At 43.4% G+C, this 144,179-nt stretch overlaps 1 protein-coding gene across 1 annotated transcript; it reads left to right on the top strand.

The window, feature by feature from the left end:
- The first annotated feature begins 9,110 nt into the window (after positions 1 to 9,110).
- Positions 9,111 to 70,133, top strand: LOC147457379 (ERAD-associated E3 ubiquitin-protein ligase HRD1B-like). Its single transcript, XM_086512269.1, has 7 exons — positions 9,111 to 9,784; positions 67,774 to 67,950; positions 68,048 to 68,197; positions 68,274 to 68,515; positions 68,650 to 68,830; positions 68,910 to 69,243; positions 69,346 to 70,133. Exons 1-7 carry the CDS (start codon positions 9,252 to 9,254, stop codon positions 69,475 to 69,477), a joined length of 1,749 nt encoding a protein of 582 aa, XP_086368395.1. The 5' UTR covers positions 9,111 to 9,251; the 3' UTR covers positions 69,478 to 70,133.
- Positions 70,134 to 144,179: the final 74,046 nt, after the last annotated feature.

Here is a 144,179-nt window from a genome sequence, read left to right on the forward strand (position 1 = left end):
TATCCTTTTGAAAATGCAAGGTGGATGCAAGACATCTAGCTAAAGGATATTGTAAGCCTTGTAAACACTTAAAATGACTCTTATCAAAGGTAAGAACCAAGTATGAACAAGTATGTTTTATAAATAATTTTGTCTTCTTCATAAGTTTTGTGTATGCATACCATAAATCATGCTTGCGACAACTTAGTCTCTCAAGCACCTAGTAGACCTTGCCAATCTACTATGAAAGATGATTGGTGCTAAGTAAAAACATATTTGCAATAGCTAAGCCTTCCAAGCACCAAGTGGAGTTCGTCACCACTGTGGAAGAATGTCAACGGGGAAAAATGGATGCTCTGCACAAAGCAACAAGACTAGCTATTACTTTATTTTCCCTACTTTATACTCGAGGACGACTATGATTTCAAGGGAAAGGTGATATAATGAAAATTAAATTTTAACCTTCTGAAAGTACTTTCCATCTTAAATTGGCCATTTAAAATTGCAAGTACTTTCCCACACTTAAATTGGCCATTTAAGTCTGGGAAAAATAAAAGAAAACAAGTGAAGTTGATTTAAGTGCTTATGGACTAGCACGGTTAAAAGCTTGGGACCAAAAGAGTAAGGGTGATTGCTATTTAGTTATCTCAGTCATAGGTACATGGCAAGGAAGGATGAATACATCCTAAGAAGCCTTGATCAAAGGTACAAGACAAAGGAGATGACCTAGATAGGAGTCTAAAAATAGAAAGTAGATGTGCTTAGTTCCAGTCATTAAAATATTTTCTTAGACTTGAAGTTTGGGAAGCCTTAGGATAAACTTCAAACTTGTCACAAATAGCCTAAATTCAGCACGTATAGGGAGTAGCTTGGTGGCACCTCCAAAGCACTGTGCTAAGGTTTCTCACAGGAGGTGAAGTTTTAAAGCCCAAGGGTGAGTTTTATTTTTATCCGAGTCTATCCTAATTTAGCAAATTGTAACCCAAGCCAACTTCATAAAGCCTCCAAGGTTTGTGCAATGTCTTGTACCCGAGCTATTTAAATTAAAGGATAAGTTTATGGTTTTTAATAAGTGAAATAGAAAAGCTAAAGACTAAGGTTATACTAGCCCTTCTTCATTCATAAAGTTGAGTCTATCCTTCTTTTCCAAATATGGCTAGACCACTTGTCTAAAGTAGCATGCATATTCTTAAAAAGAAAGTGTACGAGTGTGTTGGCAAATCAAAGGCAAATCCAAAAAGGGGGGGGGGGGGGGGGGGGGAGGCGAGTTCTCTCATTATAGCAAGGAAGAGTGAGGACATGAGCATCAACTTGCACTTTAGTATATCACTTCTTATTGGCCCACATAGTGAGCATTGTATTTGAATTTTGGACAAGTTTGGAAAGAGATTTTAGCAAGGGGGCTCATGGAATTATTTGCACTCTCTTTCTCTCATTTTTGCAAGTCTTAAGTGTGGCAAAGAAAAGAAAAGCAAGTGCTCTCTCTCTCTCTGTCTCTCTCTCTCTCTCTCTCTCTCTCTCTCCATGGGAGCTTGGGAGGTGGTCATCATGCTCAAGCACTTGGTTTTGGATGCAAATCCAAGAAAATGAAAGCTTCATCTCCTTCTTCTTCATCAACTTCTACTACTCTATTATGTTAAACTATACTAAGAGCTTGCCCCTGGAGTAAGCATATACAAAATAAAAATTCTCTTGCTTGAAAAATACTTCTTTCAGCCTAATCTACCTCTTACCCCGCATTTCTTTCTCTCCGCTTGGGTGTTTAGGGCTTGGGAAAGAGAATTACACCATGGAACCTTGAAGAACACCATATTTTGGTTTGAGGAAATCTTTGCAAGAGCACAACTTGTGTTGTAATCAAGGCTCTCTCTGAGAGAGAATAATAATACAAAGACCTTTTGGAGGGGGGACTGGCTGCAAGCAAATCCAGTCCTCATCACGTTGTCAATCTTAATTATGGTATTCTCTTTGAACTACGTGCATGGTTTTTTATGTTCTAATGTGTGAACGTGCAATGAAATTAGCCTGACACAACTTCTAGTCTCCTTCAAAGAATTCTCTTAAAGGAAACTCTTTCCTTTCATAAGTTAAAATTCCGTCGAATTTAAATTTAGTATTAGATTCTCTGACACATCTTATATACTACGACAAGTGCATTATATTCTTGAGATTACATAGAGCTTGATCTCAGTGAGTGCTTGAGAGACAGTGGTTGTCATGTATTGCATTGAGAGAAGTCTTTCCAAATGTAGTTGGGTCGCCTATTCATTGCGCGAGAAGCTACGTCCTATATCATCTATCTACTATAGCTTTCTCAGGTGTGAGATGGCATAGTCTCAGTGACGACATTGATGTATGAGGAGCAAGAGACGAGACGTGTCTCATTCTCAGGTGAGCTCTAATATGCTATTCAGATAGAGCATGTAGATGTGCATGACATGTCAATGGACTTTGTAAAGGCAGAGGTGGAACGAAATTGCTCTAGTGAGACACAATATGTGTTGTCAAAGTTTGTGCAGACATAGATAGAGCAGGTCTGTTCCCTAGAGACACACATACAGATGACATACATGGAGCTCTTTGATATGCTCATACTAGAGGCTGATGAGGTGATGTAGGGACTGTAGCGGGAATAATGAATGCTCCTTAGTGCAATGTGCATGAAATCTCACTCCAATAGAATGAAACCATTGTAGACAATGAACAATATAACAATAAGAGACTCAACAATAGAACCTAAACAGCATGTGACTTGGCTAGCTCAGATGAACCAGTACAAAGTCTGGCATGGCAACACATTCTGCTCCAAGCCCCGAACTCACGGGTACAATGGGGGTGTCGAGGCTCAAGATGTGCAGGGATCGAGTAGTGTGTGATTTAGATTCGACTCAATGCTAGACTCAAAACTCATAAACCATCTATAACAATCTATCTCGACTCAAGAAAATGTGAGCACATATACAACCCCAAAAGGGCAACCAACAAATAACATCAAATATCTCTCACTGTCCAGCTGCACCTATCCCCAAACTGTGGTGGAGAAGAACCGGTCACGGTGTCCTCTAAACCACCACTCCTACCACGTGTCAAGTCCACCAAGTGCCACGACCAAATGTAATTGTCTTGCCTTTTCATGTAGAGTGACAATGTAGCCCATCTACAACTACAACTTGCCCACCACAAGACCATTCACCATCCCAAAGAGTGGTGGACTGAAAGATCTGCAAAAAGCTCTACTACTATGTACAGGAGCTGCTAGCTACTTGTGGTTGGATGATGGAGGTGGAGGTGGGTAGAAAGGTGGGTAAGGAGATGGAGGCCATGTGTATAGCGGAGGGTAGTGGCCATGTATGAGGAGGGTACACTGGATAGGGAGCACCCACCCCATGAGTAGCAGACTGGGTAGGGTGAGAAGGTGGAGTATCTGGTGGAAAGCCAAGAAAGTCGTTGTAAAAGGGAGAAGGATGGGACGAGGGGGGCTGGGAGAGTGAGGCCACGGGTCCTTGAAACTGGAAGGAGCCGACCCTGGGTGCCTAAAATCCATAGTAGGTGGTGGTTGTTCAACTCCCTGGGAATCCCTTGAATGAGCTTTCGAAGTGTCCGCCTATAATGCCATAGTAAGAACATGAGTAGAACTTGGAGCTATAGTTGTCATGAATGTAGCTCTTTGTGAAACGGCTATAGACCAATGTTGGACACAGGAGGGACACATTGAACTGACCATAGGGAAAAGTTCCTAAACTGCGGCCATATCATTTGATTCTTTTAGCTGCATTTGTAAAATGCGGACTGTGTGTTTGAGATCTTGTACCTGTCAAGTGAGAATTCTAATGCGATCTTGAGCCTAATAAATTAACACATCCCTATCCATTGATCTTTGAAGGTGGCTGTGCACTTCCCTCTGCATACTGTCATATACGGTGCGATGCAACCCGTTAGTACCCTGTAAAGAGATGGCTGCATCTAAAATAGCTTGAATTGCTTTTCTGTCCACATCTAGAAGTCTGTCGGCTTGGGGCAAAAACTCAGGGGGTGCACCTTTAAGAAACTATTCATATAAAGTGCGTTCAAAGGGTATTAACAAAACCCCTTTACTTACATGTTTAAGGTAATAAAATGATCCCTTTTTCTTCTAAAACTTACGGATTTCTCTCTAAAAGCAATTAAAACCCCCTTCTATCAATATATTCCTATTAAATAATTAAAATTTTGATAATAAAACAAACCCATTCATTTGAACTCACGTGGTAACTTACATGTCTAAGAGGTGAACCCCCCTAGGGCGAAAAGTTGACAAATGGGTCACCTTGCCCACAGCTAGGTGCCCCTGCAATAGGAGTAAGAGTTGGTGGTACTGCCAACACAATTGGGGCGTGTGTTTGGGCACCTGCAACACTAACAATAGGTGGAGTAAAGGTAGAGGTGACCACAAAAGTGACCCCGATCACGAGTTGCAGTCTTGACATTAGAGACTTTGACCTAGGACTCTGAGAAAGGTGATGTTGCCAACTCTTTGATTGAGTCTTTATGTACCATAGCCCTATTGCGTAGAGTGCCTTTCCCTTTGGGTGCTCTAGATGGACCTGACTGCTCTTTGGCATCATCTTGAGGATCAGAGACAGTAGTGGCATGTGCTATCTGCTGCATAGTTTGCACCTACCTAATACATAATGGGGGCTGCATAGCAATTAAACCTCTTAGCCTTCCCATTTCTTTGTGTCCAAAATTGTTTTTCCCTGTCCTACAGTGCCTTAAAGAGTAGATGGTGAAAAGGATAGGGCAGACACTGGCAGAGACAAAAAAAAAAAGCATCACACACAACTGGAGAGGAAGGAACCACTACCTTGTCTGGTACGCGTAGTAAAAAGTAATACTATAAAATAGAGCACAACTGTTGATTCCTGGTATATTCTGTATGTGAGTGTATCAACAGCTCCTGGCACACATTAGTAGTGTCTTTGGGGAGAGATTGGATAAGGTTTTAGTGGTGGACAAAGGTACGTGCACATTTTGTATCCCCATCGCACACCCAACATCCTCCACTGATTTTTAAAAGAGTGAGCAAAAGAGCACTCAATTTAACATTGGAAATGGTGCAAGATAGATATACCTGAGCCAGATTGTGGAGACCAAGGTGTAGTAATTGTTGCTAAGAAGAAACATCCTTGAGTACTGGGTTGGGGGCTTGTAATAAGTGATATATCATAAGTAGGGGTACCTTGGAGATGGCACCAGAAGGGCGGGGCACCTAAAGAGTGGTCACCTTGCCTGGAGTAACTGAATGGGGCGAATCTCATATGAGGATTCCTCGGACAGTTGCACTGAACTCGGGGCATAATTTGACTTGCTTTCACTGCTATCCCCAGAGGAGGCTGAGAACTCCTGCTCAGATTAAAGGCATCGTTCGCGATTTTTACTGTGAACCATTATCGAGATCCTGAATGATAATTTACCAGAGAACTGAGAAACTATAGTCTGCAATCGACGAGATTTTTCAAAAGCATGCCCTGCACTAATCCACACCCATATACATATAAAATTGTATTATGCCACAATTGAGTAGAGTTGTCAAATCATGCGCTCTAAACCACACCTGGATACATTAAGATACATGGAATGCAGAACTAGAGTAGCATACAATGAACATGCAATCGCACAAAAAGATTTAACTATATCTGCTGCCATAGCCAGTTCTAGATTGTGAGCAATGTGCCACTAGTCTGTAGAGTGGCAAGGGAAACAAACGAGGGTCAGTAAGGAGGAAGGAGCGGTTGCAATGGAAGTTGTGAAACCAAATATGGAGTAGGATTGGGCGTAAGTTGTAGGCCATCACTGAAAAACGATGTGCAGGGAAATTGCGAAGTGTGCATGTAATTTTGATACTCTGCCAGATGGTATTGGTTTTGTTCAAAATTTAAAGCCAGATCAGTTTTGTTAATAAACTTACGTGGCCTACAAAGGGAGAATGCCGAAAGGCGATTAAAATTGGATGAGGGCGAGCATAGGACAAAGGGCGAATGGAAAGCAGGCTGGGTGAAGGCAAGACCTGGACGAGGCCGAGGGCGAGGGTGAGGCCAGGCAGGGGCGAGGCAAGGGCGAGGACTACTGGCGAGGGCGAGGTCGAGGGCCAAGTGAAGACGAGGAGGGCGAGCAGCTATTGAGGTGAATAGCGAGTGACTAGCTGAGGCGAATGGCAAGTGACAACCAGCAAGGCGAGACTAATGAGTGCAGGGACCAACAACAAAAATCCAGAAGTGCAACATAAACAATTGACGATAAGTGCTCATATAGGTAAGGTGAATTACTGAATGCATGTTGCGGTTGAATTGTTGAGGAACATTTTGAAGAGCACCCCCACACCCACTCAGTGAGAGCAAGAAGAGACATAATAGACACATTAAAGACACATTAGGTAACGAGGAGTTAGTGCAAATAAGTAGCTGTAGAGAAGAGAGTGATATGATGAGTGACCTAGAACTAAGATTAGGTGAGGAAGATAAAGAGTACACAAGGATAGAAAAGCAATGATTAGAATTAATAATAGCATACAATGGTGCTTTGCACGAACTACACTAGGAACAACCATAACCTAAACCCATCAACACAAAGTAGACCTACTCAGATAGAAGAGGTGATGAAAGTAGCTAACGAATAACGAGACTTGGCTCCAGACCATCAGAGGGGAAGCCAATAGAGATTTTTAAAGGGCGGAATGGTAGCACTTAAATCTGAGAACCATTGATTAGGGGGCGAGGGTGGCCTTCTAAGGTGGATAATTGAACAGCTCCTTGGGGTAGAATCTCCTGCACTTTGTAAGGGCCTTGCCAAGCAGGGATGAGCCTTTTGGATTTCTATTGGTAGCGAGCCTGATAGAGTAGCACTAATGATCCGAGCTTGAATTTTGGCTGGCGAAGATAACGATCATGCCACGCCTTACGACGGAGCTGTTCTACTTGGAATGAATTGGAAGCTAACAAGCGACTCTCTTTCAGTTGGGAGAGACGAGAGATGTAGGCAGAGCCCATACCCTCATCAGCATGAAGACTGCCTACTGGAGGGGAGCCTGAGTTGAATTCGAAAGGAGTTATGGATTCCAAACTGAAGGGTATGTGGAAAGGGTGTGAGTGGTTATCGCTTTGAAGGAAGTGCGGTATGCCTAGAGGGTGCAGTGGATAGCTTGAGCCCATGAATCTGGATGGAGATGGCATGCTTTCCATAGGAGGGCGATCAAAACCTTGTTTGTGCTCTCGGCCCTGCGCATTGGCTCTAGGGTAATAGGCACAAGATTTGTGATGAAAAATCTTGTAATTGGCCAACAAAGTTGAAATCATCTCATTGACAAAATGAATGCCCCGATCATTGGTTATCTCTAGGGGACATCCAAACCTGCTCAATATATTTTTGTACAAAAACTTTGCCACAGTATTGCCAATGCAATCAGTTGTTGCCAAGACCTCTGCCACTTGGTAGCGTAATCTGTAGCCACAAGCAGATACTTCCTGGTTGAGCCGGGGAGAAATTGGACCCACAAAGTCTAACCCCCATCTCTCGAATTGTAACCCAGTGTCCTCTAAACCACCACTCCTTCCACGTGTCAACTCCACCAAAAACTACACCTCATGTAGAAAATGCCCAAATTGAGTAGAAGTTGAAGGGAAATTGTTCGTGCTATGTAGCGTAAACCATAATAAACTGCCAAAGACCTGTTATACATAAATCTACAATCAAAGAAATTTTGACAAAAGGACGAAATTGCCTGCGTAGTACTTGCACTAGTGGAAACGGAGGTCGGAATGAGCCCAAATCAAAATTTTGAGTACGCTCGACTCTACGACCTTCCCAAAATATTTATCGACTTGCTATCGGTAACCAAAGCTTACCCAATTTGAAGAAAGTGAGCAAGGGGGTGTTAGCGATGCTGTCGACTATGCCTAGGGGGACATAACGAGCTTTGATACCAATTGTTGGAGTTAAGGTTGTAGGAATTTTCCACACAAAGCTTGAAGATGGAGAAAAAGCTCAAGGCACACAATTGAGAATGTATTACTAAGTGTACGAGTCCAAAATAAAATAGCCCTAAAGTGATGAGTGTATATACAAAGCATTTGGGGGGGGGGGGGGGGGGGGGGAAACCCTCTTAGTGAAGAAAAAAAAGTGCTGCAATAGTCCTAAGTGTGTTCACACACATAGGTGATGTGTTCACACACATCACTACCATATACATAGCAATGGAAAGCACATGTATATAATGTAAATGTTAACACTACATCCCATGTCCGAGTTTACAAAATGTATATGGGCATCTTCGTAATTCTTTTTGGAATTAATATATAACACTCACAATTTGTGAGTTCTGCAAAAAAAGGGGAAATTACCAAAATACCCCTCTAATTTGAGGAAATTCCCAAAATACCCCTCAAATTTCAAAAATTCCCAAAATGCCCCCGATATTTTGTCATAAATTCCCAAAATGCCCTTCAAATTTTCCAAAATTCCCAAAATACCCCTGGTTGTGAGACTAAATTTCTCGAAAAATAAATTTTTGGGAAAATTACCAAAATACCCCTCTAATTTGAGGAAATTCCCAAAATACCCCTCAAATTTCAAAAATTCCCAAAATACCCTTGTATCTATTTTGGTTGGAATGTTCAAGATTTTCTAATCTTCATTCGTTTTTGACAATTGAGATCCGTTTTTGAGTGCTCAGCATGTAATTTGTCACCAATTACCATCGCAAAAAAGGCAATTATGTCTAAAAATAATGAAGCAATTCATCTCCAAAGCCTACGTAACCAACTCAAATTGTAGTTTTAGCATCTTGTACGATAGACAATCACTCTTCTTGTGAAGACCTACATAAAAATTTATTTTTCGAGAAATTTAATCTCACAACCAGGGGTATTTTGGAAATTTTGGAAAATTTGAAGGGCATTTTGGGAATTTATGACAAAATAACGGGGGCATTTTGGGAATTTTTGAAATTTGAGGGGTATTTTGGTAATTTCCCCCCCAAAAAAAAAAGGATTATCAACCACCCGTGAGTCCGTCCGCCGGTGGGTTTCAGTATCAGGTGGACACCGCCCAAGGCAGGCTCCAGGTCGGGAGAGGAGGTATTCGGAAGAACCAATGAGTGAGTGCCGGGTCAGAACGCCAACGCATTTCAGAATGCTTCATTTTTCTCGCGTAAGAGGAGCAGCAGGAAGAAGAAGGAATCAATTCCATCTCCGCTACGTTACCCCTTCGCGTTCTCGTCCTCAGACAGCTGCAGAGCGATGGTAAAGCTTGGTACGTATGCGGCGGCCAGTGCTGCAGGCACTGCCGCCGTCGTCTTCCATGCTTTCCACAGTCGTGGCCAATTCTACCCCGCCATGCTCTACCTCGCTACCTCCAAGATCAGCCTCGTTCTCCTCTCCAACATGGCCCTCGTCCTCATGTGTGCTGTTTGGCAGACTTTGAAGCTCCTCTTTCTTGGTCGCCTCCGGGAAGCTGAAGTTGAGCGGCTCAATGAACAGTCCTGGCGTGAGCTTATGGAGATCCTCTTTGCCATGACCATCTTTAGAGAAGAATTTAATGTGCCCTTTGTGGCAATGGTGACTGTTTTACTCTTCATCAAGGCATTTCATTGGCTTGCTCAGAAGCGTGTGGAGTTTATTGAGACAACTCCTGCGACCTCACGCCTTTCCCACATTCGGATGGTCTCCTTTCTTATGCTCCTCCTCCTCTTGGATTGCGCCTTCCTATACAGATCTGTTGCCTCTCTCCTTCGAACAAAGCAACCATCAGTTGCCCTCCTTTTTGCTTTTGAGTAAGTTCACATATTCAATTAATGTAGATCTGCTATGCAAGTGTTGTGTGCTAAATACAACACTTCACTTTTAGTTCATTGGCATTGGTATTTTTGGCAATATAATATTGGGAATGAGGTAAGTATATCCATAGGACTTTAGAATCTCCTTTGGTTACATGAAACTATTATCGATCAAATCGATGCAAGCATTGTATCAGAATAACGTAGTAGAAAAGAAATTCTGATATGATAATGGAATGCTTAGCCACAAGATGCACACATCTCATCGTTTATGTATATTTCAAAAATATAGTGCACATTACTGCACCGGGGCACAAAGAGATAGATATAACACTAAGTAGAGATGAGGACTGGTGCTCATGGTGCAATTTAAGCAAAGAGACGAACATTGTACTGGAATTGGAGTGGCTTTCCGGCCTTGAAGTTTATGATTGCAAGGTATGCCACATCGCAATTGAGATCTGCCACAAGTTCCTATGCTTGAATGATGGAAACATGAGAATGCCAGGGAGGTGCATGGATGGATGAGATTGTAAGATACCGGTCTCGGATTTTGTTGCATGCATCAAGCATGTTGTGGATCATAGGTGATGCTTTTTGTCTTGCACACGATGTGTGGCTGATGCAGGTTCACATTTTTGTGAAGCTAGATCCTCTTACTTGTTCCTAAGCAACTGCTAAACGAGAAGAACTAGATTACTTTCACTTTAGGTGCTGGCTGATTTCTAAGATGGCAATTTCTTTATCTAGAGTGAATTGGTTAATTTATTGATTTATCTAACTTATGGTGGGTTGGCTTGGAGAGCTTTCAAATTCTAAAACTTTTCTCTAGTTGAAGGTTGGAATGAGTTTTTTGGTAGTTGCAAGAGTTTTCCTAGCTCAAAGGGCAGCAAAGGATAGCAAACTATGAGCATAAACAAGAGAGCGAGAAATTGGTGTTTTTGGTCCCATGTTAGAATTTTTGATATTACTCGCTTCAGGGGTAGCTCCTCTCTCCATGCTCTTCTAGAGTTACGGGCACAGCTTAGGGTGTCTGGTAGGTTGGAGCAAATGGCATTATCTTTGGCAGTCCTTTAAAGTTTATAGTGTTCGGTGTAGCTCCAAACATCTTTTCCATTTAGAAAGGTGGTTCTATGAGAGAGAGAGAGAGAGAGAGAGAGAGAGAGAGAGAGAGAGAGAGAGAGAGAGAGAGAGAGAGAGAGAGAGAGAGAGAGAGAGAGATGATGAAATGAAATGTTGTATTAACGTCTTCAAAAGGCCAAAATGACCTATGAGACCAATCTGTTACAAAATAGTGAATCTGATATCATGTCTGGGTACAAAAGAAATAGAACAAAAATACTACTTCTACTAGAATCCATCCTCATCTGCACTCTGGATGTCGAGAGAGTATGGCTCGAATCCTCTGTTGTAGTCTCCGTCGATGCTGTGTAGCCCCTCTCCTCAATCGTGGCCGTTTGGATCTCTGTAGCTCCAGTGCTTGGTCGATGAGAGAGAGAGAGAGAGAGAGAGAGAGAGAGAGAGAGAGAGAGAGAGAGCTCTGGTGAAACGGGCCTGTTTAATCGAAAAAGGGCGGTAGACCTTAGACTTAAACCTTATTTGCTTTCACCCATTTAATTTGTCGCCCACTTTACCTGTACTTTCAAGACACAACAAAGGGGAAAGGGATACAGGCTGCTAGACTGCACATGTATGAGAAGACCGACACTTGACTGGCCCCTAAATTAGGGGTCCCTTTCAGTATTTCTTTATTCTTTGACAGAGGGAATAAAAGCTGTGGTTCCCTACAAGCTGCCCCACAGGATCTTGGCTGAATTTCAATAGTTCTGGCCTGATTTCGGCAGCATAACTGTACTAGAACCCTTCACAGTCAGTATTCCCACGCATTGGATGACTTTCCCGACGCATACGGACACTTTGCAAAACCTGGCGAGAATCTGCAGCACGCTGAATTCTCTGTTTTCTGCCCCGAAAATGCGCAAGATCACTTGTACAGCGGTCCCCTTGCGTCCCCGAACCTCCTGGGGGTATTAGGGTCCGTTTAGGGCCGAAACCCTAAACCTGCAAAAATACACAGCAGGCTGTAATTCACTGTTTCGGGCTCCGTTTTGCGTGCCGGTTGCATCCGTAGCAAGCCCTCGAGCTCCCGCACCTATAGGGCTACTTGCCCTTTGAACCGAACGAGATTTCGCACGTGAAACCTCTCCGAATCACTTGTACCTGCGGGGGATTAGCCGCTAGCTAATCCAGTACCTGTGTAAGAGGCTCTTGCCTCGGCAATCGCGCATGAACCCACACAACTGTACATTGGTCAATTGAAAAGCCCACTAGAGGGGCATAACATACTGCCATAGGGGAGAGAGGGCAGTGCGTAGCGTGCAAGGCATCACTCCTGGCACCGCACTGTACATAAGAGGTAAGTAAGCATTCCATTGAAGCTCTCAACCTGAGACAGGCTGAAAATGAGCCCTCTCCTCTCTAAAATCAGCGCTCCCCTCTTCATGCATGAGGAAAGTGCACAGAAATGTGCCACTTGGCACATTTACAGGCCATTTCCCGTTTCGGGGTTGCCGCCTAAAAATCTCCCGACCGGTTGTCCAGTTGACTCCACGGCAGAGTAATAAAATGTTCCCCTTGTCATTCCGGAGGTAATGACGCGAACACATTTTCAGGTCCAAAATAGCAGTTCCCTAAATTTTAGGAGATGCTTCCATTGTATCTTTCTAGGTCATCTGACCCTCTTTGTACACTGCAGCCACACCAAGAACTGAAATGTAGCCTCTGTAGCAAAGGATTCCACTTTGGCTAGTCAATGACCCCACTTTGGCTAACCATAGTCCTAGTCCAACCTTAGTGCTCTCTTGCCCTCGGGCTTGGACTCCCTCTGAACAGTTCCACTCTAGCTATGCAATGCAGGGCAGTTGGATTTCCCGAGGGGTGTTTCCAAAAAGTGAAAGTAAATAAATAATAATAAAGAAATCAACAAAAAGGATAGATAGTAGTCACACGCTGGTGACAGTTGGGATCCAGGAGAGTGGCATTGGCCCTCGTTAAGCGATGACGACGCTCCTCTTATCACGCTAGTTAGAGGTGTGGCGGTATTAGAGGTGTGGTGGTAGGCTTTCGAGCGAAAGTTTTGGTCCTGCCTCCGAATCAGCCGTAGGATATGTTTTTTTCATGTGGATGATAGCACATGCTGGATTGCATGTAGGCACTTGGTTTGCAATCATTGGTCGTGATCCGGCTTGTCATACTTCGGAGCCTGAGTCTTTGAGGCACTGTTTGTAGGTTTGTCTATATGCGCAACTAGTGTGGATGGCAGTTTGTTGTTTGTTGATTAGAGTGGGCATCCACAATGGGTTTGTGATGTGGGGGGCAGTTGCATGGCTTTTGCAATTTCCGGGGTCACACACCTTTTTTTAGGGCTTGCCGACAGATCCAATCTTTCTGCCTACTCCCTTAGGATATAGACTAGGCACTCTACAGATGACACCAGATGCAGGTCATGCATTGGATTTCTCTCATCGAGACAATTTTCACCACGATATGCAGCATCACGTGTTGGATCATGTGGAAGGCTCGTTGTGCCCATATTTTGGGATCTTAATCCTCCCCTACGTCCACCGCAGGTCATGCATTGAATTTCTGTCATCGAGACACAATTTTCACCAAGATATGCAGCATCATGTTTTGGACCATGTGGAAGGCTCGTTGTGCACAAATGTTGGGCTCTTAATCCTCCCCTACGTCCATCGTCTTGACAACTATTTGGACAGAGCTTCTGCATACTCTTCGCAGTTAGTGGGATTCTTCAGCCTGCTTGTGCAGGGCAACTGTAACAAACTGTTGACGTGTCAAAGCGTAAAGAATGGAGTCAACGTACAAATGTGGTCGAGGGGCCTAAACCCTAATGTCTGCCAGAAACCCTAACTGTTGAAACCCTAATGCTGGAAACCCTAACCCCAAAACTTGCAAACCCTAATTTTAAAAACCCTAACCCTAAAACTTGCAAACCCTAATTTTTGCCAGAAACCCTAACCCTAAGGCAGTAGACAAATTCCGAAAATTGCGCTGACATGATGACGTGGCAGGCTATACGGATTTTCGCGTTTTGTGTTGGTTGATGACGTGGCAGGCTATACGGATTTTCGTAAATTGCGCTGGCAGCTTTTTGGCTTTGCTTTTGAACTAGAAGCTTTTGAGTTTTAAAGGCTTTTTACTATAATTGCTTTTCAGACCAAGGGTCTTTAAATATGAGGCTAGGGCTCATTCTCTGGCATGTTTCCTAGAGAAGGTGCAGAGTCTGGAGTACCGGCTTGTACTTTGATGATGCAATATAAAGAAATACCGAAAGGGGCGCCAAGGTTTGAGGCCAATACTCTCTGGGGTGGAATTCCGCCACTCCGTGTCGCGTGTCGTCTCTCTCTCCATTTCAATTCAGTTGTTATTTGAAGTGCTTAAAGTTGTTCATTCTGTTCTTTTCTATTGGCACGTGGTGCCTGCCTTGTGACAATGGTATCAGAGCATCAGGCGTGTGCTTTTCTAAAAGCATACCGGTCCTACAAAAGAGCAGACAGAGCTATTGGAATTTGATTCGAGGTATCTTCGCCCTCCAACCCTGACTTATTAGCCACTCCCACCCTTACTTCATCGTGCATCGGGTGCGCTCCCGTCTTCACCGCAGTGTCTTACAGGGCATAAGCCAATTAAGATCACTTGCAAGAGAAGGATCCAGATTTGTTTAAAGTCACTGTTTTTCTCAGAAGCAGTGCTATGCAGATGTTGATGTCTATAGCTACCAAGCAGCATACTCCAAGTACTTGAGTGGGGTATCTTGAAATGCTTGCCATGGAAACCCTAACAGATTATGACTTGAAGTTTCTCGACATCTCCCAGTAGATGTCTCTTCACGAGCAAATGAACTTGGAGACCGAGTGCGATTGCTATCTTGGGACTACCATCACCGCCAAAGAAACACTGTTTGTCCAAGAGCTGATGGACCATGCTGTGCTCGGCTACGACCTTATGAAAGAAACCTAACCCTAATTTTTGGTGCAGGTTTCAGGATGGAAAGTCAATCGACTTTTCGAGCTCGACTGATGTCGAGATTGTTTTTTAAGTTTGAGTTCTGTTTGATCTTGTTTGGTGATTTTGTTTGAAATGGATGGTATCTGTTTTGAACCTGTTTTGGTGCCGATTTGAATTGTTTGACTCTGGTTTGATACTGCTTTCAATGATTGGTGATTTTACTCCCGGGTGGAGAAGTGAGAAATGATGTTTGAGAATGCTTGTTTATACTCATGGCCCGGACCCTTGTGGTTATTTACGGGGGGAGTATTGTTGTTGTTACTCATGGCCGGACTTGGATGGTTATGCGGGAGGAGTATTAAGAAGTCTGAGTAGTGGTTACTCTCAGCACCTCCAAACGACGCAGGCTGCGGTCTGGGGGGCGTTTGGTTGTAAAAGGCCTCTATATCTCATGGCCCGGACCTTTTTAGGTTATACGGGAGGAGTGATGAGGGAGTCGTTGAATATCTCCCGGCCCAGACCTTGTTAGGTTATGCAGGAGGAGTGTTCATCGGCGGCTTTATGTTTCTATGTCTTGTAACATGCATATGTGAGCATTTGTGTTGCATTGTGATGTGCCAACCACTGAATATTAGTAATTACTAATTGGATGAGATTGCCTGGGTATGTAATTTTAGTGCATCAAGACATCCGAGGAAGATCAGTACGGTCTGGGTGTGATGGCTAATTTTACTACGCCGGAATATCAAGAGTTCCGATCTGGACGAAAGGAGAAGCTAACTCCTTGATCAAAACAACCGATAGGAGCAGCTAACTCCTTGATCAAAAGAGCAGAAAGGAGAAGCTAACTCCTTAATAAAAAGAGCAAACTGATTGTCCCTCGGAATGACCCTCGGAAATTTTTGAGCTAACTTGAGTTGTTTTGCAGGTATGCTGCAATCGCGGACGATTACTCTCTTTCAAGAAGGTGAGATGTAACAAACTGCTGACGTGTCAAAGCATAAAGAATGGAGTCAACGTACAGATGTGGCCAAGGGGCCTAAACCCTAATGTCTGCCAGAAACCCTAATTGTTGAAACCCTAATGCTGGAAACCCTAACCCTAAAACCTGCAAAGCCTAATTTTGAAAACCCTAACCCTAAAACCTGCAAACCCTAATTTCTGCCAGAAACCCTAACCCTAACCCTAACCCTAAGGCAGCAGACAAATTTCGAAAATTGCGCTGACATGATGATGTGGCAGGTTGTACGGATTTCCGCGTTTTGTGCTGGCTGATGATGTGGCAAGCTGTACGGATTTCCGTAAATTGCGCTGGCAGCTTTTTGGCTTTGCTTTTGAACCAGAACCTTTTGAGTTTTAAAGGCTTTTTACTATAACTGCTTTTCAAGCCAAGGGCTTTTAAATATGAGGCTAGGGCTCATTCTCTGGCATGCTTCCTGGAGAAGGTGCAGAGTCTGGAGTACCGGCTTGTACTTTGATGATGCAATATAAAGAAATACCGAAAGGGGCGCCAAGGTTTGAGGCCAATACTCTCTGGGGTGGAATTCTGCCACTCCGTGTCGCGTGTCGTCTCTCTCTCCATTTCGGTTCAGTTGTTATTTGAAGTGCTTAAAGTTGTTCATTCTGATCTTTTCTATTGGCACGTGGTGCCCGCCTTGTGACAGCAGCGGAGCAGCGTCGATGCTTCTTTCTTCACAGATGCGCGAGATTGTCAGTTCTTTTCAGCGGAGATCATGGCCACATCACATGGCATTATGCACCTCCATAGTGATTCCTTTTACATTCATCATACAAGCCACCTTGATGTATATATAGCTCACATCTTGTTAGCCCACCTTTGTACTTCCTCTAGGTGATAGGCCATTGTGCATCTCCAGAGGTCTCTTATGTACACAGAATCAACCCCTTCTCTTGCCAATGGAGAGAGAGAGAGAGAGAGAGAGAGAGAGAGAGAGAGAGAGAGAGAGAGAGAGAGAGAGAGAGAGAGAGAGAGAGAGAGAGAGAGAGAGAGAGAGAGAGTTCAGACAACCTACAACGCAGAACACTGAAGCGTTTTTAGGGTTTCCTGTGCAGATGCGAAGGTAGGATTTAATTTGCAGACTTTGCGATCTTTAGAAGTAGTTCAACTCGAACTCACTTGTAGACCTTGTGCACTGCTCAACCAGACCTTGCCTGGCGAAGAGTCGCAACCGTAGAGCGAAGGGGTGTGACCAGTTGTCGAAGGAGTGTGGCTTTTGGCGAAGAGACACGTCTTTTGGGCAAGGGGTGTGACCATCCAAGCGTAGGGGTCCTCCTTGGCATGGCACTTCGCGTATCTGCAACTAGGAGTAGATGTACTATTGCAACATAGTCACAATCGTGACATTCCCTCCCATTTAAAATGAGAGCCCGTGTCAAAGAAATGACTTCTGATGTTGATAGAATTTTGGAAAAGCATTGAATCTTCAAAAATCTTCAGTCTTTGAGTTATCTGAAATCTTTGTCTTGAACTTTTGCTTCTTGCGAAACCTTTTTGCTTTGACTTCTAAATCCTATTCATTGCATTGTTCAAATACTTTTGAGAAGAATCTGATTTAATTAGGTTGACTGCAACAAGAGATTGATCTTTGAAATTCTTCATGCGATGTAAGATTTCTGGTTCAAAATCTTCCAGTAACTGCGAAATATTTGGGAAAGAGGAAATCTTCTCAAGGTACTCTTCGGATGGGGTAACTTTAACTTTATGAATCACTGGAGAGGATTTTGGCTCGAGACTGTAATCATCTTCCAATAATGAATCCCAAAATTCTTCAGAATCATCTTCAGAAACTGTGACTTCATGACTTGCAATTGGCATATCATCATTCAACAAAGAATAAAAGGAAGCATAGTCGTCTTTAGACTTAGAATCCGCAACTATGTCCTTTTTTTTGTCTGATAACGAAGTATCACTTGCAAAAACTTCTTCATCAATAATAATTTCTGCATCTGTATCGGAAATCATATTCGTTTCATAATCCACTATATCATGCTGTTTGACTTGTACATGTGAGGCTTGAATCACTCGTTTCGCATGATAAAGCCCATGTAAAATCAGTTCACGTCCATCTTTGAACAAAATTCAAATTGATAGTATGTCCTCAAAAGCTAATTGTGGGATCATACTGGAATAACCAATGCTGTCCAAGAATCATGTCGTAATAAGATAAAGGCATGATTTCAAAATCCAGTTGATCTGCATAATTTTGAATATCGAATTGCAACTGTCGAACTGTCTGATCACAAGTCAAAATTGATCCATCTGCTAATTCCACATCATATAAGTAAGATGTCTTGAGTTGGTAAGCCAAGTTGTTGCACTATCTGAGTGCTAACGAAATTATTGAGCATTCGCTGTCCATCAAAATGTTGATGGAGCGACCATTGATAGTTCTAAGAAGGCTCAAAAGTTGCTTTGAGAGAGGCTCTAAAACTGAAGAATTGCACTGAGCATGCTTCATAAGAATAGTCGTATCCTCTGAGACACGAATTGTATTGACCACATATTTTCCTTTATCCCTAGTAGAACCTGGTTGTTCAGAATTCGATGATGTTTCCGTGTTGGAATTTCTTTTAAATTAGACGGATTTGGTTTCTTTGGACATTGATACCATGTATGGTCACCACCGCAAATTGTACATAAACCATTCTTCTTTGAAGTCGAAGATGCATTTGACGAAGAGCCTTGCTGAGTATTGGAATGCTGATCTTGAGAAAAATCACGTCCTTCAGCATGATCAAGTGGAGGAACATTTGAGGAAGATCTGCTTTGAGACTGTCGATCTTCAGAGTAGAACCTTGGAGTTGAATAAGGTGCTGTGGCTTGTTGTCTGAACTGAGACTGATGTTGCTGACTTTGGCTATAGCTGTCTCTGCGATCGTGCTGTGAAAAGCGAGTGCTATTTGAAGCTCTGTCATCAGGAAGAAAATTCCGTGTAGGGCGCCGATTATCGTCAAGACGCTCCACATAGGCAATTGTAGCATCTAAGGTGGTAGGGTTGTATTTGTGCACATCGTCCTTTAGGTTGGGTTCGAGTCCGTCGATAAAGCTGTGAAGTTTACCAGAGGGACTAAGGGTCTCCATCTCCAGAGTTAGCCTTTGGAGCTCTGTGATGTACGCGGCCAAGGCGCAGATGGCGAAGAGAGGACCGGGCATGAAAATCCGCATTGGCAGGTTTGAACGCCTTGCGAATAGCACGCCGGAATTTATCCCAAGAAGGTGTGTGTTTCCCACCAGCAACTCGTCGTTGCCACCAAAGAAATGCTGTGTCTTTGAGCAGAGAACTAGCAAGTGCAACTTTTTTACTCTCGACCAAGTCCGTGTTGGACAAGTAGACCTTCATTTTGAATAGCCATTGGTCAAGCACGTGCTTGTCGCGGCGACCATTGTACGGTTCTGACAGTTTAACATCAAGCTTCTTTTTCCGTGCAGCATTAAAATTTTTATAAAGTAATTGAAGTTCGCGTTTGTCTACCTTCTCAGTTGGATCTGGTTCATTTGGTTCATCCACTGAAGCTTCGGAAGAAGGTGTGGAAGAATCAGCATTAGTTGTTAGAGAAGCCGTAGGACGACTCCGAGAAGTATTTTGTGTCTGCATCTCATCCAAGTGAGTGTGTAGTGATGCGAGACTTGTGGAAAGTGTGACCATTTGCTCTTTGATGAGAGCGAGGGCTTCTTCCGACTGTTCGATGCTGTCTTGTGATGTCGGCATGGTGGTTCCTCAAAAGAAACTCTTGAACAGATGCAGGTTCTGGTTCGCGAAGAGGTTCTGGGACGGGTTCTCTGAACGAAAACTCTGTTCGAAACGGGTTTCGGCTCTGGTGTCAGGTAATAATCTCGAATGAACTACCACTTCAGGTGCAAAGTGTTTTTAAAAAAAACAAGAGAACAATGTTTGGAATTCGTCGCCGGCTATGATGGCAAAAAGACTCGCGCGTGCAAAGTGCACACAAGGCCAGCGCGAGAGAGTGGAAGAGAGGGCGACGCGGCTGTAAACGAATGCTGGAGTTCATTTTGATCGGGTGGTTTTTTTTTATAAAGTTAGTTTATTTGGGGATTTATATGATCAAGCGAGTGAGTTCACATGGGTTTAAAAAATTTGGGTTCTCTGGTCGGTCATCCGAGTTTGGGGCGGGCTTGTCACGTATAATAAACTTATAAGGCTTATAAAGGTTAGCCAGCATAAAAAAAAAACATCAGCGTAAGAATTCTGCCAGCGTAAAAACTCAGCCAAGAGATAGCGCAAGGCATGAAGAGGCACTACGATGTTGAAAGAGCACGAAGGTATGGCTGATAGGATGTGACTGCTCGCCGCGTGCTAAGAGTCATGGTGAAGGGTGTAAGCGAAGAGGCAAGTCACCCACGATTTTGTTTGCTTGCTCTGTGGGTGCTGGCTGAGATACATCTATGCCAAGGCTAATATTATGAAGAGGTACCTCAAAGGGCCAAAGAAGATGGGATTTCCAGATCAGGAGTGTATTCACAACAATTCTTGCAAAGGGGTACACCCGTTCACTCTGAAGCCTTCATACACGGGGAGAGACTCCAATACAGATTTACACACCTAATTGGTGCTTATGTAGTTACTATTAGGATAACAAATACCATGTTACCTCATACCATCGCGGAAGAGATTGACTTCCATCTTTCTTTTGCTTCCATACAACTCCGGGAAGGGGATAGAGGGTAGCGGCGAGGGTGAGGCTCACAACCTTCGGGTCCCGAGAAAAAAATTTGCTATGATACCACTGTAAGGATTCTAGGTACTAATCCTTAATTAAGTACTTAAACTCATGATTAAGACTTAAGAAACTTGAACTGTACTCAGAAACAAGACTTAGAAGACTCTGTGTTGATTGATTGAATGTGTGATACAAGGGCTCATGTCACGTGACACATCCAACCCTATGTGTTCGTGGACAAGGGGTTCAATTCAGTCAAGCCAGTCTAGAATAGGAAGTGATCCGGTACCTTTGTGAGTCTGTTCGCAGACCGTGCATGTCCAGATACTTAGATTAGATGCATATCCTCTAGTTGCACACATCATGACCATCAGATTCCAGTCAAAACCCATCAGTAGCATTTTTACAATGCATAGACCTATTTTTCCTATTTTTGACATTTTTCACTTATTATTTTTAAGTGACTTTTGTTGGGAAACTGAGTAGTGCAAAATGACTAAGTTAATATTCAAGGAAACCCTAGCACTAGCATTTTTGGAGAAGAGGTAGCAGGAGCGCTTGCTCACATGCAACTTCTCAGCAGAACCCTAAGATTCTCTAGCGTTTTTGCATCACAGCAGATGAGCTAGCGTTTTTTGACAAGAATCCAGATCAGCGAGCGTTTTTGCATGTGCATCAGCCTGGCGACAACAAATTACAGATCAGCACTAGCGTTAGTGGTTTGCACCGGTAGATCTACAGCGTGTTTGCAGCAGGACCCATTTTTAGCCCTAGCGTTTTTGGTTTGCAGATCAACCTCAACGTTTTTGCAGATCGTCGCGACAGAATCAGCCCTAGACTCAGTGTTTTCAGTTTTCAGCTGTCAATTTCCGCAATAGAACCCCCAAACCTCGCATATCTCACCTTCCCGCAGCAGATCCTCTCGCCGCACGGTCAGATCCCGCGAAGTTTGCAGTTTAGGCCTGGAAAACGTAGATTTCAGCATCTGTGTTTTCAACGCATCGTCGGCGTACCATCGTCATCGACACAGAGTCAAAATTCAGCAGATAAAGATTTGCCCTTAGCATTCTTAGATTTCAGCCCATCTCGTCGTCGTCGACATCGTCGGCAAATCCAAGCATTGTAGAGATTTTGGAGGAAGAGGAGAAGAAGAAGAAGATGCTGCTCTGAAGGCAACATCTTGGAGCTCATCATGCTCGTTGTAGTAGCATCTTTCAGGTGCAACTTTCAGACGACCGCTGTGCCGAGTCTCTCTACAATCGCTCTCCTATTCTTGTAGGGACCCGAATGTTGGTTGGTTTTAGAGCATTGGACACCATATCTCGATGTTGAGGAGTTCGTTCGCCAGCAAAGGATCCCTTGTTTGAGTCACTCTCTCCTTTTCATCGCTTCTAATCTCTCTTAGGTTGTGTTAATGGTGTAGCTACTAGGTGGTGCCTGGTTATACCAGGTTCACTGGCTATAAAGATAGGCGCATCACGGATACAAGTCTACGCACCTGGGGACACCCATTTCCCGGATACAGTACAACTTTGCGATTCCACCATAGACCAGGTTCGTCTACAGAGGTTGGTGGTTACTGGTTGCACGGATTAGTGTCTTAGATGCCATCAGTTTGGGCACATGGTGAGAGACTGTCACAAACCGATGATGGGACATGTCCATAGGTGTACCCAACTTAGAGGGCACTTGTCGACAGAGCCCTAGGGACACTAGGAATAATAAAATGACTAGCAGATTGTTGTTGTACGGAAATTTTCGCAAATTATGCCGAGCATGTTGACATGGCTGTCCATACGGAAATCTCCGCAGAACGCGCTGTTGGGTGTTGGGTTAAAGGCCCAAATGGCCCCCTTTAATGTACATTTTAAAGGTTACTAACCTTTGGCCAAGTTCACATTGAACTTGGCCACTAACTTATTAAATTGGTACTTATACAAATAATAAAGGGATAGTGAGTTTTTTACAACTCACTCACTTATCCCCTTGCAACATAGCGTGCCCTCTCTCTCTCTCCCTATCGTTTTGCTAGGGCTTCCTCTCCTGCTGGCTTTCGCCACTTCTCTCTTCACACACTTTGCACTTCTTTGCGTCCTCTTTCACTTGCACACACCGCCGTGCGCTCATCAACGGGTATCAGAGCCCCATTAGGGTTTGCCTCCAAACCTGCAAACGCTGAATTTCAGCCAAGAAGGTCAACTTTCACACGAGATTTTGCAATTTCGTCGCCAAAGGACTCGTCCCCGAACACTAGAGAGCTCCTGGCAACCCAAATTGACCCAAAACAGGTTGAAATTAGGTCAAAAACAGCAAATTACAGGTTTTGCAAATGATGTATTAAGGTGTGGGAATACTTTTGCTAAGTCCCCGCTACCCGAAAACATTGAAATTGCCGAAAAACAAGCCTTGAAACAGGTGTTTTAAGAAAATTTCAGATTTACGCAGGTTTTTGCAAGTGTTTTTATGGTGCGATTACATTGGGGAAAATGCAAATTGATGCAATCTACGCACGTTTGACAAATTTTGGCTATGTATGACCATTTGTGGCTCAATTTCATGCAATTTTGATGCTACAAATTGGGGCTTTTGCGCTTACATGCTTCTAAAGGCTGTGTATTAGCCTTATGTATGTCCTATGAGGCTAAAAACAACTAAATTTGTTGTTTTCGAGCACAAATTCACTCGCTGAAATTTCCTACGCATAAATTTCAGAAATTGAATTTTGCACCAAAATCGACCTATTTTGCCCCAAATTGCTCCTGTGACCATTTGGAGTTGTAGTGCACATCTCTGTGAGGCTATACTCCGATTTTTGCGCATTTTGCCCAAAAATTCAGCGTATTATCCCTCTTATTTCGTGCAACTATGGCCTCATCCTCTTCGGATGTGAAGAATCTCTTCGAGATTAGGAGGTTCGATGGAACAGGTTTTGATCTTTGGAAAGACAGGATTCAGGGAATCCTATTTCTTAAGGATTGCGAAGGGGCACTTAAACAGGTAAAGCCACAGAATATGACGGATGAAGCATGGGTTAGCATGAACAGGAAGGCCGTTACATACATTAAAATGGCCATGACCGATGAAACCGTCATTGATGTGAAAGGTCTCACGACTGCTTTTGATGTGTGGGAGAAGTTGAAGGGAATATATGAAAATACAACGCCTGTCAACCAGGTGCACTTGATGCGAAAACTTGTTGGCATGCAACTAGATGAATCCAAGAGCGTGACAGAGCACTCGTCGTTGTTCGCAGGTACTTTCGCAGTTACAGGATTCTGGCTTGCTCCCTTTTGATGATAAGCTGAAAGCTATCTTCTTGCTTATGACCTTACCTGAGTCATAGGAAACTTTGGTGGTTTCGTTGTCCAATAACCCCAATTTAACCTTTGATGGTGTTAGGGGTTCTATCTTGAATGAAGAAATTAGGAGGAAAGCAAGTGGAGAGGAAGGTAGCTCTGCCAACATGGTTAGAGGCAGGACAGAAAAGAAGAATGCTTATGCACAAAGGAGTAGGAGTAAGAGTAAAGAAAGGGGAAATGCCAACAAAGGCAAGGGTGATGTGACTTGCTATCAATGTGGCAGGAATGGTCACAAGAAACCCGATTGCAGGTACTATAAAGCTTAGTTAGAAAGGAAAAAGAATGGGGGAGACAAAAAGAAAGAGAAGAAGGAAGTCAAGGCAGATGCACAAAATAACTCAAAAGGACAAAGAGAAGGCCAATGTGGCTTCTAGTGTCGTGATTGAGGAGCTGTCAGATGTAGAGGACATCTTGTGTGTCACTTTGTGAGATGATGATGCTTATGACTTTGATGCCTCTCTAAATGTTCATTCACAGGACATGCAGATCACCAAGAGTGATCTTATTGATGCTTTGTTGACTGTCAATGATGCATTGTCCCAGACTTGGATTGTTGATTCCGGTGCTTCATTTCATGTGACTCCTATCAAGGAGTGTTTCTCTACTTTTGATGTAGGCAAGCGTGGCCATGTATACCTTGGAAACAATCATGCATGTTCCATTGAGGGTATTGGCACTGTGCATCTCTCTATAGATGGCACAAATGAGCTTGTCTTGTATGCTGTTAGATATGTGCCGGGAATCAAGAAGAGTCTGCTTTCTGTTGGTCAGATGGATATGCATGGTTACAACATCTTCTTTGAGAGAGGATCATGGAAAATGACCAAAGGCTCAAGGCTGATTGTAAAGGGCACAAAGAAAGGGACACTTTACTGCATGCATGGAAAGGCCGTGTTGGGCAAGTTTATTGCATTGGCTGAAATTAACTCTCACATGGAGTTGTGGCACAAGAGGCTTGGCCATATGAGCCAAAAGGGCCTTTCTAAGCTTTGTACTTTGAACAAGCTTGATGCTAAAGGCACAAAGCTTGACTTTTGTAATGAATGTCAAGCAAGTAAAGCGTTCTTATTACTCTGGTGTCTCTCGTAAATCTTGTGTGCTTGATCTTGTACATTCTGATGTATGTAGCATGCCTACTAAGTCTATGGGTGGTGCATGTTATTTTGTCTCCTTTCTTGATGATCATTCTAGGAAAATTTGGGTTTATTTGCTCAAGTCTAAGGATGAAGCCTTTGCTGCGTTTAAGAGATTTCATGCATTTGTGACCACCCAAACAGGTAGAAAGCTAAAATGCTTGCGTACAGACAATGGGGGGGAGTACACAAGTGCTGAATTTAACAAGTTTTGTGAAAATTTGGGCATTAAGAGGGAGCTTACTGTGCCATACAGCCCCTCTTCTAATGGTGTGGTTGAAAGATTCAATAGGACACTTTGTGAGAGGGTGAGATGCATGCTGTCCACAGCTAATCTCTCTCATGGATTTTAGGGAGAAGCTTTGAAAACTGCAGTGCATATATGCAATCGATCCCCTCACATGTCTTTGAAAGGTGACATCCCTGAAGAGGTTTGGTCTGGCAAGCCTGCTTCATATGATCACTTACGTATTTTTGGTTGCGAAGCTTTTCTGCATGTTAGACCTGAGTTGAGAAGTAAACTAGATGCGAAGTCCATTAAAGGCCTCTTCATGGGATATGGTGAAGAAGGCGAAATGGGTTACAGGATTTGGTTACCTCAGCTCAAAAGGGTTGTACGCAGCCGGGATCTCGTTTTTAATGAGGCAAGGCTGCTTCAAAACAATTGTGCCTCAAAGCATGACCATAAAAGGGTGAAATTTCAGCATGACCGGCCACCTGTTAGGCCTATTTTTGACCCTCAAGATGCACCACAAATGGCTGAAAATGTAGATGATCCAGTGGTGTTTGAGCCAGATGATGTTGGGCAGCAAATTGAGGCTTCTGAAGGGCATTTGCAGCCAAGAAACAATGCTGAAAATGGTGCTGAAAATGATGTACAGCAGCCCATTGTTGATGATTTTGTCGTGCCACCTGATGTAAACTCATTGCCGGATAATGTGGATCATTGGGTGAGGCGGTCTACTCGTCAAAGACGGCCTGTGAGTCGATATGACCCCTCTTTGCATTACATTATGTTGACAGATGAGGGAGAGCCTCTTACGTATAAAGAGGCAAAGACATGTGAGCACAGCGACAAGTGGAAGCTTGCTATGCAGGAAGAGATTAAAGCGTTGCATGCTAATCATACTTGGGATTTGGTTGAATTGCCCAAAGGAAGGAAGGCTATTCCTAACAAATGGGTGTATAAAATCAAGACTGTTGATGCAAAACCCAAGTATAAGGCAAGGCTTCTTGCAAAGGGATATGTTCAAACCAAGGGCATAGACTTTCAGGAAGTGTTCTCTCCTGTTGTGAAGATGACCACTTTGCGTGTATTGTTTGCCATTGTGGCTGCTCTTGATTTGGAAATGGATCAAATGGATGTACATACCGCCTTCTTGCATGGTGATGTGGAAGAAGAGCTTTACATGAAGCAACCCGAGGGTTTTGTTATCCTTGGCAAGGAACATTTGGTATGTATGCTCAATAGAAGCTTGTATGGGCTGAAACAATCATGTAGACAGTGGTACAAGAAGTTTGATCGCTTCATGCTTAAACATGGTTACAAAAGAAGCCATGCAGACCATTGTTTGTATATCAAACGTGATGAGGATGGCAACCCTATCACTCTTGTGCTCTATGTAGACGAAATGTTGATAGCTGCAAAGAAAAGAAGCATTGTTGATGCTCTTAAAGGGCAGTTGAAATCTGCGTTTTCAATGAAAGATCTTGGGGCAGTTGAACATATACTTTGAGTGCGTGTTACACAGCAAAGAGACCAGCGCCTATTGTATTTGTCGCAAGAAAAGTACGTTGAAAAGGTGTTGGACAGATTTAACATGGCTGAAGCAAAGCCTCTTGGTGTGCCATTACAGCCATATGTCAAAATCTCCAAGGATGATTGTCCCAAGTCAAAGGAAGAAGCCAATGACATGCAAAGTGTGCCTTATGCTTCAGCTTGTGGTTCACTTATGTATGCTATGGTTGCTACTAAGCCTGACATAGCTCATGCAGTGGGAATTGTGAGCCGATTTATGGCTAATCGAGGCAGGTTGCATTGGGATGCAGTAAAGTCCATTATGAGGTACTTGAAAGGGACTAAAAACAAATGCCTGTGCTATGGTAAAGGACCAATGGAGTCGAAGGGATTTTGTGACTCTGACATGGCTGGTGATGTGGATACAGGGAAATCCACAAGTGGCTATGTATTTACTCTTGCGGGAGGTGCTGTTTCATGGTGTTCTAGATTGCAAAAGATTGTTGCATTGTCTACGACAGAGGCTGAATATATATTTCAGTCATTGAGGCTTCCAAAGAAGCTATTTGGTTAGCACGACTATGCAGTGAGTTTGGTTTGCCTTCCAAGGCACCTATGCTTGGTTGTGATAGCCAGAGTGCCATATGTCTTGCAAAGAACGCCATGTTTCATGCACTCACAAAGCATATTGATGTGCGGTATCACTTCATACGTGAAGTGCTTGAGGATGGCCTTATTACATTGGTTAAGGTCTATACATCACAAAATCCAGCCGATGCTCTCACTAAGTGCTTACCCAAAGCACAACATCATATATGCATAGAGATGGTGGGAGTCACGTAGCTTAAAGGCGCCATTTATGCCTTTAAGTGGGAGGTTGTTGGGGTTAAAGGCCCAAATGGCCCCCTTTAATGTACATTTTAAAGGTTACTAACCTTTGTGAACTTGGCCACTAACTTATTAAATTGGTCCTTATACAAATAATAAAGGGATAGTGAGTTTTTTACAACTCACTCACTCATCGTTCTGCTAGCGCTTTCTCTCCTGCTGGCTTTCGCCACTTCTCTCTGCACACACTCTGTACTTCTTCGCGTCCTCTTTCACTTGCACACACCGCCGCGCGCTCATCATTGGGGTGACGTGGCAGACTATACGGATTTCCGCTTTGAGTGCTGGTTGCTTTTGGAGAGCCTAGTACTTTTGAGTTGCAAGCTTTTCATGTACTGCTTTTCACCTAGGCCAAGGGCCTGTAAATAAGCCCCTTGGGCTCTCTTTGGCTCACTTCGTACTGACGAGCCGGTGAGCAGAGGCGACCCAAGGGCAATTGTACTTTGCTCAATTATTAATACGAAAAGAAATACCAAAAAGGGCACCAGTCTTTGGGGCCAATCTCTCTGCCATGGAACTACACCGGGCCGTGTTAACTCAAATTGAACTGTGATTTCAATTGTGAAGTGTTTAAGTGATTCTCTCTCGCGTCGCGACAGATTCGAGACTTGGGGTGTCCAAGTTTGTTACAATGGTATTAGAGCTCAGTCGATTTCTCTGCTACCGGGAAATCCTATCCCTTTCTCCTGACACAGAGGGATTAGGCAAGAATCAGACAACGACTCTTGCCACCTCGGGAATGGGAGGCAGTACGGGGAATTCGAGTAGATTAGCAGATCACAAGTACGGGCCACCTCGGCCTATGCAGTATCATCTTATGGAGATGCAACGTTAACAGCAGGTTGAGAGCGCAAAGCAGATGCTGCAGTTTGCAAAGGATCCACGAAGTACATACTCATTGGCGAAAGCCATCAAGAAACCTCCTACCCCAAGGATGTTTACTGAAGAAGAACTTGACGATGTCGTCGAAAGACGAGTCAACCAACTTTTGGGAGAGAAGAAGCAATCGAAGAAACAATCAAAGAAGCGCAACAAGGGGACTGACTATCCTAGTTATTTGGGCCGTCAATCTTCTTTTGCAAGTACACAAAAAGAGAAGAAGCGCGTACGCTTGGAAGGACTACCTAGTTCTTCCTCTTTTGATAGTTCAGATAGCTCTTCCCTTTTAGATTCAAGCGAAGAGGACAGAAAGGGAAAGAAGCGAAGTAAGAATCAAAGTTTTGGAAAGAACAAGAAGAAGGCAAAGAAGAGCAGATCTTGACTTGTTTCTGGCAGTTCTACTGAGGATTCATCTTCCTCTGACAGTTCGGACCCCGATGATCACATGTTCTACGCAAAGAAGAAACACTTTTATAGAGCCAATCAATATGATTTTCTCGAGTACAAGGGCAAAAAGAGTAAGGAATTTAAGGAAGGTGGATAGTCAATAAAGGTTGAATCCTTTTCAGGATTTTGAGATGCTCCCAAGGTTTAGCCTTTATTCAATAGTTTGATATAGCATCCTGAGGAAGGTGCTACTCAGAGCACTCCAAGATTAGGAGGGCAGCATCATTTTTGAAAGGAAATGCACGAACGTGGTGGTCCACTCTTCTTTTACGGAAAGAAGCCCCTACGAAGTGGTTAAAGTTCGAACGACTCTTTATTTCTTCTTGGCTGACGCAAGAGTACGAACGAGATGTGATGACCACTTGGAACCATCTCCGGATGACCAAGGCTGACACTTTGGATGCTTATTGTGAGAGGTTTTGGGATGCTTTTCTACCGGTCTCTTCTTTCAAGAAGGTCACTTTTAAGCAGCAAATCAAGCGGTCGTGCTGTGGACTTCCCAAAGAGATCCGAGATTACTTCCTTGAGCAGAAGTCCGAGTCCATACAACAGTTGATGGGACATGCTAAGCGGGGATTTGCTATGCATTCGAGTAACTTGACTTACCCTACTGATTTAGTTTCGACATCAAGGACCGGACATAACTCAACAAATGACAGTAGAAGAAAGAGGAAGTTCTAGAAAAAGAAGGATGCATGACCCTGATTGATCGAGAAACACAAAACAGATTATCTCAAAGAGAGGAAGTGTTTTGACTGCGGAGCACAAGGACACATCTCTGCAAGTGTTGCTAATTGGACTATTTTCTTATTTTTAATGATTAAATCTCTTTTTTAGGATATTTTATGTGCACTAAGAACTGTTAAAAAGATTGTAGCTACAGGAACTGCCATCAGGAACGGACAACTCTGATGTGTCATTTGATGGGTGACGGTAAACATCGCAAAGGAGTTTCCGTAAGTTGGGTGGAAAGGGCCAGATTACGAGTGCCTCTGATGTGTCACATGATGGGTGACGGGTGCATCAGTAAGGAGACATCCCGTAGGCTAAGGAGGAAATCCGAACTGAGTAAGAAAATACGCGTAAGAACGCAAGCACAAGAATAAAGATGGGTTCAATGAAGCTTTTTACGAAAAGCAGGAACAGTCGCGGGAGGACAGATGTTTTCCCGCGAGGAGTCTGTGTCTGCATTGTATCTGTGTCGTGTCCTGCACCCGGGGACACCTGGAATGTGTCCGTGTAGCATTGTTTTCATTGACTAAGTGAGTTTTTAAAGTTTGAACAGGTTCACACTTTATTTTATTAAAGTGGCCGGTCACTTTTAAGTGACCGGGCCTTTATTAATAAAATAAAGCAAGTACTTCAAAAAACGGCAGCGCTAGAAAAGCTACGCATTGGGGGGGGGGACTGAGTTTGCGATCTTTCTCTCTCCTCTGTCTAGGAGCGCTAGCTCTGCTTTTTGGGCCGCTATTCCTGCCAGGTGCCAGAGCCTATAAAAGGGCAGCAAGCGTTCCAGTTTTCATACGCCGGAAGCAGCAGAAAAACACCAGCTCTAGGATTCTGGAGCAGAGTCTGGTGACGGAATCTGCGAGTGTTCGCGTGACGACTGAGTACGGAGGTCGATTCTCTGAGCAAGAAGCGACAGGTATAAGGTGTTGATACGCATTGAGAATTGTTGCTCTGTGTGGTTTGTTTTGCAGGAATCTTCCGTCTCACGGGAAGGCCCTTCACGGGAAGTACGGCTTCACGCTTAAGTCCCTTACGGGAAAGTACGGCTTCGTGCCTAAGTCCCTCACGGGAAGGAACGGCCTTGTGCCCAAGCCCTTTATGGGAAAGCACGACCTTCGGGTCTAAGATTACAGAACGGAGGGGTTTCCTCGGGTTCTCGTGCTTGTATAAGAATTCTCCCTAAATAAAAGAATACTCTTAACGGGGGGGGGGACCAACCCATCTTCTGGTTCCCAATACTGTGTCGATCTTCTCCCTTCTCTCATGTTTTCAAAGAATTATAATTTTCAGATTTTCTAAGTGCTAGTGTACGCTCCTGTTTTGTGACAGCAAGGTGCCCTAAAAAGGCATAGCGAGGACAATCGGAAGATAGGCGAGAGAGTACCAGAGCGGCTGAAGAACGTGGCAGAAAAGGAAAGATAAAAGTAGGCATGGTACCAGATTGTATGGGGACCGACCTGAATCAGGATGAACGAAAGCACAGAACTTTGCTCAGCGTGGGGCAAACTTTGCTCAGCGTGGGGCAAAGTAAGAGATCAGGAAGCCCTCATCTTCTTTGATGGCGGAGCCAAGGCCAACTTCATTTCACCTGAATTGGCGGCTCGACTTGGAATCACGCCTGATAGGATGGGGCCACAGGCGGAGGTAGTTCTAGCGGCACCCGAGAGGGATGTTGCCATTACACCCGTCATTGGTGAACTCTGCTTGCATTGTCAGGGTATTTAGGGCACGAGGACTTTTACATCATGCCTTTGGAAAGGTGTGACGTTCTCCTAGGAATCTTAAACCGGCCCATGGGGCGGTAGGCTTTGGCTTTCACCCGAAATTCTTTACTTTAGACACACACACAGAGCACTTTGCAAGAGTAACCTGCGACGGGAATTAACACTTATGCACACACACGGCTTGGAAGCTAGAATGCTTTGAGCAGACGTCGACAACCTGTAGGCCCCAAAATTGGCGCCCCTTTCGGTATTTCTTTATACTTTAACAGAGGGAATAAAACCTGTGACTTCCTACGAGCTGTCCCGCATAATCCAGGCTGAAATCCACCCGTTCTGGCTCGAGTTTGGCAGCATAACTGTACTAGGACGTTTCACAGACATTATCCCCATGCAATAGACCAAGGTGGTAAGGTACATAAGGTACGGTACGTATTCGGTACGTCTTGTACGTAGTACCCGAATGGATAGAGTTGTTAGGTACGTAAAATTCGTATGTTTTTTTTCTTCTAAAAGCAAAAACCTACAATATGGTCCATACTTGATAAAAATTTCACAAGTATCACTTCAAGCATGTTAGTTCACTATTCTACAAACCAAGGGAAAGGTTTCATACAAATACCATAAGCAAGTCGCGACTCCTTGCTCGACATTCAATGAATCAACATTGAAGTGACAAGAACAGATACAACTCAAATATACACAACCTAAAATTTGCAGTTTCACAACAAACTAGTTACTGTAGAGAACTTGTAAGTTCACATTGATCATGATTTGCCAATTTGCACACAAAAAATTGATGGGCGAACTCAATTTTGCAGACCTGCTGTGGTTTTTTCCCTAACAAAAAAATGATTGTACATTACGGATCCGTACGGTACGGTACCGTACAGTACGGACGTACTGAACCGTACGGTAAGGTACGTACGTACGGATCCTACCTTGCAATAGACGACTTTCTCGACGCATACAGACACTTTGCAAAACCTGGCGAGAATCTGCAACACTCTGAATTCTCTATTTTCTGCCCCGAAAATGCGCCAAATCACCTCTACGGCGGTCCCCTCGCATCCCCGGACCGCTTGGGGGTATTCGGGACCGTTTAGGGCCGAAACCCTAAACCTGAAAAAATACACAGCAGGCTTTAATTCCCTGTTTTGGGCTCCGTTTCACGAACCGGTCGCATCCGTAGCAAGTCCTCGAGCTCCCGCACCTGTAGGGCTACTTGCCCTTTGAATCGGACGAGATTTCTCATGCGAAACCTTTCCGAATTCACTTGTACCTGCGGGCGATAAGCCAACTAGCTAATCCAGTACCTGTGCAAGAGGCTCTTGCCTTGGCAATCGCGCATGAACCCACACAACTGTACATCAGTCAGAGAGCAGTGTGTAGTGTGCAGGGCATCACTCCTAGCACCACACCGTACATAGAGTGGAAAGAAAGCACTCCATAGCTCTTAACCTATTACAGTATGAAAAATGAGGCCTCCCAGCTTAATATTCAGCGCTACCTCTTCATTGCATAAGGAAAGTACAGTAAAGAGCGCCACTTGGCACAATTACACACATTTTTCCGTTTCGGGGTTGCCGCCTAGAAATCTCCCAATTGGTTACCCAGTTGACTTCACGGCAGAGTTCTAAAATGTTCCCCTTGTCATTCCGAAGGTAATGATGCGAACACATTTCATGGCCCAAAATAGCAGTTCCCTAACTTTTAGGAGATGCTTCCGTTGGGCTCCCACTAGTCTTCTGACCATCTATCCTCATTGGGACTGCATCCAAAAGTGCAATGTGGCCCAACTGTCGGATACTTTCTGTTGGTGATCCTACCTTGACTTTATGCCTTTATTGAGTTCACTACCTAGTATCCACAAACTTGCTAAGTGCGACGGGGGACCTACATGACCTTGGATTGAGCCTAGACATCCTCTTACTATACGAATTCCAGTGCCGACCAACTTCCCGTCTGCGGGTGAAACTACCGTTCACATTGGCCATACAATGTCCGACCATTTGCAACTTCAAAAAGAGGGTCTCAAAAATAAAACAAAAATCATTGGAAAGAAACCAACAACTAAGGTTAGCAGTTGCCACGTCCTCGTGACATACCCCCCTCTTGAAATCGCAAACGTCCTCGATTGCATACCATAAATACACGCCACTGACGATCTTGTGTTGTTAGCACTCTTTTATCATCGCATGTATCCGCAAGAAAGGTCATAACACATAGATACAAATGACTTAGTGAGACCTTCATACTTTTGTCATTTCCATCTATTACATTGAATTCATATGTACATTTGATGAACTAGCTCTATCATTACCCCTCCTTTGCACACGTTGGGTTGGGGCATAAGTAGGTTGTAATCCAAAGGCTTCAAGGTAAAGCTGCAATACATTTGGTGACTCTGACAGTTCACGCTCTTCCATCCACTTGCATCCATAGGTGGATAGTTCTTGAACTTCACCAAATAGCATCTTGCAACCTGCCCTTTACCTTTTCTGTCCTTATGTGCCAAAACTTGCTCAGGTACCAGGATCTCATCAAGTTCCTCAACTTCTGGCTGATCCTCATTTGGCATATCTTCTGGCACATCTCCCACGAAGGGTCTTAGAAGACTCACATGCAACACATTATGAATCTTCCACGCATTAGGCAATTTCAGCCTGTAAGCCACATGGCTGATCTTGTCAAGCACTTGAAAAGGCCCATAGTAACGCATGCTGAGCTTAGGAAATAGCCGTTCCTTGCCCTTCATCTTCTTTAACCTTGCCTTTTCGAACCTTAACAGAACCCAATCACCAGATGATAACAACAATTCACGACGGTGACGATCAATAGCCTTTTTCTGCTTTGCCTGAGTCTTTTCCAAGGCAACTTTAATTTTCTTACACATTTCATCCATGTTCTCAACATATCGATCTGCCTCAAAGATCTTGTCCTTTGTATGCAAAATGGGAGGAACTTTTTTGCCACCTTCAACAATCTCAAAAGGTGCTTTGTCAGTCGACGAATGCATCGTATTATTGTACGCATACTCAAGCATAGGCAAATATTGTTCCCACTTGCCTTTATTATCCGACACATAACATTTCAGCAGATCTAAGACAGTCGAATTAACCTCTTTTGATTGTCCATCGGTTTGTGGAGGAAACGAAGACGAGAACTCGAGCGTAGTCCCCATGTTCTCAAACAATCCTTTCCAGAACAAACTGGTCATGCAAGGATCACAATTATTGATAATCGATTGTGGCATACCATGGTACTTAAACACATTGTACATAAACAAGCGTGCCATCTGATCAGATTTTATCTTCTTTCTAACAGGGATAAAATGGGCCTGTTTGCTGAACCTGCAAATAATGGTCCATATACCATCAGTCCCTGTTGGCGTTCTTGGAAGATCAAAGATAAAGTCCATGCCAATGCTTTCCGATGGCTTATTCGGAATCGGCAGTGGTTGTAACAGCCCTGGTGCCTTTTGCCTGTCAAATCGTGTTCTGATCCTTCATAGCTTTTGTGCCTCTAGCTTGGCATTTTTCTAGAGCCGAGTACAACGTTGACAACACTGATGCTTTATTGGTTTCGGCTGTACATTTTACGACGTGCACAGAAGGCACACTCTCTTCTAGGTAATGGGTAGAGCCCCATGCTCTTCTTCTCCCTATGTCAAGTGCAGAGGAAGTGTTTAAGGATTTAGCTCGGATCTAGTACTCCGCACAAACACAAGGTTACTTAACTCCACTCGAAAGGAGAAACTGAACTTATAACAACAAAGACGAGAGACATAAAGAGAGAAAAGAGAGACGACACCGCATGTCGAGTCCCAACCACCCTCAAGAGCCCCCTTGCCATAGTAACAGGGGACGGAGCCTAGAGATGGGGGACGCCCGGATCCATGATGGAGACGGCAGGGGACGGGTGGGGACAAATGGCAAATTGCCTACCAGATGGGAACACAGCTAGAACGTCCCGGGGACGGCAGACAAACATTCAATATTTTTTAAAATTTGGAAAAGTGACCGTTTCTAACGGCCAATTCTTCTCCAACAACCATATTTTTTAACTTTGACGCTCACCCCAATGGCTATAAAAGCCACATTTCTCAAGCTCTCCACCTCAACTCTCAAGCCATTTGCTCTACGCTGCTACAATCTAGCCTCTCCTCTCTACCTTTATCTCTACGGTCTACCCTCTGCGTCTATATAAGTCAATATGACTCATGTTCTTTGGTCTATTTAGTGTGAATTTGTGATCAAAGTGATGCTCTCTGTGTGTAGGTCCAAAAATGCCATAAAACTCTTTTCTTTTTTGCTGTTCCGACCCCCGTCCTCATTCCCTGACTTTTGCCGTCCCGTCCTCGTCCCCGTCCCCGTCCCCAACCCGCTGTTCCATGTTACTATGCCCCTTGCTTTGTTGCCAGAGCAAGTACTTGCTTCATTTCTTGCACAAAAATGCTGATACAATGATGCTAAATGATGAGATGCTAACGTGGTATGCTATTGATGCTTGGTATTGCTGAGATACTGAAGGGTACTACGGTAGATGCTGAGGGGATACTTGGTACTTGAGAGGCTAAGTGCCGGGTCTTGCAGGTACTTGGCACTTGGTAGTGCAGGGTACTTTGGTATTGCTGGTGCTTGGTACTGCAAGTACTTTGGGTACTGAAGGTACTTGGTTGCTAAGGACATGGAGGTCCTGATGTAAGGTGCAACGAAAGTGAATGTTGAACTTTGCTCAAGATGAGTGCTCCAAACTGTGCTCAAGGTTCCTTTTACTTACGGAAGGGAAAGCCTTCCGTTCCTTTAATGAGAGAGTGCAATGGACACAAACAAAGTGGATGAACACTGTGAATGAAGGTGCATGAGACTGAGAGACAGAGAGAGAAGAATACGACACCAGAATGTTGTCAAACCCTCCTCCGAAGGCCCCACTCTCTATGGCGAGAGCGGTCTACTATTGATCGCACAAATCTCTACAATGCTTTGGACTTGCCGACGATGTCGACGACGATGAGGACGACGACGACGAGAGGGGCTGAAATCTGAAAATGCTAAGGGCTGAAATCTGCAAATCTTTATCTGCTGAATTTTGACTTTATGTCGGTGACGACGGCGATGACGATGATGCAACGACGACGCGCTGAAAACGCAGATGCTGAAATCTGCGTTTTCCAGCTGAATCTGCAAACTACGTTGGATCTGACCATGCAGCCAGGATTTGCTGCGGGAAGGTGAGATCTGCGAGGTTCGGGACTTGTGCTACGATGTCTGACTGCTGAAAACTGAAAACGCTAGTGCTTACTGAGGTTCCTTCGCGATGAATCTGCAAAACGCCGAGGCTGATCTGCAAACCAAAAACGCTAGGGCTGGTTCTGTCTTGTTGGAGAAATCTGCTAACGCTAGGGCTGATCTGCTGTGGCTGTGGAATCTGCTAACGCTAGGGCTGATATGTTGTTGCCAGGTGGAATCTGCTTTCCTGCTGCAGGGCTGATCTGCAATGCAAACGCCAGGGCTGATCTTCAATGCAAAAACGCTAGCTCGCTGCTGATGCAGAAACGTTAGGTCTGTTGATGGGAGGGGGTCCTGCTGAACTGAAGTTTCTGCTGTCTCTTCTGCCAGAAAGTGCTAGCACTAGGTTTCTTTATATACTTGCTTGGCTAATTTGCCCTACCCAGTTCCCAACAAGTCACTTAAAAATAATAAGTGAAAATTGGCTAAAATAGGGAAAATAGGTCTATGCACTGTAAAAATGCTCCTGATGGGTTCTGATTGAATTCTGACGATCATGCTGTGTGCAGCCAGAGGATATGTGCTTGGACATGCACGGTTAGCGAACAGACTCACAAAAGTGCCAGAACACTTCCTAATCTAACTGAACTGAATCCATGTTAGAAGTAGCTTGTCCACGTACACATAGGGTTAGATGTGCACGTGACATCCCCTCCTTTTCAAAGTGAGGTACTGGTACTGAACTGTATGGCATCGAGGGAGATCGCCAACAGCGTTTGGAATCCTGGAAAGGACTCTTCGCCGGCTCACTCTGATGTGTGGGTCATGCGATACTTGAACTTCATAAAGGTCTGCAACGCTTGCTTCTTTGGGCCCCGCCGAAAGTGACACAAAGTCATTTGTGGCTCCTTCAATGCTTCAACTTCGTCTATAGTCATGCGTCTACCTTCTTCAAGAATCTCGGAGGCTGAAAATTCCTGAAACCACTTTCAACACAAAAACATGAACATTTTCATTCCATGTAAAGTGACTGGAAAAATTCTATTCTTTCGAAAAAACTGTGCATGCAATGCAGACGAACAAAGTGACGGAGTGCCAAACCGTTCATCAAACTCACGCAAACAATGGGGTCGAATCTTGATTTTCTGATCTAAATCTATTAACTGTGGCAAATCACAATGGAAATGCCCATGCTTGATGTTCAATTCTTATTGTGCTTTTTCGGCAACTGTGTCATGCCAAGGAAGAGACATGGAATGTGAATTCCTTGGGTGCAAACATTTCATCTTTTCATGAATCATCCGCAGACATTCATGCTCATTCATGAATGAATCGTGTTCAACGTGCAATATGTCATGCCTGTGAAAAGGGATCACATAAGAACGGTGACTAAAATATAGGAAAGCATCACGAATGGAACACTCGAACAATGCGTGTTGACTAATCACTCGAACACATAATACTTCCTGTGGGGGTTCTTTGGACCTTGACTCGAGAGCCAAGATCGGTTCTTCGTGATTGATCGAATCTGCAATTAGCGTCACTCGAAAAAGTATCAACTAAACCATCATCCTTGTGAACAATCACATCATCTTCCTGCAAATCATCATGCTTGTGAGAAATCACATCTTGATCATGCTTATCACTATCATGCAATTTATCATGCTTATCATCATCCAAATCATTATGCAAATCATGGGTGTCATGCTTTGGAGAAGAAAAAAATGAAAGAGTCTCCTTCTCCTGTTCCTTTTCAATCTGCGCCTGCACATTAGAAAAAAGTCACAACAACTCTTTCATGTGTTGGTCGCTCATCTCTTTTCTGGCTTTGTTCTCGCGATCAAGTTCTGCTTGTCTTTCTTTGTTCTCGCTATGAAATCCTGCTTGTCTTTCTTTGGCTTCCAAGCGTGCTTGCTTGTGCTCACGCGCTATGGCTGCCATTCTTTCTTCGCGTTCACGTGCTATGGCTTCCATTCTTTCTTGGTACTTACGTTGTATGGCTGCTATTCTTTCTTCGCTTCTAACTTCTTGTCCATCATCATCTTGTCGAAAGCCTCCATACGAGTTAGTGCAATCCTTGGCGTAGATGGGGAAGGGGGAGGGTCAGAAAAATCTCCTGGTGGGGAAAACTCTTCTTCGCCACTCCTAGGCTCACCACCTCCATGCGAAGTATCCATTCCGCTTCGGGTGATGACCATGAAGTCTTGGGTTCTTAAGTTCACGAGGAACTTGGGTTCTTGGGTTCTTGGGGGTCTTGAGGTTCGGGAGTCTTGAGGTTCGTGAGGTTCTTCTTTAGCTTGCAATTTGTGTTAGAGAAGGATCTTCTCTTTACCCGAGCTCTTCTCTTTCCTGCGGGCGCACCGGTTGGCGGCCTTGCGCTCACACCAAGGTTGCTTTTTCCCACCTCACGTCAATTGGCCAGCCGCTAAGTGCACGGTCCGCTCTCAATGAGTGAAAAGAGAATCAAGGGGAGGCTGGACAAGCCCTTCTTTCTTGGGTTTCTTGTCACTCTTAAAAAACACGATTAGGAATGGACACGCCCAAGTGGGCGTGGGTTACGTGCGACCGCAACTAGCAAAAAAAATTCTTGTGGTTCTTTCCTTGAGTGATACAGAACACTGCCAAAGCTCGGGTACCAATGTAAGGTGCAACAGAAGTCAATGTTGAACTTTGCTCAAGATGAGTGCTCCGAACTGTGCTCAAGGTTCCTTTTACTTACGGAAGGGAGAGCCTTCCGTTCCTTTAGTGAGAGAGTGCAATGGACACAAACAAAGTGGATGAACACTGTGAATGAAGGTGTTGAGATTGAGAGATAGAGAGAGAAGAGAATACGACACTAGAATGTTGTTAAACCCTCCTCCGAAGGCCCCACTCTCTATGGCAAGAGCGGTCTACTATTGATTGCACAAATCTCTACAATGCTTTGGACTTGCCGACGATGTCGACGACGAGACGGGCTGAAATCTGAAAATGCTAAGGGCTGAAATCTGCAAATCTTTATCTGCTGAATTTTGACTCTATGTCGGTGACGACGGCGATGATGATGATGCAACGACGACGCGCTGAAAATGCAGATGCTGAAATCTGCGTTTTCCGGCCGAATCTGCAAACTACGCTGGATCTGACTGTGCGGCGAGGATCTGCTGTGGGAAGGTAGGCCCCAAAGAGTGGCGCCTCTTTTGGTATTTCTTTATTCTTATAAAACTTGGGAGAAAACCTGCGAGTTCCTACGAGCGTGTTGCAGATTCTCGCCAGGTTTGGGAAAGTGCCCGTATGCGCCAAGAAAGTCATCTTTTTTACATGGGGATTTTGTCTATGAAGCCTCCTACTATAGTTATGTTGCAAAATCGGGGTAGAGTAGGCCATTTTTAGCCCAGTAAAAGCGGGACAGTTGGCCCGAAAATGCACCTGATCACCTGTACAGTGATCCAACGCTTCCCCGAAGGTCCTGGGGGTATTAGGGATCAATTAGGGTAAAAGCCCTAAACCTGCAAAAATATACAGCAGGCTGTAATTCACTGTTTCGGGATCCGTTTCGCGTTTTGGTCGCATTCGTAGCAAGCCCTCGTACTCCCACAGTTGTAGGGCTACTTGCCCTCGGAATTTGACGAGATTTCTCGCGTGAAATCTCTCCGAATTCACATGTACATGCGGGGGATTAGCAATTAGCTAATCCAATACCTGAACAAGAGGCTCTTGCCTCGGCATACGCGCATGAACCCACACAATTGTACATACAGATGGAAAGCCCTCGAGTGGGGCATTACGATTGTGTATTCAAAGGGGGAGAGAGGTGCGCTAAAGCGGAATCATCGCACTACATAAGATAAGGGAGAAGTCAAGCTTTCCATTAAAGCTGTGATCACGTGCACCCACTACTCACACACATTGTGGATCAATTATTGAAGAAAAGACAGCCTCCTCTCTCATTTTTGGGCACCCCCCGCTGAGGTGTACTTGTAAATTAACCAGGAGCCACCAAGTGTCCACTTTGCTTCTTGAGTTAAATTCCTAGTACCCATCGACTTATAAAGTGTAGATTGAGCCTAAACACCCTTTAACTGCTCGGATTCTAGTGCCGATTGGCCCGACCATCTCGTGGCGACCTGCCCTTCCCGACTGCGGGTGAAACTCTCGTCGCTTCATACTGGCCACACAATGTCCGGCCATTTGTGACTTTAAAAAGAGGGTCCCAAAAATTAAATAAAAATCAAGGGAAAGAAACCGACAACTAAGGTTAGTGGTTGCCACAGCCTTGTGACATACCCCCCTGTTGAAATTGCAAACGTCCTCGATTGCATGCCAAATATACATGCCATAGATGATTTAGTGTGATTATATCATCACAGGTATCTGCAGGAAAGGTCATGAAACATAGATACAAATGACTTAATGAGATTTCATGCTTTTGTCATTTCATCTACGATAGAAGTGAGCATAATACCTTTAGCATTTGTAGAGCAGTGTCCACTTCTCCGCAAGAGCCTATAGGAGTACAATCGAAGGTTTTGTAAAGCGTTGCTCTCAATAACCTCCTACAGGTTTGTGCCATTGACAGAGCAGATTGAGAAGTATTGTTGTGGGCTGCCTAAAGGGCTTCAAGATTATTGTACAAAGAACAGTGTTGCTAAATGGCTTTATTTGACAAAAAGCTAATCCTAACTGAGTTATTGAATTTAAAAGTGAGAGGGTTTTCTCGCTTGGAACTGCAATAAAAAAATAATTGTAAATGAATTGGTGGAATTTTAAGTGAGAGGGTTTTTCTCACTAGAGACATCCGAGTACAGAGTATTCCTAGTGCATCATTCAAAGTAATGACGGGAGCACTTTGAAAGGGGAAATATCTATAAGGCCACCAGGAACGGGTACTTCTGATGCATCACATCGGATGGGTGACAGGGAGCATGGGGAAGAAGTATTTGACCATGCGAGAACGGACATCTCTGATGCGTCATAGGATGGGTGACCTGGAGCATCATGAAGGAGATTGTACCGTAAGTTCGGTAGGAAGGAACTAGGTGATGGGTATTCCTGATGCGTCACAAGGTGGGTGATGGGTGCATCGGAAAGGGAATATCCATAGTCAGGAGGAAATTCTGAACTGTGTTAGAATTGTGCACAAGGAAAAGCAAGCACTTGAATGAAGACGGGTTCAGAGGAAACTTTGAGGAAAAATGGATGCTTTTCAGGAAAGCATGTGCTTTCCCGCGAGGAAGTCTGTCTGCATTGCAACTGTGAGGAAGTCTTCCCGCGAGGAAGTCTGTCTGCATTGCAATTGTGAGGAAGTCTTCCCGCGAGGAAGTTTGTCTGCATTGCAACTGTGTCCAGGGATGCCTGGGAAGTGTTGTGAAAGTTTTGTTTTTAACTTATAAGGTTTTATTGAGTTTTTGGATAGATTCAAACCATTTTTAAAGGTGACCGGCCGCTCACTTAATAAGTGGGCAGCCTATGATTAAATAAAGCAGTAAAAACCAACCATCGATTTTTCTCTCTTTCTCTGGTAGAAGAGCAAAAAAAAAAAAAAAAAAACGACCGCAATATCTACGCAAGCAGCCAATGCTATGCTGTCTTTGTTGTGGCCAGGGAGCTATAAAAGCATCACACGCCCTCTCCCAAAGGGAAGACCAGTTTTTGCAAGGAGAAGATGTTGTTGCAAATTTCAGCTGCAAAGAAGACGTTGCCGGTGATGCCCATGGCTGCCCCAAGTGTACCAAATGTCGCCAAGACCCAGTGCGCGAGTTCCCTCACGAAGAAGTGCCTACGGAGCGTGTTTCGGGAATTGCTTTTTGAGAACCAAGTTGCGTTTCTAGCGTCGAGACTTTGAAGGTAACGATTTTCATGTTATGATCTCTAAGTATTTGTTTTTAGGTGTACTCCCTCTTAGTGAGGGAGTAGGAGCAAAGAAAGGCATGTGCCTCTGTAGGATAAAGCGCTCTGAGGAACTAGAGCCAGATCTGCCCAAGGGTTTCGTACCCGAGTTTGGGAAGTAGATCCATGGATCCGAGAGTGGTAGACTCTCGAGATGTGATCCGGAAGTTGAAATTCCCAAGGGAAGGACTTCGTATCCAGGAAAGCAGAGCTATTCTGCAGGAATAGGTCTCTAGAAAACAGTCGGAAAAGAGTTGCACGGATGCCAAGCCCTGAGTCTGGAAGGTGAGATCCAGAGGCAAGAACCTTGATTCTCGAGGATTTGGAATAAGGAACGAAAGCTCCTTGGAATAGGGTTTTGCCCTAGGAATAGGAAGCCTAGGCTTCCAGGAACCATCAAGTTTTATTCTAGAACAAACGTGGTAATACGTTCAATTCAAGTGCTTGTATAGACTTCTCCTCAGTAATAAAGATACTATTACGGGGGGGGGGGGGACCAGCCCATTTTCTGGTCCGAGTACTGTGTCGATCTTCTCACTCTCTATTTGTCTCTCTCTTTATTTCTCTCTATATCCTGTGGCTTCAGTATTAAGTAATAAATTCTATTTATCCGAGCGAGTATATTCTATATTGCTATGCGCTCCCGTTTGTGACAAACAGAGTGGCTACCCTCACTTAGCTTATGGAAGTTGCTAACACTGGTCTTGCCTTGTTGAAGAGAGAGGACCGTGTGTTTCTGGGCAATGTGAAAGGGGTCAGCAAAAGAAAAATTCAGCAAAGAAGCCTATTTGTGAAAGTGACTCTTGAAGCGTCCCAGGGGTCAAAAAAGGCAAGGAATCCGTCGAGATAGCTAAAGGACAAGCCAAGAGAAAGAAAAGGAAGCCTTTTGTGCGCTAGTCGTTTGAGGAAAAGAAGGCTTTAATGGTTGAGAACAAATGCTTTATATGCGAGCGGCATGGCCATTTTGCTGCAGATTGTCCCAGAGGAGGAGGCCAAGCTCCACCTGACACAGAGGACAAAGAGGACAGGAAAGGCAAGAAGCCTAAACCTACGATGGGTCTAATGTGTTGCTAAATTGGCTTTATCTGATAGGAAAATAATTCTAAATGAATTATTGGATTTGTAAGAGTGAGGGTTTTTTCGCTTGGAACACCAAGAAAAATAATTCTAAATGTATTATTGGAATTTTAAATGAGAGGGTTTTTCTCCATGGAGACATCCGAGTACAGAGTATTCCTAGTGCGTCGTTCAAAGCAATGACGGGAGCACTGAAAATGGGAATATCTGTAAGGCCACCACGAACGGGTACTTCCGATGTGTCACATCAGATGGGTGACAGGGAGCATCAGGAAGAAGTATCCGACCGTCCGGGAACAGACATCTCTGATGCATCATAGGATGGGTGACATAGTGCATCGTGAAGGAGATTGTACCGTAAGTTCGGTAGGAAAGGACTAGGTGATGGGTATTCTTGATGCGTCACAAGGTGGGTGACGTGGAAGGTGCAGCGGAATGAATGTTGTATTTTCTCAAGATTAGTGATCTTTATTGCTCAAGGTTCCTTTTAGTTCTTAGGGAAGGAGAGAGCCTTCCGTCTTATGGAGAGTGCTATGATCACGAACAAAGTGAGTGGATATTGTGCGTGCAAGTGAATGAGACTGAGAGAAGGAGAGAGAAGAGATACGACACCCGAGAGGTTGTAAAACCCTCCTCCGAAGGCCCCACTCTCATCGGCGAGAGTGGTCTAACTTTGATTGCACAAAGGTGTACAATGATGATGCATGGACTGATGCAAATGGGGGCTATGTCGATGACGACGACGATGACTTTAGGGCTGTTTTGGTTCTTATTCTATCTGCTGTCCAAAAAGGGGAAACTGCTGAGGTTTTGAGTGGTCTTAGGGGTGCTTCACATGGCTGAAAATCCCTGGTTTGGCGAGGGATTTAGGGCTGAATAAAAACGCTGAAAAACCAGGGTCAAGGCTGCGTTTTAGGTGGCTGTTGCAGGCTGAAAACGCTGAAGCTCTGCAGGGTCTTAGGGCTGCAAATTAGCGCTGTTATACCTGCTACAAACACGCTATGGTGCTGCGTTTTTCAAGGCTGAAATCTGAAGGACAAAACGCTGGTGTTGCTGCGTTGCTAGCGACCAAAAACGCTGATGGCTTGGGCTGCTGCAGATGGGTAAAAGCGCCAGGGGATGAATCTTGTAGGCGAGGCTGCTGTGAAGAAAACGCCAAGGGAAGTGGAGGTTGGTCTAATGCTTGAAAACGCTAGGGATGCTGAGGGGGGGTACTGCTGAGAAGTTGCCTGTTGAGCGGGAAGCTCCTGCTGCCTCCTCTGCCAGAAAGTGTTAACTTGGGTTTGCTTATATATTAACTTAGCAAAATTGCCCTACCTACTTTTGTTGGAAAGTCACTTAAAAATAATAAGTGAAAATAACCAAAAATAGGAAAATAGGCTAAATGCATTGGAAAATTCCCATGACTGAATCTGATGGATTTTGAAGGGAATACTGATGATCATGCTGTGTGCAACCGGAGGATATGCATCTATTGCTAAGTGACTGGCCATGCACGGTCTACGAATAGACTCACAAAAGTGCTAGATCACTGCTAATCTAAACTGACTTGACTGGCGGGAACCTTGCTATGGTGTAGCTTGTCCACGGACACATCCCCTCCTTTTCAAAGTGAGGTACTGGTACCGAACTGTATGGCGTCGAGGGAGATCGCCAACAACATCTGGAATCCTGGAAGGGACTCTTCGCCGGCCCACTCTGATGTGTGGGTCGTGCGGTACTTGAACTTCATAAAGGTCTGCAACGCTTGCTTCTTTTGGCCGCGTCGAAAGCGACACAAAGTCTTTTCGATGCTTCAACTTCGTCTAGAGACCTGCTTCTTTCGTCTTCAAGAATCTCCATGGCTGAAAATTCGTGAAACCATCTTCAACACAAAACCATGAACATATCCATTCCATGTAAAGTGAAGGAAAAAAATCTCGTCTTTCTCAAAGACTGTGCATGCAATGTGGATGAACAAATAGACGGAGTGCCAAACCGTTCACCACATACACGCAAACAATGAGATCGAATCTTTCTCTTATGATCGAAATCAATCAACTTTGGCAATTCACAACGGAAATGCCCATGCTTGGTGCTCATACTTTCATGTGCTCTGTCCACAGCTGTGTCATGCCAAAGAAGAGACATGGAATGTGACTTCCTTGAATGCATACTTTTCAGCTTTTCATGAAAAATCCGCATACATTCGTGCTCATCCATGAGGGAAACGTGCTCAACGTACAATATGTCATGCCTAGGAAAAGGGATCACATAAAGATGCTGACTAAAATACAGGAAACGATCACGAATGAAACACTCGAACAATGCGTGCGTATCAATCATGGGAACACATAATACTTCCTGTATGGGTTCTTTGGACCTAGGCTTGAGAGCCAGGATCAGTTCTTCGGGATCTATCGAATCTTCTTATGAGGGATCTGTGGACCTCGACTCGAAAGCCAAGATCGAATCTACAACGAGGTTAGCTTCGCTAGAAAAAGCATTAATTAACACATCATCCTTGTGAACAATCACATCTTCTTCATGCAACTCATCATGCTTGTGAGAAATCACATCTTGATCATGCAAATCATCATGCTTCTCATAATCATGCAAATCCTGTGTATCATGCTTTGGAGAAGAATAGACTGAGAGAGTCTCCTTCTCTTGAATCCTTGCAATCTTGTCCTACATATTAGCAATGAGAGATGGAGAATGAGCAATGTCTGCTCCATGAAAGATAGTAGGAGAATCACTTTTGGCATTGAGAGTTAAAGTGTTAGCCTCCAAATCAATGAGAGCGTTAGTCTTATGAAACCATCGAATGCCCAAAATCATATCACATCCTGAGAGAGGAGAAACAACAAATCTTCTAGTGAAGGCAGTCTGTTGAATTGCAAACAACACATCAAGGTATTCCTTTGTGATGAGAGCGTCCATACCGGGACGAAAGCCAGAGACCTCGATAGGAGATCTCGGACTAACTTCGAGACGGGCTCTCTCAACAAGAGAGGAACTGATCACATCATGCATACTACCTGGGTCAAACAATATGACAAAACAGTGCCCCGACGTACGACCATAACATTTAATGAGAGAATCATCAATGGGAGGGTCCTGAGAAACTTGGGACACACTCGTGTTATCATTCATTGCATTGACAGATGTAGTGGGTGCTGTGGGTTCTTTAGATTCATTCGATTCAAGCTTAGGACATGCTCTCTTTATGTGACCCTTAATGTAACAATGAAAGCAACGACCTTCGTTAGAATAAGTGCTTTGTTCTTCCGACGTGATGTATCGTCCTACAATTCTTTGTGCTACCTTTTCATCTGGAGTAAGCTTAGGTTTAGCAGTTGTGTTAGCCTTACCCTTAGATTCATTGGAAGAATTCTTTGATGAGATACTGTTGGTAGATTGGTTAGAAGAGTTATCATTCTTACCATTCTTACCGTTCTGAGGGTTCTGAGAAGTCTGCGAGGTACTTGTGGAAGTCTTGTTCTCCTTAGGCTTTCCCTTGTTGTGCTTCATCTCTTGTGCGAGAGCAATCGCTACCCCTTGTTGAGATCGATTGGATCGAGTACCTCGACATCGTACTTGATATACTCGTCCAATCCAAAGAGAAAAGCCTCTTTGCGCTCATCATCCGATTTCTGTAATTGAGTGCCTAGCTACAAAACACGGTTAGAAAAAGACATAACCGGCATACCATTTTGCTTGAGAGAGCGTCAATCGTCTTTCAATCGTGCGAGGTACTGAGGTGGCATAAAACGCGCCTTGAGCTTGTCTTGGAAACCAGCCCAATCGAAGGAAAGAGACGTGAATCCGTCGGTTGCCTCTAGGTGCGCGGCTAGCTGTGCCTCTTGCCATGCGTGGTACCAATTAATGGCATCACCGGCAAGGTACATAGCTGCCGTCAAAACTTTGCTATTTCCTGTCTTCTTAGATGTCGCAAAATAAGCATTAAATTGATGCAACCAAGAATGAATAACTGTAGCATCCATCTTACCGTCATACTTACTGGAAGTCAACTTCTCTGTGACTGGATGGTTGGGATCCGCGTCGTGGCTTGCGCCACTTGATGAACTCCCACGATCTTTGGGTGGTTCGATCTTCGAGGCTAGCACTCGGGAAATAAATTCTTGAGTGCGTAGCTCCCTTTGAGCTTCACGCTCGGCGTCCCTTTCTGCTTTTCGTTCATTTCGTTCATCGCGCTCGCGTTCGAAAGCAAGGCGATTGGTTTCTTGTTGTGCCAACGCAACGCGATTTGCTTCCAAAGTGACGCGAGTCGCTTCTTGTTGTGCCAGCATCATGTCCATCATTGACTTGTCCATCATTGACTTGACCATCATCTCCATAGGAGTTAGTACAACTCGTGGCGTAGATGGCGACGAGGGAGGGTCGAAAAAGTCTCCTGGTGGGGAAAAATCTTCGCCGCCTCTCTCATGCTCATCACCTGTATGCGAAGTATCCATTCCGCTTCGGGTGACGATCATGCACTATGATCTTTGGTTCTTAAGTTCACGAGGAACTTGGGTTCTTGAGGGTCTTGGTTCTTAGGTTCTTGGGTTCTTGAGGGTCTTGAGGTTCTTGAGGGTTTTTTTCGCTTGCAAATCACGTTGAGCAGGATCTTCTCTTCACCTGAGTTCTACTCTTTTCTGCGGGCGCACCCCTTGGTGGCCTTGCGCTCACACCAAGGTTGCTTTTTCCCACCTCATGTCGATTGGCCGGCCGCTAAGTGCACGGTCCGCTCTCAATGAGTGAAAAGAGACACAAGGGGAGGCTGGACAAGCCCTTCTTTCTTGGGATTCGTGTCACTCTTCAACAAAACACGATTAGGAATCGACGCCCAAGTGGACGTGGGTTACGTGCGACCGCAACTATCAAAAAAAAATCTTGTGGTTCTTTCCTTGAGTGATACAGAACACTGCCAAAGCTCTGATACCAATGTAAGGTGCAACAGAAGTCAATGTTGAACTTTGCTCAAGATTAGTGATCTTTATTGCTCAAGGTTCCTTTTAGTTCTTAGGGAAGGAGAGAGCCTTCCGTCTTATGGAGAGTGCTATGATCACGAACAAAGTGAGTGGATATTGTGTGTGCAAGTGAATGAGACTGAGAGAAGGAGAGAGAAGAGATACGACACCCGAGAGGTTGTAAAACCCTCCTCCGAAGGCCCCACTCTCGTCGGCGAGAGTGGTCTAACTTTGATTGCACAAAGGTGTACAATGATGATGCATGAACTGATGCAAATGGGGGCTATGTCGATGACGACGATGATGACTTTAGGGCTGTTTTGGTTCTTCTTCTATCTGCTGTCCAAAAAGGGGAAACTGTTGAGGTTCTGAGTGGTCTTAGGGGTGCTTCACATGGCTGAAAATCCCTGGTTTGGCGAGGGATTTAGGGCTGAATAAAAACGCTGAAAAACCAGGGTCAAGGCTGTGTTTTAGGTGGCTGTTGCAGGCTGAAAACACTGAAGCTCTGTAGGGTCTTAGGGCTGCAAATTAGCGCTGCTATACCTGCCACAAACACGCTATGGTGCCGCGTTTTTCAAGGCTGAAATCTGAAGGACAAAACGCTGGTGTTGCTGCCTTGCTAGCGACCAAAAACGCTGATGGCTTCGGCTGCTGCAAATGGGTAAAAACGCCAAGGGACGGATCTTGTAGGCGAGGCTGCTGTGAAGAAAACGTCAAGGGAAGTGGAGGTTGGTCTAATGCTTGAAAACGCTAGGGGTGCTGAGGGGGGGGAGGGGTACTGCTGAGAAGTTGCCTGTTGAGCGGGAAGCTCCTGCTGCCTCTTCTGCTAGAAAGTGCTAACTTGGGTTTGAGTATATATTAACTTAGCAAAATTGCCCTACCTACTTTTGTTGGAAAGTCACTTAAAAATAATAAGTGAAAATAACCAAAAATAGGAAAATAGGCTAAATGCATTGGAAAATTCCCATGACTGAATCTGATGGATTTTGAAGGGAATACTGATGATCATGCTGTTTGCAACCGGAGGATATGCATCTATTGCTAAGTGACTGAGCATGCACGGTCTACGAATAGAGTCACAAAAGTGTCAGATCACTGCTAATCTAAACTGACTTGACTGGCGGGAACCCTGCTATGGTGTAGCTTGTCCACGGACACATAGGGTTAGGATGTGTCACGTGACATGACGGGTGCATCGGAAAGGGAATATCCATAAGGAAATTCGGAACTGTGTTAGAATTGTGTACAAGGAAAAGCAAGCACTCGAATGAAGATGGGTTCAGAGGAAACTTTGAGGAAAAATAGATGCTTTCTAAGGAGGCGGAATTGCTTTTCGGAAAAGCAGATGCTTTCCCGCGAGGAAGTCTATGTCGGCATTGCAACTGTGCATGTGATTGCATCCAAGGACGTCGGTGAAGTGTTGTGAAAGCATTGTTTTTAACTTATAAGGTTTTATTGAGTTTTTGCACAGATTCAGACCATTTTTAAAGGTGACCGGGTGCCCACTTAATAAGTGGGCAGCCTATGATTAAATAAAGCAGTATAAACCAACCATCGATCTTTCCCTCTCTTTTTCTTGCAGAACAACGCTTTATAAATAAATAAATTATATAAAAAAAAAAAACAAAAAAACGGTCGCGATCTCTACGCGAGTAGCCAATGCTCTGCTATCTTTACTGTGGCCAGGGAGCTATAAAAGCATCACACACCCTCTCCTAGAGGGAAGATCAGTTTTTTTGCAAGAAGAAGATGCTGCTGCAGATTTCATCCGCAAAGAAGATGTTGCCGGTGATGCCCATGGCTGCCCCAAGTGTACCAAATGTCTCTAGGACCCGGTGCGCGAGTTTCCTTGCGAAGAAGTGCCTAAGGAGCGTCTTTCCATCGCGACAGGCTGCTGTTTTTCTCAGTTTCCAGCCCATAAATGTCGTAGACGGGGCTGATTTACGAGAAGGAACCCGAGAACACACCTCTTTTGTGTGTAGGATTGGAAGAGAGGATTTTCTATAAAGAAATCTCTTTCGGGGAATTGCTTTTCGAGAACCGAGTTGCATTTCGAGCGTCGAAACTTTGAAGGTAATGATTTTCATATTATGATCTCTAAGTATTTGATTGCAGGTGTACTTCCTCTTAGTGAGGGAGTAGGAGCAGAGAAAGCGCTTTGAGGAGTTAGAGCCAGATCAACCCAAGGGTTTCGTACTTCAGTTTGGGAAGTAGATCCACGTATCGGAGAGAGGTAGTCTCTTGAGTTGTGATCTGGAAGTTGAAATTCCCAAGTAAGGACTTCGCGTTCGGGAAATGAGAGTTGTTCTGCGAGAAGAGGACTCTAGAAATAGAGTCAGAAAAGAGTAGTAGGGATGCCATGCCCTGAGTCTGGAAGGTGAGATCCAGAGGCGAGAACCTTGGTTCTCGAGGATTTGGAATAAGGAACATAAGTTCCTTGGAATAGGGTTTTGCCCTAGGAATAGGAAGCTGAGGCTTCTGGGAACCATCAAGTCTTATTCTGGAACGAATGTGGTAATATGTTCGGTTCAAGTGCTTGTATAGGCTTCTCCTCAGAAATAAAGATACTATTACGGGGGGAGACCAGCCCATCTTTTGGTCCCCAGTTCCGTGTCGATCTTCTCACTCTCTCTCTCTCTCTCTATTTATTTCTCTCTATATCTTTTGGTGGGTGATAGGCCAAGTTCAGATGCTAGTGAACTATGCAGAGCGTGGGGTAAAGTCAAAGACTAGACATGACTTATCTTCTTTTATCCCAATCTAAGGGAAACTTTACCTCACGAGAGTTGGCCATGAAGCTGGGCATCAAAGTTGAAGAGATGGGGTACAAAGCAGAGGCAGGGTTGGCATGTCTTGTTCACTCAGTGTATGTTACGCCTATCAATGGAAAGCTATGTTTGCATATTCAGTCATATGTGGACACAGAAGAATTTTACATCATGCCATTGGAAGGGTGCGATGTGCTATTGAAAATACTGTGGATGTTTTGTATACATGGAGTGCTGGATGTCTTCAACCAAAAGATCACCCTTCAACATAGGGGCAAAACTCACATCTTGGATATAAAGCTTAAAGGGGAGTCTGTCCCTATTGTATTTGCTTCGACTATCACTTCTGTAATTAAGAATCATCTTTTCGCGTTCTTGATTTTTGCACGTGATGTTTCAGATAATTGTCAATTAAATTTATTTGTGTTAGATAAAGAAAGATCAACATTTTTGCGACAGTTTAGTGACTATTTTTCTGATTCATTACCGTCTCCATTGCCGCCGGAGAGGTGTCACAAGAACGTGGCAACTGCTAACCTTAGTTGTTGGTTTGTTTCCCTTGATTTTTGTTTAAGTTTTGGGACCCTCTTTTTGAAGTTGCAAATGGTCGGATAGTATATGACCAATGTGAAACGGCCAACGGCTGAGAGTTTCACCCGCGGACGGGAAAGCCTTGTCGCCACAAGTTGGTCGGGTTGATCGGCACTAGAATCCGAGCAGTAAAGTATGTCTAGGCTCTACTCAAAGTTTGAAGAGATCATCACCCGATAACTCGGCTACAATGCATTTTTGGATGTGGTCCCAGAGGTGAGAGATGGTCAGATGACCAGGGGAAGTGCCATGGAAGCATCTCCTTAAATTTAGTGAATTGCTATTTTGGGCTTGAGATCTGTTCGCGTCATTAGCTCCGGAATGACAAGAGGAACATTTTATTACTCTGTCGCTAGATTAACTGAGCAACCGGTTGAGATATTTTTAGACCGGAAGGTGCAAAACGGGAAAACCATGCATGAGTGCTATTGGCACATTTTTTGGCACTTTCTAGCTTGAGAGAGAGAGAGAGAGAGAGAGAGAGAGAGAGAGAGAGAGAGAGAGAGAGAGAGAGAGAGAGAGAGAGAGACGTTGAAATTAAACGTTGGGCTGCATTTTCAGCCGCACGGTGGATTGCTGCAGGTACCAAAGCTACTGTGTGCTTGCCTACCCTCTATGTACAGTGAAGTGCAAGAACTGAAGCCTTGTACAACATTCACTGCTCTCTCTCTCTCTGTCCCCTCCGTGCAGTTATGTGATGCCCCACAAGAGGGCTCTTCATTTGACCTATGTACAATTGTGTGGGTTTATACGCGATTGCCGATGCAAGAGCCTCTTGCACAGGTACTGGATTAGCTAGTTGCTAATCCCCCGCAGGTACAGGTGAATTCGGAGAGATTTCACGCAAGAAATCTCACCCGATTCAAAAGGCAAGTAGCCCTACAGATGCGGGAGCTCAAAGAATTGCTATGGATGCGATTGGCTCGCGACATGGAGCCCAAAACATGGAAACACAGCCTTCTGTGTATTTTTGCAGGTTTAGGTTTTTGGCCCTAAATGGTCCCTAATACCCCCAAGAGGTCCAGGGACGTGTTGTGCGAGTGATCTGACTCATTTTCAGGGCAGAAAACAGAGAAGTCAGTGTACTGCAGATTCTCGCCAGGTTTTGCAAAGTGTCCGTATGCATCAGGAAAGTCACTTTTTGTGTGGGAATATTGTCTGTGAAGCGTCCTAGTTTGATTATGCTGCTGAAATCGGGCCAGAACATGTCATTTTCAGCTCGGATTATGCGGGGCAGCTTGTAGGAAATCACAGGTTTTATTTCCTCTTTGAATACAATATAGAAATACCGAAAGGGACGCCAGTCTTTGGGGCCAACAAGTGTTGGTGTCTGTTTGGTAGTGCTCCAGCTTCCAAGCTGTGTGTGTTGAAGTGTCAATTCCCGTTGTGTGTTTGGTAGCGCTCCAACTTTCAAGCTGTGTGTGTTGAAGTGTCAATTCTCGTAACAGATTTTACTAGCAAAGTTTCTCTGTGTTTTAAAGTTTTAAGTAAAGTTTCGGGTGAAAGCCAAAGTCTACTACCCTACGGGCCGGTTTAATGGTTCCATTGCCGAAACAAAATCACTTTTCCCTCAAGAAATGAGCCTCTGTTGGTTTGTGGCGAAGATAGAGTACAGGAACGTGGGCTTACACAATGGCCGACAAAGGGAAAGGCATTATGGCAGAGGGTTCCTCTTCACAGGACAGGCAGGCAATTCCTACAATGTTTGGGGTTGGCGAGAGTTCACGGCCACGTCTGTCTGTACCTCTTGTTGATGTGAATGCTCCATCAGTGCAAGACTTTATGATTGGACGACTTGAAGATGGTGCGTTCAGGACTCAATTGGTTGCCGCTGTGAATGTGTTTTCTCGATTGTGCAAAGCCAAGGTTTATGGAGTTTTTGCAAGGGCCACTAGTGCCACAGTAGACAAGGCAACTCACACAGCCAGTAGAGCCCGATGAGGCTCAAGCCGGATAGGGAGCACTCGCACGTTGCATAGTCAGGGGCTCCAAAATAGGTTCCTTTTATTCATGAACAGGTGGTTAGGACGCCAATTCCACAGGTTTTGCCAGTTCAATCCGCTACCTTTCAGAGTCCACATGCATTAAATGGACAGGGAACCAGTTTCCAGGCAATGCATAAGGTTTTTCCACCACCCATGGTACATCGTGGGTATTTCGGGGGTGGGTCAGTGTTTCAGAGCCATGCAGAGCATGGCTGGTTATGCGCCTGGAAACGAGCAATATATGCCAGGAACAGTGTTTGGTGGTATGCAAGGCATGATGCCAAACCGATTCCTAAAGGTTTGAAAACATGCATGGATGTGAATTATTCTCAAATATGAAACATGTACATGATGAGAAAAAATAACTTAGTCCATAAACTATTCATAGAATCTAGAAGAATGACATTTTTTAATATAAAATGAAAAAATAAAAGGTATAAAAATATAGGGGAATCAAGTGAGGGGGCCCTCATTTGTATTTATTGATATAATTTTACGTACTTGAAGTAAGAGAAAATTCATGTAGGCAATACTAATCTAGTAAAAAGGAATGACTGGGTGAAAAGTATTTTTGTGGATATTTCGTGGAGTGGATTCACACCAAAATTTAGAGAGGCAGTTTGCATGAATAATTTTATTCATAGAATAGAAGATATGCATAGTGGTAGGGGAAATTATGGTAGTGGCGATTCATTGTACGTCACATGCTTAGGTAAATAACGCACACCTAGGTATAAATATTTAAATAAATACCAAAATAATAAATAAGAAAATATCTATATTTAAGCCCTCCATACAATGAAATACTTACACACAATTGGGCCATAGTATATTTTTTATTTTTATTTTTATTCATTTATTTTTGGCTCAACTAGCGTAGTGACTACCTAGCTGAGGGTTTCCAAGGAGATATGTGAAAAGTCCCCTAACTCACACATGCTGGTGTAGCCAAACCTTGTCAATCCAGGGATAGGAAGAAAACATGTACATGGAGGCTAGAAGGGTTATTGTATAGTGCTTGGGCAAGTACTGGATGCAAGGTGCGACAGGTACCACCAGGGTGTATATGTCAAGTGACATTTAGTAGGTTAAAGCTTCACATTTGGAGCTATACAAGATGTAAGCAATTTGCCTACGATTGTCCATGGATACGGTATCATGATGTGTATGCAAAGTGCCACTCTATTTTGGCGAGTTCAAAGCTCTTTGGATGCTTGAAGATAGATATCTAGCAAATCTCCAATTGGACCATGTCAAAAAGTTGCGGTCTCAAAGATAATGGCGATCGTAATGATCACAATCTCTTTCAACGAGGTAGTGAGGGATTTCATAATCACATGATCACAACTTTTTTTTTTGGTAAGAACACTTGTGAACATGTTATTAACATGTTAAGAACATCTCATGTTCACAAAAATGCGGATTTGGGGTGGCTTGGGAACCGGCCAAAACCTTGCCCGATTTTAGATTAGCCCGACGGACCCGTCGAGTATCTCAAATACCCGGCGGTGTGCGTCGGGTCGTCACAGTAAGCTCGATGGGATACAACTTTTTGTATATAACCGGTCCTAGCGAACTCTTTGGGATATATTTCCTGATCATCTTCTCACCTATAGGTACTGAGATTTGTATGTGTGGGTGTGTCCTCATGCGAACAGCTACACACAATCGTAGTGCGCAGGTAGATGTGTGCAGCCCGCTATATGAGGGATATATACGTGGGTAAGGCCATTCTTCGCAGAAATGGGGCTTATCATGGGACACTTGATCGATAACGCGGCTAAGTAGTGTCCTATAATAAGTATTGCACGTAGTAGTGATACTAGTCGGTAACACGACAATAATAGTATCTTTATGATGATGTTACCTTCCCTTTCCTTTATCAAATTGTTCCTTCATGTCATCAAGCTCATGATGATAAGGAATTGACACGGCTGAAATTTGTGGCTTCCTTGATACCGCATCAGCCACAACATTCTTCTTGCCTTCCACATGCATAATCTGGAAGTGGAACATAGAGAGAATGTTTGCCCATCGCATATGCTTTTCAGATAGCTTAGACTGTGTCAAGAAGTATCGCAAGGTCTGATGCTCTGTCTAGACAACAAAATCAGCACCTAGCAGGTAGTGCTTCCAGCTAGAGAGCGCATGAATCACGGCCAATAACTCATTCTCATAGATTTGCATAGTCTTTTCTGGCCCTTGCAAGATTCTGCTTTAATAAGCTACTACCCGACCATCTTGCATTAGGACTGCTCCGATGCTATTGCCACACGCGTCACACTGGACCACAAATGACTTCCTGAGATCTAGTAAAACAATCACGGGATCTGAAGTCAACTTTTCTTTTAAGAGACTGAAAGCTGAAATCTGTCTCTTTTGCAAAGCGTGAAGAGGTGAAGCTATCTCTGCAAAATTCCTGATAAACCTTCTATAGTATGCGCACAATCTCAAGAAGCTTCGGACATCGTGCACAATCTTTAAGTGTGACCACGTCTTAACCTATGTGGGATCCATTTGGACACCATGTGGCCAAGGAATTGGATCTCTTCCAAGAAGAATTCACTTTTCTTAGGATTGACAAATAACCTATGACTGTGCAGCTCTTCAAACACAATGGTCAAGTGACGCTTATGCTCCTCTTCATTCTTGATGGTATTCTTATTCAATGTAAGGTGCAGCGGAAGTGAATGTTGAACTTTGCTCAAGATGAGTGCTCCGAAGTGTGCTCAAGGTTCCTTTTACTTACGGAAGGGAGAGCCTTCCGTTCCTTTAGTGAGAGAGTGCAATGGACACAAACAAAGTGGATGAACACTGTGAATGAAGGTGCTGAGGCTGAGAGATAGAGAGGGAAGAGAATACGACACCAGAATGTTGTCAAACCCTCCTCCGAAGGCCCCACTCTCTATGGCGAGAGCGGTCTACTATTGATTGCACAAATCTCTACAATGCTTTGGACTTGCCGACGATGTCGACGATGATGATGACGAGACGGGCTGAAATCTGCAAATCTTTATCTGCTGAATTTTGACTCTTATGTCGGTGACGATGTCGATGGCGACGATGCGATGACAACGCGCTGAAAACGCAGATGCTGAAATCTGCGTTTTCCGGGCCGAATCCGCAAACTGCACTGAATCTGACCGTGCGGCAAGGATCTGCAGCGGAAAGGTGAGATATGCGAGGTTTTGGACTTCTTCTGCGATGTCTGATTGCTGAAAACTGAAAATGTTGATGCTTCTTGGTGTTCCGTCGCGGTGAATCTGCAAAACGCTATGCTAATGCAAAAACGCTAGGGCTGAAAACTGTCTTGCGGTGGAAATCTGCTAATGCTAGTGCTGCTCTGTGGACTTGCTGTCACCGGGCTACTGCAATGCAAAAATGTTGGGCTAATCTTGGTCTTGGTGCAAAAATGCTAGGCTTTGCAGCTGGTGCAAAAACACTCGGTCAGCTGGGGGGTTCCTGCTGAGAAGTTACCCGTTGGACCGAAGTTCTTGCTGCCTCTTCTACCAGAAAGTGCTAGCGCTAGGGTTTTCTTATATAGTTCACTTGCTAATTTGCCCTACCCAGTTCCCAACAAAAGTCACTTAAAAATAGTAAGTGAAAAATGTCAAAAATAGGGAAAATAGGTCTATGGACTGTAAAAATGCTCCTGATGGGTTCTGACTGTAATCTGATGATCATGCCGTGTGCAACCAAAGGATATGCATCATTGCATCTACTCTTAAGTGTCTGGACATGCACGGTCTGCGAACAAACTCACAAAAGTGCCAGATTATTTCCTATTCTAGACTGACTGAACTGAACCCTTGCATGAAGTAGCTTGTCCACGTACACGTAGGGTTACTTGTGTACGTGACATCCCATCCTTTTCAAAGTGAGGTACTGGTACCGAACTGTATGGTGTCGAGGGAGATCGCCAATAGCGTCTAGAATCCTGTGAAGGACTCTTAAACGGCCCACTCTAATGCGTGGGTCGTGCGATACTTGAACTTCATAAAGGTCTGCAACGCTTGCTTCTTTGGGCTGTGCCGAAAGCGACACAAAGTCTTATGAGGCTCCTTTAATGCTTCAACTTCGTCTATAGTCATGCGTCTACCTTCTTCAAGAATCTCCGAGGCTGAAAATTCCTGAAACCACTTCAACACAAAAACATGAACATACCCATTCCATGTAAAGTGACTGGAAAAATTCTAGTCTTTCGAAAAAACTGTGCATGCAATGCAGATGAACAAAGAGACGGAGTGTCAAACCGTTCATCAAACACACGCAAACAATGGGGTCGAAACTTGACTTTCTGATCTAAATCAATCAGTTGCAGCAAAACACAATGGAAATGCCGATGCTTGATGCTCATCCTTCTTGTGCTCTTTCTGAAACTGTGTCATGCCAAGGAAGAGACATGAAATGTGAATTCCTTGGGTGCAAACATTTCATCTTTTCATGAATCATCCGCATACATCCGTGCTCATTCATGAGTGAATCGTGCTCATCGTACAATATGTCATGCCTGTGAAAAGGGATCACATAAGGACGGTGTACTAAAATACAGGAAAGCATCACGAATGAAACACTCGAACAATGCGTGCTGACTAATCACTCGTACACATAATACTTCCTGTGGGGGCTCTATGGACCTTGACTCAAGAGCCAAGATTGGTTCTTCGTGATTGATTGAATCTGCAATGAGGCTAGCTTCGCTAGAAAAAGCATCAACTAAACCATCATCCTTGTGATGAATCACATCTTTTTCCTGCAAATCATCATGCTTGTGAGTAATCACATCTTGATCATGCAAACCATCATGCTCGTGAATAATCACATCTTGATCATGCAAATCATCATGCTTATCATTATCATGCAATTCCTGTGCGTCTTTCTTTGGAGAAGACGAGACTGAGAGAGTCTCCTTTTCGTGATTCTTTTCAATCTTCGCCTGCACATTAGAAATGAGAGATGAAGAATGAACAACTTGCTCCCCACGAATGACAATGGGAGAGTCACTTTTAGCATTGAAAGTGAACGTATTAGCTACCCAATCAATGAGAGGGGTATGCTCACGAAACCATCGAATGCCTAAAAGCATATCACATCCTGAGAGAGGAGAGACTACAAATTTCCTGCGGAAGAACGCTTGTTGAACATTGAACAAAACATGAAGGCACTCTTGCGTGATGAGAGAGTCCATACTGGGAGCGAAGCCCGACACCTGAAAGGAGGTGTTGTGCTAACCTCCAAGCGGGCTCTTTCGACAAGAGAGTCACTAATCACATCATGCATACTACCTGGGTCAAACAATATGACAAAACGCTGACCCTTCACATGACTGTAACACTTAATAAGAGACTCATCAATGGGAGGATCATGAGAGACTTGGGTCACACTTGTGTTCTTATTTATTGCATTGAAAGAGGAAGTGGGTTCTGTGGGTTCTTTAGTGTCTTTAGATTCAAGCTTAGGACATGTTCTTTTTATGTGACGCTTGATGTGACAATGAAAACAACGACCTTCCTTAGAATAAGTGCTTTGCTCTTCCAATGTGATGTATCCTCCTGAAATTCCTTGTTCTACCTTTTCATCTAGAGTGAACTTAGGTTTAGCAATTGTGTTAGCCTTACCTTTAGGTTCATTTGGAGAGTTCTTTTCTGAGAGACTATTGGAAGATTGGTTAGAAGAGTTACTGTTCTTACCATTCTTACCGTTCTTACTGTTCTTACCGTTCTGAGGGTTTTGAGTGGTACTTGGTGAAGTCTTGTTTTCCTTAGGCTTTCCCTTGTTGTGCTTCATCTCCTGTGCGAGAGTAATCGCTACCGCCTTGTTGAGATCGATTGGGTTGAGGACTTCGATATCATTCCTGATATAGTCGTCCAACCCAAAAAGGAAAGCCTCTTTGCGCTCATCATCCGATTTGCGTAATTGGGTGCCGAGTTGCAAAACACGATTAGAAAAAAACATAACTGGCATACCATTTTGCTTGAGATTGCACTATTCGTCTTTCAACCATGCTAGGTATTGTGGGGACATAAACCGTGCCTTGAGCTTGTCTTGGAAGTCGGCCCAATTGAAGGAAAGGGGCGCATCATCCTCGGCTTCCTCTAGGTGCGTAGTCAATTGTGCCTCTTGCCATGCGTGGTACCAATTGATGGCATCATCGGCAAGGTACATAGCTGCCGTCAAAACCTTGCTATTTCTTGTCTTCTTAGTTGTCGCAATATAAGCATTAAATTGATGCAACCAAGAATGGATAATCGTAGCATCCATCTTACCATCATACTTACTGAACTGGATCTTCTATGTGACTTGGTTGTTAGAGTCCGAATCTCGGCTTACGCGACTTGATGAACTACCAACATCTTTGGCTGGCTCGGACTTCCAGGTGAGAACTGGTCGGACCAATTCTTGCATGCGTAGTTCTCTCTATGCCTCATGCTCTGCCTATCTTTCTTCGGCTGCCGAGCGCGCTTGCTCATGCTCACGCTCCAAGGTGTCTTGTCTGTGTTGGCGTTCATGCTCCACGGCTTCCTGTCGTTCTGTTTTTCTTTCTAGTTGTGCCATCGCAAAGCGATTTGCTTCTTGTTGTTGTGCCATCATGTCCATCATCGTCTTGATCAAAGCCTCCATAGGATTTGGTGCAAACTGTGGCGTAGACGGGGAAGGGGGAGGGTCAGAAAAACCTCCCGGTGCAGAAAATTCTTCATCCCCTTCTTCATGCTCATCACCTTTATGCAAAGTATCCTTTCCGCTTCTGGTGATGACCATACACTGAAGTCTTGGGTTCTTAAGTTTACGAGGAACTTGGGTTCTTGTGGGTCTTGGTTTGTTGGTTCTTGGGGTTCTTGGGTTCTTGAGATTCTTCTTTAGCTTGCAATCAGTGTTATAGAAGGATCTTCTCTTCACCCGAGTTCTGCTCTTTTCCGCGGGCGCACCCCTTGGCGGCCTTGCGCTCACACCAAGGTTGCTTTTTCCCACCTCACGTCAATTGGCCAGCCGCTAAGTGCACAGTCCGCTCTCAATGAGTGAAAAGAGGCACAAGGGGAGGCTGGACAAGCCCTTCTTTCTTGGGTTTCCTGTCACTCTTCAAAAACACGATCAGGAATTGACACGCTCAAGTGGACTTGGGTTACGTGCGACCGCAACAAGCCAAAAAAAATTCTTGTGGTTCTTTCCTTGAGTTATACAGAACACTGCCAAAGCTCTGATACCAATGTAAGGTGCAACAGAAGTCAAAGTTGAACTTTGCTCAAGATGAGTGTGCTCAAGGTTCCTTTTACTTACGGAAGGGAAAGCCTTCCGTTCCTTTAGTGAGAGAGTGCAATGGACACAAACAAAGTGGATGAACACTGTGAATGAAGGTGCTGAGATTGAGAGATAGAGAGAGAAGAGAATACGACACCAGAATGTTGTTAAACCCTCCTCCGAAGGCCCCACTCTCTATGGCGAGAGCGGTCTACTATTGATTGCACAAATCTCTACAATGCTTTGGACTTACCAACGATGTCGACGACGATGAGGACGACGACGAGACGGGCTGAAATCTGAAAATGCTAATGGCTGAAATCTGCAAATCTTTATCTGCCGAATTCTGACTCTATGTCGATGACAATATCAATGGCGACGATGCGACGACGATGCGCTGAAAACGCAGATGCTGAAATCTGTGTTTCCGGGCTGAATCCGCGAACTGCGTTGGATCTAACCGTGCGGCGAGGATCTGCAGTGGGAAGGTAAGATTTGCGAGGTTTCGAACTTCTTCTGCGATGTCTGACTGCTGAAAATGCTGATGCTTCTTGGTGTTCTGTCACGGTGAATCTGCAAAACGCTATGTTGATGCAAAAACGCTAGGGCTGAAAACTGTCTTGCGGTGGAAATCTGCTAACGCTAGTGCTGCTCTGTGGTCTTGCTGTCGCTAGGCTACTGCAATGCAAAAACGCTGGGCTGATCTTTGTCTTGGTGCAAAAACGCTCGGTCTGCGGGGGCGGGGGGGGTCCTGCTGAGAAGTTGCTTGTTGAACCGAAGTTCTTGCTGCCTCTTCTGTCAAAAAGTGCTAGCGCTAGGGTTTTCTTATATAGTTCACTTGCTAATTTGCCCTACCCAGTTCCCAACAAAAGTCACTTAAAAATAATAAGTGAAAAATGTCAAAAATAGGGAAAATAGGTCTATGCACTGTAAAAATGCTCCTGATGGGTTCTGACTATAATTTGATGATCATGGTGTGTGCAACCAGAGGATATGAATCTACTCTAAGTGTATGGACATGCACGGTCTGCGAACAGACTCACAAAAGTGCCAGATTACTTCCTATTCTAGACTGACCGAACTGAACTGAACCCTTGTCATAAAGTAGCTTGTCCACGTACACATAGGGTTAGATGTGCACGTGACATTCAATGCACGGTAGTCATACTCACAAAAGTGCCAGATCACTTCCTATTCTAGACTGACTAAACTGAGCCGAACCCTTGTCATGAAGTAGCTTGTCCACGTACATTGATTTGCACGTGACATTCAACGCACGGTAGTCAATACACATGCACCAAGAGCCATCCTTCTTGTACACTAGGAGCACTGGGGAGCAAAAAGGTGAAGAACTAGGCTGAATCAACCCCTTCTCTAAAAGCTCCTTAACCTGACCCATAATCTCTTTCTGCTTAAGCCGCACTAACCCTGTAGGGAGATCTGATTAGTGGGCTACACCCTGGCACCAAATCTATCGTATGGCCCTCAGGTCTCTCCGGCGGCAATTGTGACGGTAATGAATCAGAAAAATAGTCATTAAACTCTCTTAAAAATTATTGACCTTTCTTTATCTAACACAGATAAATTTGATTGACAACTATCTGAAACATCACGTGTAAAAATCAAGTACGCAGAAAGATGATTTTTAATTACAGAAGTGATAGCTGAAGCAAATACAATAGGGGCAGACTCCCCTTTCAGCTTTACATCCAAAACAGTTTCGACCCTATGGTGAAGAGTGATCATTTTGCCGAAGACATCAAGCACACCATGTACTCTGAACATCCACGGGATTCCCAATAGCGCATCACACGCTTCCAATGGCATGATATAGAACTCTTCAGTGTCCACATACGACTAAATATGCAGACGCAAATTTCCAATAATGGGAGTAACACATTCTGAGTGGCCAGGACATGCCAACCGTGCCTCTGCCGTGTACCCCATCTCTTTAGCTCTGATGCCCAACTTCATAGCTATCTCTGGTGAGATAAAGTTTTCTTTGGCACATGGATCAAAGAAGAGTGAAGATGTTGTCAAGAATTCTGTGCTCTTTGACAAAACCTGTGTGAGTCCCATGTATAATGCTCTCTAGTAGCTATATCCTTAAACTCAGAGCCTTTGCTAGAATTTTGTAGGATGAGTTGAGGATGGTAATGGGTCGCCACTGCCGAATCTCATCCAAGGAGCCTCCCTCCTTGGGAATCAGGTAGATCAAACCCTTACTCATGGTGTCAGGCATCTCGCCAGTGTGCAAAACGTACTAAAATGTGCTGCAAAGATTTGAACCAAGCAAGTCCCAATACTCCAAGAAAAAGCAGAGGGTACCATCCTCCCTTGGGCAACTACCACGGGGAGTGCTCAGAGGGTTTCATGGAGCTCCTCTAGTTGGAGAGGAAGCTCAAGTCTTTTTCGCATCTCCTCGGTAACAAGGCAAGGCATTTGTGCCCAAACCTACTCCCTGCATGCATCCTGGCGCTTTGATTGAGGCTCAATTGACAACAGATCGGGGGTAGAAGTTAGTAGCAACTGCACACATATCCCCAGGCTCTGAAGCAACTGATCTGTTAGGTCTCCTCAACTGACTAACACTGGTGTGCGCATGATGTGGCCCCACTGTCTCAAAAAACTCCCTTGTAACTCGGTCACCCACCTGGGTCCACTGACATGGCGTCGCTCCTCAATGCTAGTCAACTCCTGCCTAGCGTGCTGCATGTGCTCCTCCAACCATGGGTGTCTGGATGCTGCTCCTGCATCCTCTGTGAGGAAACAATGGCCCATCGAAGACGCTCCTCATGCTCCCTGGCTGCAGTCAAACGAGCTGCAGACTCCTGAAGGAAGAAGCGACTAAGCTCTGTCAGTCCAGAGGCCACTCTACCAGCAGGGGTGTCCTGCGTGTCTAGACTCTCTGCCCAAAGTGTCTCTACTCGCTCTCTAAGCTCTGGATCTAGCAAGATCTGCTCAGGGATGCATAGCATCACACCTCCCCTCCTGTGTCTGTCTGTCACTGTGAAAATCACTTTCACATGGTTGGAAAAAGTGGTCCGTGCAAGGATGCAAACAGAGCCCCCAATGTCACAAATGTGGTCACTGGCGTAAAAGCGATCTATCCTAGATAGATTCACTCCTCCTACTCTGCGATTAGAGTGAGAGAAAGACAAGTTGTCTGGGGGGGCTCACAAAGCTTGAGTGCTGTCAAACATTAGAAACCCTCATAGTCTTACATAGCCGCTCCCAAGCTGCTAGCTGAGCCTTGTGCACCGTAGCATGGCCTTCTCCAATCCTGTTAGAGGAGTCCTCCAACAGGTTGAAGTCCCGTGCACCGTAGCATGGCCTCCTCCCATCCTGCTAGAGGGGTCCTCCAATAGGTTGAAGTCCCCCCAACATGCCACTGCTCTGCATGCGGCAAAGACTCAACAACATGAGAACAAAACTCTGCTCATGCACTTGCCACATTGGGCGCATATATGTTGAGGAAACCCATGAGGCAACGCTGAACTTGCATAGTATATCCACTCTATGAAATCCACTGAGCTCTTCCAAGGCACAATAACACCTCTGCCACAATGGCTTGCTGCGAAGAATCCGCAATAGTCATACATACCCCTCCCTTGGATACCTCCAGGTTCAAATGCAGCTGACCAAAACGTCTCATAGCGACCACGCAAAATTTGACCACATCGTCTAATGCGGCTCTCACACAGATGATACTCGCGTAGCATAAGAATATCAATCTCACCACTCACAAAGCATCGCTGAAGCTCCTGACGCAACCGACCCCTCTGACGCTGAAACTGGGGCCCTCCTAATCCTTGCATATTCCATGAGACGATCCTCATGGAGTTGGTGAGAGAAAATAGATGCTGCAACAGCAACCAACCTCGCTATCTTTGAGGCCGGTTTGAATGGGGGAGTAATCCGCATCCGAGCGACCTCTAGACACGCGCGTTTGGAATGATTATCCCACCCAGGCGCAGGCCGAGCATGTAGCGCGTAGAGCTACATCCTCTGTCCAAGAATCCTTATGTACAAATACATATTAAGGAGGGCTCTCAGTGCCAACAAACAAATGCACCACAATGTGCCTGCAACTTGCATCTGGCGGCGTCACGCTGAACTTGGCTAAAGGCCAAAGTGTCTGTACCAGATCTGTCACCCCTAGGTCCCTTGTGTGGTGTGAGAACTCAGTGGCATGGATCTGGAGCCAGTCAAGAACTGTGTGCAGGGTCCACTATGTAGGATCCCTGCAGCACAGCGGAAAGGAGAAACCTACGGTTGTATCCAGAGCCTTGGTGTCTCAAGCTGCTAGAAAGAGGACGTGGACTCGAAAGCAAGGCTCCTCTAGGTCGGCAGAAGAATCACCTAGGAATCGTGTGAAGCTGTAGTCGAAGAAGTCCCATTGTCTGCAAATGTCAAAGCCGAGGGGCTGCTGCAAAAGGAGGTGTGAACCAGAAGTGGCGGCCTCAGATGGGGCTGTCCCTTTTGAGCCATGCGGCTCATAGCAAAAGCACTACGAAAAGAACGCTTCACTACAAACGTGTGTCCAGTCCCTTGCGTCTGAGGAGGAGTGTGGGAGGGGTCGGGAGATGAGGCTGAGGGCCCCATTGGGGAGAGAGGAGGAGCGGGTGAATGTAGAGGAGGGGGAATGGGCGCGAGCGGGGGAGGCGGAGTGGCGGCCTGTAAGGGAGGAGGGGAGACGGCGGAGCTGAAGTGGATGGAGCCTCCTCAAGGGGGTCCTGTTGAAGGGGGGTCAAATCGGTTCCTTGTCGGAACCCAATGCTGCTGAGCTGCAGGAGGTCTGCCACCAGGGGGAGCAGTGTGGCGAGCCCGTCCCTACTGGCGGTGGCCAAGCGCCTGTTGCCAATCGTCAGCTGTCTGATGGCTGGCCTCTATCGAGGTACCAGCCTATGTGTCCTGAGTATCTGGCTGCTGGGCTTGCTCAGCCTTGGGAGGCTGCGCATGTGCTTTGGGTCGAGATCTCTTGCAAGGACAGGCCTTTGCTAAATGGCCCATCTATTTGCAAGTGAAACACTGATTCGGGAGACCCGAATACTCCACACTTTGTCTGATCCAACCCCCACTCACACGAGGCAGTAGTATCACCTTCGGGAGGGAGTGTGTCTCGAACAAGAACCAGCACAGTAGGCAAACCTGCGGCCTTGGCCACAACTGAAGCTGCAGTGCACGGTGACTACAGAACTGTCCCAAACATGGAACCAATTCTGGGAAGTAAAGGGAGATATTCTCTCCTCAAGCCTGGGAAGCAAACCGTGATAGGCAAGTCAGCCTCCTCCTCAAGCACATCTGTAGAAGGGTCAAAACCATGATGCCATCGTCTGAAGTAAGCTTGAGCTGCTCGGATACCGAGCGGGCTCATCGATATCACCTTGGCCGTCATCTCTGGAGACTCGAACTCTATCTGGTATTACCCTCTCCCAAGGATCTAGACATCCGTGATCTTGCCCTCATCGGAGAGGAGACGGGCCTGAAGCAAATCCCAAACCTCGCCTCGACTGGGTCGAGTACCAATGATCTTGCAAATAACCGAGGTGGCTTGCAAGCATTTCACCTCGGTTATCAAGCTCGCTTGCTCTTCTGGCAAAAGAGCAAGTCAAAGGGTCGGCTCCGCGGTGTCGGGCGAGGGGACTTCCGTGGACTCTGGAGTCCCTCTGTGGTGGAGCAGAGACCGCCATTCTGTGTCTGCTGCTGTAAAGAAAAGGGCGTTGGCGTCGAGGCAATTACCAATAGGCTAAAAAAACAGCCCACAAGCAATTGTAGGAGCGTGACAGGAAGGGGAGTGAGGCGTGGGGATTTGGGGAGGAAGGGAGGAGCGCATGGAGCAGTGGCTGGGCGGCAAGCAGGCCTACCAATGGGGGGCGGACAGTGGCACAGGGGGCGGGCTGCGCGCAGGGAGAGGGGGTGCACGAGGGCTAGAGGGGGGGCAGATTCGAGTGATAGCGGGGGGGGGGGGGGGGGCGAACAGCAGCAGCGAGAGCGCGATTGTTGGCCTGCTGGATTTTTTTTTCATGTTTAAGGGATCTTCAATGTTAATGTGTTCAAAACCTGCTCTAGATGGATAATTATTGCTTTATCTTGTTTTCGAAACACTTGTATGTGCAGGACGCAAGTTTGTCCTTATCTTGATATAATCTAGCTATAATCACACTTCCAGTACTTCGGTACAATATTTGTGCACTCAAGTGCACTTTTAATCCGTTGTTACTAAGTAGGATGGAGTGTCAATATTTAATATCCAACAGATGGAGAATCTTGCTCCCGTTTGTCACTCGCTTTTTTTTGGCTCTGATTTTTTCGCTCGCCTTTTGGTAATTTCCCTAGGCTACGTGCTGATGGTGCTGGATGCCTGGAAACATGTAATCACATCTGTCTACACCTGGTAAATCATTTATGCAAAGAGGGTTATTCAATAGGGCAAACTAGGGCATGCAAGTCCTGCAGACAAGCTCCCTTAGGCTTTTTCTAATTTACCTCAGCTCTGAAGTAGGTTTATCATGTCCGCATGGCACACAGAGTAGTGTGCTTATGATTTATCTTCTTGTCACTTCCCTAAATTTGTTATTTTACAGAATTGTTTCCCAAGAAATATTTTATTTTAGCTTAGGAGATGTTCAAGATGCCTTCTGATGTTGCAGGTACATGATATTGGCAACTTCCACTATTGCGATCTTTTTGAAGTATGTCTTCTACGTTTGTGACATGTTAATGGAAGGGCAATGGGAAAACAAAGCAGTGTTTACTTTTTACTTGGAGCTCGTGCGGGATCTTCTTCATCTGTCCCTCTATTTGTTTTTCTTTCTTGTCATCTTTGTGTAAGCACTTAACCTTTATATTTGTTTCTGAACCTTCTCAATTTCCTCAAGTTTCAAGATCAACAACTTGTGTGTGAATGTCATCTTTTGATTCCAGAAACTACGGGTTGCCCCTCCATCTAGTACGGGAGCTATATGAGACTTTTCGCAATTTCAAATCCAGGGTTTCTGATTTTGTTCGCTACAGGAAGGTAACATCAAACATGAATGATCGTTTTCCTGATGCAACCCCTGAAGAACTCGGCAGGTAAACCTTGTGTTGCATACTATGTGTTAATGAGTCATGCCTTCGTAGTGCCAGAAAGTGACACTCCTTTTTCCAGGGGTGATGCAACATGCATAATTTGCAGAGAGGAGATGGTAGCAGCAAAAAAGCTTCCTTGTGGGCACTTATTTCATGTACACTGTCTGCGATCCTGGTTGGAAAGACAGCAGACATGTCCTACTTGCAGATCTCCAGTCCTTGTTTCAGAGAGTCGGCCCCCTACTGGTGCTGCAGAGGGAGCAGTACCACCTTTGCAGCCTCTGCAGCCCCAACAACCGCCACCACCACCATCAGTACAAGGTTCATACCTTGAATTGTCTATGACTTGTATTTTTCAGCATAGTCTTAATTGGGCTTTTTGCTGGTTACATCTAGGTGTGTGTACATGGCTTCTTGCATGATTTTTGTACGATATTTTTATTTGATGTTTTCAGGTCGAGATGCAGCTCATGGAGCTCCTGGAAATCAACAGGGTCAGGTACAAGGAATGCTGCAACCTGCAGGTAGCTTCTACATTTCACCAGAGGCAGCCCGATTACAAGCCGCAGCTGCTGCTGCTGCTCAATACAGCAGCTCATTTGTTTACCCTGCTCTAAATGGGAGGGAGTTGATTGGGTGAGTGATTGTGTCAAGTAATGCTGGTTAGCTTGAGTGAGTGTGTCAAGTAATGTTGGTTAGCTTTCTTCTTTGTCAGGTATCCAATGTACTTGTACTACGTGCCACAAGCATATTTAGCTGCCACGCTCAGACAGAATCCAAACACTGGAAATGCCAGCCCAGCTGAATCAGAGCTTCAGGCACCACGTGAAGGGGACAGCAGCACAAATGTTACTGGTTTGGGAGGATGCCAGGTGCATTTCGTACCGGCCATTCTTTTGCCAGGTATGTCGAATGCAGTGGGCAGTATGAACCAGCAGGAGGCTACTAGACAAATGGAAAGGGAGAATCAGCACGTTGGCAATGTGGCAGCACCAGGTAACACCACGGCCTCAACAAGCAATGAGGAGATTTCAACAGAGCATAGATCAGTAAGATTCTTTTTGCCTTGCTCCTCTGTTTCTGTGAAGGATCCGCTTCTTTTATTCCCTCGGTAAGAATTTGATTGCCTTCATGTTTTTTGTCATGGGCAGATTGTACAAGATCAGGTGACTAGACTTGCACATTCCCAAAATCAGGCTGATAGTGGTTCAGTAAGCGGAGGCGAGTTTGCTGTAGAGCTGAAAGGAAAAGGACCTGCCGACGACATTGCAAGGGAAAAGTGAGACAAGTTCCGATCATGAGCACAAGTTTATGGCTGGTTGTCTTTTGATGCAGAGAGGCGAGAGAGGAAGCAGTGACTACTTGTACAGTATATGTGCTGGATGGTGTTCAAGAGGACTAGGCTGCACAACTACAATAGATAGAGGATGTCCACGCTTGTTAGTTATATACAAATTCACACAATCTTTTCAGGGGGGCTTGGATTGAGCACTTATGTTTGAGCCATCCATTGCAATTGTATTTTTGTGCAGGTCCATCGGCTCATGATGACCATTGGTTGAAAGGGTGATCACCTCCTGCCCTTGGCTTGGTTCGCTTTTGAAGTTGTAGCCATTGCAAGCTTTGATATGAAAGTTTTGCACAAGATACATGGGTCCCTGCGTCCTCCTGTATTCGAGGCTTTATAGCAACAAAGAAGTGATACTAAAGAGTTCGGAGCATTAGCCTAAGGAGCATTTGCGTGCGTAGTGTCACCCTTGCATTAGTTCATCTCTCTTTGGAGTGATTATGTAGTTAACAATTATTTGATTTTTTAGCTTCGATTATGTAGAGTTTCAAGCAAAGCGATGAAACGGGCTGTGCTCCCAAACGAGTTCTGAGAAAAGTTTATCAAATCTGCAAGATGGAATATATTGAAGGTTTGTAGGGTTTTAACACAGTCTCTCGTAGTAAATATCTTTTGGATGCACATTGTATTATAAGAGTGTTGATCATGTTCATGAACTGTCGGTGTCACTCCATTTCTACACGAATGATGCTTTGATGATTGGGCAAAGTGAGGACAATTTATCTAGTAATGTTTACTTTGGCCGAGGGACAAGGTTAAGATATTGAATGAATGCTTTCTTGATAAGACCATGACAACCTTCTCATCAAAAGAAATGAATCCTATTGTTTGGAAAGCAATCATACAGTCGCAAGAATGCCAGTTACGTTCATAAACATAAAACAAGGTGAGAAGTCAGGAAGGCTTGCTTACGGCAAGGGGGGATGATAGTTATGGGGAGTAGGGCTATTGAGTGCTTACAATCATGTCATTTTGATGGAAGATTGTATTGTTCATTATACACTCACAATCACGAAGGGCCCCACTTAAGCAAGGTGCACATTGGCATTTTGAAACAAAGTAAAGTACAGTAAAAATGATAAATTTAAAGGAGCCATGGGTATTCTAAAATAGAAAAATATTTTAATTTTAATTCTAGCCAAGGCTTTGAGCTTGAGGATTCAGCCACTTCTAGAGCATTATACATGGGACCTAGATAGGTTTGTCAAGGAGCGTAGTATCCTTGACAACCTCTTTATTTTTTGGGAGGTGTTTGCTCTCGCGTGCCTTTGAGGGGAGGATGTGGTGATACTTCTTCTCGATTTTGAGAAGGTCTATGATAGAGTTGATTGGGACTTCTTGGAGGGTACCCTACGGAGGATGGGTTTCTTTGATGCTTGAATTAGAGGTGTGTCAGCTCTCTACAGTTGTGCACATGGCCAGGTGCTTTTGCTAGGAGGTAGACAAGATCGCTTCATGCTCATGCGGTCTAATCAGACAAGGTTCTCTAGTCCCCTTCCTCTTTTTGTCCTATGCTGAGTGGATGAGTAGATTCTTGCGTGGCTTAGTGCTCCTATTCGGAGCGATGAGCTATTGGATGTTGAGTTTGTCGATGACTTAGTGTTGTACGATGAGCTATTGGATGTTGAGTTTGTCGATGACTCAGCGTTGTACGGGGAGGGCCAAGAGGCCAGCTTGCATAGGTGTGAGTAGGCTCTAGAGACGTTTTGTTGTGCATTAGACGCAATGATCAACTGGAGAAAGACAGTGGCTTTCTAGGTTGATTGTTCCTATGTCTGATTGGTTGCTAGGTGAGGGTTTTAGATGGATCCCCAAGGATTGTAGTTCGCTACTTCGGCTATCAGGTTGGTCTGGACTTGTCTCATGAGCAGCAGATTGCTCCCCTCCTCCTGTCTATCAGGAGGAAGTTGTACATTGGAGTTCGGCACGACTCTCTTTGGCAAGCAGAGTTATAGTGGCTAACCAGGTGTTGTTGGCTACTATGTGGTACATTACATCTTACTGGATCTTTTTGAGCTCCTATATCAGCTAGGTAGAGAGGCTGATCAGGAACTTTCTTTGGTCAACATGCGACACTCATCTAGTGCGGGCCAAAGTAGTATGGCACGTCATCACTCTACCATGTTCTCGAGTCGTTGGGGGGGGGGGGTTGGGGGTTGGGGGGGTTGGATATCATAGACCCAGCACGACAGAGTATAGTCCTTCTTGGGAAGTTTGTTGTCAGAGGACTCCTTCCAAGGACGACTCCTTGGAAGGAGTTTTTGCTTTAGCGGCTTAGAGTTGAAATGCCTCATGCAGGAGGCCCTTGGAGACCTTTCATCAAATGGATCTTTACAGAGATGCACAGAGTTGGTATGAGCAGGAGACTGGAGGATCCTTTTTTTTGCAAGCCTTCTTCGATCTTGGGAGCAACTGCAGAGTGGCGTGGAGCAACACCAGCCCACTTGCACGGAGGAGCGCTTGAGATAGCCCCTTGTTTGGAACCCCATGGTTAGCACCCAGAGAGGCCTCTTGGTTGGTAGTAGGCCTCATGTTTCTTGGGGTCCCATGGTAGAGGATCCACCACGCACTCTAGGCAATTGGCTTTAGTTCTCAGGTTTGCCATAGGAGTTACAGAGCATCCAGCTGCATGGCATGAGAGGGGTGCAGAGCATGTGTCAGGACATAACAGCTGAGTGGCTCACACCTCTAGAGACAGTAGCTTCCAGATGGATGGGGGCCTTTAAGCGACTCGAGGTCCTCATTGCAGTTCAAGCTTGCTCAGAGACTGTACTCTCCATGTTCTTCGAGATCCAGGGCGAGATCGACTACACAGAGTCTCAGTAGAGGCTCCATAGGTTGCAGAGTGTTGTTTCTAGAGGATACAAGAAGTGGGCATTTGTGGGAGGACTTGTGTCATAGATCTTGACCCAACAGCTGTTGAGACAGGCCATTGGAGGCTTTGGGCTTGGGAGAGTTGCCCACTGGCCACAGTGGCACGAGTGCACTGGGATCGTGGAGAGTGGCTTTGGAGGGATCCCTTCTCTTTAGCCGACCATCTAGGGGTCTCTTTTTTCCAGTACACTATTCGATCGGGATGTCACATACTACATACTGGCAGCACAGAGAGAGGCTCCTCCTACTGCATCACTTCATTGGCAAGAGGAAGGTCTCACAGCTAAGTTCTTGTCAGCCTTTTGGACGACGTCGTGGGACTCCAGATAGCCCTTGCGAGTCACTTTGTTCCAGTGGCTAGTTGCACACAGAGCTACAACAGTGGGAAGCTGGCTAGTACATAGTGGCCTTTCGGCAGCATGCGCAGCTTTGTGACCATCCTTTGGAGAGTCAACGTCTCTGTCTGTGGGACTGCCCTATGGCACAACAGGTTTGGCTTTGGGTCCTTCGGTTGATGCTAGCTCTTTCCACAATGCGACAATACACTTGGAGGGTAGCAGCTTGGTCCACCCTCACGAGCCCTGTAGTACAATTTGAACTATCTTCCATCAGCAGGATGATAGTGATACAGGGGGGTCGACCGACACTCTAGCCTGCTACTACAGAGCTTACCCCACAAGAGTGGTTGAGTGAGAGAGAGGTGTGATGATGGGAGCTCGTCTGTGGCCATAGACGAGCTTCCATCACACCAGTGTCAGGCCCGTCTGCTCGCCTTGTGCCACCAGCGGAACTATTCGAGACTTTTGGCTGGAGTTGATCCATACTCTTAGGGGACAATTCGAGGCTTCAGGGCAACTCCGATTGCATGCAAGAGCACAGAGAGGCATTCCTCCGACTCTAGCGCCTTGGGCCTTTCTTCACCATGGTTCGGGGTGAGCCCAAATAGCACTACCGTCCACCTGTGTGGCTTTTCCCTCCTCCCATCTCCCAATTTAGCCCTCATTGTACATATGTTTTTTTTTGGTTTTGAGAGAGTCTCCCCTTATGGTTGATGTAGCCCTCTCTAGTAGAGGTGGTTGTAGCCCTATGGGCAGTTTTATCAACTAACAGAAGGATATTTTTCTCGGGAAAATAAAATAAAATATTTTAATGCTTTCATAAGAAAATGTAGGTCTAATAAGCGTAAGAAATATTAAAACAATTTAGTGAAATGTACCTTTATGAGATAAGGACTCTTTCACAAAGTAAAATATTAAGGAAAATTTCATTGAGTCCATACTTTACATCATGAGGTCAAACTACTATAAATGTACACCTTAATCCTTTGTTCTCTAAGGCTTTTTTGAGTAGGCCAATAAGATGGCAGAATTACTTGTGTAAATTGAGGTAAAATAGGCAATTTATTCAACGTGCTATACTACAGTAGTTTATCAAAGGGGAGTAATGTCAATTCAGGATTGGTGAATGGTGTTGGTAGAGAATCTCTCTTTAATAACTACTAAGTTCTTCTTTTTCGCTAGCTATTTGAATCATGCCATAATAGGTGCTCAATCATACCTTGCAATGGAATCTATCATTGGCATGCATATCTATGGCAATTGTGCATATTGTATGAGGGATGGTGAACTCAATAGTGGAACTAGCTCAACACTATATGGAAGGTATAAAGTAGTGCCTGAAATTGAAAGAGCTTGTATGAATTTGGTTGAGAACATCATGAAGCTCATGTTGCTTAGATCACACTCATATCCATATTTTTGCTTAACTTGATGCCCTCACATTTGTGATTTGCTTCTTTGACAAGTTCTAGTAATAACACAATTTGGTCCTCTTTTTGCTTCATTTTAACTTATCACCTATGATAGGAAAAATGTGGTCTTTGTATTATATTTAATCATGATGTTGAAAGAGTGGCTCAGCATGTGCAATATTGAAAGCCTTGCCTCCTCAATGAAGAAGCAACACAAGAACTATATGATAATTGATGAAAGCTGGGATGGGAATCTACTGTCACCAACGTTTATCCTAGTATGCTGATGCTTAATTTGAAAATTTGGACCAAAAAAGGTTGGTTTGCTCAAGTTTGACTTTGGTTTTTGTTGGGGTATAAAGCCCAATGTGGTCGCCCAGGTAAGTGGGCGGGCCGCCAGGTATGTACACATGTTCTTTTGTAAAAACCTAATAAGAACTCACTATGCTCTACACATTACAGTAGAGCGAGTTCACCATATCGTCGTGCTCTTCTTCTCGCACTCTCTCGCGTCGCACTTCCGCTCGTACTCCTTCAACTGGTATCAGAGCTCAGATCGAGGCTCGGGGCAGCACTGCAGGAGGCTAGAGTCACAAGCTCAGATTGGAGTGAAATTCGACAGGCGAAGACACGGCCCCAATTTCATTCTGACGTCATCTCGGTCACCGTTCGGCTTCGACAAAGGTCTGCGCAGGCCATTTTCGACTACGTGGTCTTGGCGGGTGCAGATCCGACTCTGCAAATTTGGGGTTTTCGGCCTATGACTGCAGGTGCTGAGGATATCGACACTCCCAGAGTGTTGATTTGTGGCTGTCTACACATCGAAGGACGGCTCACAGTTCTTGGAGGCGTGTCACATACGACACGGGCGCATCTACACACAGTCTGTAGGCGACATCCACTAGTTCATCAGGTAGCTTGTGTTTACTGCTTGATATTCCAGATTTCATCCTGACATTGCAGGTGCTTCCACATGGGATGTATTGTCAGAGATGATGTATGTCTGTTGAGGGTTTGCTGGCTGTGAGTCACGCAGCAAACAACCGCTGCAGCGGTTACAACATACAGTGGGAAATTTGTGGATGTATGACTTTGTGGGAAGTCTATGTACTGTCAGATCTACTGCAGCCTTTGTTGAGGGTCGAGTGAGGTTTTATTGAGCTGGGGGATTCTCGAATGTTGAGATCCTTTCGGTGATACAGGTCTTGGAGCGATCCCTCGAGCACCCTTAGATAGGCAGCTAGGATGTATTGACTGTGAGTTAGACAGTTGGGATTGCATCTTTGCTTTACTGCTGTCAAGGCATTGTCGCAGTCTATGCTTACAGGACAACGACAGGATAGTCAGAGACAGTACAGGTGCAGGACAGGTTTACCCGCAGCTTACAGTGTTAGAGAGACAGTGTTTTTGAGCTGTTTTTTGGTCTGTTTTTTTAGTACACCAGAGCCATTTTACAAAGGAGACTCTGCCGAAATTTATGCAGAATCTGAAGCTTTTTTGGTTCATTTGACAGGTTGATATTGGTTCAGAGGTCAGTTTACAGGGGAAACTCTGCCGAATTTTTCCCAGGAAAGTAAACCACTGTGAAGCGTAGCTATGGCTGGATCACAGGACACTGCTCTTTACAATATCAAGAAGCTGGATGGAACTAATTTCCCATTGTGGAAGAAGCAGATTTGGCACGTGTTGGTACAAAAGAAGCAGATAAAACCTATAAAGCTCAAAGGGATAAAACCAGAAGATATGGACGAAGATGAATGGAGCGAAATGGACCATTATGCTGACTTTGGCAGAAAGCGTTTACTTCAATGTAGCAGATGAGATGTCGGCTTATCAAGCATGGTTAAAGCTGAGTGATCTTTATGAGAAGCAGAGTGCAGCTTCACAGGTATACTGGCTTAAGAATTTGAAGATGAAAGAAGGGACACCTATGTCCAATCATCTGAATGAATTCAACACAATCTATAGTCAATAGTCAGCTCAAGGTGTCAAGTTTGATGAACCTGTTAGAGCTATTTTTCTGTTGATCACATTGCCGGAAAGTTGGGACACTTTTCGCACACTTTGAGTAATTCTGCACCTCCAGATGGTTTGAACATAGCAGGTATAGAAGGAAGTCTGCTTACTGAAGAAACCAATAGAAAGACAATGGACAAAGGCAAAGGAACAGCCTTAGTTGTCAGGGGAAGGACCAAAGAAAAGTACAAAGGTGGAAAGAGGAATCAGTCTCGTAGCAAGTCCCGCAGTGCTAAAGGCAAGAGTGACATAGAATGCTACCATTGTGGCAAGAAGGGTCACATGAAAAGAGACTGCAGAGAATGGAAAGGAGAAAAAGGCAAAGAGAAAGTTGAAGACCATGGTGAGAAGAACAAGTCCTCAGTGAAGATTCAAGAAATAAATGTGACAAACACTGTTGCAGAGGATGACAGTCTAGTGTCAGGAGACATCTACTTCTTGAAGAATACAATGGACTCAGCTCTTCTTACAGCATCTGATGGAAATGCACTGAGTGACTGGATTATAGACTCAGGGGCATCACTTCATGTGTCTCCAAACAAGGAGTGGTTTACCTCTTATGTGACCACTAAAGATCATGTTCGGCTAGGCAATGGGCAGACATGTGAGATCTTAGGTGTTGGAGATGTTCAATTGAAGTTTCAGAATGGCTCTTCTTTCACGCTGAAGAATGTGAGACATGTTCCCGCAATTACAAAGAGCTTGATCAGCACAGGTTTGCTTGATGATGCTGGCTATGTCACCACTTTTGGACAGAACATGTGGAAGATATCCAAGGGTTCTATGACAGTAGCACATGGGGTAAAGTCTGGAGGACTTTACATGATTTATGTATCAAATGTCTCTAAAAATGTAATCAATGTAACCGAGCAGCCGAACGTTTCTTTGTGGCATAGCCGGTTAGGACATATGTCCAAGAAGGGAATGGAAATCTTGTCTCGTTCTGGTTATTTGCCTGGCTTTTCATTTAATAATTTTGAATTCTGTGAACATTGTCTTTATGGTAAGCAAACATAGCAGCCACATAAGCATAGAAGCAGTAGAAGAGATACACAGTTGGCACTTGTTCATAGTGATTTGTGTGGACCTATGCCTAACCTATCTCTAGGGGGAGCTTCTTACTTTATGACATTTATAGATGATTACTCGAGGAAAGTATGGGTTTACTTTCTCAAGCACAAGGATGAAGCGTTTAGTGTTTTCAAAACGTTTGTGACACTTGTGGAGAATCAGAGTGGCTAGAAGCTTAAATGCTTACGCACTGACAATGGTGGAGAGTATGTTTCAAAGGCCTTTCAGGACTTTTGTGAGTCAAACGGTATAAAACGTGAACTTACTTCTCCTTACAATCCTCCTCAAAATGGTGTTGCTGAGAGGATGAATAGGACCATACAAGAGAAGGTGAGAAGTATGTTGTCTAATGCACAGTTGCCAAATGGGTTTTGGGCTGAAGCTGTATCAACAGCTGTTCATCTTGTAAATAGATCTCCTAGCAAGGTTTTGCAGAAGGATTCAGTGCCAGAGATGGTATGGTCAGGCTAAATGCCCTCATACAAGCATCTCACAGTCTTTGGCTGTGAGGCATATACTCACGTTCCAAAGGAATTTAGGAACAAACTTGAGCCAAAGAGTAGAAAGTGCATCTTTCTAGGCTATGGTAATTCTGGTGAGATGGGGTACAGACTTTGGGATCCCGAATCGAGAAAGGTTGTCCGCAGCAATGATGTTCACTTTAATGAATCCAAATATCATTCTAAACCAGAGAGGGTTGAGGAGATTAGAAGAGTTGTCTTCCAAGAAGATGGACCTGCACGTGCAAGACAAAATGTCAGGGCTCAAGAGGAGCAAGGACAGGATAGATTGGAACCACAGGTTGTGGCTGAGCCTGAGCCACCTATTGTGCGTAGATCAGGACGTGTCATGCGACCTCCTGATAGGTTTGTTCCATCTATGAACTATGTCATGTTGACTGATTGCAATGAGCCTTCATGTTACAAGGAAGCAATGCAAATGAAGGACTCCGGGAATTGGCAATTGGCCATGCAGTCAGAGATGACAGCTCTGCATAAAAACCAGACATGGAAGCTAGTTAAATTACCACGGGGCAAAAAGGCTCTACCTTGTAAATGGGTTTACAGGTATAAGATCACCGCTCATGATAGTCAGCCAAAGTACAAAGCAAGGCTTGTTGCCAAGGGCTTTAAGCAAGAACAAGGCATTTACTTTGATGAAGTCTTCTCTCCGGTGGTCAAGATGACTACATTGAGATGCTTTCTTGCATTGGTTGCCATATTAGATTTGGTGTTGCACCAAATGGATGTCAAGACAGCGTTCTTGCATGGTGATTTAGATGTGGAAATTTACATGCAGCAACCAGAAGGGTTTGTTGAGAAAGGCAAGGAAGATTGGGTATGCCAGTTGTTAAAGAGTCTTTATGGCTTAAAACAATCACCGAGGGCATGGTACCATAAATTCCACAAGTTTATGCTTTCCCAAGGCTACAAACGTAGTGAGTTCGATCACTGTCTATATACAAAGAAGGCTAAGGATGGCAATTGGCTGATCCTTATTTTGTATGTGGATGACATGTTGATTGCTGGCAAGTACTTGGAAGAAATTTCAGCTTTGAAGTCAAAGATGGCAAAATCGTTTGACATGAAAGACATGGGTGAGGCAAGTCATATACTTGGTATGCGCATTGAGAGAGACAGATCAAGGAAGTTGATTTGGTTATCTCAAACAGAGTATATTGACAAGGTTTTGCAACGTTTCAATATGGAGAAGGGAAAGGCACTGAGTGTTCCATTGCCACCATATGTGAAACTTAGCAAACAAGATTGTCCTGTGTCTGAGGAAGAACAGGCTGAAATGGATAAGATTCCATATGCGTCTGCAGTGGGTAGTTTGATGTATGCAATGATTGCTACTCGCCCAGACATTGCATTTGCAGTGGGAGTAGTAAGTCGATACATGTCAAACCCAGGCAAGAAACATTGGGAGGCAGTGAAAAAAATATTGAGATACCTGAAAGCTACAAAGAGTATGCGTATATGCTATGGGAGTCAGGAGCTAAGTGTAAAGGGTTTTACAGACTCAGATTATGCAGGTGACTTAGACAACCGAAGGTCTACGTCAGGGTATGTCTTTACATTGGCTGGTGGAGCAGTATCATGGCGTTCTAGATTACAAGATTGTGTTACTCAGTCTACTACAGAGGCTGAATATGTTGCAGCATCAGAGGCATGCAAAGAATCAATTTGGCTTAATCGACTAGTAACAGATTTGGGAATCAAAGAAGTGATGCCTGTGTTATATTGTGATAGTCAAAGTGCTATACAATTGGCTCGCAATCCAGTTTATCCCTCAAAGACAAAGCATGTGGATGTGAAGTATCATTTCATCAGGGAAATGCTCGAGGATAAGCAACTTCAGCTTGTCAGAGTTTTGATCTACTTACAAAAGGACTTCCCTCAGAGAGCTTTGCGCATTTTTGCAAGAAGATAGGTGTAGGGTAGTACATCACTTCTCTACATCTCTTGTATATTAGCTTGTATAGTAGCTTCTCTCACACTTAAAGTACCACATTGGACTTTAAGTGGGAGGTTGTTGGGGTATAAAGCCCAATGTGGTTGCCCAGGTAAGTGGGCGGGCCGCCAGGTATGTACACATGTTCTTTTGTAAAAACCTAATAAGAACTCACTATGCTCTACACATTACAGTAGAGCGAGTTCACCATATCGTCGTGCTCTTCTTCTCGCACTCTCTCGCACATCGCACTTCTGCTCGTACTCCTTCAGTTTCTCGAGAGATTAATAATAGCTCTAAACTAGATGGAGCAATGTATAAATAAGAAAGTGTGGTTTTGTGAGAGATTAACAATTTCTCTAAACTAAATGGAGCAATGTATAACTAAAAAAAGGGACTAAACTTCTATTGAAAATAGGATTTAACGGGCACTTGGAAGAATCTCCTTACCCCATGCCATATTTAGGTTGTACACACTCGGGCCTTATAAAACATGCCACTAAGTCAAGATTATAGTGAAAACATGTCTTCTACAATGTGTGCCTCTTTCTTTGAGCTCCATCACTCTCTCTCTCTCTCTCTCTCTCTCTCTCTCTCTCTCTCTCTCTCTCTCTCTCTCTCTCTCTCTCTCTCTCTCTCTCTCTCTAATTTGTTCTTTCCCATGCCAAGCAGTTAATCTATCACAACATGGCAAAGAAGAGGGATTTTCTTAGTCCCAGAAACTTCTTGTTCAAATTGCATAATGATGATTGTGTACTTATCCTCCAACCTGATCACTCTCCCCCCTTGTTAAAGGTGAGGCACAAATGCCAAACTTCTGTCTTTGGATTCTTTTTGGACTTCTGCTTTTGATGCTTGTGGATGCATAACCAATAAAAACTCCTCCAAATAGGTGGATGGTGCACATATAGAGATTGTTGCGATGTCAACACTGACCAACCAAGTTATTAGGTAGCCTTAGTACATAGACTTTGAGCCTCTTTTTCATAGGTGAGCTTTGTGAGTTCACAAAAAAATGATTATTACACATCGCTTGCAACTTTGGAAGGTAAATTGAATGTTATAGCTGTAGCATGCAACATTGAACCTTTCTTTGGAGACTCAAAAAATTGTCTTGATATCATAATTTTGGAATTAGGGGAAGTTTGAGGTTAGTTTTTTCCTTTTAGATCGTAAAGAGAGAGTGCCCTTAGACAATGAGAGTACGGCTATCTTTATTTTGGAGAACGGTTTTGAATCTTTAAACTTATATTTCTTTTTCAGACAACCTTAGGCAAGTTTCACTTTCATGATAGTTTTACCTCAAGAAAGCCAAAAGTGAGTTTGAATTTCCCCTCTTCCCTCTTTGTAGAAGTTCTTGCTACCCTCTCTTCCCTCCTCTCCCTCTTTTCCCCATTCCCTTTTTTTCTTTTTGTTTTCCTTGACATCTTCTTCAAGCGATGGAATCCACCAAATCTAGAAGGCTAGGTACATCTATTGAATCCATCATCACCTGGATTCAATAGCAATAATCAACGGAAGTTGGATAATCATGATGCATTGTAGGAGAAAGGAATCTTCAATAAGAAATCAATTTTTTTCATGTTGGAAAGAAAGATCAAAAGATTTCAAGTTGGTCGGAGGTAAGAGGACAATGAAGGAAGTCTTAGTGCAACATATGTATATGCATAAAGAGCTTCATCTACATCTTGAGAGCTCCAATCTTCTTATGTACCATCCAAAGTGTGAGTGCCGTTTCCTTGCACTTGTATTTTGAATATATTTTTGATATTTTTGTTGTAATACTATAATCTTCACAAACCTATATCCCCTCAAGCATAAAAGAATGGGAGCATGTGGAGTGTGTGATAGACATCTACATGTTTGGCATGGCTCCATCATGGAGGAGCTCTCCAATGGGAGGACAAATGGGTCTCTTGTAGAGAATGGGATATTGACCACTTCTATGTTCCACCTTGCTCCTCCGGGGTCGGAAAGTGTCTCCAAGCTTTCCATGACTAGTTCTCATGAAAGAAGAGTGGCCACTCCCAAGCGTGAGTACAAGTAAAAGTTGTAGGTGCAAATTCAAGCGAAGGAAATTGCTCTTAGAGGAGTGATACGGTTAGACAATTTCAAGTTCTACTTGTTTTTCTGTCTTTAATATTTCATTTGAAAAAGATTTGTTTGTTGTGCAAAGCAAAGTGCTTTGATAGACTTAACATGAATCAAGGGTTTTATTTTGTACCAAACTACTATCCGTTGACTTAGAATCAAGGATAATGGCACACAGGTTTGGCAAATTGGCAATAACAAAATATAAGCTCACAATTATATTTGGCAACGGTGAGTTGTGATGTATCCATGCCGGTACAAATTGTGCAAGGCATGTATGGCATTGGCTCACACTGTTGAGATTGTTATTGAAGCCAATGGCCTATTATACTAATTTTCTAATATGCATGCATGGCGTGCTAGTACGGTGGGATTCATTCCATTGAATCATTGTTTACGCTTCCACTGTAACGTCAAATACTCTGTACAGGAAGAATTGAGGCTGCTAGTTTTACTTGTGATCGTTGTATATGTCTATAGCGGTGGGCATTTTACATTATTGGCTTTATGTACACGGTGCAACCAATATAGATGACGCCTTTTGTTGTGGGTAGCAAGTAGGCTTGGCCAACAACTAATTCATGGGACAAGGTGACAAGAATTTTACATCATTGTCTTTATGCACATGGTGCAACCAATACAAATGATGCCTTTTCTTGTGGGTAGCAAATAGGCATGGCCTAGCTATCTAGCAATTAATTCATGGGATGACATGAATAGACTAAGATAGCATCAAAGTAGGGGATCTCTTGTTTGAACACCCAAGAAAATTTAGTGTGACTACCTTCTTTGAGGTGTTAGACTAAGAGAGCCTCAAAGCAGGGGATCTCTTGTTTGAACACCTAAGAAAATTTAGAATGACTACCTTCTTTGGGGTGTTAGATGTAATTCTCTTTTGTTCATAGAGAGAGATTATTTCAAGATCCAGTTTTGAATAAGATTCCAACCTGAGAAGATCTGTTGCTTACTTGCAACACTGATTGTGTCTCTAGGAGTGGTATTTTTAGGGGTATAACCGAGCTCACACACAATTTTATAGGTGTTGACGATCACGGTTTGATGTCATCACAATTGTACTTTCAATGAAAGAAGTCCGCAATCTACCAGGGGGTAGTGGACAAGTTCAACTTCCCAAGTTGATTCCAATCACTACTAGACACGGTGTGTTGGTCATTGTTGACTATTAGTTTGAGCAGTTTCCATGTAGAGTCTAACCAAGGTGTTTGACATTGCAGTTTCAACCAAGGGGTCTGGATGGCCAAGGAAACACCCAGATTACCAGTTCAATAGTACTTGATTTTCACTAATCTTTCATTTAGTGTGTAACATGTCAATGACAAACTAGCTCTTTAAGGCTAGCTTTTTGGTAAGGTACCTTCAAGGTTTTATTTTTTAGATTTGCAAAGTGCACTTGACTACGGGTGAAGACTATGCATATGATTTTGTTTTATTTAATTTTTGAATATGCTTTCTTTGAATTTTCTAAGTAGGATGCATAAGCTTGAATACTTGCATCCATTTTTATCCTTAGAGACATGACAAGGTCATGTAAGAGTAAATAATTTTGGGTCGTAGTGTCCCCAATACATTTTTGCATTATGCATCTAGGGATCTACATGGTACGTTTTTGCTTGGCACATGTTGGCACAAGAAGATCAACATGATCTAGGAACTCATGGAGTTCGGTTTAGCCAACATAGAGCAAGAGTTACGAGGTTCCCTCTCACTCATGTCGCTAAGTGTTTACAATTATCTTCACACACAAGTACAAATCATACTTGAAGGATGTCATTTTTTTAGACTTCCTTATATGAGATATATTCCACATGTGGAGAATATGAGTCTATGGGACTGACACCGGTGCTCGTTATATCAATTATGTGTCGTGGCAAAGTCCCTAGGTGCTAGTCAGATTCATTTGTTAGACCATTTTAAGCACATCGTATCAGGAACAATTCTAGTGGCAAGAAATTGTTAGATACCTAGTAAGACTTGTTAAGGTCACAAGCATTGTTAAGCAACTATAACAGATAGTTTTTAGCACATGTAGCAAGCTATGTCAGTTAATGAACACGTTTCATTTGGTATAGATCTACATGTGATTGATTTTTCACATTGTATTATAATCCAAATATGTTAGCACGGCTTTCACGTGATTGTAGGGACAAGTATTTGGTCCTTTCCGTGTGAGCTGTGAGCATAACATTTGCCAGAAGCATTGGCAAGTATAGTCTTGAAAATGTAGGTAATAATCCCTTCTACTGCACTCGTGTGATAGTCAAATAATTATTAAGTGACCCCCCCGAGGTTTCTCATAGCATTGTTGATTAATTTAGTAATGTTGTAAAGAATTGTATTTCCTATTTACCAGTCATTTTGGAGGACTGTTTGTAAAGGGTGAGGAAATAGACCTCAATTTGGTCAGTCATCTAGAGAGGATAGGGAGATTACAAGTGTTAATTTTGTGCTAAAGGATATGCAAAGCATGTACTTTAGCACCAAGCAATCCCATTCAAAAGGTTATCTCTCTAGTTGGAGTTACCTATCACCTAATTGCCACAATCTAATTACAAGACTCTTTTCCAAGCCCCTAACTTGGCCCTTATGAGTCAAAAAAGAACTCCTTCTAATGACCTTTAACATTTCGTTTCAACTTTAACTTGGAACCTACTCCTCTTGTTGAACCTTGTCTCAAAGCCCAACCTTTTCTCTTGCGCATTTCACAAAGCTACAAGAACCAGCACTACATCATTCACTAAATCCTTGATACTTCCCTTCAAAGAGAAGATTCTATCCATTTTTTGGTCACTCTTACATCATGCAAAGATATCAAGTATTACAAGACTTGCAGGTCTTTTAACCAAAAAGGAGTTGGGCACCCATTGAAAAACCCCAACCCAAGTTTTTTACCAAGTTCACCTCCCTTAACCCGCTCTCTAATCCAATCCATGTCACTTAATCCTTTGTCTATTCCTACCTTGTTTAAACCCAAACAACTTTCTTTTTTGAAAGCACACCCTCCACCATTACATGTTTCATCCTACCTTCAAGTTTGAATGAACACCAACCGACAATGCTGCTCTACAATCTTTTGGTTATGTTAATATAATTTACTCACAATTGTGAGTTTTGCCCAATAAAAAAGGAATGTCTAGGCATTCACATATGGGTGAAAGCATGACTGGGTGGACACCAAAGCTGTGTCCGGGACATCACTATTTGGCAAATTAATAGCTGTAATATGTTTGACAAAGATAGAAGAACCCAAGGCGTGTGATATATCATTGAATAGCTCTTGAAGAGGAGAATATAAAAATCTGTTTGGCACCAAATTTAAAATTAATTTGCAAAAATTTTACCGCACGCCACGTCTAATAGTGCAACTATTCAAAACTAGTAATCAACCCATAAAAGTGTACCACCCAATCATGCTTTCACCCATACACATAAAACAGTGAGATACTACGTATGCCTTGAGTTGGAAAAGATTCCACTCACAATTGTGAGTGTGGCCAACAAAAAAAAAGGAGGTGAAGTACTGCCGTTCCCATGTGTCTAGTGCTTCATTGCTGGATTTTATACATGGATGCAATCTCCAACATGAAGCTTTTTCTTAGCTAATATAATGCTCATTCAATACTACAATGATAAGATGCATGCACTTTATATTAGGGGTATTGGTCCAGATAGGTGCTCACAGTGTAGAGCGGCTAGTGAAGACCTTTTGCATATTTTTAAGGACCGCGCGGCCATTTGTGGCCTAGCAAGAAAGATTTGCAAGTGCGTCCAAAGGACATGGAAGATAGGATTCTCTAAAAACGGTCGTTTCTTGGGAGGAAAGGTGTTCAGGAGCCAAGAGATCCTAATCATAACTTAAATTTTTAGATTTTGCTACTTTAAATAGGTCTAGAAGGCTAGAAACTATTGATTCTTTGAAAATACCATGGAGTCAGCTAGGTTCATAGAGATAACTCAAGAAGGCAGGGGGGCATTTTTTGACATTGGCAAACAAATGAACACTGATAAGTGGAACATGGCTTGTGGCATAATAGTGAGACTTACCTTTCTAGGTAAGGGTGTAGGCCTTGTCTCTATCATGGGGTGGCACCCTTTCAGCCGGTGTAAGTATGGACTTGTAAATGTGTCATGGAACGACACGAGTATGGCATGTTGTTGTATTCTTTTGGTCTTAATAATATGACCCACTCACCAATTTGAGTTTTGCCAAAAAGAAAAAAACATCCATGCACTTTATATTAGCCAAGTCTAGCTTGAGGTATCAAATATAATTTGTTTGGTGTGGAATTGTAATGGAAATGGGCTATGAACTTTGAGAATAGTGGAATTCAAAGAATTAGAGCGAGCATTTTTGTGAGACTACTTTGAGAACATAGAGGGTGAACTTAATTAGCGGTAGCAACATAACCATTATACTTAATTAACTTGGCATGAACAATACTTTTGAAAGAGAGAGAATTAGAGAACATGACACCAATTGAGGATCGGATTTATTTGGAGTTAGTCCCCACTCCAATAGGCTTTTGTATTATAGATTCTCCCATCAAGCGAGACTCGGTACAATACAATCTTTGTATTCCTTGTGACCTAGGTGATGCAATGAAGATGGAAAGCATCATGTATCACGAGCATAACATAATCTTTGTAAAAGCATTAACCATCCCCAGCATCAATCCCAAGGCCTCACACACCTTCAAAGGTGGAGAGTGCTAGCGGGGAATGAGGATAGGGAAGAGGAAGAAGAATTATTCATAGGAGAAAGAAATAGTTCCTCACTTATCATCACTCTTCTTGCTTAGCATAGCATAATAGCGTAGTAATGAAGATGCAGAAGATGGCAAGCTTAAGAATTGAAGCATGGCTCTTGGTTGGATTTGCATTCCATAGCCAAGAGTGTTGGTGTAGGCTCTCAACTTCTTAACAAGCTTGGAGAAGGAGATGGAGCTCTTGCACTTTGCACTTCACATAATGTGTGTGTGTGTGTGTGTGTGTGTAGCTGTTTTATCATATTTAATAAAACATAATTGAACTTTTTACATTCAAAAGACAGCTAGCTCCAAAATAAAGGAAATGATAAGTACAAAAACAACTCAACCTTAGAACTATCTTTGTACAATGTTTGTAAGAATGAAGCCTCATTCCAGTATTATACAAATAACATAAGAACTTCCCTTGCAGTGGGTGTATGTGTAATCCTGTGTTGAACAACTTGCAAAAGCCAAAAAAAAAAAAATCCAAGATAAGATAGAGTCCTTACCTACATCCATCCAAACAAGAAAACATATATGTTAGCTTTGGATGTGTTTTACAGGTGTCAATGGACTATATCAGTTGTTATCCATGTCCATCTCACAACTTTTAAAAAAAAAATTTACAAGCTAAGTCCAAAGTATTTTATTTGTCCCAAAAAACGTTTTATAATCCCAAAGTTAATATTTTGTATAAATACAGTTTTATTTTGATTACAAGGCCATGACTCCTTCTAATCCAAGTGTCTTAACCCCCCAAATTTTTGAGTTTTTTTTTTTTAATGAGGCACCATCATATGAAGCAATAAAATGTAGCCTTAAAAATTCCTTTTAGAAGTTCAAACTTGCTTTTGTTTACACCGAACGGATATAGTTTATGTTAATATGGAATCCAGTCTTTTAACAAACCAAATGGTATCGAGCCAGTTTCGAATGTCAAAATCGAAAAAAGACTAACTACTAATACGAGTTTTTAAAAAAAAAACAAGAAACTACACCCGCCCATGTAAATAATGTTTTGCATCATCTCATCCAAACAACTAGGTAATGAACCAGTAAAGTCTCGGTATGCAATCAGGGCAACCTCCCCTACAAACCCTAGCAAACACATCCATTATTAGTGTGTAGCATGCCAAAAAAACCCCTTTATATCCACATAGCCAACCCAAACGGTGGGTCTTACCAAGCTTTATGTGATAGTGATCAATATACCATGCTTAAATGATAGTACCAAGTCAATCCCAAAGCTAAAAAACAAGAAGCTACACCCGCCTATGTGAATGCAAATAATGCATTGCATTATCCCATCCAAACGACCAAGTACATCAAGGGTGTGCAACCGGAGCCAACTTCCTTACGAACCCTTAACAAAAACATCCAACATTAGTGCGCAGTAGGTCAGAACCCCCCCCCCCCCCTTTTTTATGTCTACATATCTAACCCAAACAGTGGGCCTGTCTAGGCTTTGTATGACAGTTATCAATAAACCATGCATAAGCGAAAAAACCAAGTTACTCCCAAAGCATTTTGATGTGAACAGTAAGCACCATTAGTATGTCACGTCATTCTCGACAAAGTACTATCTTGCCAAGCCAAGAGGTAGCAACCCCAAATTTATTCAATCAATCTAGTGAACAGTTAACATAAAGAAGCCAAGAACCAGGTTTTTACAGAGTTTAGGCGGCAATAGCTGGTATGCCATACCCCGAAACCACCTGTAATCAAAGACCTCAGAACAGTATTCACGCATAGTTGATAGAAAACTGAAACCCAGTAGTGGGGTCAAATCCTTGCCAAAACACCATCACCATACCTTGAAACCACCTGTAATCAAAGAACCTCAGAACAGTATTCACGCATAGTTGACAGAAAACCAAAACCCAGTAGTGGGGACAAATCCTTGCCAAAACACCATCACCCATATGCCATATACTTATCGACCAATGAACCTTAAACAACTTCTGCTACACAGAGTGAAACTCACACAAAGTTTCATACCATCAAACTGATAGAGCAACACCATTACAGTAATATTGCCCTAAAAAATAGGTGTGCAACGAAAAACTCATAATAACAAGCAGAGTATCCAACTTGTGTTGTTTGTGTTGCGAGCTCCATACTTCGGTGCAATAGAGAAATAGAAACATAGTCCTAGTTTATGCAAGCAAAAAAACACATACAAAGCTAAGTGAGGACAGAGTTGTGCCCTCACCTCTTAAAGAGAAAGGAGGAAGGCTACCATCACTATGTAGCAAGCAAAGTGTCAGGAGTGGAGCGATCCCCTTCTTGGGGGCGAACCGAGACTGCGAGTGATGCGGTATGTCAAAGCGAAAAAACCACCATAGCGCCTTAACGGCCGGGTTTACAAAGGCAGTATACCACTTTTTTTTAGGTTTTAAGTAACACTTTTGATTTATAAGGGCCATGTCCCATGGTGGATACCCTAAGTAGTGAAGCTTAGGAAGCGTGTTCCAGGATGTCAATTATGCTAGAGACTCTTAAAGGCAAGTAATATTGTGTGTGTGTGTGTGTGTGTACCAGCCCTATCCCAGGCACCAAACACAATGAGTCGATAGTAGGCCCATTGTGAATGGGCCTTCTACCTTATTAGAGAAATGAGAATTTTATGGTTAAAGTGTAACCCAGGCCAATCATGCTGGGTAAGAGATTGTAGAATTTTATTGATTATTTCGTTTCTACTAAATCCGTTAAGGCAATACTTTTTTATTAGTACCTTAATATCCTCCCAGGCAAGGAGGTAGTTGGAGGAGGAGTAGATGATCAAATATAGCGAGCTGATACAAGTGCTAAGAGCTGCTTTATGAGGCCTATTAATATTCCTCTTAATGAACTCCAAAGGTGGCAATTTAAGAAGATCTCTTTTCCAAACAAATTTTTGGTCATATCCTCCTACACAAGGTATATGAAGGGGAATAGAAAAGTTAAGGAATTTTACTGAAGTACACAAAACCCCATTGGGTGTTACGAACTCTTGTAAAGAAGTTGGTTCAATTTTTAGGCAGTTAGGATATATATGGCAAATTTCATCTAAGAAGGCCTTATTGTTGATGCTTAGTAAGTCATTTATATATCTGTAAGTGTGTCCAAACAATGAAAGTTTGTTATTCCTACTTTCCATGGCTTTGAGAAACCATTTGTATTCAAAGAAGGCAAAGTAAATATTACACAGAGTAGGAGAACCCCATGGGGATGCCAAGGCATTGGTTAAAGCAATGTCCTCTAGAGAGGATAGTACAATTATCAAGTAACCATGAAATGTAAAGACAAAGCTTCTCTTCATTGAAGTGTAAGGGATGTAAGGAGTAAGTCTTTTTTAACCATCTAGGTTTTTTGGAAAGTGATATGTAGAAAAGACTCTTCTTTCTAGCATTGGAAAAAGTAATTTTAATAACCTTTGCTAGTACATTTTTAAGGCCAAAATCACCTTCTAGGGGAATGTTTTCATAACACTGAGTGATCTCTGTTGAAAAAATATGGAAGATTTGTTTAGGGAGGGTAAGAGAAACCTCAGTAGAGGCTTTTGTTATCCAGAAGGGGTTGTACTGTATTTGTAGAAAGTCGTGGCAGATCTTTTGTTTATAGGCACAAATAAGTTCAAACTCAGTTAATACCAGATCAAGACACAGAGTGATATCCTTGGTGATATGAGTAAAGATACCATTAGAAGCATCAGATATCCATCTAAATTTATACTTATGTATTTTATAGGTGGGAAAAAGTACTGGTAGTTTAGTGTCCTGTAGAATATAGCCTAAATTTTCTAAGTATCTCGAGATGTTACCGGTAACTGTTTGTATGGAAGTGTTGATTCTAGTGAAATCTTTCCTAGAAACCCGAAATTGAGCAGCTTTCCAAGCTAGGTTTTTGCATATAAGAGCGGAACAATTAGAGCCATTTTGTGAAAATCAAGAGCAAGTTGTGGTGTTAACTAGGAGTTATCAGTAGATAATCATTTTCTAGGAATTTGTGAGATTTTTTGAAAGAAACATTCTTCCACAACTTTTGTTAAGTCCAGTAGGACTGTCTTCTCCAATTGGAGAGAACTAACAAGGTCAGTTAAGCAGCTAAGTAAAGCTGATAGAGCGAGATAAGGGTTTTTGGGAAAGCTAGGTATGTGATTGAGCCCATTGGCCAAGATTCTTCATATTTTGACATTTTCAATGATGCTAAGATTACAAGTACAAACATGCATACCATATGTATCAAAGTTTTTGCAAAATGTGGTAAACTGACTGCATGTACATTCGGGAACTGATTTACACGGAAGAAAATCATTATTGTAGACCAAGTTTTTTACGGGTTGTAGATACATCCAATCAATAAGAACATTATCGAGTAGTTTGTGATTGCCAAAAAGTAGGTCAAAGCACTCACAAAAAAGAGCTTTAGGTTGTATCCAGTTGAGAAGTACATTATGGAAGAGACAATGCACATAGATAAAGTCATGGTTTGGAGCTATTTTGTTGAGAAACCTTCGTCCGCATGGGCTCACAGGAACTTGCATGTTCACCAAGGATTACATTTCAAGAAAATTCTTGATGGGGGAGTTTCTGCCTCTTCCCCTAGTGTAGCTACGAGACTTCCCTCGATTAGAGGAAGAGCTAGGTGTCAAAAAAGAAGTGAAAGAGTTGGGAGTAGTAAGAGAATTGGGTCTCTTTAGAGAAGGGGAATCATCCTCATCAATACATAGCTTGAGTAAGCTAGTGATGATCTTTACACCTTTGTAATTAGCATAAGTGGTTAGATAGATCTCGGGTTCATCAGATTTTAGTTCCTTCAAGATATCCAGCATTAGTCCACGAAATATGTTAACACTAGACTTGTAACGAGCCACAAAACTGGCTGAAGCCACAAAAATGGCTCACATCAGGATTCTAGTAAATGAAACATAACTTTTGTATATGACATCAAAATCTCATGAAAAATCTTAATTATGGGTTCAAGATATAAGAAAGGTTTCTAGATACACAAATTACATGAAAAACTCAAAAATAAAAAATTTACTTTTCTAAAATTAGTATTTTTTACGTAAAACTGCACTTCAATACTTAACTTGGAGAAGTTAAAAACGTCGGTAGTCTTTGTATATGGGTAAAAAAAGCTTGGTACATTATCACATCCCTATTGAGGGATTTTTCAAAGAAGTTTGGACCTGTTTAACAATGATTTGATTTACTTTCAAAAGAAAATAAATTTTTTTTGCCCATCCGCACAAATTAGTTGTAGAAGATGGCAATGGAAAGACACTTTTAGACCTTCATTTAGCTCTGTAATATTTTTGATCAACTCATATTGACTATTGGTTATAATTCCCTGAAACCATTTTGTATTTAGATAACTAGCATAGTGTTGAGAGATTTTTTACAAAAGTCTCAAAAAGCCACAAAAGTGGCTGATTTTTTTCAAGAGTAGTGTTAAAGGCAATCTGAGCAATTACTATATGTTTTGCTTGGCCGTCCCAACCAGGGGCAGATAAGGGAGAGGTAAAAATCCACGGGTTTTTTAGGGAAGAGTAGGTCAAGATGGTTGAGAATATACCAAATGGCATGATCAAACCACATGATGCTGGATTTGCAAGAGTCTTTAGGGTCAAGAAATTTGCAGGCACATGTAACATAGGGCCGAAAAACATTCCAAATGGGTTCGGTGTAGAAATCTGGGTTGCTTTTGGCGAAATCCATGTTTCCCTTTGTACGGATGTATAGGCCAGTATTGGAAGGGCATTTAGAATGGTCAATGAGATTGAGGTTGAAGGGGGCTTTTATGAGTTCCTCTTTGTCAAGGAATTGTCCACCTTTCAAGATCTTGAATCTGTAGTTTTAGACGATAGAGACAGGGAGGTTAGCAAGGTAAACCAAGGTTTCACTTAAAATATGTTCTAAAAAAGCTTTATTGGGTAAGACCCAAAGTTGATGGTCTACCCCAAAAGACTCGATTTCAATCTGCCTAACAGGTACGAAAGGAAAAACTTTAGAGATTTTTGGCACCATTTTCAAGAGGTTAGAGTCATTGACGGAGCAAAGATTACTCTGAATTTTTTTTTGGAATTAGGGTTGCAGAGAAACACACACAGCTTGGAGAAGACGAAGGAAGCTCAAGGCACACAATAGAGAGTGTGTTACTTAGTGTGCAATGGAAAGATAGATAGCCCTAGAGTGATGGGCGTATATACAATGCTTGGGGGAAAAAACCTCCTAAAGAGGGAAAAAATGCCCCGGCGGTCCTAGTGTCTTCACACACATCACTACCACATGTATATGGTAACAAATCCCCCCTGGAGTGATGCGGTGAACGAGAGCTGGCACATGAGTAAAGGGAAGTGCCATGCCCTGAGGACAAGATCAGTCCACAAAGGGGAGTAAGCCCAAAGCTTTGCGGAAAGCTTCAAGCTTCTCACGAGACAATGCCTTTGTGAAAAGATCTGCAAGGTTGTCCTGTGTTGGCACATAAGCCAAGTTGATCTCTCCTACTGAGAGCCTCTCCCTGATATAGTGGTAATGCACCTCAATGTGCTTTGTGCGAGCATGAAAAACTGGGTTCCTCACAACTGCCAATGCGCTCTGACTGTCAGTGTAGATAGTGTTGGCAGTGTCCTGTCCAACACCCAAATCAGCCATAAGGCGTCTGAGCCATACACACTCAACCGTAGCTGTGAAGACTGCCCTGTACTCAGCCTCACAACTCGAAGTGGCCACAGTAGGTTGCTTCTTGCTGAACCATGATATACATGAACTTCCAAGCATGAAACAAAAACCACTTGTGGACACTCGCGTGTCAAAACAACCAGCCCAATCTGAGTCCGAAAAAGCATGTAAGTCTGGCGGCAATGATCCCCCCTTGGGATACACAAGCCAAGATATAAAGTGCCACTAAGGTAGCGGAAAATCCTCTTGACAGCCTGCCAATGCTTAGACCCTGGGCTATGCATAAATCTGCTGACCTGTGAGACTGCAAACTGAATATTCGGCCTCGTGTTGCATACATAAATGAGGCAGCCAACAGCAGTTTGGTAAAGAGTGACATCAGCAGTATTACCAGCATCATGTAGACTCAACTTCAAACCTGTTTCCATGGGAGTGGCAATAGGTTTGCAATCTTCAAGTCCAAACTTACATAGCAATGTCTCTATGTAACTTTTTTGACACAAGGAAATGCCACCATCACACTGCTTAAATTGTATACCGAAATAATGATGCAACAGCCCCAAATCTTTCATCTTGAAAGTAGCATTCAAATCAGCCTTAAATTCAGAAATATGTATCTCATTTGGTCCAGTGATCAGCAAATCATCAACATAAAGAACCACAATGAGAAATACATCACCCTCACGCTTTACATTCAGTGTGCTTTCTGTTGGACTGTTACGAAAGCCTTTTTTGACCAAATGAGTGTCAGCTTTCTCATACCAAGCACGAGGAGATTGCTTCAACCCATACAAAGCCTTGTTACATTTGCACACTTTGTTCTCTTGTCCTTTTATGACAAAACCGCGAGGCTGCGTTACATAAACTTCCTCAAATATGTCAGCATTCAAGAAAGCAGTAACAATGTCTGATTGATGTACATCCCAACCAAAATGAGCTGCCAATGCACATAGAAAACGCACAGTAGTCATACGACAAGTGGGAGCAAAAGTCTCTTCATAATCTATGCCTTTTTGGTGTGCATAACCCTTTGCAACAAGTCGAGCCTTATGGCGATCGATCTCACCATCCGGCTTGCGTTTCAACTTGTAAACCCACTTCGTACCAATGGCCTTTTGGCCAGGAAGCAAATCACATAAAGTCCATGTGTCATTCTCTATAAGTGCATCATATTCTGATTGCATGGCAGCCATCCAATTTTTTGAATTCTGTGCTTCATCAAAAGTTAGAGGCTCCTCAACATCATGTAAGCTAGACACAGCCAAAGCATAACAATCTGATGCATAAGATGCATGGAGAGAGCCTGAACGAGTACGACTAGACAAAGGTGCATCCAATTTACTGTCACGCAAAGTGTGCACCAGCCATTTTGGCATACCTCTAGCCTGCTCATTTTCAGCCCTTTCCTCATCAAGTACATCATGTACATCTGCATCAGTAATAGGCTGATCTTGAACATTTTCAGAAACCCCCATAGGCTGTACATTTGCCTCATTGGAACTTACATTCGTATTTCCACCACTGCAAAGAGGCAACAAAGTGTCATAAATGTCCTGTGAGCTTACATTATTGTCTCTAGTACATGACAGCAAGGGCTGAACAGAATCTTCCACAAACACTACATCCCGTGAAACTAGAATACGTTTTGTTTGCGGATGATACAACTTGTAACCTTTGCTTTCAGCACTATAACCAACAAAAATACATTTGACAGCCTTATCATCCAATTTTCTGCGCTGCACTTGTGGCACCAAAGCATATGCCAAATAGCCAAAAACACGCATGTGCTCAATAGAAGGTTTTCTATCATGCCATGCTTCATATGGAGTAATAGACTACAAAGCTTTCGTAGGACACCTGTTAAGTACATAAGTGGCACACATAATGGCCTCAAGCCAAAAAGAATGCGGTAAAGCTTGACTTTTGACCATACATCGTGCCATTTCCGTCAGTGACCTGTTTTTCCTTTCAGCAACACCATTTTGCTGAGGTGTATAAGGCACTGTACATTGGTGTTTTATCCCACGTCTAGCCACAAATGCATTAAATTCATGAGACATATACTCCCCCCCTCGATCAGAACGGAGGGTGCCCATAGTACATTTCGAGACATTTTCAGCCATAGCCAGAAATTGTTTGAAGCACATAAAAACTTCAGACTTCACTTTAAGCGGAAATACCCATGCATGCCTGGAGTAATCATCAATGAAAGTCACGAAGTACAGGTAATTGCCCAAGTACGGAGTTTTCATGGGCCCACAAACATCACTATGCACAAGCTGCAACCTGCATGTGGCCCGAACTGAACCATCCTTTGGAAACTTATAACGCTGCATCTTACCCAAAATACAGCCTTCACAAACATGTTTGACAGGTGCTTCAAGAGGTGGCAAAGAAGCAACCATATTAGATTTCTACAAACGCAGCAAACTGGCAAAATTCAGATGACCAAAACGTGCATGCCAAAGTTTTGCATCTGAAATAGTCCTTGAATCTGCAACAGCATTTGCAAAATTTTGTCCACATTTGTCATACAAAGTGAGCATATACAACCCACAGCACAAAAGCCCAGATGCAACAATTTCATCACCAAAACTGCGATCATGAACTGTACATCTGTCATCCACAAATTTGACTACAAGTCCAAGCTTAGCAAGTGCGGATACAGACAAGATATTCTTCTTGATCCCAGGTACATAAAGTGCATCAACAAGTGTGAAGGGACTGCCATTAGCAGCAGTGAGCACAATCTTTCCAACTGCCTGAACTGGATAAGAGGCTTTGTTGGCACAAGTGACTGAATTCCCATGAGGGACAGACTCAAGAGAGGTAAACAATTCACGATGTGAGGTAATGTGCTTTGTAGCACCACTGTCGAAAAACCACACATGTGAATCTGCAACAACTGACAAGCATGCATCATGGACGGCAGGATTGTAAGTGCACTGTGCGCTAAAGGCCCATTCTGCATCAACATCAGCAACACAGTCTCCTTTCACAGAAGACTCAACAATGGCTGCATTTGTAGTGGAACCAGCATTTGCAGTGGAACCACCCTCTTTCTTCTTAGCCTCTTTGGCCTTCAACTTAGGACACGACTTGATCAAGTGATCATTGGCTTTACAATAATGGCAACACATCTTCTTTTTGCCCTTATCACCAGAATTGCCAGACGAAGTACTGCCAGCAGAAGCATTAGGAACAAAATTTTTGCCACTCGCAGCAGAACCATAAGAAGTGGCTGCATTACTGTTACCACCCTTTCTTTGAGAAGCAATAAAAGCCTATTCAAATGCACGCTGCCTAGTCCTGTTTTTTCTAGAAAGTGACTCTTGCAACAGCAATGTGCATAATGCATCAAACTTGACAACTTCAGGATTTCCTTGGGTCATCAGTCTCCAAGTACTAGCAAAAGTCTGGTAGGAATCTGGTAAGGCATCAAGAACAGTCTGCACAAGGGAACTGTCTGAAATGACTTCACCTGCAAAAATAAGCTGCTCATTGATATCCTTGACACTAGCAAGGAAAGTGTCCATATCATCTTCCTCATGCATAATCTTCGACTCCAGCTCTTTACGCAGCAAAGCAATTTTAGCCTCATTGCGGCTTGCATAAAGACCTGCTAAAATATCCCAAGCCTATTTTGCAGATTTTGCTGAACGGATGTGAGGAACAATGGTGCGCTTCACAGACAACGCAATCAATGCATGAGCCTGCGCATCCTTAACATCCCAAGGAGCTTGTTCTACCGTAGGCAAAACAACTCTAACAGTTGCAATCCTTGCAGCAAGACCTGCAACATCCTCAACATCGCCTACATCCTCAGAACCAGGACGTACATCAATGCCCTGCACAATGTTCCAGACACCCTTTGATCCCACAAGAACATGTTGCATCATATAAACCCACATAGGGTAGTTGTCCCCATCCAACCTGTCCTCAGCAGCAAACATCTTGAACACATCTGTGTTGTTGTTGTCAGCCATGGTAAATGCTGCACCTGATGTGAAAACTGCTTGAAAATAGCAGAAACGGAGCGGGAACAACCTGTGCTATATAGAACAAACCGTAGAAGACTATAAGGCACCTGTAATGCAGAAAACGGCACTGACAGAAATTCTGCACAAAATGACGAAATAACCTGTGCAGTACTGCCTGTAGTGGAAACAGAGGCCGAAATGAGCCCAAATCAAAATTCTGAGCAGACCAAGCTCTTCGAGCTGTCCCAAAAGTTTTGTCGACCTGCGAACGCTCGCCAAAGCTCACTGAAATCGGAGAAAATGAGCAGGCGTGTGCTGGAGCAGCTGGCGACTAAGCCAGGGAGGACGTGACCTGTTCTGATACCAATTGTTGGAATTAGGGTTGCAGAGAAACACACATAGCTTGGAGAAGACGAAGGAAGCTCAAGGCACACAATAGAGAGTGTGTTACTTAGTGTGCAATGGAAAGATAGATAGCCCTAGAGTGATGGGCGTATATACAATGCTCGGGGGAAAAAACCTCCTAAAGAGGGAAAAAATGCCCCGGCGGTCCTAGTGTGTTCACACACATCACTACCACATGTATATGGTAACAATTTTTTAACGGCTTCTAGAGTTGCATTATCCCTACAAAAGATACCACCAGATTGAGGGATAGTATAGCCGAGGTACTAATAAAAGATGGATCAAAAAGTTGGATAGATCAGCCCCAGAAGAAGAGAATAGGGCAAGCTCTTGTTGGTATTGTATAGAGAGTATGGGAAGCTAGGCTATGTACTAGGAAATCAAATTCACTCCTTCCTTGGAGTCCTTGTCTAAGGTAGCCAAAACTTTGACCCAATCATTAAAAGATAACATGTGTAAGATAGACATCTTTTTGTCTGAGGTAAAAGAGCTGAGTCATATATTACTTGAGATGCATCCAAGCTGTTAATACATCTGAGGACAAGGGACGTGGCCACAGAGGGGGGTTCAGAGGTCAATTCTAATCCTTGTTAGAGAGCAAGGGTCTGCAATATATCAAAAAAGTTTAGGGAGGTTATGACTACTTTTTGTAGTAAGTAATACAATCCTTGACCTTCCTAGCAAGGAAATGTCGGGTTCTAACTGGTCTTTAAGGTACAACTTAATCTGCTCAAGAATCTTTGTATGATTCTCAGGGTTGTGTTTTACACTCATGCGGGCTGCCATTCTAAAAACTTTGTGGTCTTGAAAGGAAATATATAAACATAAATAAGATCAGTTACTATAGATTGGGCCTACAAACCTTAAACCGGCAAAGTTAAAGACTATAATAGCCGTGAGCGAGAGACCAAAAAAATAGTCTATGAAGGACAATCTAACACCAGTCAACCAATCAAGGGATTATAGACTGTGGGTCCATCTTAGAACTAAGTTTCAGAATTAGTTTCCAAAGCCAGCATCCTGATTTTTTTATAAAATGAAAAAACCTTATTTTTAAGATGTGTGTGTAGCTATTTTATCATAATTAATAAGACATAATTGAACTTTTTACATTAGAAAGACAGCTGGCTTTAGAATAAAGAAAATCATAAGTACAAAAACAACTCGGCCTTAGAATTATCTTTGTAAAATGTTTGTAAAAATGAAGCCTCATTTTAGTATACAAATAACATAAGAACTTCCCTTGCAGTAGGTGTATGTGTATTCCTGTGTTGGACAACTAGCAAAAGTTTAAAAAAAAACTTTCCAAGATAAGATAGAGTCCTTACCTACATCCATCCAAACAAGACAACAGATATGTTAGCCTTGGATGTGTTTTACATGTATCAATGGACTATATCAGTTATTATCCATGTCCATCTCACAACGTTTTTTAAAAACTTTTACAAGCTAAGTCCAAAGTATTTTATGTTTTCCAAAAAATATTTTATACTTGCAAAGTTAATATTTAGTATAAATACAATTTTATTTTGATTAGAAGGCCATGACCCCTTCTAATCCAAGTCTCTTAACCCCCCAATTTTTGGAGTTATTTTTTGATTAGTAAGGCACCATCATATGAAGCAATAAAAAGAAGCCTTAAAAATTCCTTTTAGAAGTTCAAACTTGTATTTGTTTACTCCGAAGGGATATAGTTTATGTTAATATGGAATCCAGTCTTTTAGCAAACCAAATGGCATCCAGCCAGTTTCGAATGTCAAAACCGAAAAAAGACTAACTGGTAATACGGGTTTTAAAAAAAAAAAACAAGAAACTACACCCGCCCATGTAAATAATGTTTTGCATAATCTCATCCAAACAAATACGTAATGAACCAGTAAAGTCTTGGTATGCAGTCAGGGGGACCTCCCCTACAAACCCTAGCAAAAACATCCCATATCAATGCGTATGTATATATGTAGGTATATGTATATATATGTATACATATATATATATATATATATATATATATATATATATATATATATATATATATATATATATATATATATATATATATATATATATATATATATGTATGTATGCATGTATGTATGTATGTATGTATATATAGATATATATGTATATACATATATATACATATATGTATTTGGAGTCTCTCTCCCTTCTTTCCCATGATAATATCTGTGTGTGTGTGTGTGTGTGTGTGTGTGTGTGTGTGTGTGTGTGTGTGTGTGTGAACCCCTTCTCATAGGAATCAGAGGCAAATGCCATCTTCGTGCAGAGACGTAGAAGGTGGGCGAGGTGCAGGTGAGGAGGTTGCATAGACCGATGGAGACGGGCGAAGGAGAGGTCTTCGCGTAGAGACATGAAGATGGAGAAGGTGGGCAAGGTACAAGGGAGGCCGCTCAACCAAAGGAGATTTGGGGGGGGGGGGGGGGGGAGGGGGGAGGATGGGGAAGGTGGGTGGTGCTACAGGCGAGGACGCAGATGGCGAAGGCAAGCTGAGGAACAGATGACGAAGGGTGAGGGCGTAGATGGCGAAAGCGGGTTGAGGCGCAGATGACGAATGGTTTTTTAGGGGGAATCTTCTTAGTAATGCTTTTTTTAACAGAGAGCCAGTAGGGCCTTCTTAATAACTATTGGATTCAAATAGATAGGAATCTTAATAATAAGGGTTTTGTCACCTTGAATTCTTTTTGGGACGATCAAAAAGGGGATTGGCAATCCTTGGAGCCAAGAGGAGATCCTCATCGGTAGATTTCTTGGAAAAATCTCACACCTAGCCCTTCTTCCTTGCTCCATATCATTGGATTGGAAATCTTGGAAGTGGCCTAGAGAAAGACTGTCTTGCTTTCCCAAAACTAAATCGATATATGAAAAGCTAGGCTCCTCAAAAGCTTGGAGCAAACACCTAAACAAGATATGGTCCAAAAAGTGGGCTGTAAGCAAATAGTCTCAAGTAGTTGGAAACATATGGAAAGGCAAATGTGAAGAGAGAGACGAATCCAAAGGTTCTCTTTGGATTCGTGCCAACCATTGATAAAACCAAATCCAGAGGTCTGGCAGAAGGTTCTTGTGTCAGATGCAAGCACCCGAATGAAAAAAACCTCATACACCTATTCTAGGGATAGCTCGAAATCAAAAACATCACGGGTATTGTCTATAGGTGGGTATTCATACATCTTAAAATTCCCTTCTTCATACGCGACCTTGGTATGGGCTCTAGACGAATTAACAATGAGGATCTATTGACTAACATCTGCATAATAAAAGCTACAGTATTGGGGACCGTATGGCAACCCAAAAATGAGTTACTCTTTCAAAAGAAGTGTGATCCTCTAAACATAAATTCTGTTTTGGAGTCATGCAGGTGGAATATGCTTTGTCGAAGGAACAAAAATTGCAATCTTAACAAGTAAGAGATGTTGTGGTGTTGTGTCCCCTATCATGTATTTTTTTATGGAGTTCCATGTGCAAAGGATATGACAGGGCTGATTGTAACTTTTTGTGATTAATACAATTCAAGCTCAACTGAGTACTTTAAAATATATATATAATGCTCATTCAATACTATAGCGATAAAGAATCCATGCACTCCATATCAACCAAGTCTAGCCCCACGTATCAAATATACTTCCTTTGGTATGGAATTATAGATGTAACATATAAGCTTATAATACTACCTTCAGGAGAATATTTGGGGCTACTAGTTCATGGATGCAATCTACAACACGAAGCTTTTATAATTCTTCTTTAATACTACAATGATAAAAATCTATGCACTCAACCAAGTCTAGCTTGAGGTATCAAGTATACTTCGTTCGGTATGGACTTATTCCATATCTACTTACACATTGACTTAAAATACTACATTCAAGAAATAATATGGGACTACTAAACTATCCCAAACCATAGGAGAAGCTCATGTTCAAAGATACTTGATTAAGGTTTTTAGTATCCCCTACATGCATTTCAACGATACTTGATTAAGGGAGGATTAAGGTTTTTGGTATCTCCTACATGCATGGAAGCATCTTCATGGTCATGTTCTCTAAGAGCGATAGGTAGACTTCTTTTTTGTTTTTTCACCATCAATGTGGGAAAGGTATTAGGGAGAAATTTATACATATATGTATACTTACAACGAGACTTGCTATACATATCACATATAGTAGGAACAATGTCTCCCCCAATGGAGAGGTTGGTAACAGCCATATCGAACGCAGCCCATGAGCCTTGAACCCTCAACCTTGGGGTTACATCACAAAGGCTCCACCAACTAAGCTATGCTCTTTGAAGTTTTGGGTTTTTCTTCAACAATGGAAAACGTTAAGAGTGATAGGTTTTCTTGTGGATGCTTTAGAGAAGTAGTAACATCCTCTTATTGGTATCTTTCTAGTAGTAAAAGTTATTATTTGTTCTTCAAAAAAGAACAGTAGCGTTAATTTTAATTTCAAGCTTGCATGATTGCATCTTCTAATTGGTTGTAAAGTTCTAAATATGGAAAAAAAAAAACATCAACAGAGTCACAAGTGTTTTTTTAAAATCAACTATCTACCTTTTTTAACTACTATTTGTGTAAAGGCATACATTGCCTTTATCCATCCATGGATACATCAATCTATCTACATCTATACATATTTTGTATTTACCAATATTGATTTTTTGTTGCAGATCTATCTACACATTGTGTACAGTGTTCGGGAAAAATCATTTTGAAAAACATACAAATATTCCTCCAAGACAAATTTGAACCAGAAATTTTACAATACTAACCAGTATTTTTGCCAAATTACACTATTTTCCATGTATTTTAAGCGGAATTTTCTCCTTCTTGCCCTCCCCTCAACCGGCTACTTTGATTTTGCAACCGGCTCAAGGCTAAGCTGAGGCACACTTTTCCCGAACACTGATTGTGTAGTGATCTTGGTATATCTTGAATGATAGCTAACTATTTTGAATGGCAACAAACTATCCATTCAAATATGCTCAATGTAACTATATGTCTGTAGTATATTCTAAACTTTATCTTTCTAAACTATAGATCTATCAAGCTATCTATTTCCCTTTAAGACTTGTCTATCTATCTATTAGCCTATATCACTATATTATTTTATATTCTTATAATCTTGTGTCTATCACATTATCTCTTTCTATCCACTATCCATCCATCACATTTGCATAACCAAAAAAAAATTGAACTTGCCAACTATTGAACAAGAAAGAAGGGAGAGACCTTATATTATAATGCCTGAAAAGATGTGTAAATTTTCACTAAAAAGAGATCAGAGCCACTTGTGTACTATGTGCACACAAGTATGTGTATGCATACCTTGATACATATATGTTGTTGTATGCAATATGCAAGTGGTGTATTTTGTATATCCATTTTCACTATCTATTCTATTGGACTTTACACACAACCATATGGGCTTTTGCCATTGCTATGGTGCACGGCAGTCTATGACGTGGAGTACACACAATGCCCATCGATTAATTCCGCCAAAAAAATCGCGGCCATGTCTTTGGACAACCCAAAACCATTTTGATGTGCCAAATACTTGATCCATGGACCCACCCGCTACCCAAAAGGGTGCGTGCAACTCGTTGCAACGGACCTAACTTTGTAATTTTTAAAATTAAGCAGTTGCCCAATGTGTAGAGCCCCTCCCGCTCATTTTATCTATCTGAGATGGCGGGCACATGGTATGTAAACATCCTATGTATGTACATGTATGTTCCATGAGCTCTATTCATCTACGTCCATTTATCAATTATCATCATCATGGTAAAGACCAACAAAAACTTGAGCTGATGAATTATAGTTTGGGCCGATACTAAACTCCGCTTAGCGTGGGTACTCCGCCCACCCAGATATCACCCTCAACTTTAGACACCCGGCGCTGCTGGCCGTATGGAAAAATTGCAGGTCATCGCTGAATGGGCAGAGTGGACACTCTAAACGGAGCCAAGAATCGGCTGCAACCCTAATCCAGTGTTAGTTAGCACACGGGCCAGCTCCTGCGCTGAAGGGGGAGGGAGGGAGGGAGGGAGGGAGTTGCATGAGCATGCGTGCTGCAGGGAGAGAAGCAAGCTTAGAGAGATCTTGGTTTGTGTGTGTGTGTGTGTGTGTGTGTGTGTGTGTGTGTGTGTGTGTGTGTGTGAGAGAGAGAGAGAGAGAGAGAGAGAGAGAGAGTGCGTGCGCGCTTGCAGGGAGCGAGCAGAGAAAGATGGGGGTGGAATGAGTGCGTGAAGGTTGCGCTGATAAGAAATAAATAGGTAGCCGAGTCGGAGGCTAGCATGCAGGAGGTGTGGGCGTCTGGCCGCCCAACTGCCCCTCTCTTCATGACCTGTGTGTGGGCCATAAACAAGGCTCACCACAAACATGACTTCTCATATGGCTCTCATACTCGCTATGATTGGGTACCCCAGACTGGCTATCTCCTATTTTTATTCATTTCTTTCAGAGATTCCTCTGGATTCCCTCTTCGAGGCTTCCACGTACACCTTTATAAAATTGAAAGGACTGTATTCGAACCCTCTACCAGGGGCCCGATGTTCTAAGAGAATCCCCCTAACCAAGGAAGCGGGGATGGTGAGTTGATTTATTTGGATAACCCATGCTATAAAAAAAACTCTTCAGTCCGCCCACCGACCTCAGTTCGTGCCCGTCTCCTGCGCGCTTGCCCACCGCCCTCAGCCCGTGCTCGTCTCCTGCATGGCCACCTGCTGCCTACTTGCGCGCACATCCTCTCCTCTCTCACTGCCGTGTTGCCCAATTCCCTGGCAACGTATCGTGTTCGATTCTATCTAATTTATGCATTTATGTGATTGGGTACCCCATACTCGCTCTAGTTTTTTAAAAAAGGGAAAATTACCAAAATACCCCTCTAATTTGAGGAAATTCCCAAAATACCCCTCAAATTTCAAAATTTCCCAAAATACCCCTGTATCTATTTTGGTTGGATTGTTCAAGATTTTCTAATCTTCATTCGTTTTTGACAATTGAGGTCCGTTTTTGAGTGCTCAGCATGTAATTTGTCACCAGTTACAATCGCAAAAAAGGCAATTATGTCTAAAAATAATGAAGGAATTCATCTCCAAAGCCTACGTAACCAACTCAAATTGTAGTTTTAGCATCTTGTACGATAGACAATCACTCTTCTTGTGAAGACCTACAAAAAAATTTATTCTTTGAGAAATTTACTCTCACAACCAGGGGTATTTTGGGAATTTTGGAAAATTTGAAGGGCATCTTGGGAATTTATGACAAAATATCGGGGGTATTTTGGGAATTTTTGAAATTTGAGGGGTATTTTGGTAATTTTCCCTTTTAAAAAACTCTATTAGTTCAACGATCCCGTTGGGACATACTCGCTCTACTTTTAAAAAACTCTATCAGTTCAAAGATCCCGTCCCCTCCCTCCCTCCCTCCCTCAGCACCGCCTCCTTATGCAGCAGAAGAGCAACATCCTCGCTTGCCTGACCCTCCCAATTGCCCCTCGTTCACCCCATCTCCGCTCTGCACCAGTTTTGTCCCCAATCTCTCAACCTCGCCCTACTCCCCAATCTCTCAACCTCGCCCTACTCCCCCATCTCTCTGCAAGCCTGGAGAGAGAGAGAGAGAGAGAGAGAGAGAGAGAGAGAGAGAGAGAGAGAGAGAGAGAGAGAGAGAGAGAGAGAGAGAGAGAGAGAGAGAGAGAGAGAGAGAGAAGCCCTCGCTTTGTGTGGAAGGTCTTTGCGAGAGACGTGCGATCTCCATATATAGAGCCTTCCACTCTAAAGTCATGGGGGCATGCAAATGAATGAATGAGAGAGAGAGAGAGAGAGAGAGAGAGAGAGAGAGAGGGAGGGAGAGAGAGAACTGCAGTTGTCTGCATGAAAATGAGGACCGAAAATGAAAGAGAGTTTTTTTTTTCATTTACAATAGCATCTTGTGAGATTCTAATTGGATTTATTTTCTGAAATGGGTATCACATACTTGGCTCATGTTTTCTCAAAAAAAAAAAAGAGAAAAAGGATACACTTATGTACAACTCTAGGTGTTCTTTGGCCAAAATTTGAAGCATTTTCTTGTTACTTCGTTGGCGTAGCAGCCAAAATCTCAATGTTGCTCTCTCATTAACCCACGTGGCTGAAAATCTCTAAGAAAAACTACGCCTTCCAAAGCTACCAACTGTCGAGTTAATAAAATAAAAAAAGCATTCTCTCAGCAGCAATTCGATCTTCTCCACAAGCAGGTTTGTCTTTGGCCACTGTTTGAGAGAGAGAGAGAGAGAGAGAGAGAGAGAGAGAGAGAGAGAGAGAGAGAGAGAGAGAGAGAAGGCTATGAAGCTAGTAGCATCTTTTGCTCTCAGTAGCAATTCGATCTTCTCCACAAGCAGTTTGTAGGTTCCCTGAAGCGCAGGCAGCTCTCTCGCCAGGCCGAAGTCCACCAGCTTAGCCGTCTCCAGCCTCCCTCTCCTTTGCAGCAGAATGTTATCTGGCTTCACATCCAAATGCAACACTCCGTTCTCCTCATGGCAGAACCTTAGAGCGATGACCATGGCCTTCACCACCAGCGCCCCCTCATGGCACGTCATGGAAAGCCCCTGCCTCCTCCTCCCAATCATCATGTCAAGTGGCGTTTCACCTTCGCACAAATCCATCACTACGCAAGGCCATCTCTCATCACCATCTGTCAGATGCACCCTATGCAGCCTCACTATCGGCATTACTGCTGTGACCACGTGAGTGGATAGGGGCCGCATGATGCGGATCTCTACCCCAGCCAACCGAACCTGGTGCTTGCGGTGCGTTTCATGAGCAGAAAGCTCTTTGACCAAGATCTTGCAGGCCATGATATGCTCTGCCCCACAAGGTCGCAGCTCTAACTCGCCGCCCCCTGTTGTTACTTTGATGATTCCTTCTGACTTTGAATACTTGCCCATAGCCTCCCTCGCCAAGAGATCCTATTATCTCCAGATTGGATATGGTGACCATGGACAACCTCATACTGTCAATACTGCTGCATGATGTCTCCAAGGGCGGCCATTCCTGCGCTTCTTTGGTTACAACAAAGGGAGTCCTGATCTGCATAGCCGCCAGCTCGTACTGTTGCTGAGCATTATAACCCATCATGATCTCTCTCTCGGATTTAGGTTTACGTGCAGCAATGTAACATTTAATGGCCTAATAACTTATGTGTAGCGGAAATTAGCATGAACATAGTGGGCATTTCATTAGAATAGATTCCTAATGAGAATTACAAGAGTGCTTGGGTGGAGAGAGCAACAAAAAGCATAACACCTAGTAAGATAGCATCGACAATACTTTCAAAAGAGAGAGAAATTAAGCTATTGACAACAGTTGAGGACCGGATTTTCATGGAGCCGGTCCCCCCTCCAAAAGGCTTTGTATTATGGTTTCTCCCATCAAGAGAGACATTGTACAATACAATTCTTTGTGTTCCTTCAAGACTAGCTAGTGCAATGAAGATGGAAACTTCATGCACTAAGCAAAACACTTAACAAACACAACTTGAATTATCCCTGTTCTCAGACCCAAGACCTCACACACCTTCGAAGATGGTGAGAGCTAGCAGGGTATGAGTAGATTGAGAGGAAGAAGGAGTATCTTACGAGAAAGATGTACATCTCCTCACATAATCACTCATATGTAGCATAGCTTAGCTTAGTAATTAGCTTGGTAGAGGAGATGAGCATGCATTGAAGCTTGGATCTTGGTTGGATTTGCATCCACATGCCAAGAGAGTGTTGATGTAGGCTTCTATCTCACAAGCTTGGAGTAGGTGATGAGTTCTCCATTAAAGCTTGGGAAGAGATAGTCTTCTCTTTCTTCACCATGAGCTTGTGTGAGTGTGTGTGTGTGTGTGTGATAATGCCTTGCAAAAATCAGCCCCTCTCTCTCTTGGGCGAGCCCTCTTGCTAATTTCTCTTGTTGAAGCCTCATTGGCCCTCCCCAAGTCAAGCCAATTACAATTAAGCAGCATAAGTGATAGTCTTCTGACATGTGTTCCCCTTTCCCCTTTTGTGAGAGCTTTAGGTAATTAAATAATTAAGCTAAAATCTCATTGGACCCCTTTGCCTCCTGGCCAATAGGAATCAGGCAAGCCATGTGGCTCCTGAATGCTCATTGGACCCCTTGGGAGACTGCCCAATAGTCTTCTAGGAGACTTAATTCTCATTGGTTTCTTTTATTAAATGTTTTTAAATTAATTAAACTAGATTTACTCTAGCTTAATTCTCATTGGTCCACTTCAAGGGTCATCCAATAGAAATTGGGCATACCTTGTGGGCATCTGGCCTAGGGAGCTGACATGTGTCCCTCATTCCCTTTGTGTAAAGGGAGCCTGTGTGTGTGTGTGTGGCTTTCTCTCTCATCCCCTACCTTTAGGGCTCGCCCCCTCCCATGTAGGGATGTGCAAAGACTTTTAGGGCACACACAAAGCATCCAATTTTTCCCTAGGGTTGACCTTTGGACACAACCTTTGAATTTTGGAACCTTAGCATTTTGGAAGTCTTAATGGGCTGAACCTTAGGGTCTTTTTAGCCCATTGTTGCACATGGCTCTTTTGCGAATGGACCCCCCTTTGGATCCCTATTTTCCCTCCTTTAGATCCCTACTGTGGCCGGTCTGCTAGCTTAACCAATATTCTAGCTTTTTCTCCGCTGGCCTTCCCCACATTAAATGATCAGTTTAATATGAGAAAATCATTTAGGAGAATTAGATATTGATTATTATGACATTACCTCTCTCTTGAAATCATAGTCGTCCTCGACTATGGTGTAGAGAAGATAAAGCATGTTCATGAGTCCTTTTCTTAGCGGGTAGAGGATCCCTATGTTACCCTACGACATCATTCCACAATGGATGACTAGTCCATTTGGCTCTTGAGAGCCTGAGGCTGCCGCAAGCATGTCTGCACATTAGTCCTATCAGTCTTCCATAGTAGAGTGACAAGCTCTACTTGGTGTTTGGGAGACGTCGTCTCTGCAAACTTGATCTAAGCATGCATACTACTTCATTTTTGTGCACAAATAAAGAAAAAGAGAGTCTTATAAGACAAAAATTTTGTTCATTTTGTACATTTGCTTACTCTTGGGAAGCATTGTAAGCATTGACAAGGTTTAGGTTATCCTTTAATTGTATGCCTTGCATCCATCTAGCATCTTCAAAAGGATAATTCTTAAACTTAATAAGATATCGTCGGATAGTCTTACCGCCTCTTAGTACCTTGTCTTCATGTCGGAGAATGAACTCGGGCTGCAGCACCTCTTCTTGGTCCTCGATCTCGGGTGGGTCTTCAATAGTTGGTTCTTGAGGTGGCTCTCCTTTGTAAGGCTTTAATAGGCTCACATGAAAAGCATTGTGTATGAGCCAATGATTGGGCAACTTGAGTTGATAGGCCATCTCTTTGATTGGCCTAAGAATCTGAAAGGGTCCATAGTACCTTTTTGCTAGTTTAGCATAGTACTTTTGGTGACCCGTAGGATTCTTGCCCGTTGTGTGCCTTAATCGAGCCTTGGGAAACTTTAACAAGACCCAATCGTTTTCTTTAAAGGCTTGGGCTCTTCTGTGCTTGTCAGCAGTAGCCTTTTGCCTTTGTTGTGAGATAGAGATAGCATCCTTAATCTTTTGGAAAGATTCTTGTAGGTCTCGGCTATACTCATCTGCAGCGAAGATCTTCCCATGTACCTTAAGTAGCGAGGGACTTTTTGATCTTCCCTCAATTACCTCGAAAGGTGCTTTTCCCGTGGAAGTATGTACAGTGTTATTGTAAGCATACTCCACTAAGGGTAAGTACTTCTCCCATTGGGATCTTTGATCTACTTCCGTTACATAGGCTTTTAGTAGATCGAGAATGGTTAGGTTATCTATTTCACTTTGGCCATCAGTTTGTGGATGATAGGCCGAAGAGAAGTTTAGCCTTGTTCCTAAATTCTCAAAGAGACCCTTCCAGAAATTACTGGTCATTCTAGGATCTCTATCCGACACTATGGACATGGGCAAGCCATGGTACTTGAAAATTTGTGAAATAAAGAGGGTTGCCATTTGATGGGCTTTGATAGTCTTTTTGACAGGTATAAAATGAGCTTGTTTACTAAACCTGTCTACTATCATCTTCCCTCTATCAAATTTTGTCTTTTGGCATACCACACATTTGGAAACATACTCTTGTATGTTCACTTTCATGGTAGGCCAATAGAAATATGTTTCAATTCCCTTTAAGGTAGACTGAATCCCTCTATGCCCCGCATAAGGTGGAGCATGAGATTCATACATTACTTTCTCACGTAGTGAGTTAGTAACGCATAGTCTATTGCCATAGAGAAGATAACCATCTTGTAAAGTAAATGGTTCTTCTTTCTTCCCTAATGCAAGGGCTGAAATCACATCTCTAAAATCGGGATCAATAGCATAATCATCTATCATTGAAGATAGATCATTGTGAGTTGCTATGGAAACCGCATTCACTCTCGGCCATCTTGAGAGTGCATCAGCTACTTGATTATGCTTGCCAGCAATGTGAGCAATATGAAAATGAAATTGCGAAAGGAAATTTGCCCACCTCATTTGTTTGTCGGAGAGCTTGGTCTGCGTCATGAAGTACTTAAGACTTTGGTGATCCGTTCGCAGAATGAAAGGAGTCCCCAATAAATAGTGCTTCCATGAGTCTAAGGCATGTAGAACTGCAAGGAGTTCCTTTTCGTATATGCCTAGAGCTTGCTCAACAGGGTCGAGCCTTCGACTCTCATAGCCTATGGCGTGCCCTTCTTGGAGCAAAACAGCTCCAAGGCAATCACCACAAGCATCGCATTGGACCTCAAATGGTTTTGAGAGATCCGGTAGTGTAAGCACAGGTTGAGAGATAAGCTTTTCGAAAGCATTGTTCTCCTTAGCAGACCATGTATACCTAACGCTTTTCTTTGTTAGGTCATGTAATGGTCCCGCAATTTGTGAGAAATTTTCTATGAAGCGTCTATAGTATGCACACATACCTATGAAGCTTCTTAGTTCATGAAGATTCCTTGGTTTAGGCCATCCTTTTATTACCTCTAACTTGGATGGATCCATTTGGATGCCATCTTGAGAGATAATGTGACCTAAATACTGAATCTCTTGCAAGAAAAATTCACTTTTCTTTCGATTAACATAAAGTTTATTCTCTCTTAAAACTTGAAATATTACCTGGAGGTGTTGCTTGTGTTCCTCCAATGAATTAGAGTAGATGATAATATCATCAAAGAACACTCCAGTGAAGGTTCGATGAGGCCTGAACAGCTTCTCCATCAAGCGGTTGAATGTGGCTGGTGCATTGGTCAAGCCAAAAGGCATGACAATGTATTCGTAAAGACCAAATGTAGTACGAAATGCGGTCTTTACAATGTCTTGATCAACTATCCTTATTTGATGATAGCCACTTTTTAGGTCAACCCTACTGAAGTAGGTCGATCCTTGTAGCTTATCAAATAGGTCTTCTACCCGTGGAACGGGAAACCTATTCTTGATAGTGATCCTATTTATTGCTCTATAGTCGACACACATATGATATGTGCCGTCTTTCTTTTGCACTAATAGCACAGGTGAGCAAAATGGAGATGAGCTTGGCCTAACCATACCCTTCTCAACTAACTCATGCACTTGCCGCATAATCTCCTCTTGTTGAGCTTGAGAAACTCTATAAGGAGGTTTATTAGGCGGTGAACTTCCTAGAAGAAGTTCAATTGCATGGTCATCATTACCTCGTTTAGGAGGTAGCTCACAAGGGATGTCGTCAATAAAAACATCTTGAAACCCCTTGAGAAAATTGGATAACTCTAATTCCTTTTGGTTGCTTTTATTTTCTTTTGCTAAAGCATTAGGTTCATTTTGAGAGTCTTTAACAAAAATCATGTACACGGAAATAGAGCTCTTTATTGACTTGTTGAAAGCTGGTGTATATACAATGGGGATGGTGTTACCCATTTCCTTAGCATCTATATACATGTCTTTTTCCCTGAACTTAAAGGAGATTCTCCTTTCAAGAAATTTAACATCGGCAACCAGGCGGTCAAACCATGGTGCCCCTAGGATTACATCCTCATGCTTGAGAGGAGAGATAAAGAAGTCCTCTTTGTCCACATAGCCTTGGACATGAAGCCTCAATTTCCCGATTAAGGGAGTGACTGAAGCTTCTTAGCTTGCCCCTTGAAGGCACTGTCTACGGGTAGGACATCTCCCATCTCGTAGGATTGTATTCCTAGCTTGGTGGCCAACTCTATAGATATAAAATTGTGAGTAGAACCAAGGTCAAAGAGAATAAAAGCATCATGTTCTCTTACCTTTCCCCAAGCATGGCATAGAGGAGATCCTTTGTGGTGAGTTTGGTGAGTCTCCTCCTCTTGGATTTCAACCAAGGAAGCTCTAGGAGGATCTTGGCGGTTGTTCTTTTGGGGACAAGCGCGGTACGCATGCCCTTGTTCGCCGCACTTGAAACACCGGTTATCCTTACGATAACGCTCAAGCTCTTCAGGAGAGAGTTTATTCTTACCTTTGTAAACTCCCTTCTCTTTAGCTTTGTTGGAGTTGCCCTTAGGAGACTTTTGGACATTGTCCTTCCCCTTAGGCTCATTGGAACCCTTGTCTTCCGGGGGCTTATTATTTCTTTTTGCCCCCGTTTGGAAATTGATTCGAGAGGCGACCATAGTGTGGTGTATTACCGCCGATATGGTACGTGGTCTTTGGGAGTTGAAATACTCCGCCATTTCTTCGGTTAAACCCGCACAAAATTGTTGCTTTTGCTCTCCAAAATCCAACTTTTTGAAGACAGTGGCTTTGAGTTGTAGGTCCCAAAACTTGTTTACATATTTGTGGATAGATTCATTGGGAGAGAGCTTTAAGCTTCGCCATTCGGTGAGTACTTTGTCTTTGGCATCGGTGACCAAAAACTGCTTCATAATGGAAGCTCTTAAAGCTTTCCATGTTCGTGGAGCTTCACCGTTGGCTTGTAGGCTAGACCACCATTGTCTAGCGGACTTTTGAAAGTGCATAGCTACATGGCGTAGCTTAGAGGACTCCGCAAAGCCCTCATCTCCAAACGCCGCACCACCAAAGGTACCATCATAGGTAAGGAAAGAGATGCTCTTCCCTCCCTCTTTGAATTTCTTCAACTTGGACGACCTCTTCCATGCGGCATAGGATTTCCTATGGCCTCTTCTTTTTGATGGTTCAAAGGTTGCACCATCACTTTCTTCAGAAGGTGAAGAATTTGAAGAAGGTGGAGAACACTACAAGAGGCTTTTCATATTAGCGACGCTCAAAAAAAAAAAATCCCGGCGTCGCTATGAGCGTCGCAAATTTACAAAGAAATTTGCGACGCTCATAGCGACAACAGCTGGGCTAAAAAAATAACCGAGCGCGCCCAAAAACTCAGATCTCAGATCTGAATTTTTCGGCGCCCTCAAGCAAGGAGCAGGTAACGCTCTCTCTCTCTCTCTCTCTCTCTCTCTTTTTCTTCTCCACACACACACACACACACACACGAGGAGAGGAAGGAGAGCCAGTTATGCTCCTTCCCTCTCCTCATTCTCATGTTCCCTTCCCCTCTTTCTCTCTCCCTCTCTCTCTCTCTCTCACACACACACATACACACACACACACACATAGTGTTTTTGAGAGAGAGAGAGAGAGAGAGAGAGAGTACAAACAAAAACAAAAACTCACACACACATACATAAACAAAGAATGCACACACACATTGAGAGAGAAAAAGAGAGAGAGCATGCATAAACAAAAAACGCACGCATTGAGAGAGGAAAAGAGAGAGAGAACATGCATAAACAAAAAACGCACACATTGAGAGAGGAAAAGAGAGAGAAAACATGCATACGATCCAAAAAAACGCACACACATTGAGAGAGAAAGAGAGAGAAACTAATTTAACGTCGTAGGAAACTAATTAAAATTAAAAGACCTAAAGATCTAGCCGACGAGGAGTTGAACTCAAGACCTATTATTCAAGAGGGAAATGGCATAATCAATCTATCATACTTGGCATGGGTGATAGAAAGGTTATACCATTTATCTCTTTTTATTGGCACACACATCCACACACGTGCACACACACAAGAAGAAGAGAGTTATAACGTCGTAGGAAACTATCTTAAAAGACGTTAAAGATTAGGTTATATGTAGACTTACATTAAATTAGATTTAGGTTTATTTTTAACTAGATTTACGTTTATTTACGCTAGATTTAGATTTACGTTATATTAGATTAGATTTAGGTCTCCATAGACTGCGATGCCTGCATGAAGCGGGTGAAGAAAGCCCTCAATGGAATATAGGGTATTGCTGCCTTCACTCATGGTGGGCTCCGTCGATCCAAAAGTACTGGTGAAATGTCTTCAGAAGATAGGGAAGAAGGTGGATCTTCAGGGCGGCAAGAGTCACTACATCCCCGACACAATGACCATCTAGACAACCTCTAGTCATTAGACTTACGTTAAATTAGATTTAGCTTTATTTTTAGTTAGATTTACGCTTATTTACGTTAGATCGAGCCCACGCAAGAATTACTTACGGTTTAGGGTTTAGAGTTAGACGAACAGTGAAAAGATCTACTGTGAAAAGATGTTAAGATGAAGTGAAGTGCTACAGCTAGAGAAGAGGCAAAGGGGTTTTGTCCACTACATGCAGTATCATGTAGACGTGGGTGTGTAGATTTCTTGTACCCACAAATATAGGTATTGACCAATAAAGACGAGATTATAACCCGGTGGTTCTGATGTCCGTGCACCTCTAGACCGAGGTGTGCGGGGATTGGACATGACTAGAGAATGTGAGGTAAAGAGAGAGAGAGAGAGAGAGAGAGAAAGAGAGAGAGAGAGAGAGAGAGAGAGAGATAAGACGAACAATGCCAATAGAATATTAAATTTGTTGTCCAGGTTATAAGTTTTTTATCCTCATTATGAGTAGCGACGAGGATGTGGGACCGTCCAACCGAAACACCTATCTCTCAACGAGGGTCTTATGTCCTTGTAATCAATGCAAGCATGCTGTGCGACGGACAAGACGTGTTTCTTTGCAGCACGTTCGCGAATTTGGCGAGTTCGATCCATCTATTATAGATCGAGTTGTTGCCAATTATAACTCGTCGGACTCTCACGCTGGCCAACAAGCAGCAATCTTGCAACCCAATAGACGTGTTCGCAGGCGCTTTGGTCAAGCAGCATATGTGAGGCCACAAGATGTAGCCTCTGACAGCTCGAGGGATGATCATGCAGAGCACATTCCCAACGAGGCAATGTTTGAGCCCGAGATTGATGAAATGATCGAGACGATCATGGATTCAGAAAGGCTTATCTATGATGATATGAAAAGTGAAGCCGATACGCCATTGTATAATGGAGCACGTATGTCTAGATTGAAAGCACTCCTGGTTCTTCTCAACATGCAGGCAAAGTTTGGATGGAGTGACACTAGCGTCACAACGCTTTTCAGGTGATCTATTACAATTAGTTTACTTTAATAGAACTCTAAATGTACAATGATCTGATAGATTTTTACACGACTGTATCATATTTTTATGTTGTTTAGATTGCTGAAAGAGCACATACTACCAGCTGACAATGTGATGCCAGATTCTCGAGATGAAGCAAGAAAGATTTTGCGAAACTTGGGGATGGATTACAATTCTATCCACGCTTGTCCTAATGACTGCATTCTTTTCAGAGGGGAATACACAGACATGGAGAAGTGTCCGAAATGTGATTCCGAAAGATATCGAGTAGATCTCCACGGGACAAAAATTCCACAAAAGGTTTTGCGACATTTTCCTCTGCTTCCTCGCATCAAGCATTTCTTCGAATGTAAGTCCATGGCCGCCCTAGCATCATGGCATGAGGAGAATAAATCTTCGGATGGTGTGCTACGAATTCCTGCAGATTGCGCAGCCTGGAAACATATAGATGGAACATGGTCGGATTTTGCCAGGGAAGCTCGAAATTTGCGCTTAGGCCTGGCTATGGATGGCGTAAATCCATTTGGTCAAAGATCAACATCTTACAGTGTATGGCCCGTTGTCATCGTCAACTACAACATTCCCCCGTGGTTGACTACGAAGAAGGGGCACCTATGGCTAAGCTTGATTGTGCCAGGGCGATATAAAGTGGGGAATATGGATGTGTATCTTCGTCCACTATTGGAAGAGCTACAACAATTGTGGATTGGCATAGAGGTGGTGGATATGAGCCGACACACAGGACGACGGAATGCTTTGATCAGAGGCATTCTAATGTGGACCATGCATGACTATCCCGGGCTAACAGAATGCTCAGGTGATCTATTGACACTCCTCACTCAGACACTGTAAATCTTGTTTTTTCCCATAGTTGATCTATTATCATGTGTATACATGCAGGGCTTCAAACAAGCGGATACAGAGCATGTGTCACATGTGGACCTAGACTGAATGCACGTAGGGCACCCTCACTGAAGAAGCAAATCTACAAAGGTCATCAAGCGTATCTTCCAGAGAATCATGTGTTACGCGACGGCTTTTTGGGAAGAGAGCCACCAAGGATGTCTGCACAAGCATGGTTAGAGCAGAAGGAGATGTGCGATGACGGATTGCCTCCAGGGATGAAGAGACTATCTCTATGGTACGAGTTACCATACTGGCCCCGACTCATGATCAATCACTTGCTCGATCCAATGCATATATTCAAGAATGTGGGAAATCTACTATGGGACCATTTGACCGGCAAGAAAGATACTTTGGGAGCCAGAGTTGACCTTAGAAATGTGGATCGTATGGAGCAATATTGGCCGCAAACAGCGTCTGATGGATCGATAAAACTCCCTAAAGCACCATGGATTTTCACAGGAGCCCAAGAACGCAAAGTAAAAGAGGCCATTCGATCTTTGCGGACCCCCACTGGCGTAATGCACTCGCTCCGAACGTGTTTTACTAAAGAAGGAAAGCTTACCGGTTTGAAGTCACACGATTGGCATAAAATGTGTCAGGTACGTTCATAGTGGTCTTTAATATCATTGCATAAAATGTGGACTTTAATATCATTGCTGCACATACTTTACAGTTTATTTTACCGGTTGCCATTGAGGGATGTTTGTCTCTCGACATCCGTAACACAATCTACAAACTTGCAAAGCTGGTGCAATGGATCTCACAAAAGGAGATCAACGTAGACTCCATACCATTCGCCAAACTAAATGCTGCGGAGCTTGTGTGCATGTTTGAGAAACATTTTCCTACTACCATGCTAACCATTCAGGTGCATCTTCTTGTTCACATAGTTGATGAGGTGGAAATAGTAGGCACAGTTCATTCCAGATGGATGTTCTTCTTAGAGCGTTTCATGAAAACGCTTAAGGGATATGTGCGTCAAAAGGCACGTCCGGAGGGTAGCATGGCAGAAGGTTGGTTGGTATCAGAGTCCCTAGTGTACATTGGAGAGTGGCTAGACGGATTTGATAAATCCCGGGACACGCTATGGCGAACCATAGATGATGAGCGCATATCTGGGATTGTCATGTGCAATCTCGGTGTTGAGAAAAAGATGACGGAATATCTAGAGGCTAAAATCAACCGATTTTGCATGCTTCACAATCCCGTGATGCAAAAGTGGATTTCACAATATGAGGATGCAAAGCAAGAGCGACAAAGGGCACGAATCGAGTGGAGACGGGGAAGACGACCACCGATGCACTATCCAGCGGTTCTGGAGAGCCTACCAACCTTCATGAGCTTAAGATGGTTGCACAACCAATTGAAAAGCGCACAACAATGCGGTGACGAAGTGACTGAAGAAGAGTGGGAGTACTCACGGGTTGCGCGACCAAGGTAAGTTTGCAATGTATGACTAGCAAGTGACTTTATTTATAAACGTTTGAACGGCCACTCATAATCTTTGTTCGTTGTAGTATAAGTCATACACAGCAGCATGATGTAAAGGTCGACATTTTAGGGTAGAACGAATCGACAAAAAGCGTTTTACTCAAGATTGTGGAATCATGGCAAAATTTGAACAGTTTAGTCGACGACGTTCCTCTGATGCAGATCCTGTGGTGGCGGAACTCACTTACTTCGGCACGCTGCAAGAGATTTTGAGGATCGATTACAGAGGATTTTTTGTCGACTTGTTCGACGTGCAATGGTTCAAGATAATCATGGAGGGTCGCAACGCTACTGTGCGTAGAGGAGAGTCTGGTTTTCTTGAGGTGGATTCTACTAAGAAATGGACTGACCTAAGAGACACTTTCGTACTACCCGAGCATTGTGAACAAGTAAGTATATAAATAGTTAACATCCCCCTTTTACAAGTTATGTGCTTGAAAGCTCTCATGTAAGTTATGTGGCTCTGGCAGGTAATATTTCATCCTACAAAGTCTACATCAAACTGGTGGTACGTCATAGAGGTAGCCTCTCGTAGTGCAAGGACGTATGAAGGCTACCATGTGCCAATCACAACGACATCAATGGAGGAGATCAGAGAAGATGCTCAATCAGAAGCCGCTGCGGTGGTGCCAGACGAGCATCAAGATGCTACTACTCTATATAGGGTGCATGCAGAGGAGCTACAAAATGAAACAGAGGATATGTGTTTAAACGGAGAGCTCTATATAGATATAGGAAGTTATGCTGAGTTATGCGAGGATGAGAGAGAGATCTCTTAAAGCCACAAATATTGTATTTGAACAATTTTGCTCCGTGTTGTAAAAGCTCTGGCTCTCTAAGTACCTTCCATGGTGTATAACGCTCTTTTCTACTCGCGCTCACATCTTTTGATTGAAAATTCTGAGTTTTCGACTTGCCTCTTCTATCACTCGATTCATTGCGTCATTGTATTTATATGCGTCATTACGTCATTGTATTTAATGGTCTTTGCGTCATTGTCTACTCTATTCATTCAATATTAAGTTTAAATATTCGTGTGTTTAATGCAGGTATGGATGATGAGAAGTTTCTTTCTTCTTTGTCACCGCAGCAGAGACAGTGGTACGTGGAGCGTCATCGCTCTGGCGCATCATCGCGCGTTCCTACACCATTCGCATCTCCCTCTCTTTCGGAGCATTCGGCGCGCTCCGAAGCTTCGGCGTCGACGAGACGAGCTTCACACTCGTCTAGACACCGGCGCTCTAGTGGTGGCGGTGGCGGTTGTTGTGGGGATTCCGCCACCGATGCCTCCACACCGCCTCGTGTTCGACGAGGCTCTTTACCCTCCCCTTCTTTGCCCGCCCCCACACCAGCCACAGCATCGCCATCTACGCCAGGTTTTGCACGGCTGACTGTTCCTAGAAGCTACACACCTCTACCTACTCCGCCAGGAGCCACCCCACTCGACACTCCTCGCTTCGGGGCCCAGACACCGGTGGAGACACCTGACGTCCGTACCCCCATCGACACGCCGCTAGAGACCCCTGCCGGGACACCCAGGTTCACGCGTCACCGGCCAGAGGGCTTGCCTTACTCCGTCGACATCAGCGGCGGCATCATCATGGATGATGACGGCAAGAAGGTGATCTCGCGCATGCGTGGTCTTTGCTCTCAGCTGTTTAGACACTACATACTAAACAAATGGAGTGAAGTACCAAGTGATTTAAAAAACAGAGTCATCAGCATACTTCATGATGAGTTTCCCGTTCCAACACGGGATCAGCGCTTCAATGAAGACCTGATGAAGATCCGAATACGCGAATACTGCAAACACAAGCGTTCCGAAGTGCAAAAAGCAATCAAGAATGGGTGGAACAGGCCAGATTGGCTGGCCAAAGAAGATTGGAAGAATGCGAAGAAAGCAGTGCGCGAGAATTCCGACAAGTGGAAGCAACAAAAGGATGCAGCCAGAGCGCGAGTAGAGGCAGGGAGCTCGCACCACTTGGGGAGTGGTGGATGGGCATCATTTGAGGCCGATTTTGTAAGTCTTTTCACATTGCTCTTTATGCATGTTCGATAGTTTAGGGTTTATGAGTTTTTTAGTTCTAACATAATGAAATCTTTGTATGTTTTGACAGTGGTCGATGACAGGACGTGATCCCACACCGTACGAGCGCAAGTACGCACGCAGGAAGGGCTTAAACGCCCTGATGGACATTCTCAGTTCTCGCGGCGGCATGGTTAGTATTAGGGTTTACTCTTTTTTATTTTTTGTATTGTTTTATAAATGTCGTTATATGTTTATACTTACTGAAAGCTGTCTTATTGTCTTTTTTTGCAGAATCCGACAGATACGCCGCTTGGACGCGATGAGACGTCTGACTAGACGACGTCAGTTTAGCCGTAGCTAGATAGCATTAGTTTAGGGTTTCTCATAGCTTATGTATCATGAGACGGACTTTATACGTCTTTTTGAACCATGTATATTATTACATTTGTCACCGCAGTTCCTTTTGCCAATCAATTCTTTATGCCTATGATGTTGTACAATTGTCATTATTACATTTGCCAACCAATTCATTATGCCTATGATGTTGTACAATTGTCATTATTACATTTGCCAATCAATTCATTTTGCCTATGATGTGTACAATTGTCAATTTTGCAAACAATGAGTCTTGTGGGTGACTATTTTGGGTCTATTATCTACCTTTGCACTTTTTTTAAAAAGTGAATCAAGTACAATATGGTTGATGGCTGGCGCCCTGCCACCAAAAAAAAATTCTCTCAGGCGTCGTTATAAGCGTCGCTATTTATGGCTCTGTAGCGTCGCTATAGTCTTCTGTGTAAACGTCGCTATAGGCGTCGCTATAGGCATCGCTATATAGCGACGCTCATAGCGACGCCTATAGCGTCGCCTATAGCGACGCTCTCGTAGCGACGCTCGTAGCGACGGTTTTAGCGACGCCGGGGGTTATAAAAACCCAATGTATTTCCGTCGCTAACAGCGTCACAAGAGCACACAACCTCTTGTAGTGTCTTTTATTAAATGTTTTTAAATTAATTAAACTAGATTTACTCTAGCTTAATTCTCATTGGTCCACTTCAAGGGTCATCCAATAGAAATTGGGCATACCTTGTGAGCATCTGGCCTAGGGAGCGGACATGTGTCCCTCATTCCCTTTGTGTAAAGGGAGCCTGTGTGTGTGTGTGTGTGGCTTTCTCTCTCATCCCCTACCTTTAGGGCTCGCCCCCTCCCATGTAGGGATGTGCAAAGACTTTTAGGGCACACACAAAGCATCCAATTTTTCCCTAGGGTTGACCTTTGGACACAACCTTTAATTTGAATTTTGGAACCTTAGCATTTTGGAAGTCTTAATGGGCTGAACCTTAGGGTCTTTTTAGCCCATTGTTGCACATGGCTCTTTTGCAGATGGCCCCCCCTTTGGATCCCTATTTTCCCTCCTTTGGATCCCTACTGTGGCCGGTCTGCTAGCTTAACCAATATTCTAGCTTTTTCTCCCCTGGCCTTCCCCACATTAAATGATCAGTTTAATATGAGAAAATCATTTAGGAGAATTAGATATTGATTATTATGACAAGCAATAAGATCGTCGCGATGAATACCAGCTACTTTAGCTGGCGGAGGCCCAGCAGATGCTCTTGATACTGCTGCTTGACGCACGATATGCAGTAGGAGAGGATGGCGTCCGCCAGCTTGCATTGGAGTAGTACGTTAAGCATTCGGTAGACGCACTGCCTTTGTGGTATTATAAATGCTGCCTTTTCATTGTTGTGCTTCACAATATTCTCCTTCGATGACGTGCAGATACCGATGCCTCCCCTGTTGTTGGGCTTTGCATGCCTCAGCCGTGCATGCGCGGCCGCTGCTTGTTGTGATGTTGTAGTACTATTTTGCAGAGCTGAGCGCGGGTCATGCTTGACCACCCAATATTGGAATACCCCACGTGCAGGAGCTGCTGCAGCTATCCGACCAACAGTCTTGGCTTTGATTTGGTCGTGGACACGCGAACTACGGTTGTTGACTGCAACTGGTGGTATATTGGCAGCGGTCGGAGCAGTATTGGAGGGATGCTTGTCAGACCGTGCTTATTCACCTTCCGATTTCGACAGGTCATTATAGCTGGGCCTTGATCAGTAGTGATCAAATTACTTACTGGAGCTGATAGTGCAGAGACGTATCTGATGATGATGGCAAGCTTATCTGATGATGATGGAAAGCTTAACTGATGTATCTGATACATGTGCTACTCGCTGCCAGCGACATTGACAATGATGCATGCTAATTAGCAGCAGCCACATGATCATCTCGCTCAGCGCAGTACTAAGCTGGCCAACAGGCTAGCTGGGAAAGGAGGCTTTCGAGATCAAGACGTTCGGGCTATATGAGCAGTTAAATAACTAGAGGGCCTGACCGGAGATACCTCAACTGCATCTAGTAGTCCCTCGATCCATCATCCCTTTAGTTTTCATACCTTTGCCTACACCTTGCCGATGTGCTAATTGTTGCTACGACCAGCTATGATTTTGTAATGTCCTATTAACCTTGCCAATATTGCTAAGAGCATCATTGACAGTACTCACGACCAAGTTATTGCAACATTATGTCCTCATGAAATAACATAAGATGCCACAAATGTTAAATCAAAATTTTCAAAGCTTAACATTAAATCAAACAGAGCACCCAAACAACCTGATATTGTGAGACCTCTTAGGAAATCACCAAAGCATGAGACTTCTAAAGTATATAGCAGGTGGTTGAGCTTTTTTCATGCTTTTTCTTTTTCTGTTCATAATAGGTAGGCCAATTCCAACTGACCTGATTGAGCAGCAGATAGAATTTGAGACTGCAATGTATAAGTTGCAATTCTGTCTTTACCCAAATTTTCAAGAGCAGGTGCTCAGACACTACATGCATAAATGGAGTGAGTTCATTCCATGGCCAGTTCAACCACCTACCCTATGGCATCCACATTACATCACTTGGAATACACTCAGTCGACAAATCACCACATCGACATCGCCGTACTTGTTAGTTGCTCCACAAAACACCATTGTATGTTGTTCGTATAGATTGCGGACGTGCTCGCCTACTCGAGACTATAGAAATAAATTACCCTAATGTGGTCCCCAACCACCTTCAGTTGGCTAAACAATTCATTTCACGCTACTTTCCTGACAACCAGCTAACCACACATGCAACTTTGAAGAGCATCTTACTGATATAGCCCTCTTTTCCTACATCAAAAACTCCCATTGATATGTGTAGTTACCTTGTCCTCCTCCTCTTCTCCACAAAAGTTTTGTCCATTGCATAGTAAAGCAGTCATTGCCTACTACATTTCAAGGTCTTCCCAACTCTCTCTTGCTTAGTTCCATTCTTAATTCATCAACATTTTTTTTTCATACTCTCTACATCAAATCGTTTCAGTGACTTTTTACTCACTTAAGGTAACAAGATTTGTGCAGAACAAATAATAAGCGCTCTCTCTCTCTCTCTCTCTCTCTCTCTCTCTCTCTCTCTCACTCACACACACAGCTTTCATTTCTACGTTCTTCTTTACAGATGTATACTCTTGTTCAGTGTTTCCATGAGAACAAAATAGTAAATACAATCTTATATGTATTAGTGACTTCTACTCACTTAAGGTAAAAAAATTCTGGAAAACAAATAATGAGCGCACGCACGTGCTCTCTCTCTCTCTCTCTCTCTCTCTCTCTCTCTCTCTCACAGCCCAGAACTGCGGAAGGTCTGGCTTTGGCTCCTCCATCTATGTCGTACGAGGGCACGAAAGCAGGAAATTTCAGTCTGATCCTCCTGTCATAGTCAAATATAGAGGCGGGGGAGCTCATCATGATGAGCAGCTGGCCGTGGACGAGCGGGTCCAGTGGAGGCGCTTGCAGCCCAGAACTTTCTGTCATAGTCAGATCACGAGGCGGGGGTGGGGCTCATCATGATGAGCAACTAGCGGTGGACGAGCGGGTGCAGTGGAACCGCTTGCAGACTAGATCTACGAAAGGTCTGGCTTTGGCTCCTCCATCTATGCCATACGACAAGACGAGAGAAGGAAATTTTGATCTGATCCTTTTGTCATAGTCAGATCAGGAGGCGGGGGGGCTCATCATGATGAGCAGGTCGCGGTGTACGAGCGGGTCCAGTGGAGGTGCTTGCTTGAGGACGTGCTGCTGAGGGTTCTCGCGCTTCATATCGTGTGCAAGTCGTGAGACCTGGGTCCGGGTGCTCCTGCGCCATGCTCCAAAATGGTGGGTCAACAACGTTCATAGGAGTAGCTGTATTCGATGGAGGTGGAGCGGCCTTCCTCGCGGTGCTTCTGTAGCGCATCAATGCATGGGCAGCACCGGAGGCCTTATGGTCCACTACTCTAGAGACACACGCTCTTTTGTTGTGTTCACCCTCTCACCAAGGCCACCAAGTACGTCTGCTGCCCATCTTTGATCAGTGATCTCGCTCCCAGAGACTATTGGCATGAGCGAGAGACGACAATGCTGGTGGATTCCTCGTCTGGCATCTACCACCTCGTTGTCACGACTCGCTTTATCAAAGCTTACGTGGAAGTATTTGATTCCAGGACCTACAACTGGAAGGCTTGCAAATCACATCCCCTTGTATAAGGCAAAGTTGGACAAGGCAACATTTCAAAACCATAACAACTTCACATCATCACTGTGGATTGATGACGACCTCTTTTGTTGGAATTAGGGTTGCAGAGAAACACACACAGCTTGCAGAAGACGAAGGAAGCTCAAGGCACACAATAGAGAGTGTGTTACTTAGTGTGCAATGGAAAGATAGATAGCCCTAGAGTGATGGGCGTATATACAATGCACGGGGGGAAAAACCTCCTAAAGAGGGAAAAAATGCCCCGGCGGTCCTAGTGTGTTCACACACATCACTACCACATGTATATGGTAACAAATCCCCCCTGGAGTGATGCGGTGAACGAGAGCTGGCACATGAGTAAAGGAAAGTGCCATGCCCTGAGGACAAGATCAGTCCACAAAGGGGAGTAAGCCCAAAGCTTTGTCGAAATCTTCAAGCTTCTCACGAGACAATGCCTTTGTGAAAAGATGTGCAAGGTTGTCCTGTGTTGGCACATAAGCCAAGCTGATCTCTCCTGCTGAGAGCCTCTCCCTGACATAGTGGTAATGCACCTCAATGTGCTTTGTGCAAGCATGAAAAACTGGGTTCCTCGCAATTGCCAATGCGCTCTGACTGTCAGTGTAGATAGTGTTGGCAGTGTCCTATCCAACACCCAAATCAGCCATAAGGCGTCTGAGCCATACACACTCAACTGTAGCTGTGAAGACTGCCCTGTACTTAGCCTCACAACTCGAAGTGGCCACAGTAGGTTGCTTCTTGCTCAACCATGATATACATGAACTGCCAAGCATGAAACAAAAACCACTTGTGGACACTCGCGTGTCAAAACAACCAGCCCAATCTGAGTTCGAAAAAGCATGTAAGTCTGGCGGCAATGATCCCCCTTGGGATAAAACAAGCCAAGATGTAAAGTGCCACTAAGGTAGCGGAAAATCCTCTTGACAGCCTGCCAATGCTTAGACCCTGGGCTATGCATAAATCTGCTGACCTGTGAGACTGCAAACTGAATATCTGGCCTCGTGTTGCATACATAAATGAGGCAGCCAACAGCAGTTTGGTAAAGAGTGACATCAGCAGGATCCACCAGCATGTAGACTCAACTTCAAACCTGTTTCCATGGGAGTGGCAATAGGTTTGCAATCCTCAAGTCCAAACTTACATAGCAATGTCTCTATGTAACTTTTCTGACACAAGGCAATACCACCATCACACTGCTTAAACTGTATACCCAATAATGATGCAACAGCCCCAAATCTTTCATCTTGAAAGTAGCATTCAAATCAGCCTTAAATTCAGCAATATGTCTCTCATTTGGTCCAGTGATCAGCAAATCATCAACATAAAGAACCACAATGAGAAGTACATCATCCTCACGCTTTACATACAATGTGCTTTCTGTTGGACTGTTACGAAAGCCTGTTTGACCAAATGAGTGTCAGCTTTCTCATACCAAGCACGAGGAGATTGCTTCAACCCATACAAAGCCTTGTTACATTTGCACACTTTGTCCTCTTGTCCTTTTATGACAAAACCGCGAGGCTGCGTTACATAAACTTCCTCAAATATGTCACCATTCAAGAAAGCAGTAACAATGTCTGATTGATGTACATCCCAACCAAAATGAGCTGCCAATGCACATAGAAAACGCACAGTAGTCATACGACAAGTGGGAGCAAAAGTCTCTTCATAATCTATGCCTTTTTGCTGTGCATAACCCTTTGCAACAAGTCGAGCCTTATGGCGATCGATCTCACCATCCGGCTTGCGTTTCAACTTGTAAACCCACTTCGTACCAATGGCCTTTTTGCCAGGAGGCAAATCACATAAAGTCCATGTGTCATTTTCTATAAGTGCATCATATTCTGATTTGCATGGCAGCCATCCAATTTTCTGAATTTGTGCTTCATCAAAAACAGAGGCTCCTCAACATCATGTAAGCTAGACACAGCCAAAGCATAACAATCTGATGCATAAGATGCATGGCGAGAGCCTGAACGAGTACGACTAGACAAAGGTGCATCCAATTTACTGTCACGCAAAGTGTGCACCAGCCATTTTGGCATACCTCTAGCCTGCTCATTTTCAGCCCTTTCCTCATCAAGTACATCATGTACATCTGCATCAGTAATAGGCTGATCTAAAACATTTTCAGAAACCCCCATAGGCTGTACATTTGCCTCATTGGAACTTACATTCGTATTTCCACCACTGAAAAGAGGCAACAAAGTGTCATAAATGTCCTGTGAGCTTACATTACTGTCTCTAGTACATGACAGCAAGGGCTGAACAGAATCTTCCACAAACACTACATCCCGTGAAACCAGAATACGTTTTGTTTGCGGATGATACAACCTGTAACCTTTGCTTTCAGCACTATAACCAACAAAAATACATTTGACAGCCTTATCATCCAATTTTCTGCGCTGCACTTGTGGCACCAAAGCATATGCCAAACAGCCAAAACACGCATGTGCTCAATAGAAGGCTTTCTATCATGCCATGCTTCATATGGAGTAATAGACTGCAAAGCTTTCGTAGGACACCTGTTAAGTACATAAGTGGCACACATGATGGCCTCAAGCCAAAAAGAATGCGGCAAAGCTTGACTTTTGACCATACATCGTGCCATTTCCGTCAGTGACCTGTTTTTCCTCTCAGCAACACCATTTTGCTGAGGTGTATAAGGCACTGTACATTGGTGTTTTATCCCACGACTAGCCAGAAATGCATTAAATTCATGAGACATATACTCCCCCCTCGATCGGAACGGAGGGTGCCCATAGTACATTTCGAGACATTTTCAGCCATAGCCAAAAATTGTTTGAAGCACATAAAAACTTCGGACTTCGCTTTAAGCGGAAATACCCATGCATGCCTGGAGTAATCATCAATGAAAGTCACGAAGTACAGGTAATTGCCCAAGGACGAGTTTGCATGGGCCCACAAACTACCACTATGCACAACTGCAACCTGCATGTGGCCCTAACGAACATTTTAAACTTTTGAAATTTTACAGTTTGTTCAAAACATGTTTGGTGAGGCGGGCAAAGAAGCAACCATATCAGATTTCTGCAAACGCAGCAAACTGGCAAAATTCAGATGACCAAAACGTGCATGCCAAAGTTTTGCATCTGAAATAGCCCTTGAATCTGCAACAGCATTTGCAAAATTTTGTCCACACTTGTCATACAAAGTGAGCTTATACAGCCCACGGCACAAAAGCCCAGATGCAACAATTTCATCACCAAAACTGAGATCATGAACTGTACATCTGTCATCCACAAATTTGACTACAAGTCCAAGTCTAGCAAGTGCGGATACAGACAAGAGATTCTTCTTTATCCCAGGTACATAAAGTGCATCAACAAGTGTGAAAGAACTACCATTAGTAGCAGTAAACACAATCTTTCCAACTCCCTGAACTGGATAAGAGGCGTTGTTGGCACAAGTGACTGAATTCCCATGAGGGACAGACTCGAGAGAGGTAAACAATTCACGATGTGAGGTAATGTGCTTTGTAGCACCACTGTCGAAATACCACACATGTGAATCTACATCAACTGACAAGCATACATCATGGACAGCAGGATTGTAAGTGCACTCTGCGCTAAAAGCCCATTCTGCATCAACATCAGCAACACAGTCTCCTTTCACAGAAGACTCAACAATGGCTGCATTTGTAGTGGAACCAGCATTTGCATTGGAACCACCCTCTTTCTTCTTAGCCTCTTTGGCCTTCAACTTAGGACACGACTTGATCAAGTGATCATTGGCTTTACAATAATGGCAACGCATCTTCTTTTTGCCCTTATCACCAGAATTGCCAGACGAAGTACTGCCAGGAGAAGCATTAGGAACAGAATTTTTGCCACTCGCAGCAGAACCATAAGAAGTGGCTGCATTACTGTTACCACCCTTTCTTTGAGAAGCAATAAAAGCCTGTTCAACTGCACGCTGCCTAGTCCTGTTTTTTCTAGAAAGTGACTCTTGCAACAGCAATGTGCATAATGCATCAAACTTGACAACTTCAGGATTTCCTTGGGTCATCAGTCTCCAAGTACTAGCAAAAGTCTGGTAGGAATCTGGTAAGGCATCAAGAACAGTCTGCACAAGGGAACTATCTGAAATGACTTCACCTGCAGAAATAAGATGCTCATTGATATCCTTGACACTAGCAAGGAAAGTGTCCATATCATCTTCCTCATGCATCATCTTCGACTCCAGCTCTTTACGCAGCAAAGCAATTTTAGCCTCATTGCGGCTTGCATAAAGACCTGCTAAAATATCCCAAGCCTGTTTTGCAAATTTTGCTGAACGGATGTGAGGAACAATGGTGCGCTTCACAGACAACGCAATCAATGCATGAGCCTGCGCATCCTTAACATCCCAACGAGCTTGTTCTGCCGTAGGCAAAACAACTCTAACAGCTGCAATCCTTGCAGCAAGACCTGCAACATCCTCAACATCGCCTACGTCATCAGAACCAGGACGTACATCAATGCCCTCCATAATGTTCCAAACACCCTTTGACACAAGAACATGTTGCATCATATAAGCCCACATAGGGTAGTTGTCCCCATCCAACCTGTCCTCAGCAGCAAACATCCTGAACACATCTGTGTTGTTGGTGTAAGCCATGGTAAATGCTGCACCTGATGTGAAAAACAGCTTGAAAATAGGAGAAACAGAGCGGGAACAACCTGTGCTATATAGCACAAACCGTAGAAGACTATAAGGCACATGTTATACAGAAAACGGCACTGACAGAAATTCTGCACAAAATGACGAAATAGCCTGTGCAGTACTGCCTGTAGTGGAAACGGAGGCCGAAATGAGCCCAAATCAAAATTCTGAGAAGACCAGGCTCTTCGAGTTCTCCCAAAATTTTTGTCGACCTGCGAACGCTCGCCAAAGCTCACTAAAATCGGAGAAAATGAGCAGGCGTGTGCTGGAGCAGCTGGCGACTAAGCCCGGGAGGACGTGACCTGCTCTGATACCAATTGTTGGAATTAGGGTTGCAGAGAAACACACAGAGCTTGGAGAAGACGAAGGAAGCTCAAGGCACACAATAGAGAGTGTGTTTCTTAGTGTGCAATGGAAAGATAGATAGCCCTAGAGTGATGGGCATATGCACGGGGGAAAAAACCTCCTAAAGAGGGGAAAAATGCCCCGGCGGTCCTAGTGTGTTCACACACATCACTACCACATGTATATGGTAACATCTTTGTGTTGAATAAGAGCCGTACCCAAGCTTCGGTGCAGACTGAAGCTTGGTGTCAATTGTGCTATCACGTTGTCCTCGATAATCTAATTTGTATCAGCACTAGTGTGGACTGCAGAGACTCGGATGTGCGTGTCAAAAAAATTTGAGCCTGTAATGCGGATTGCGGATCCTGGACTAAATATGTGCCCTAGGCTTTGTGTTGCCACTTAGAGGAGCAGCTCTGTGGTTTGTTAACTAGTGCAGGTAAGCTTCCAGTTTGGTTTGTGGGCAAGTTTTCAATAGCTTATTGCATCATGACAATTGGGATGTAAACACTCTTTCCACTCAGAGGAGTTGCCACTTAGAGGAGCAGCAATGTGGCTTCCTGACCAGTGCAAAGGAGCTCCTCTCTCTCTCTCTCTCTCTCTCTCTCTCTCTCTCTCTCTCTCTCTCTCTCTCTCTCTCTCTCTCTCTCTCTCTCTCTCTCTCTCTCTCTCTCTCTCTCTCACACACACACACACACACACACACACACACACACACATGCAAAAATGGATTGGAGTCTCTGCTTACTTGATGTTGTAGTAGCTGCAAACTCAAGTTTGTATATTATCTCAAAAGCTCCCATTAGAAATAAGTCAACTATGCCGTCGATCGTGAGCTCCTAGAGCGATAGAGGCTCTCTCTTTATCGACGGCGGCTCATGGAGCAGCTCACCTGCAAAACCGATCAACATCGTCGACTTCATCAAAATCTACCAACAGAATACTAAGTACACAAAGTAAGCTCTAATTACGTGAGCTTAGCAAGCTTCATCAATAACTATGATAAATCCAGCTATTGAAGCAGCTCGATTGCAGCAACTTTAGATTTCTCTAGTAAGAAAAGTAGCAAGACAATCATGCATGTGCAGCTATCCAAGTGAAGGGTAAAAGTGCTTTGGAATAAACATGCAAAGGATGACCTCAAAGCCCGTATTGAATGACTGCTCAAAATATATTGCGGAGATATAGGTCATCGTCTCCTCAGCACCGCCATAATGCTCATCAATACTACCGTGATCTAGAGTAAACCCTACACTGTCTATAACATACAACATAAAGTTATCCATGCCTCTTTAAGTTTAATCTATCTCCCATCTTATTTGTATTTGTATCAACGTGTGTTTTGTGTCTGACAGAGAGGATATATATTAACATCAGTGGAACGTTTCGATTGCACGAACACGACTCTAGCTTGACAACATTGCAAGGTACATTATTTGCATCCAATTCCCCATGCCTATGTGTTTGCTTGGTGCAACACATAAATGCTACGGGGTAGGGCACGGCTTCCGTTTCTTATAATATTTGGAAATGATATGCAGCAGGTCCCCATGCCTAATTCTGATCAAGATTCACACCAATTCTTTTCCACACAGTTTGCCCGTGTAGCAGCAAGCCGGGCAGAATCAGAAAAGAGTACCGGAGACCTTTCAAACCTTTCTTATATTTCGCAGATCATCAAGCTGGAAGGTACTTCGGATGCTTGCCGACGTGATAAGCACTCTCAAAGATCATATATTTCGTGCGAGCAACCCATGGCAGAGGTCTGTTCTAGTGGTACTGAAACAGAAGATATCATATTCAAATCGATGATCAGTTGACCTAAACTCATTCCCTTCACAAGTCCATTCAACACATTTTTATGTTGGTGCTATGAGATTGTTGGTAATGCAGACGGCAAAAGTTCCTATCCTAATCGAGCCTAAAGAAAATGTCAATGTTGTTGCCGTTGGATCCTACAGAAATGTTGAAGGAGTTGTAGCATTCAGGGATTCTTCTACTGCGCTTCTATTGAAAGATCACAACTCCCCCTTCACTGTTGTATGTCAAGGTAATGCCCATGCAGCGAGAAGGGTAGTGGACAAAGGCGACTGCAATGTTGTTCTCGTCTATGGATCAATGATCCCGTTGGGACATACTCACTCTACTTTTAAAAAACTCTATTAGTTCAAAGATCCCGTCCCCTCCCTCCCTCAGCACCACCTCCTTATGCAGCAGAAGAGCAGCATCCTCGCTTGCCTGACCCTCCCAATCGCTCCTCGCTCACCCCATCTCCGCTCTGCACTAGTTTTGTCCCCAATCTCTCAACCTCGCCCTACTCCCCCATCTCTCATTAGCCGTCATCGCAAGCCGAGAGAGAGAGAGAGAGAGAGAGAGAGAGAGAGAGAGAGAGAGAGAGAGAGAGAGAGAGAGAGAGAGAGAGAGAGAGAGAGAGAGAGAGAGAGAGACTCGCCCTACTCCCCCATCTCTCATTAGCCGTCATCGCAAGTCTGGAGAGAGAGAGAGAGAGAGAGAGAGAGAGAGAGAGAGAGAGAGAGAAGCCCTCGCTTTGTGTGGAAGGTCTTTGCGAGAGACGTGCGAGCTCCATATATAGAGCCTTCCACTCTAAAGTCGTGGGGGCATGCAAATGAATGAAGAGAGAGAGAGAGAGAGAGAGAGAGAGAGAGAGAGAGAGGGAGAGAGAGAACTGCAGTTGTCTGCATGAAAATGAGGACCGAAAATGAAAGAGTTTTTTTTTTCATTTACAATAGCATCTTGTGAGATTCTAATTGGATTTATTTTCTGAAATGGGTATCACATACTTGGCTCATGTTTTCTCAAAAAAAAAAAATGATACACTTATGTACAACTCTAGGTGTTCTTTGGCCAAAATTTGAAGCATTTTCTTGTTTTACTTGGTGAGACTAGGTGCTTTTCCTGCAGGAAGCCAAGCCGTTAAGCCACTTGGCTCAATCTCAACTCTCGATTGGGGCTAACGTTTCTGATCGCCTATGTTGAAAAGTAGCAGCGCGTTGCCTACGAAAAGCAGCCCAGAACTGCGAAAGGTCTGGCTTTGGCTCCTCCATCTATGTCGTACGAGGAGACGAAAGCAGGAAATTTCGGTCTGATCCTTCCGTCATAGTCAGATCAAGAGGCGGGGGAGCTCATCATGATGAGCAGCTGGCGGTGGACGAGCGGGTCCAGTGGAGGCGCGCGCTTGCAGCCCAGAACTTTCTGTCATAGTCAGATCACGCGGCGGGGGGGGGGGGCGGGCTCATCATGATGAGCAACTGGCGATGGACGAGCGGGTGCAGTGGAGGCGCTTGCAGCCCAGAACTGCGAAAGGTCTGGCTTTGGCTCCTCCATCTATGCCGTACGAGAAGACGAGAGCAGGAAATTTTGATCTGATCCTTGGACCTTTTGTCATAGTCAGATCAGGAGGCGGGGGGGCTCATCATGATGAGCAGGTCGCGGTGTACGAGCGGGTGCAGTGGAGGTGCTTGCTGGAGGACGTGCTGCTGAGGGTTCTCGCGCTTCATATCGTGTGCAAGTCGTGAGACCTGGGTCCGGGTGCTCCTGCGCCATGCTTCAAAATGATGGGTCAACAACGTTCATAGGAGTAGCTGTATTCGATGGAGGTGGAGCGGCCTTCCTCGCGGTGCTTCTGTACCCTCTCACCAAGGCCACCAAGTACGTCTTCTGCCCATCAGTGATCTCGCTCCCAGAGACTATTGGCATGAGCGAGAAACGACAATGCTGGTGGATTCCTCGTCTGGCGTCTACCACCTCGTTGTCACGACTCGCTTTATCAAGCTTACCTGGAAGTATTTGATTCCAGGACCTGCAACTGGAAGGCTTGCAACTCACATCCCCTTGTGTAAGGCAAAGTTGGACAGGGCAACATTTCAAAACCATAACAAATTCACATCATCACTGTGGACTGATGACGACCTCTTTGTGTTGAATGGGAGCCGTACCCAAGCTTCGGTGCAGACCGAAGCTTGGTGTCAATTGTGCTGCCACGTTGTCCCCGATAATCTAATTTGTATCAGCACTAGTGTGGACTGCAGAGACTTGGATGTGCGTGTCAAAAAGTTTTGAGCCTGTAATGCGGATTGCGGATCCTGGACTAAATATGTGCCCTAGGCTTTGTGTTGCCACTTAGAGGAGCAGCTCTGTGGTTTGTTAACTAGTGCAGGTAAGCTCCCAGTTTGGTTTGTGGGCAAGTTTTCAATAGCTCATTGCATCACGACAATTAGGATGTAAACACTCTTTCCACTCAGAGGAGTTGCCACTTAGAGGAGCAGCAATGTGGCTTCCTGACCAGTGCAGAGGAGCTCCTCTCTCTCTCTCTCTCTCTCTCTCTCACACACACACACACACACACACACATGCAAAAATGGATTGGAATCACTCCTTACTTGATGTTGTAGTAGCTGCAGACTCAAGTTTGTATATTATCTCAAAAGCTCCCATTAGAAATAAGTCAACTATGCCGTCATGAGCTCCTAGAGCGATAGAGGCTCTCTCTTTATCGACGGCGGCTCATGGAGCAGCTCACCTGCAAAACCGATCAACATCGTCGACTTCATCAAAATCTACCAACAGAATACTAAGTACACAAAGTAAGCTCTAATTACGTGAGCTTAGCTTCATCAATACCTATGATAAATCCAGCTATTGAAGCAGCTCGATTGCAGCAACTTTAGATTTCTCTAGTAAGAAAAGTAGCAAGACAATCATGCATGTGCAGCTATCCAAGTGAAGGGTAAAAGTGCTTCGGAATAAACATACAAAGGATGACCTCAAAGCCCGTATTGAATGACTGCTCAGAATATATTGCGGAGATATAGGTCATTGTCTCCTCAGCACCACCATAATGCTGATCAGTACTACCGTGATCTAGAGTAAACCCTACACTGTCTATAACATACAACATAAAGTTATCCATGCCTCTTTAAGTTTAATCTATCTCCCATCTTATTTGTATTTGTATCAACGTGTGTTTTGTGTCTGACAGAGAGGATATATATTCACATCAGTGGAACGTTTCGATTGCACGAACATGACTCTAGCTTGACAACATTGCAAGGTACATTATTTGCATCCAATTCCCCATGCCTATGCGTTTGCTTGGTGCAACACATAAATGCTACGGGGTAGGGCACGGCTTCCGTTTCTTATAATATTTGGAAATGATATGCAGCAGGTCCCCATGCCTAATTCTGATCAAGATTCACACCAATTCTTTTCCACACAGTTTGCTCGTGCAACAGCAAGTCGGGCAAAATCAGAAAAGAGTACCGGAGACCTTTCAAACCTTTCTTATATTTCGCAGATCATCAAGCTAGAAGGTACTTCGGATGCTTGCCGACGTGATAAGCACTCTCAAAGATCAAAAATTTCGTGCAAGCAACCCATGGCAGAGGTCTGTTCTAGTGATACTGAAACAGAAGATATCAGAATCAAATCGATGATCAGTTGGCCTAAACTCACTCCCTTACAGGCCCATTCAACACGTTTTTCTGTTGATGCTATGAGATTGTTAGTAATGCAGACGGCAAAAGTTCCTATCCTAATCGAGCCTGAAGAAAATGTCAATGTTGTTGCCGTTGGATCCTACAGAAATGTTGAAAGAGTTGTAGCATTCAGGGATTCTTCTACTCCGCTTCTATTGAAATATCACAACTCCCCCTTCACTGTTGTATGTCAAGGTAATGCCCATGCAGCGAGAAGGGTAGTGGACAAAGGCGATTGTCATGTTGTTCACGTCTATGGATGAGAAGCCCACAACCTTGTAAGACAAGGGACCGGTGTGGAGGCATACATGATGATGTCCCCTTGCTCCATCACCACTCTGAATTCTCCATAGGAGACCTTTCTGAAGGAAACGCTACCATTCTCTTAAAGGCTGTTTTTTTTCTCAGTGAAAAGCCAACGAAGCACACTGCCAGTCCCACAATACGAGGAGGTCACCTTCTACCACCCTAACACACATACATGGAAAAATTAAACACAAGGAGATTTCTAGTCGGGGGCTCAAGGGAAAGGCATCGTTAATCTTTGGAGTGCTTTGGCCGTATGATGTCAAATCCCCTTGAAGGCATATGGCACTGCCTTGGTTGACATGTATGTCTGAAATGTACTCTCTTGAAATGCATTGATTGCGGCATATGACCAAAAAGGGATTGGGCCACAAAGCTCCGGCTCATTGGTTTTAGGATGCAAAGCGAGGGCACTTCTCACACTACGTAAGAGTCCAGTACGTCTATGATGTAGAACATAAAGTTAGCTCTACTTCTCTTTAAGCTTAATCTATATCCTGCATCCTTTTTATTTGTCTTAACGTGTGTTTTGTGTCTGACAGGGAGGATATATATTCACAACAGTGGATGTTTCAATTGCACAAGCACGACTTCAACTCGATAACACTACAAGGTTCGTTATTTCTATCCAGCACCCCATGACTATGCGTTTACTTGGTGCAGCACATAAACGCTACGGGGCAGGGCACGGCTTTCGTTTCTTATAATTTTTAGAGAGACCACAGTGCCAGCTCTCCACCATACTTTTGTATGGCACCTCTGCATGACGTGCACTGTATACTTTGCAGTTGCAGTATGTGATGTTTCATTGCAAGATGATATGTTTAACTATTCACATTGCTTTTTGTAGCTTGACCAAACATTGCCCGTAATTAGCTTGCACAATCGGATGACATTCGTACACGATTATCATGTCGGTAGTGTAGTTCATATTTTATAGTCTGTTAATTGACTATGCTTGATTGAGAATAAGATGGGTGTCTCAAAGATGGTTCCACGATTTATAGACTAAATGGTTGATATTACTAGGTTGAATGGTGCAATCTGCAAATAACTACCAAGGTAGGTTAAGTTGCAACCCTTTAGCTCAATTCAATTACCCTCTTTAGTAGCTCTTGGTCATATATGGAGCACTATGGGACACAACTTGCTTCTTCCCAATGCTCATCAAGTCCCAAGCTGAGCTATTACTGGTGCCTATCAATAGGTTCTACTTATTTTCTCGTGTCACCACAACAAAACCCAAGGCGACAACAATCACAACCAAGTAACCAGCTACGCTCCAAAATCTGTTAGAGTATGTATGACAAAGGCCCACCAAGCAAGACTAGTTTTGCACTAAAACATGTATATTTTGTGGTTTTCTTAAAAGCAAGCTTGTATGTGCACACAATCCCTAAGGTAATTAATTATTTTGCAAATAAAGTAGCTCATCGAATCTATATTATTATAAAAGGGGAGGGATCCCCCCCACCCCCCCAGTGGCAAAAGCAGGTTGCTCCGATTGTGTGCCTTGCGCCTTTCGGTTGCACAGTGCGTGCGAGAGAGAGAGAGAGAGAGAGAGAGAGAGAGAGAGAGAGAGAGAGAGAGAGAGAGAGAGAGAGAGAGAGAGAGAGAGAGAGAGGCCATCAGAGGCCGCCGGCCAGACTAGTAGATTATAATGCTCACATCTTACCATGTCATGCAAAAACAACCTCATAACGGCAATATTGCAAGGATTTTTGAGGCGGGTGCAAAAACGCGATTCATCCACAAGGCTAAGAAAATTCATCGCATCTATATAAAGAGTGATGCTTCCATGTTTCGTATGGTAAAGCTCAAGCAAGTTGAGCCACGTTCAAAAAAAGGTCAAAAGTAGACAAGTGATTAATGGTAATAAGCACACTGGTAAAAGAGTCAAAGCTAGAGGAGTTTTATGGTGACATAAGTACATTAATTAAGTGCTTAATCAAATAGAGTACTTGAGCATTCACACACATAAAATGTGTGTGCAAAAATGTACTTATGGTTTTGAGAAGAGAGAGGAAAAGAAAAATCAAATGAAATGAATTGTACTATTAAGGTATGCAAAAGACCAAAATGACCTATGAGACCAAAAATACAACCACCTTCTAAACAATACAAATGTTTGTGTTAAAAGAACTCAAGAACTCAAATGAAATGTGATGAAACGATAATAGTAGAAAGCTATTGAGGTCGATAACAAGGAAGGATATTATATCAACTAATGAACTGCCTCATGAGCCCCTGAAGTAAAGTGTCAATCTCCTCCATATTGAAAAAGAAAGTAGGCACTCCGTCTCTAGCAATGATGGTATGAATCCTCCTTTGAGTCTATAGATGTTGCAATGGTCTACCTCTAAACCTCAGTCATGAACCTCAACCATCTAGATTGATGCATCTATGTATCCCTATCAGTCAAGATACATGTGAGAACATCCTCTCTAGAGAACCCAAGGCAATATAGCATCTAGTCAGTCTGACATTCGTAGCACATCTGAAGAAAAAGGACGAACCAGAGAAAAGCGCTTCCAAATAAGTGTATGAATCCACATACTCCACTGTGTCCTGGCCGTAAGTGAACTGAGGTGCAAATCTTCTCACCCACTGTGGAGTGGTGTTAAACACCATAACCGCCATGGTCTTTCCAAGGTTGGTTGCCATACAACTCTCCTATGAATATAAGTGTAATGCATCTAATTGCCTCTGCATTCCCTCTGGTGAATCTACAAACAACACAATGTCATCTACAAATAAAAGAAGAGGGATGCATATACCTCCTAGCTGAGGTCCTCTATCGGGGGGGGGGGCTCGTGTTGTGGTAGAGAGAGGGTGCACAAGACAGGTGGAGGAGAGAACAATTAAAAATGCCCCAAAAAAAGGTTGGGGAGGTCCTTTTCTAGGTGCAAGGGCCTTGCACAATTCTTGAGGTCATTATGATCTTTGGACACAATTTTTAAGGTCGTGATTGGGTAAAGCACATCTGCAAGGCACCATTTTTGGGGCCTATATAACTTGGATATAAGGGCTCATTTTTTCAATTCCTGAATCATTTTTTTGAGAAGGATTGATTAATCACAAAATAACTCAGCATCCATCTTGAAGGAGTGTGGTCGCCCATCTTCAAGCAACAAAACCCTAAGGCATCAAAGCCAACATGTGGCTTAATATGGCTTCTGCAAGGGGTAAAGAACAAATTTTTGGATGGTTCTGCATAGCATTGTGAGAAAAACATGGTCTTGATGAGAAAAAACCCTAATTTTATTTTAATTTTTTCTAGAGCTAAAATATTTCTTGTCCTACACAAAAATAAAAGATTGACTTTGTCCAGTCTTCTATTGTTGTGTAATGCAAGCATAACCTGAATCCTTTTTCTGCATGGGCTAGAGAAAAGAGATTAAAGACCATTTTTTAAAGCCTCAAGCTTTGAGTAAACATTCTTTATTCTAATGGAAAGGCCTGATTCTTTTAAAACTGATAGAAGGCAAAAATATCCTACCCTATGTAAAATAAAAACCCAAAGTATGTCGGGGTCTTCTATTTTCACACACCACAGAAATACTATCTAGTCAACCTATTTTTCCTCAAGCTCACAACATCCTTCGTGATTTTAGTTGGAAGCCTCTTTGACCACTCTGAACTTAGGGAGATCGAAATTGAGTTGGAGGAAACTACAGATGGCCAACGCATGTCTTTCCTCCACAGAGCCACGGGACTATCTAGGTTCACTTACATTAGGGAGATATTCACTGTGCCTTTTGAGTCGAAAGAGTCCCATTTTTTGGGATCTTCACACATTTTAAGGACTTATAGGATCTATATACAAAGGCCACAAGGGAGCACATGGTTGGTACTGTGAGGTCCCTACCCCTTTTTGAGAGGAGCGGAGTACCTTTGATAGGTCTCCAATCCTGAAAAAGAAAAGCCAACGGACATTACCTAGCTACTACGTAGCCACGGGCATGAACCGTTAGTGAAGGATTGGTCCTATCTCGCTATGGCGGAGCGTGACCACCATAACCCTATCTAAAAACTATTTATAACCAATTATACCTAAAAGTATAAATCTTAGAGTGACCAACCTATGCGCTTTTTTCCCCATGTTTCAGAAGCACAGCCGCCAAGGTTTGTCTCTTTTAAGATTTATGACTTTAAAAAAAAACAATTTCTAGCGTTGGAAAGTTACCCGACTCATCGGGTCCACCCGTCCATAGAATGATACCGTCGGGGTATCATTCTCCCACTTTCCACACCACACTCACCCTTCTTTTGTTATCTAATTACTACCACACTGTTTAAACATACATGTTCCTTTACGTTATTTATGGTACTAGTTCGTTAAAACAGCCCTTCAAACAGTATTACAAACAATAGTCAAACAAGAAGTCGTCCAATTTTAAACCAACAACCCTTGGATTAGGTTCACTTAAGAATCTCTATTGACGCTATTATGTCCGATCGGTATATACATTATTTATAAAAACCCTTGTCCTCATGAGCGTCCCATACCGCTCGACAAGTACTCGTTGTGCTAATCTGGACGTACTCCCGCCACAGCAACAATGGTGCCAATAATCTGGGCGTCATCGTCACGCCACGGAAAAACAAAACTGCAGTATCCAACTGGGCTAATCTGGGTGTACTCCCACCACAGCATCAGCGGTGCCATCCTGGGCGTCATCTCACGCCTCGGCAACTGCCACATAATACCAGCGCTAATAAGTAGAGAGACTTGAGAGAAACCCTACCGAAGGTTTTGGACCAACATTCTTTTCCTATAGCAACCAGTTTAACCAGACAATCCTTCCTACTTGTCAAACATATGCCGAGTTTCTTGGGGTTAAGCCCCGTGGTTTCGGTCCGTGTTTTCTTTTCATAAGGTAAATAATATATTTCTATGGTCTCGCATATGCAATGATGCATAACTTGAAACTGCAATACTAACCTGTACCATAGCTCCGATTGATCCGATTGGTGGAGACATAACATGTTCCGCAGGAGTTCCACCGTTACTTGTACCAGCTTCATGATCATTGGTGTCTTAGGTCGAGCACGCTTTGGAGCCATTTTTTTGTACTACACTTATGTTATACACTTAGAACTTTAAATTGGTCAATTTCCCTAGTAATCTCCTTGTTTCCAAAGAGAGTCTATAATTTAAACCCTTGCCAACTCGGATTCACACTTAGTGTTGTTGTTCTATATCTAATTTCTATACATCAAATATTTGTTAATCTTAATTAATCAAAAATTAAGTGTGTAAACTACAAGTGAAAGTTTAGGACTGCATTACTTTTATGCATGACATTTCTAATCCAATTCTAACTTCCATTTCTATACTTCAACTAAATCAATTTTTAGTATTATTCAAAATTCTACTTAATCTAATTGACAATAAAATTGTTGAATGAGAATTTCATCATGTATAATAAGAATATGATGAGTTCTCTTATGTATTAACTTTCAATCAACTATGCATAAGTTAATAGTGAAGATGTACTAACTAGAGAGAGTAGGTATACTTAGAGAGATTAGAGTAAGAGAAAATATACACAGACATCTTTTCTAAAGTTAATTGAATCTTACTAATCCATTAGAAAGATTAGAGTAAAAGAGAACACACACACATCCTTTTCTAAAGCTAATTGAATCTCACCAATCTATTAGAGAGATTAGAGTAAGAGATAGCACACACACAAACATATCCTTCTTAAAACTAATTGAATCTTACTAATCTATTAGAGAAATTAGAGTAAGAGATAGCAAACACACATCATTCTTAAAGTTAATTGAATCTTACTAATCTATTAGAGAAATTAGAATAAGAGATAGCACACACACACACACACACACACATCTTTCGTAAAGCTAATTGAATCTTAATTAGTACGTACCTTATCGAATTCTTGGGTGAAATCTGGAAGTTTTAAGAGAGGTTCTGAAGCAAGATACTCCTTAAGCTATTTGAAGCAAGATTCAGGTTTTTCTTCCCAAAGTATCGTAGCTCCTTTCTTTAGCAAGTCGGTTAGTGTGCAGCTTTAATTTAAGAGCATAGTCCTTTACAAAGATCCTGTACCACCCTGTGATACCTAAGAACCCTCTGGCTTCGGTTTGTGAAGTGGGTTGAGGCAATTCCACAATATCTTTGACTTTGTCAGGGTCAACATAGACTCCGTCAGGTGAATGATAAACCCTAAGTAACAGACCTTAGGGGTAAAGAAGGTACATTTGTTTTTCTTTGCATACAGCTTATTTCGGTGTAAAAGCTCTAACACTTTCCTAACATGTTCTTCATGCTCTTCCTCTGATTTGGAATAAATTAAGATATCGTCAAAGAATACTAAGACAAAATCGTCCAAGAATTCTCTAAAGATATCGTGCATCAGACGATTGAAGTTGCATGAGCATTCGTGAGTCCGAAAGCCATCACTATAAATTCGTAATGACCATAACGAGTGTTGAAAGCTGTTTTGGAGATATCAGCCTCCTGGATTCGAATTTGATGATAGCCAGATCGAAGATCGATCTTTGCGAATATTTTGGCTCCATGTAATCTGTCCAGCATCTCATCAATACGAGGAATTGGATATTTATTCTTGATGTTAACCTGATTTAAGCCCCTATAATCTATGCAAAGTCGAAGAGAGCCATCCTTTTTCTTTTGGAAGAGAACAGGTGCACCCCATGGAGATGTACTAGGTCAGAAAAACCCTTGCTCAATCAACTGCTTGATCTGCTCCTTGAGTTCTATAGCTCTGGAAGTGACATCTTGTACGGCGCTCTTGAGACTGGTTCACTACCTGGAAAAATTTTGATTTTATGGTCTACCTCCCTAGGTGGTGGTAGTTCAGAAAGTTCAGTGGGGAAAACATCTGAAAATTCTTCTAGCCACATTGGTTCAGGGTTGGAAGAAGCTTTTTCTATTTTGTTGAGCTTGACTACAAAAATTTGTTGACCCTTGCGTAACCCTTTCAAAAGACGATTAGCTTTGACCAAGTAAGCTTTTGGTCGTCCATTCTGGCCTTGAATAGTGACTTCTTGACCTTGGTTGTCCACAAAAGTAACACTTCCTTGGGCACAATGGATATTGGCATTATGAATGGCTAACCAATCCATTCCAAGAATTTCATCATAGATTCCTATGGGTAAGGTTCGAAAAGTAGCAGAAGTAGAGTATTCTCCCAACTTGAAATCTATTTTTCCCTCAGTGTACTGAGATAACACCTCCTTCCATTGGCTAATTCAACTCTCATCTTTCTTGCAGGGTGTTGATTAAGTCCTAACCTCCTTAAACATTTAGGTGACAAGAAAGAGTGAGTACTACCACAATCAATAAGAAGCTCAAATTTTTCACCTTGGTGATTTGCAGGTGTTTGAATGACAGCATATTGTTGTCTTGCTCTTGGGTTATCAATTGCAGCATGTAGAGTTGCTCTTTCCTCTTGTTCTTCTCCCAATGTTGGTTCTCCTATGATAGCATTGACTCTGGCAGCCATTCCGCGCCCTCGACCTCGTCCTCCATTTCTTCCTCCACGATTTATTATTTGGCCTCATCCTCTAGCTCGATTAGGTGTATTTGTTGCGGAGACTCGCCTAGGACATACATTCTTGAAATGTCCTAGCTCGTTGCATTCATAGCATTTAAGATCTGCATTTTGAGCTCCATTTGCTGAAGCTGTAACTATTGGATGAGTTTGGTGAATTGGGTGAACTTGCCTTTGGTGAACTGGGTGAACTTGCCTTTGGTTCCACATCATAGGCTGTCCTCTTCTTCCAGCATTCCTTGTATTTCCATTTTGTACCCTTTGAGAGTTTGACATCTCTTTAGCTAAGGGTTTAGCTCTTAAAAGAGCATCTTGCAAATTTACAAGCCTCATGGCTTCTAGACGTGTATTTAAAGGAGCATTTAGCTCTTGGCAGAAACGGGCTACTTGTTGATCTACGGTCATTGGCGGAGCATAGCACCTAAGAGTTACAAATTTGTAGTAGTATTATTCCACTGTAAGATGAAACTGACGTAAGTGAAGAATTCATTCATCTTAAGGGATTCGTGTGCAGGTGAAAGATAACGTCCTTTAACAGCATACTTAATATCTTCCCAAGTTTGAGTATTTTGAGCTACTTGATTATCTTTGCAGTGTTGTTTCCACCAAAGCTTGGCATCCCCCGTGAGACGAAACATAGCCAACATTGCTTGGTTATTGGGAGTAGTACTAGCAGCAACAAAATAATCCTCCATCTCTTCGAGCCACACTTCTGAATCGCGCTCAACTAGGGCTCCTTCCCCTTTGAAAGAGGGAACTTTAGCTTGCTTGAGAAGTAGCTTTTTCTCTCGAAGAGATGTGTTACCCGCACTCTGTGCAATATAGATTAAGTGAAACTTTATTGGATACTCTAACTTTAATCCACTTTAAGGCCAGACTTGATCAGACAATAATACAAACAAAAGATAATATTAATCCAAACTTTATTTATATACACATTATTTGCTACCAAGGTTAGTAGTCTTTAGGTACAAGGATTGTAATGTCTCTATATTTTGAGTCTAGTGACTACAAAAGGATAGGCTAAAGGATCAAAATAATAAGTTTCTTTTGACCCTTGAAAGCTACGAGATACACATATGGGTCGAATCCTACCACCATGGATAACTTTTGTAACTTGGTTATAGACCCATTGAGTCTGAGATATCTTTTCTCCTCCCAAGGTAATGGTAGCATCTGGATTCTTAGTACCAATGAAAAGATAAACTTCTATGACTTTTAACTCCTCTGCCCATCGAAGTTTCTTGAGGTTGGTATCCATGCACCATATCTTGTCAGCATCGATGGTATAGATTCCTCCAGATGGACTCCAGTTGATGCCCCATCCACTACAAGAGGCTCTTCATATTAGCGACGCTCACACAGCGACACTCAAAAAAAAATTTCCCGGCGTCGCTATGAGCGTCGCAAATTCCTTTGTAAATTTGCGACGCTCATAGCGACGCTTATAGCGACACTCATAGCGACGCCGGCTGGGGTAAAAAAATAACCGAGCGCGCCCAAAAACTCAAATCTCAGATCTGAGTTTTTCGGCGCCCTCAAGCAAGGAGCAGGTAACGCTCTCCCTCACTCTCTCTCTCTCTCTCTCTCTCTCTCTCTCTCTCTTTTTCTTCTCCACACACACACACACACACACACACACACGAGGAGAGGAAGGAGAGCCA

Source organism: Adiantum capillus-veneris, chromosome 5 (genome assembly GCF_014529385.1).
Source record: "Adiantum capillus-veneris isolate H3 chromosome 5, ASM1452938v2, whole genome shotgun sequence".
Lineage (NCBI taxonomy): Eukaryota > Viridiplantae > Streptophyta > Polypodiopsida > Polypodiales > Pteridaceae > Adiantum > Adiantum capillus-veneris.

Excerpts from the sequence above, each read along its gene's own strand:
- LOC147457379 (XM_086512269.1), top strand. The coding sequence starts at position 9,252 with ATGGTAAAGCTTGGTACGTATGCGGCGGCCAGTGCTGCAGGCACTGCC. Across the intron at positions 67,951-68,047 it reads TTCTTTCTTGTCATCTTTGT|AAACTACGGGTTGCCCCTCC; the intron begins GTAAGCACTTAA and ends TTTTGATTCCAG. Across the intron at positions 68,831-68,909 it reads AATGGGAGGGAGTTGATTGG|GTATCCAATGTACTTGTACT; the intron begins GTGAGTGATTGT and ends CTTCTTTGTCAG.